General features: G+C 38.8%; 2 protein-coding genes and 1 pseudogene across 4 annotated transcripts; 2 read left to right on the top strand and 1 right to left on the bottom strand.

Annotated features, from left to right (window-relative positions):
• The first annotated feature begins 6,753 nt into the window (after positions 1–6,753).
• Positions 6,754–8,459, top strand: LOC101108564 (eukaryotic translation initiation factor 2 subunit 3-like; annotated as a pseudogene).
• A 24,862-nt stretch (positions 8,460–33,321) lies between these two features.
• SLC38A4 (solute carrier family 38 member 4) lies at positions 33,322–114,765 on the bottom strand. 3 transcript variants are annotated; one of them, XM_042246822.2, is made up of 16 exons: positions 114,657–114,765; positions 66,949–67,178; positions 61,795–61,885; positions 61,174–61,289; positions 58,253–58,326; positions 57,499–57,591; positions 50,957–51,038; positions 50,788–50,870; positions 50,638–50,696; positions 49,520–49,795; positions 49,309–49,388; positions 48,118–48,218; positions 45,837–45,961; positions 39,472–39,616; positions 38,241–38,338; positions 33,322–35,589 (listed from the first exon to the last, which is right to left on the bottom strand). In XM_042246822.2, the coding sequence occupies exons 2-16, from the start codon at positions 67,065–67,067 to the stop codon at positions 35,488–35,490; spliced, it is 1,644 nt and encodes a 547-aa protein (XP_042102756.1). In that variant the 5' UTR covers positions 67,068–67,178; positions 114,657–114,765; the 3' UTR covers positions 33,322–35,487. The 3 variants fall into 3 exon arrangements, with proteins under 3 accessions (XP_042102756.1, XP_027823223.2, XP_027823222.1); XM_027967422.3 differs by lacking the exon at positions 114,657–114,765 and adding an exon at positions 80,938–81,017; XM_027967421.3 differs by lacking the exons at positions 61,795–61,885; positions 114,657–114,765 and having other exon boundaries at positions 66,949–66,977.
• LOC106990997 (uncharacterized) lies at positions 106,709–134,677 on the top strand. The gene is made up of 6 exons (XM_060413668.1): positions 106,709–106,910; positions 110,056–110,170; positions 112,997–113,087; positions 113,250–114,974; positions 129,614–129,671; positions 131,284–134,677. Exons 1-4 carry the CDS (start codon positions 106,709–106,711, stop codon positions 114,360–114,362), a joined length of 1,521 nt encoding a protein of 506 aa, XP_060269651.1. The 3' UTR covers positions 114,363–114,974; positions 129,614–129,671; positions 131,284–134,677.
• Positions 134,678–144,179: the final 9,502 nt, after the last annotated feature.

Here is a 144,179-nt window from a genome sequence, read left to right as displayed (position 1 = left end):
GCTCCTCTTGGCTGCCGCCCCTGACCTCAGGCGTTCATTTTTAGAGAAATGCAAATCAAAACTACAATGAGATATCAACTCACACTGGTCAGAACGGCCATCATCAAAAATCTATAAGCAATAAATGCTGGAGAGGGTGTTGAGGAAAGAGGACCCTTTTGCACTATTGGTGGGAATGTAAATTGATACAGTCACTATAGAAGATAGTATGAAGATTCCTTTAAAAACTAGGACTGAAACTACCATATGATCCAGCAATCCCATTACTAGGCACATACGCTGAGGAAATAAAAACTGAAAAACACACATGTACCCCAATGTTCACTGCAGCACTATTTACAATCACTAGAAATGGAAGCAACCTAGATGTCCATTGACAGATCAATGGATAAAGAAGCTGTGGTACATATATACGATGGAATATTACTCAGCCATAAAAAGGAACACGTCTGAGTCAGTTCTAATGAGGTGAATAAACCTAGAGCCTATTATATAGAGTGAAGTAAGTCAGAAAGAGAAAGATAAATATCATACACTAACATATATATATATATGGAATCCAGAAAGATGGTACTAATGAAATTTTTTGCAGGGTAGCTAAGAGTCAGACATGACTGAGCGACTTCACTTTCACTTTTCACTTTCATGCATTGGAGAAGGAAATGGCAACCTACTCCAGTGTTCTTGCCTGGAGAATCCCAGGGATGGGTAACATGGTGGGCTGCTGTCTATGGGGTCGCACAGAGTCAGACATGACTGAAGCGACTTAGCAGTACAGCAGCAATAGAAAAAAACAGACTTATGGACACAGTGGTGGGGGTGGGTGGGGAAGGAAAGAGAGGATGAGATGTATGGAAATTGTGACATGGAAACTTATATTACTATATACAAAATAGTCAATGGGAATTTGCTGTATGACTCAGGGAACACAGTGTCTCTGTAGCAAACTGGAGGGAGATGGGAGGGAGGTTCCAGAAGGAGGGGAGATATGTATACCTATGGCTGATTCATGGATTCATGTTGATGTTTGGCAGAAACCAACAAAATTCTGTAAAGCAGTTATCTTCCAATTAAAAAAATCAATCAATAAAAATTAATCATATTATTTCAGTATAGTGGGTAATTGTTTTCCTTGGCTATGTTGTGATTTGAAATATAAACGCATGTTGTTTGGGCTTCCAAGTTTGCCATCCAGAAGCTGTCTTGTGCCAAGGGATGACTCAAGTGTCCCATTCCTTTTCTTCATTTAAATATGAGAAACTTCTCTCATAAGGTACACAGTGACATCACCTGGTCTTCATTTAGCTGAAATGCCTCACCTCTACATTAAATCCTCAACTGTTCTTTGTTTTTACACTAGCCTGTAGTCAGGAGACTAGTTCATTACGTTACTTGCTGGCAGGAATTTGTTTCACATTGTCAAATCGATCTCATTTATTAGTTAATAAAAGAGACAAATTGCATGCTATGAAAAAAATTTTAATTGAAAACAATCATTCCAAAGAAAACTTGCATGTTTCTAAGTGGCAAAATAGTTCAACTTGAGTGTAACTGAGAATAAGAGCCAAGCATTTCTGTTTGCATATTAGAACACTTGAGGTCTGGCTACGGACCTTAAATTTTATTTATTTTATTTTATATATTTTTGGCTGTGCGAGGTCTTTGAAGTTGCTTGAGGTTTTCTCTAGTTGGGTGAGCAGGGGTTACTCTCTAGTCAGTGCATGACTTCTCATTGCAGTGGCTTCTATTGCTGCATAGCACAGGCTTTAGGGCATGTCGGCTTCAGTAGGTATGGCTCCTGAGCTCTGCAGCACAGGCTCAACAGTTGTGGCCCACTGGGCTTCTTCCCAGATCAGGATTTGAACTCGTGTCTCCTGCATAGGCAGGTTGATTCTTTACCACAGAGCCACCAGGTAAACCCCGGGCTGCTGATCTAATATCAGGCAAACATGCTTCCAATGCATTAAAACTTTAATGTGGCCACTTAAAATGACTGCTTATGGCTTCTATAAAGACAAATGGAGAAGTAGGAATTAAAACTGCATGATGCTGTTTGAGGATAAAGTGGTTGTCCAGATGATAACTGATATGTTTATAGTAATTTTTAAGATCATCATCTAAAAGAAAATATAGGCAAAGAATTTGTAGGGAACACATGAAATTGAAACAGTAGATGACAGTAAAAATGCTAATATGTAAAACTCAGTTCTATTGTTCTATAATAGCCAATATCAGGAGTTTTCTGTAACCAGAAACTGGGAGAAAGCGTATGTACTGTTCAAAAACTATTTTTGACAATAAATGATTAAAAGAAAAAAGAAAGAGAACTTAAAGATCCCCATTAGTCTAAGCCCCCTAGTTGAGAAACATTATTTCATATGAAAAGAATCAAGGTTTACAAATTCTGATACTGTCTGGTGACCTGTTCATTTATCATCCAATTCCATTGTCCTTTCTTCTGTGTCCTCTGCTGTCTCGTCCCAGGGCCAAAGTGTACTTTTAACAAGGTCCTTACTATTGCTCACAGAGATTTTAGGCTTTGCAGCTACACACGCAAAGTCTACTCTAAGTGTTGAGCTAAGAAGACTCGGCTGTCCTGTAACAAGTGCTATAAAGGAATAGATACCAGCTATAGGGCAGGATCACATTAATCCACGTTGATTTCTGTTAATTATGCTAGTTGTTTACCCTGTGACCTTCTCCTCTTGGAGCTAGAGGATTGTGTGTGTGTGTGTGTGTGTGTGTGTGTGTGTGTGTGTGCGCTCAGTCGTGTCTAACTCTTTGTGACCCCATTTACTGTAGCACACCAGGCTCCTCTGTCCATGGAATTTTCCAGGCAAGAGCACTGGAGTGGGTTGCCATTTTCTCCTCCAGAGGATCTTCCCAATCCAGGGATGGGGGACGAGCATGTCTTGAGGCCCCAACGTTGGTAGGTGGATTCTGCACCACCTGGGAAGCAATAAGAGATTTTATTGTTCCCCAAATAAAAAATAGAAAAGAACCAAAGAAGTATATTAAGTCCTTGCCTTCTAAATGTTGTAAAAGCCTCAACTGAAACACTGAGCAAGTTCATCAGCCCTTTTGCTCCCTGCAAGGGGGAATCTTGGACACAGTTGGAGTAAAGTTAGAGGACAACCAGAGAGCAAGATGCTGGTGAGGTGCTCTGAACAGGTTTGCTGTGCCCTGCTTCCCTGTTTTCTGTTAGCTCCAACACTGGGGAGTGGATGGCTAATAGAATAATTTTCCCAACTGTAAGAAGCCCAGAGCAGAGGAGCCAGGGCCTCTGTTTTCTCTCCAGAACCCTGGGAAGTGCTCATTCAGCAGCAGCATCCCATGACAATCTGAGTTAGGCAACAGAGCTGTGATTGCCAAGGGGCTGGGATGTGGGGAAGGATGGATTGGGAGTTGGGGTTAACAGATGCAAACTGTTATGTAGAATAGATAAACAACAAGTTCCTACTGTATAGTGCAGGAACTGTATTCAATGTCCTGTGGTAAGATATAATGGGAAAAAATATGAAGAAGAATGTATATATGTATGTGTCTATCAGTTCAATCAGTTCAGTCACTTAGTCATGTCCAACTCTTTGTAACCCCATAGACTGCAGCACGACAGGCCTCACTGTCCATCACCAACTCCCAGAGCTTACTCAAACTCATGTCCATCGAGTTGGTGATGCCATGCAACCATCTCATCCTCTGTCATTTCCTTCTGTACCCACCTTCAATCTTTCCCAGCATCAGAGTCTTCTCCAGTAAGTCAATTCTTTGCATCAAGTGTCCAAAGTGTTAGAGCTTCAGCTTCAGCATCAGTGCTTCCAAAGAATATTTGGGACTGATTTCCTTCAGGATTAACTCATTGGATCTCCTTGCAGTCCAAGGGACTCTCAAGAGTCTTCTCCAACACCACACTTCAAAAGCATCAATTCTTCAGCGCCCAGCTTTCTTTATAGTTCAATTCTCACATACATACATGACTACTGGAAAAATCATAGCTTTGACTAGAAGGACCTTTGTTGGCAAAATAATGTCTCTTTTTAATATGCTGTCTAGGTTGGTCATAATCTTTCTTCCAAGGAGCAAGCATATTTTAACAGCGTGACTGTAGTCACCATCTGCAGTGATTTTGGAGTCCCCCAAAATAAACTCTTTCACTTTCCACTGTTTCCCCATTAATTTGTCATGAAATGATGGGACCAGATGCCATGATCTCAGTTTTCTGAATGTTGAGCTTTTAGCCAGCTTTTTTACTCTCCCCTTTCACTTTCATCAAGAGGGTTTTTAGTTCCTCCTCACTTCCTGCCATAAGGATGGTGTCATTTGCATATCTGAGGTTATTGATATTTCTCCTGGCAATCTTGATTCCAGCTTGTGATTCATCCAGCCTGGCATTTCACATTATGTACTCTGAATATCAGTTAAATAAGCAGGGTGACAATATACAGCCTTGATGTACTCCTTTCCTGATTTATAACCAGTCTGTTGTTCTATGTCCAGTTCTAACTGTTGCTTCTTGACCTGCATACAGATTTGTCAGGAGGCAGGTCAGGTGGTCTGGTATTCTTGTCTCTAGAAGAATTTTCCACAGTTTGTTGTGATCCACACAGTAAAAGGCTTTGACATAGTCAATAAACCAGAAGTAGATGTTTTTCTGGAACTCTCTTGCATTTTTGATGATTCAGTGGATGTTGGCAATTTGATCTCTGGTTCCTCTGCCTTTTATAAATCCAATTTGAACATCTGGAAGTTTACAGTTCATGTACTGTTGAAGCCGGGCTTGGATAATTTTGAGCATTACTTTCCTAGCTTGTGAGATGAGTGAAAGTGTGCAGTAATTTGAACTTTCTTTGGCATTGCCTTTCTTTGGGATTGGAATGAAAACAGACCTTTTTTAGTCCTGTGGCCACTGCTGAGTTTTCCAAAGTTGCTGGCATATTGAGTGCAGCACTTTCACAGCATCATCTTTCAGGATTCAACTGCAGTTGAAATAGCTCAACTGGAATTCCATCACCCCCACTAGCTTTGTTTGTACTGATGCTTCATAAGGCCCACTTGACTTAGCATTCCAGGATGTCAGACTCTAAAGTGAGTGATCACACCATCGTGGCTATCTGGGTCATTAAGATCTTTTTATATAGTTCTTCTGTATATTCTTGCCACCTCTTCTTAATATCTTCTGCTTCTGTTAGGTCCATACCATTTCTGTCCTTTATTGAGCCCATCTTTTCATGAAATGTTCTCTTGATATCTCTAATTTTCTTGAAGAGATCTCTAGTCTTTCCCATTCTATTGTTTTCCTCTATTTCTTTGCATTGATCACTGAGGAAGTCTTTCTTATCTCCCCTTGCTGTTCTTTGGAACTCTTCATTCAAATGGGTATATCTTTCCTTTTCTCCTTTGCCTTTTGCTTCTTTTCTTTTCTCAGCTATTTGTAAGGCCTCCTCAGACAACCATTTTGCACTTTTGCATTTTGCAGGGAGGGGGTGGGGGGGAGGGAATGGTCTTGATCAGTGCTTCCTGTACAATGTCACAAACCTCTGTCCATAGTTCTTCAGGCACTCTGTCTATCAGATCTAACCCCTTGAATCTATTTGTGTATGTGTATATAGGAGACATACAAACTGAATCACTTTGTTGCACAATAGAAACTAGCAGAGCATTGTAAACCAACTATACTTCAAGAAAATAAATTAAAAATGAATTGAGATGGCTGCATGGGGAGCAGGGCTGGAGAGTCTCTGGTAGTCACAGAAGCTTTCCCCCAACCCATTTAGCAATGAGAAGGAGTCAGAGGAAGTTGAGAGGAAAGCAGAATTTTTCCATACTCCAAGAAAAGCACAGAAACCAGCTAAATACAAACTGGTGAACCAGAAGTTGTTATATCAGTTCCAAGGGGATGTCATCAAAAGTCTCAGAGGATCTCTCTCTCATGGAGAATGTGACCTCTTAGAAGATGCTGGCATAAAGTGTTGATGCCATAACCAGGTGAGACAATGGCCATGGTAATGAATGTCAGTGTGGACAGGTGTCTAACAAGTAGATGCCTCCCCTGATGCTGTGATGGTACCTGAGCCCCAACATAGATGCCACCTCAGGAAAAGGAGGGCAGAGGACAATCCCCAGTGACTGACACTGGGATGACTTCATGTATCTAGAACTGACTAATCATATTTTTTATTATTTTTCAGCATCTAAATATGGCAGAAATTCAAAAGAATTGAATCATAAATTGAATTAATGAGTTCTCTTCTATAAAAATATTTATCAAGGAAAAATATCCAGAATGAAGGCAAAAAGGTACTATCTCTCTGGGCAAGATGGCGGGGTGAGGGGGTCAGGGGGACAAGGCTGGTATGAATTTGGGGCAGGTGCACGATAATTAATATAGGTATGGTTCATCATGTAGTTCATGAGAAATCGATGGTTGTAAAAGCTATTTCGGTAATTCACACTGTCCAGTTCAAAATGAACTGGAAAGAAATATTCCAATAAAACGTGACTATGCTGAGATTTACGAACTCGATGACCTACATTGTCCTCCACCGTATTTCCTTTGTTAGGGCTTCCCGGGTGGCACAGTGGTAAAGAATCTGGCTACCAATGCAGGAGAACAGCAGATGAGAGTTTGATCCCTGGGTTGGGAAGATTCCCTGGAGTAGGAAATGGCAATGCACTGGAGTATTCTTGCCTGGGAAATCCCATGGACAGAGGGGCCTGGTGGGCTACAGTCTATGAGGTTGCAAAGTGTCTGACATGACTGAGGATGCACACGTGCATGTTGCCTTTGTTGACTGCCCTGGAATATTACGATATTGTGATGGCTCCATGCTGAACAATGCCGCAGTAATGGATGCCGCTTCTCTGTTGATAGCTGGTAATGAGTCTTGCCTTTTCACACTGTTCATGGTCGTCTCAAAGCAGGAATACTGAAGTGGTTTGACATTCCCTTCTCCAGTGAACCACATTTTGACAGAACTCTCCACCATGACTCGTCTGTCTTGGGTGGCCCTACATGGCATGGCTGATAGTTTCATTGAGTTAGACAAGGCTCTGGTCCATGCGATCAGTTTACTCCAACACTTTGGCCACCTGATGCAAAGAATTGACTCATTGGAAGAGACCATGATGCTGGGAAAGGTTTAAGGCAGAAGAAGGTGATGACAGAGGATGAGATGGTTGGATGGCATCACCAACTCAATGGACATGAGTTTGAGCAAGCTCCAGGAGTTGGTAATGGACAGGACATGCTGCAGTCCCTGAGGTCGCAAAGAGTCAGACACAACTGAGTGACTGAACTGAACTGAATGAGTCTTGTTCTCAGCCTCAGACCTCTGAACACTTGACTGCTATGGAAATTATGAAACTGAAGCATATTTTGATTCTACAAAGTAAAATTGATTTTTTTTAAGCCAGACTAAAGAATGGTATGAACAGATCCTTGCATTTGTACAAGGTGCAATAGCATAGACAGAGCTCCTATTATTCCAATTTCTTCTCAGCTAAAATACAATATTGAAGTTGTCTGTGAATACATAGTAAGGAAATTTCCAGTGCCCCCAAGAGACTTTACTTCAGAACCCCAACTTACTATTATTAGATCCTTTGATGTCAGCAAATCTGGATGTGAAGTTGATGACCTTAAGGAGAATGTAGCTGGTGGTAGAGTTATAAAAGGAGTATTAAATGTGGGTCGGGAGATAGAAGTCAAACCCAGTGTTGTTTCCAAAGACACTGAAGGAAAATTCATGTTTTTATCACTTTTCGCAGAGCATAGTGATCCTCAGTATGCTGCTCTCGGTGTGTGCTAAGCCGCTTCAGTTGTGCCCGACTCATTGCAACCCTATGACTGTAGCCCACCAGGCTCCTCTCTCCATGGGATTTTCCAAGAAAGAATACTGGAGTGCATTGCCATGCCCTCCGCCAGGGGATCTTCTCGACCCAGGAATTGAACCCGTATCTCTTATATTTCCTGTATCCGCAGGTAGGTTCTTTACCACTAGGGCTACCTGGGAAACCCTAATATGCTGCTCTAGGAGGTCTTATTGGAGTTTGGACAAAAATTGACCCTACCTTGTGCCAGGCTGACAGAATGATGTGGCAGTTACTTGGTGTGATTGAAACTTTACCTGAGATCTTCACAGAATTGGGAATTTCCTATTTCCTATTTAGACAGCTCCGAGGTGAACACACGGAAGGAGACAAGAAAGCAGCGAAAGTGCCAAAGCTATCAAAGAATGAAGTGCTTATGGTGAACACAGGATCCCTGTCGACAGGAGGAAGAGTTAGTGCACTCAAGGCTGATTTGGGCAAAACTGTTTTAACTAATTCTGTGTGCATGGAAATAGAAGAAAAAAAAAATCACCCTTAGTCAAAGAGTTGGCATTAATTGCTTGCATTTAATTGCTTGGGGTTAAATAAGAAGAGGGGTGACAATCAAGCCGACAATAGATGATGACTGAAGAATTAAATAACAGATATGGATGAAGTCAGAATTTCTCTTAACAACCTAGGGGTATATTTTCAAAGCAATAGTAGGCAATTAACTTCACAGTTCATTACCTTAGTAGTAGCTGTAAGGTTATTCTCATTTTTGAGTGATGAAAATTTAACCTCTAGTACTGAGACAGGATCTACAATAAATGTAGAAGTTGGCATAATGTTGGATTGAGTCTACATTTTACCAGAAATTAATCATTTCTATGTCCAATTTATACAGTGACGGTCTGAAAGTAAACTGCTTGCTACAACCAGACTTTGCTGTAGCACACATTCCATAGAACCTGTTCAAAATAAAATCTTTCTTCTTAGGAAAAAAAAAAAAAGATGCTATCTGAGAAAATATCTGGGCTTCTAAATTTTGCTCACTTCAATATAAAACTATTGAATTAAGAATGGTTTCAATTTAGCATTTGCTCTGAGCTTCCTGTATACATTAGTGCCTGCAGAGAGTTTTTCTCAGGTAGATAAAGTTTACAGAACAGGATTATTTGAAAGTATTAATCATTTCAAACCTATTAACCACAAAATGCAAATCTGAGAAATATTTTGGGCATAACATTTCATAAACACCCTATTCAAAATGATAAATGTGTCAAATGATAACAAGGCATGATAACTAAAGATAATAATGCTAAGAAAGGAATTAAAGCTCATGAATAAATCAAAAATGAATAATTTTTACATGTCTTTGCAAGGAACAGATTTAATTTCAAATTTTGCTTGTGAGTAACATAAATATAGACATGAGCAAAATTGTAAATGTGGTGTTACATTTAGAGTTACATAAACTGAAACCAGCAGCCAGCTGGAAAAACAGGCACTCCCAGGACCCCAGAAGCCTCCCTGAAGTTCCCATCTACCCCTCTCAGAGTACCCATTCTCCTAGCTTCTATCACCATAGATTAGTTTTGCCTGTTCTATTCTTTTGTGTCTGTCTTCTTTTGCTTAATATTGTATTTGTGAGATTCAGCAGTGATTTTGTGTGTAGTTACATTTCGTGTATTCTTGTTGCTTTGTTCCTCTATTATATAAATATACTATGACTTTTTATCCACTCTGCTGTTGATGGATGTTGTGATGTTTTCAGCAGGGGGACTTTTATGAGGAGTGCTGTAAGTGAATATATTCTTGTGTGTCTTTGATAAATATATGTATACGTCTATACGTCTATGTTGGGTCTATTCCTATGAGTGGACTTACTGGATCATGTAGTATACATATGGGCTTCCCAGGTGGCACTGTGATAAAGAACCTGCCTGCCCATGCAGGACACCTAAGAGATGTGGGTTCAACCCCTGGATTGGAAAGATCCCCTGGAGGAGGGCATGGCAACCCACTCCAATACGCTTGCCTGGAGAATCCCATGGACAGGGGAGCCTGACAGGCTGCAGTCCATCGGGTCACACAGAGTTGGAAAGGACTGAAGCAACTTAGCATGCACGCACAGTATACATATATTCAGCTGTAGAAGATGCTGCCAAACACTTTGCAAAGCACTGGTACCTTTATGTCCAGGTGCTGCATCAATAGAGCCCCAGACGCTGAGTTTATCCTTATTAACATTTGCCTTTCTTCCTTCTCCTACTTCTTCCTGTTCTCTGTCAGAATAAGACAGTCTTCTCTGTCTTCTCCCCCTCCTTCTCCTGCTTCTATCCCCTCTTCCTTCTTTCTCTTCCTTTCCCCTTCCCCCTCTCTTCTCTTTCTCCTTCTCTTTCTCTTCTCCCTCTCCTATCACTCACCCTAGCACTCCTCCTCATCTTCTTCCTTCTTTTTTACCCTTTCTGTCTGGTGGATGTCTACTGGTAACATATCATGGATTTAATTTGCATTTCTTGGTATCTGAACTTAAGCGTGTTTCACATTTGGAGATTCCCTTTTGTGAAACACCATTTAGCAAAATTATGTTGCCTGCCTTTTTCTTATAGATATGTAGTTCTTTGTAGATTTTGGATATGAGCCCTTTGTCATATACATGTATTTCAAATATATTCTCCCACTTGAAAATTACTATTAAATATGTGATATATATTTTCATTTTAAATACTCTATAAAAAAACAAATTTTCTTTTTCAGTCCTCATCTGCTAAAAGTTTATCATGAAAGAGCATTACATTTTATTAAGTGACTTGCATCTTTCAAGTTGAACATATGCTTTTTCTCCTTTATTCTGTTAAAGTGGGTGAGATATTTATACTGATTGCATTTGAAATGGTAAACCAATTTCAAGCTCTGGAAACAAACTCAACTTGTCCTTTTCTTTACACTCCAGAATTTCATTTGCTAGTATTTTGCTTAAAGTTTTTGCATCTACTGAGAAAGACTGATCCATAATTTTCTTTTCTTTTGGTGCCTTTGCCCAGGATTAATGTCCTCATACAAGATGCCAGTAAATATTCTCTTCTTTTCTCTTCTCTGGTAAAAATTGTAGGATTAATTATTTTTGTTTCCTAAAATGTTTGGAAGAATTCATGCGTGAATCCAGCTGGATCCAGAATTCTCTTCTGGGATGTTTTTAAATTGCAGATTTAATATCTTCAATAAATATAATTTTTTTACTTTTGGTGTCATTTGGGGGAAATTGTATATTGACATAAATTATATATAATGTCTTTTTATGATTTTAATTATCAGTAATATCCATAATGTGGTCCTTTTCCATTCCTGTTATTGTAATTTGTGCTTTTTTCTCCTTTTTCTTGACCAGTCTTCTTAGGACTTTATTCTTTTCATTAGTTTTCAAAGAACCTCCTTTGGATTTATTGACTATTTCTATAGTATACCAGTTGTAGAGCATTGTTACTTTATTAATTTTTTTCTCTTTATTATATCTTTTTTCTTTTTCCTATAATTTGCTATATTTTTAACTTCTCTTTATGGATACTATTAATTTAAACCTTTTGCCTATTTGAATATGTGCATTTAACAATAAATTTCCTTACAGAGCAGTGGTAGCAGCAGCAATATCTTTACTAACCTTTAGTTTAAAATGTTTTCCAGTTTCTACTGCGATACATTCTTGATCCATATTTAATTTCTAAGCATTTGGAGATTTTTAACTTATCTTTTGTGGTTAATTTTGAGCTTAATTCCACTGTGTTATGAACATAACATATGAATCATACTTTGTATATTTTTTATATTTGAAAAGTTTTCGAGGCCTTGATGGCTCAGTTGGTAAAGAATCTACCTGCAATGAGGGAGACCTGGGTTCAACCCCTGGGTCATATATACATATATATATGTATGTACATATAAGGAAAAGTTTGTTAATCTCTGTTTGTTCAAATCTCTATGTCCTTTCTGATTTTTAATCAGTTACTTAGAGATTCCAGCTAATATTTTTTGTTATGTTTATAGATTTATCTATTTATCCTTTGATTAAAAGGAATTATTTTAAGTTTTATTTCTACCACCGCATGAACAGACTCAGAGTATCCTACTGGAGAGTGAGTATTTCGCTGTCATCCCAGTCATTCCAGCTAAGGACTGAGACATGTAAGTGAACCCAGGCATAAACAGATGATCCTGGTCCATACTAGAATGACCACCCAGTTGTTCTCAGTCTAAATTGGTAACTGCAGACTCATGAGCTAGGTAAATATTTTGTTGCTTTAAGCCACTAAGTTTTTGGTTGCTATGTTATGAAGCAATGAAAGTGAAAGCCTCTCAGTCGTGACTCTTTGTGACCCCATGGACTATACAGTCCACGGAATTCTCCAGGCCAGAATACTGGAGTGGGTAACCTTTCCCTTCTCCAGGGTATGAAACAATAGGTAAAATTAATTAGCAAAGTTTTGTAATGTAGAGGCCATGTCAGTATTTCCTTCCTGGGTTTTACTTTCTAATTGGTCTCCTGGGGCATGTTGGAATGTAGTTAAACATTTGAAAGCAATGAGAGGTAGTATAGATGGAACATGAGGAGACTTTGAGAAAGAGCTATTTCAGACAGAGCATGAGAAGATGATTGTATTGTCAAGGAATGATCAGTAGAGTTGGGGGGATTCCGAATCATCTCCTTCACCATTCCAATTTCCATGGTTCCACTCTTTCTCAGTCTATGCTCTGCTTTCACATGAAGTTGTAAGACAGTTTTCCAAACAACACAATGACACTCCACACTTGAGTTTTGGTATATTTTTCTTGAGACAAAGAAATTCTGTTATGATAATCTGAGAAACTTCCTGGTTCTCTGATCATGCCTTGATGTAAAAACTTATAACATTGAGCACTGAATTTCCTTTCTTTAAGCTTCAAATATATTAGAAGCATCCAACCCTCAGTACCTCTCTTGTATCTCCTGTGCCTTTCACACTGTGCTATGGAAGTAGCCCCTATCTGCCAAAAGTGCTAACACTTACTGCATACAGCTTTAACAATGGTTTAAGCAGCTTTTTGACTTTGCATGTTGTGAATGATAAGTATTTCATTCCTTAATGGCAGTTGGATCTTCACTACCTTCCAACCACCAAATCAGAGAACCAGTCCCTATCAATTGAGGTACCTCCAGTGAAAATTCAGTACAGTCAACTGAATCCATTCAAGCCAGTTTAAGCAGGAAGACTGTCAGTGTAGGAAATTAGATGCTTTTTAAAACTCTGAAGGCTTAGGCTGAGCTTCTAGTAATGACTCCTTAAATGGTCTTGAAGAACTGATCTCTAAGTGAGCTTCTACGTTGACTACAAGCAGGAAGCTCAGAAAAGAAAAAGCTGCCATCACAACTACTGATTCTAGAATGACTCCCACCCCTGCCCTCTTTCATGACATGGGCAGGTAAATGGATCCACTTACTCTCAGTACTCATAAAACCAGAGATGGTCTTAAAAGACCAGCATCTTCTCTATCTGACAAAGAAATACTCCCATGACACTGTTTTGCAGAACTAGCAGAGAAGAACTTTTCCCTTTCTAGATACCCTAGAATTTGAATCTTCCAAATCTCGTGCAAATATATTTGTTGGCCTAAGCTCTGTGACTAGTTGAACTCCAAGGAATCAGGGACATTCAGCCCCTATCTTCTGACTGCACAAAGTGTATCTGTAGCCCTATGGCATCAGCAACATTTGTGAGGGAACAGAGATAAGCAAGCCCATTGTAGAACCTGACACAAGGGCCAGGGATATGGATGATGCTCAATTCATGTTAACTGTTACTGTTATTGGCCTGGCATTGCTCTTCACAGGAATAAACAGACTACAGAGCAAGGAAGCCTGAAGCTTCTTCAGGACAGAGTAACAACAAACCGTCATGTTGTTTCTCTTTTTAAAAATTTTTTAATTTAATTCTTACTCTTTTATTTATTTTATTTATATTTTTTGGCTGTGCTGCATGGCTTGTGAGATTTTAGTTTCCTGACCAGGGATTGAACCCATAGCCTTTGTATTGAAAATGCAGAGTCATAACCACTGTACCCCAGGGAATTCTTTTTGTTATGAGTGTCATGCTCTGATAAAAGGCATTCCCAAAATAGTAATGCTGAAAGGGGACAGTTTCATACTGTTTCTCTCTCATCATGAACTTCCTTCATAAATTAACTTCCCTATTGAAAAAAAATTTCACTTTCTGTCTCTCCTTTCCTTGTTTTCCCATTTCTGTTTCTTGGTTTTCAGCTCTCCCTCCAACTCTTTCTTGCCCTTTTCCTCCCTCTTTCTCTCTCTTTCATGACTTAAAAATAAAGTTTTTATGTTATTAGAAACATTTTATTGTTTTTCTTCAGTAAAGCCTTTTGGATTTCACTAAAATGAATTAATATTTGTAAAGCATTTAGAATAGTTCGAGACACATAGTAAGCATTGTCTGAATGTTCACTTTTATTTATTTACTGGCTTAAAAGAAGACCTACTTCAGGCATACTCTGGGGTCCATCTTTCATTGTAAGGTTTTTTCTTTTAAATCTTCAGGATTTAAACCATTTTGGATAGGATCCTACCTTTTTACAGCTATAAATAATAACTGTAGATATAATCAAAGCCTAACATTATATTAAGGAGTATGTCAAGGCTATATATTGTCACCCTGCTTATTTAACTTCTATGCAGAGTACATCATGAGAAATGCTGGACTGGAAGAAACACAAGCTGGAATCAAGATTGCCAGGAGAAATAGCAATAACCTCAGATATGCAGATGACACCACCCTTATGGCAGAAAGTGAAGAGGAACTAAAAAGCCTCTTGATGAAAGTGAAAGAGGAGAGTGAAAAAGGTGGCTTAAAGCTCAGCATTCAGAAAACGAAGATCATGGCATCCGGTCCCATCACTTCATGGGAAGTAGATGAGGAAACAGTGGAAACAGTGTCAGACTTTATTTTTTTGGGCTCCAAAATCACTGCAGATGGTGACTGCAGCCATGAAATTAAAAGATGCTTACTCCTTGCAAGAAAAGTTATGACCAACCTAGATAGTATATTCAAAAGCAGAGACATTACTTTGCCGACTAAGGTCCGTCTAGTCAAGGCTATGGTTTTTCCAGTGGTCATGTATGGATGTGAGAGTTGGACTGTGAAGAAGGCTGAGCGCCAAAGAATTGATGCTTTTGAACTGTGGTGTTGGAGAAGACTCTTGAGAGTCCCTTGAATGCAAGGAGATCCAACCAGTCCATTCTGAAGGAGATCAGTCCTGGGATTTCTTTGGAAGGAATGATGCTAAAGCTGAAACTCCAGTACTTTGGCCACCTCATGAGAAGAGTTGACTCATTGGAAAAGACTCTGATGCTGGGAGGGATTGGGGACAGGAGGAGAAGGGGACAACAGAGGATGAGATGGCTGGATGGCATCACGGACTCTATGGAAGTGAGTCTGTGTGAACTCCAGGAGTTGGTGATGGACAGGGAGGCCTGGCATGCTGCAATTCATGGGGTCTCAAAGAGTCGGACACGACTGAGCGACTGAACTGAACTGAACTGAACATTGTATTAGTTTGTGTACAACATAATGATTAGATATATGTATGCATTACAAAATGATCACCTTAATTAATTTATCCATCACCTCACATAGTTACAATTTCTTCTCTTGTGATGAGAGCATTTAAGATTCATTCTCTTTGCAACTTCCAGATGCATAATGCAATATTTTTAACTGTAGTCACCGTGCTATACATCATATCTCCAGGACTTATCCTATAACTGGAAGTTTGTATCCTTTGACCACCTTTACTCATTTTGCCCCATCTCCCACCCACAGCATCAGCAATTGCCAGTCTCTTCTCCATATTTTTGAGTTCTTTTTCAGATCCCACATGTAAGTGACATTATACAGTATTTGTCTTTCTCTGACTAACTTATTTCATTTAGTGTAATGTCCTCAAACTCCATCTATGCCGTTGCAATTATTTTATACTAAATCTTGCTCTCAAGTGAAAAACATAAGATGGTGACTTCAGGGTTGCCAGGACAAAGTTTCTAAACCTCTAGCTAATACATTGTAGGGAGAATAAAATGATGCTGAACATTTGGTCTAATTTAATCAATTTAAACCACATTTTATGAATAAAGATAACTCAGTTGCTTTAGGTGCTCAATTTTGCATTTGTTTAACACCTTGTTTCACACTCACCTGCATGGCTGCTTAGCAAGATTGGATACTGACTTCCCAGGAAAACCCAAGATAAATTGAAAGGAAACTACATGCCTATTCATCACAGACATATTCATATATTGGACAATTTTAATAATAACCTAATGTTTTTTTTTTAAAGGACTCTGAGAACATCAAGAAAATAGAAGTACAGTGATAGTGAATAAACACTTTTGAGCCTGAGAGGATGTAGCAGAAACTGAAGGGCCCACATCCTGGGAGGCTCATATCAGGGCAAACTTTGCCTGTAAAGATGTCCTTCAGATTTGTGGGAGACAGACAGAGTGATTGTGAATGGGAAACCCTGAGTCTGGCTCACTTGAGCCCTTACAGCAATTAGCTGATTTGTTTTTCTGCATTTCAGGCACAGTTAATGTAGTTGTTGCGTGGTCTTTTCGTCTACACAATCTTTCCTTATGTTTTCCTCAGCCGTGACCCACCCAGATGGACACTGGGTGCCCAGCTTTCAGCCTCTGAGATGGCAATTTTATCTTTTAAGTCACTTCAAAGGAGCATTTTACAACCCCTGTCTCAGTTTCTTTAAGGTGGGGAAATGATCATTTTAAACAGGGTTGCAATAGACCTCATGTTTGGCACCTTCTTTGTTAGATTTAACCACTTTGGGAATAAAAAGAATGGCAGAGGAGGAGGTTCTCGACAAGAACAGTCATTAGCAGAGCCTGATTCAAGAACTAACAGATTTTGATGTCTGCAAATCACCTCTTACATGAAATTACATAAATTCGCCAGAATGTGAGTTCTTCAACAATGATGATGAAACGCCATCGATGACTTGTGGCCAAGCAAGGGTCCAGCTGTTTTATTCCACGTGACAGGGCTCTCTCCAGCATAGTCAGTGTGACTGACAGATGGCTACCGTATGATCATTAGGGATGATCATTTAGCCCATTTTCCAGGAGAATCCTGGTTTAGGCATATGGTCCCTGCATTCATCCAGTTAATAGCCCCATTCACTCTCATGTGTGTACAGATTTGGATGATAAAGTGTATGGACAACTTCTTTAAAAAACAAGCAAGTGGTCAGGAACAAGTTTCACATGGGTGGCATTATCTGCTCTTGTCCTACAGGGTTCCTGGAGTTCTGAATCAGGAACTTAATGGAGTCTTCAGTGACAGGTGTGGGGAAAGTGCTCCCCACTCACCTGTACTCTCCCTCCAGCCTTCCCTTAAAACTGTACAAGACAAGACCACTGGCATCATTTTTCTCTCTTCCCATCTCCTCACTCCTGTCCTTTATTCCCTTTCTGCTGCTATTCCTTTTCTCCTTCTCTCCCTCCCCATCCCCCTCCTCTTACCTCCCCTCCACTCCCCCTCACTGTCCTCCTTCTCTTTCTCCCTCTTTTTTTTCTTCTTCTTCTCCTCCTCCTTCTTTTTCTCCTATTGTTCCAGATTATTTTAAAATTGCATTTTCCATTTTAGGAATCTTTGCTCAGCAATTATAATACATATTACAGCTGCAATATAAGAAATTATTTGTCTTGATTACATGTTCTCCTGGTTACTTTTTCTATTTCTCCTAGTCTTGCATTTCTTGTATATCTGTCATTCTTCTTGGATTACATTTTTATTTGGGGTAATATTTTTCAGAGGGGTCTGTGGGTGGCAAAATGTCTGAATTGCTTGCGTGTTCAAAATTATCTTCTTTTGTTTTCATACTTGAATGGCAATTCAGCTGGAAAAAATTTACAAATCCTTTTCCCTCAGAATATTTTGGTTATTTCTCCATGGTTTTCTGACTTCTTCACTTGCCAACCAGAAGTCTGGTGCCAGATTCATTATAACGCCTTTGTGATACTCCTTCCCTTCTACCTTCTCTTTTTAAAAACTTCCTTCCACCTTCTCTTTTTTCTTTTTTTTTCTGAACCCCTCTCCCACCTCCCTCCCCATATCATCTCTCTGGGTCATCCCAGTGCACCAGCCCCAAACATCCTGTATCCTGTACACACCTTCTCTTTTTTAAAAGTTTGTAGAATTTTTTTTATCCTTGGAATTCATGAAAATCATTGGAATGTGTGTTTTCTTAATACTTGTGTAAAACATGCTAAGCCCTTTTGATCTGAATGTATATCTTTCTTTAGCATATGGAAATTTCTCCCACTGTTTCTTTGATTTTATTTTTCCCTCCATGCTCTCGGTTCTCTCATTTTATTGGGTAAATATCTGAATGTATATTTATCTGGATACAGCTCCAAGTTTATTAATTTCTCATAGTTTTCATTTTTATTTTTTTGAATTCTTAAAAAGAGTCCTTAGCCTAAACTCCCAGGTTGCTAAGTGTACCTGTAGTCCTCTCTGTTTCTGTATTCAGTTCTTCTATTGAGTTGTTAGCAACCAGATTTTTAACTCCCAAGAATTACCTTGTGTTTTCTTGCATTCATTTTGCTTCCCCTGATGATCTTTTTTACTTCTCCCATTTATTGCCCTTTTTTCTGTTTTCTCAAATGGTGTCTGATTCTATAGTAAGTGGGTTGATGTGATGAGTGGGCTTTTTCTGAAGTCCAGAGAGGCTTATCTTTAAGTGTGAGGCTGCATGTCCTCAGAGAAGCCAGAAATGACCTGGGACATTACACCACTTCTCCCTCTAGCCCCTTGGCTCATGCTGGGCACTTCCTACAAGTAAATCTATTGTCTAGAGAGGTATTTTTAGGACTTTAGACTGGGGTGAATGCTACAGGCAGTGATCTCAAAAGCAGATTCCCATACCCTGTTAGGTTTTGCGGACATCCAAGTCTAGTCTATCTGCTTTATACCATACAGAAATTACCTCATATTCTGGTCTGCTAACATCAGCTTTTTGGTTTACTAGTGCTTCTAAGGATTTGGTTTTTATAACTTCTATGGTATTGAGGAGAAAGCAAGTAAATAAGTTGTCCACCCATTTTTAGCTTTAAGGCACACCAATTCTCCAACTATTCTCATCCCAAAGATTTGCCCAATCTAAGCCATATGGATTGTATGGTTGATAAAGCTGAGCATAAAACACCTCTTATTATGTGCTTCTATTTACTGCTTTCTAATTATGGCTCCAATTTTGCATTTTTTTTCCCAATTTCTAACTCATTCATGTTGAAAAAAATCATACAGTATGCTTCCACTGTATTATAAAGACATTATTGCTAAGTTGAGCCAGTCACAAAAAGACAAATATTGCATGATTCCACTTATATGAGGTGTCTAAAGTAGACAAACTCAGAGAGTGGTTGCCAGGGGCTGTGAGGAGGGAGAAAAAGTTGTGCAATGGATACTGAGTTTTAATTTTGCAAGATGAAAAATTGCTAAGATGGAACATTTTACATGTTTGTTAACCACACACAAAAAAATCAGAGCTTTAAATCTCAGTTTGAGAGAAACTTTAAATGTAAATAATCCAGTAAGAAGGAAACAATTGGCTTAAATTTAACCATAGGTGTAAGAGACCAGTGTCAGGCCCTGTTCTAATAGCAGGTTTGCAGAGCAGGAAGGGCTTCCCTAGTGGCTCAGTAGTAAAGAGCCCACCTGCCAATGCAAGAGACTCAGGTTTAATCCCGGGGTCAGGAAAATGTCCTGGAGAAGGAAACGGCAACCTACTCCAGTGTTCTTGTCTGGGAAATCCTATAGATGGAGGAGTCTGGCAGGCTAGAGTCCATGGGATTGCGAAAGAGGTAGACACTACTTAGCAGCTAAAACAACAACAACAAAAGATGGCTGATAGCTTGACGCTGTGGGGCTTCTGAAGGGACAAGGTAGGCAAAATGTTTTGCCAAAGGGTTAGACAAATGCTGACTGTTACCCTGGAAAGTCAATGGTTGTGCTGATGCTGACACGTAGGGATTGAGCAATACACGTTGAGGTGATAGATGACATTTTTGCAAAATTCCTTCAAGGAGTCAAAGGATGTTTGGAAAACAAATCCTATGGAATATTGTACATCGTTCAGGAAGTTATGAGCTTCTTTTGAAGATTATGTTGTGTATATGAATGTGCTCTGAAAAGTTAAAAATATACAAGGTAAAGATTCATGGAAACAAAATCAGCAATATGAAATGGTTTTGACCTGCTTTTCCTTTTTAAGCCCCTTTCATCTAACTTGGCCTAGTCATCTAACTTGCTAAAAGCTAAATTTAAAAAGCCTCTGTGTTACAGGGCAACTCTTTGCACTGCTGTTCTAATAGCATGTTTCCAATTTCATAGCACTGACACCACACTGAGTATCAAGGGGAAGTTATGAAATATCAAAATTCCAAATGACCCAACTAATATATGAAAATTAAGGAATACTCATGCTATCTTTTGATGAAAGATCATGAAAGCAAAAACAGAACACTCAAATTTCTAAGCTGGAACCTTATTTGGAGCAGGAGAATTTTTGTTATGTGAAGTTAATGATTTTAAACACCAAGTTCAGTTCAGTTCAGTCACTCAGTCATGTCTGACTCTTTGAGACCCCATGGACTGCAGCACATGAGGCTTCACTGTCCATCACCAACTCCCGGAACCTACTCAAACTCATGTCCATTGAGTCGGTGATGCCATCCAATCATCTCACCCTCTGTCGTCCCCTTCTCTTGCCTTCAGTCTTTCCCAGCATCAGGGTCTTTTCCATTGAGTCAGTTCTTTGCATCAGGTGGCCAAAGTATTGGAGTTCCAGCTTCAGCATCAGTCCTTCCAGTGACTATTCAGGACTGATTTCCTTCAGAATGGACTGGCTGGATCTCCTTGCAGTCCAAGGGACTCTCAAGAGTCTTCTCCAGCACCAGAGTTCAAAAGCATCAATTCTTTGGTGCTCAACTTTCTTTATAGTCCAACTCTCACATTCATACATGACTATTAGAAAAACCATAACTTTGACTAGACAAACCTTGTTGCAAAGTATTGTCTCTGCTTTTGAATATGCTGTCTAGGTTGGCCATAGCTTCTCTTCCAAGGTGCAAGCATCTTTTAATTTCATAGCTGCAGTCACCATCCGTAGTGATTTTGGAGCCCCCCGAAATAAAGTCTCTCACTGTTTCCATTATTTCCCTGACTATTTACCATAAAGTGATGGGACCGAATGCCATGATCTTAGTTTTCTGAATGTTGAGTTTTAAGCCAACTTTTTCACTCTCCTCTTTCACTTTCATCAGGAGGCTCTCTTTATTTCTTCTTCACTTTTTGCCATAAGGGTGGTGTCATCTGCTTATCTGAAAGGGCAAACTAGTCCAAAAGCCACTTTTTATTTCAGGAGGGTCTTGCTTAAGTGATTTTTTTGTCCTCTTATCTTCTCATTATTATGAATATTTGCTTATAAATGTATTCTCCCAAGTAATCAATATCAAAGTATTTGCAGATTTAGCATCTAGTGAGAGCCCTCTTTCTGGTTTGAAAGTGGCTTTGCCTCTTCATGGCAGAAAGAGAGAGCACACACTTAGATCTCTTCTTCTTTGTATAAGGACACCAATCCCATCATGAGAGTCTCACCCTCAGGACTTCATCTAAACTCAATTACCTCCCAACAGTTTTACGTCCAAATAAATATCAGATTCGGAGCTAGAGCATCAATGTATGACTTTGGTAGGGGTAAAAATATTCATTCCATCACAGTGTGTGTGTGCGCGTTACTGATGAGAGAGAGCTACATGGGGCTGGGATGTGAAGAATTATATAAACCAGGAAGCTATATCCTGGTCCTCTACTTTAATGTGAGATTCTGCCCAAACTCTTGGGCAATCTGTCTTTCAGGGAGATTTTCAAAGTATGGTGGGAATTAGGCAATTTTGAGACTTTTACTTAGCAAATTTTCCTCTAAGTTTTCCTTTAGCTGAAATCTCCTTCGTAGACTCAGTGGGTCTCTGGTTCAGATCATTTGGTTTAATCAGTCCACCAGATGAAGGGCTTTGTTGCCTGGGGGGTCTTTCCCAGGATCCCCTGGCAAGGGCTGGTAGCTACCACTCAAACCCCCGAAGCCTTACTTCTCAATTTTTCTACTCTCCCATCAGCAGAGTTGGAGTTGAAAATAAAACAATATAATTTAGTTAACTCTTATTCTAAACAAGCAGTGAAAATAATTATACAAAGTTCTACTAAATAATACTTCATTTCATAACATTAATAGAAAATGATCTATGTGATAAGCATCCTTTATAAGTAAATAATTATTTGATGAAATAGTCTATCTTCTTTTCATTTTCTTGCACAGCAAGATATAGACTACTGTCATTTAAACAGCAGCTATATCCATTCAACAACCCATCCTGGCCAAGATTTGTACCTTTAGGAAAAGAGAGAGATCTAAAATGGCAACTATTTTTAATTCTCTTTAAGTTGCTGAGTTAGTATAGGCTGAAATTCTGATTATTCATCTGAGGACAGAGGTTTGGTCTGTAGACCAGGTTTAGACAATCTTTTACTCACAGAGTGAAACTTGGTGATTTTCCAAAGTTTTAAGGTAAAAAACTGGCAATAATGGAAAAAAATATGCCCATCACTTTATGGAGAGAAATCAAGTTTTCCTTTGAGATGATGGTACCAGGAACAAGATCATAGAAGAATCAGTCTCATGTAGCTTATTCACAAACAACCCTGATTAAATTCACCACAATCCTGTGCCAGGGAAGCTGAGCTATGAACAGCAAAGAATTGGGGTTCTGGCTTTCTCCCTGCACCCCCAGGGCTGGTGGAAACACTCCAGCTTAGTGACAGTTTCACTTAATGTCAAACTAAGAGTAAACATTGTTGTCTAAGAATCTTGTGTGAGCCAGGATTGAGAATTTACAAAGACCAGGAAGGCCAAGTGCAGTGTGGAGATCTTTTCACTATTACCCCTTCATTCCTGGGCCCTCAATTTCCCTTTTATAATATTTTCTTCTCATGGGTCTACTAACTAACGAGTTAGATCAAAATAAGTCTGATTTGGAAAAAATTCGTATTGCAGTGAGTTCATGTTTCATATGGTTACCTTCTGTAACCTTTCTTTGGCTGGTCTGGCCCCCTCCATCCTACCTCCAAAGCACACACACACACACACACACACACACACATCACCACCACCACCATCATAGAATTAGAGTGGTACATGCTGGCAGTAATCAGACCATTTTGTACTACCATGCATAGGAACTCTAAAAAAATAGAGCCCATGCCCTTTTTATCAAAGAATGTTAACAATGTTTTTTACAAAAGATATATTTTATTAAAGTTAAGATGTTTTAAAATTTTAAGATACAGAATTCTGGGAGGTGGATCATAGAGGATCCTGCTGTGATTTATGTCTGAGAGTGTTTTGCCTATGTTCTCCTCTAGGAGTTTTATAGTTTCTGATCTTACATTTAGATCTTTAATCCATTTTGAGTTTATTTTTGTGTGCGGTGTTAGAAAGTGATCTAGTTTCATTCTTTTACAAGTGGTTGACCAGTTTTCCCAGCACCACTTGTTAAAGAGATTGTCTTTACTCCATTGTATATTCTTGCCTCCTTTGTCAAAGATAAGGTGTCCATATGTGTGGATTTATCTCTGGGCTTTCTATTTTGTTCCATTGATCTATATGTCTGTCTTTGTGCCAGTACCATACTGTCTTGATGACTGTGGCTTTGTAGTAGAGCCTGAAGTCAGGCAAGTTGATTCCTCCAGTTCCATTCTTCTTTCTCAAGATTGCTTTGGCTATTCGAGGTTTTTGTATTTCCATACAAATCTTGAAATTATTTGTTCTAGTTCTGTGAAAATGTGGCTGGTAGCTTGATAGGGATTGCATTGAATTTGTAAATTGCTTTGGGTAGTATACTCATTTTCACTATATTGATTCTTCCAATCCATGAACATGGTATATTTCTCCATCTAAACAAATGGGATCTAATTAAAATTAAAAGCTTCTGCACAACAAAGGAAACTATAAGCAAGGTGAAAAGACAGCCTTCTGAATGGGAGAAAATAATAGCAAATGAAGCAACTGACAAACAACTAATCTCAAAAATATACAAGCAACTTATGCAGCTCAATTCCAGAAAATAGACATTTCTCCAAAGAAGACATACGGATGGCTAACAAACACATGAAAAGATGCTCAACATCACTCATTATTAGAGAAATGCAAATCAAAACCACAATGAGGTACCACTTCACACCAGTCAGAATGGCTGCGATCCAAAAATCTGCAAGCAATAAATGCTGGAGGGTGTGGAGAAAGAACCCTCCTACACTGTTGGTGGGAATGCAAACTAGTACAGCCACTATGGAGAACGGTGTGGAGATTCCTTAAAAATTGCAAATAGAACTACCTTATGACCCAGCAATCCCACTTCTGGGCATACACACCGAGAAACCAGAATTGAAGAGACACATGTACCCCAATGTTCATTGCAGCACTGTTTATAATAGCCAGGACATGGAAACAACCTAGATGTCCATCAGCAGATGAATGGATAAGAAAGCTGTGGTACATATACACAATGGAGTATTACTCAGCCGTTAAAAGAATTCATTTGAATCAGTTCTGATGAGATGGATGAAACTGGAGCTGATTATACAGAGTGAAGTAAGCCAGAAAGAAAAACACCAATACAGTATACTAACACATATATATGGAATTTAGGAAGATGGCATAACGGACTTTTGGACTCAGAGGGAGAGGAAAGGGTGGGATGATTTGGGAGAATGACATTCTAACATGTATACTATCATGTGAATTGAATCGCCAGTCTATGTCTGACGCAGGATGCAGCATGCTTGGGGCTGGTGCATGGGGATGACCAGAAAGTTGTTATGGGGAGGGAGGTGGGAGGGGGTTCATGTTTGGGAATGTAAAAGGAAATCAAAAATTTTAAGATACACCATTGTTTTATGAACCACTAGAAAAGGAAAATTTCTGTCAAACTAAAACACAATGCTTTATATATTTTCTCTTTTTGTCAGTCTTGGTAGAGGTTTATCAATTTTCAATTTGCCCAAGAATCAGCTTTTATCGATTTTCTCTGTTGTTTTCTTATTTTCTGTTCCATTGATACATACTCTTACCTCTGTTATTTTTCTTCCTTCTGATTTCTTCTGGTTTATTTTGTTCTTTTTTCTCATGTTTCTTAACTTAGGAATTTAACTTATTGACCTGAGACCATTCCTCATTTCTAATGTAAACAATTTAGTGCTGCAAAATTTTCTCTCAGAACTGCTTTAGATGCACCCCACATCTTTTGATATGTTGTTTTTAAAAATTTTAGTCAGTTCTATGTATTTAAATTTTTCTTTGATACTTTTTCTTTGATCCAAGGAGTAAATAGAAGTGTGTTGTTTAATTTCCATATCTTTCTGTTACTGACTTTTAATTGATTCCATTATGGTCAGAAAATACACTTTGCGTGACTTTAACCCTCTTAAATTTGTTGAGGCTTGTTTTATGGTCCATGGTATGGTTTACGTTGGTTAGGATTCTGTAAGTGCTTGAATAAAGTCTATGTATTCTGCTGCTGGTGATGAAGCGTTTCATATCTGCCAATCAGAACCTTTTGGTTGACTATGCTGTTCAGATCTCTATCGTTACTGACTTTCTGTCTAGTAGTTCTGTCAGTCTCTGAGAGATGAATGTGCAGATCTGCCACTGTAACTGTGGGTTCATATTTCTCCTTCAGCTCCATCAGTTTTTACTTCATGTATTTTGAGGCTCTGTGGTGTTGGAGAAGACTCTTGAGAGTCCCTTGGACTGCAAGGAGATCAAGCCAGTCAATCCTAAAGGAAATCAGCAAATGTTGATTTTTTGTTTTTGTCACATATATTCACAGCCCAGTTCTCTTATTTCCTTCTCTCTTTCTTTCTCACTCTCATCTCTTCCCCCTCCCTCCTCTCTCTTTCTTTCTTTCCCTAGTGCCTCTTTCCTTCCTTTCTTTTGTTCAGATTAGGTGAAAGTGAAATGAAAGTGAAAGTATTAGTCGCTCAGTTCTGTCTGACTGTTTGCAACCCCATGGACTGTAACCCTCCAGACTCCTCTGTCCATGGAATTCTCCAGGCAAGAATACTGGAGTGGGTAGCCATTCCTTTCTTCAGGGAATCTTCCAAACCCAGAGATTGAATGTGGGTCTCCTGCATTTGCAAGAAGATTCTTTATTGTATGAGCCACCAGGGAAGCCCTCAGATTAGGTGAATTCCATTGCTATTTGCTCAAGTTCACTGATTATATCCTTCATCATCTCCATTCTATTACTGAGAACATCAATGAAATTTTCTTTGAATTTCTGTTATTGTATTTTTCAGTTTGTAATTTGCAGTTGATTCTTTTTTGAACGTCAGTTTCTTTGTTAAGATGTTCCATTGTTTTCCTCTGGTTTCAAGAGAGTTTATAATTGACCATTGAAGCATTTTTATGACGGATGCTTTAAAATCCCTGTCAAATAGTTCCAACATCTGATTCATCTCAGTGTTAGCATCAGTTAATTATCTTTTTCAATCAACTTGTACTTTTCTTGGTTCTTGATATGACTAATGATCTTCAGTTGTGTGTCAGACATCCTATTTAAATCTTTTACTGTAGCGGGCTGTCACTCTCTTTCGATTTGACACATTGATCCTTGTCTACTTTGTGGCTGCAGTACTAGGCACAGTTTAATTTTAAGAATCTTTGTTTATTTGCTCTGCTTGATTTGTGTGATTCTGCTGGGGCTTCTACTGATTCCTGCTGTTGCTGTGGTAAGATAATAAAAGATATTTTTAATCACTGAGTGTGTGGCAATGTGTTATGGCAGGAAAAGGAATCGAATACATGGTTTGTGGAAGGCATGTGCATACATGTTTATGTGGGGAATGGGGAGGTCAATGAGATGAATCATGTTCTTGTGCATAATACTTGCTGTTCCATTCCATCTCTTTACCTGATAACTCCAATTTGTTCTTTAGGATTCAATTTATGGGGTATCTGTTGCCAGAAACCCATGACTACTCCTCTTTCCCAAGGCTGACTTGAGCACTCCCTTTGGTGGTTCCAGGGAATCCTGGGTATATACTAAAGCATTTTCCATTTTGTGTTGTAACTATCTGTGTACATGTTTACCCTCCTCTAGAGTCCTTAAAACTCCTTGAAGATGAGGACTATTCTGTATTCTTGTACCTAGTGTGGAATCTGGCATGTTCTTCACTGAGTAAATGTTTATCCAGTAAATTACTCAACCTGAGCAGCAAGGCCGAGTTCTCCTCAGAAGCGTCTGATATATCTGCTCACTTCCAGGACAAACTGCTCAAATCATTGCTGCAGTGTATGCTTTGTAACTTTCCCACTGGAGAGAGTTCTTCCAGCACTCATTTGTGACTACTGCCAAATCTTTACATTAAAGATATGATTATGTTACAAGAAAGAATCTTGACATTTCCAGTGATTACAAGCTAAATGATCTTGGGAATTACATTATACAGAAATTATTCCAACAAATATGAGGAAACTAAAGCTCAATAAAATTAAATGACTTATCCAGAACATGGATATAGGACTCAAAACTTGGTCTCCTGGCTATGCTACACTGTTTTCTTCAAGTCATCCTTTTCTCATTCCAGCCCCACCTCTGGTCAGGGTTTGTCCCATCCTTTGAGGGTCTGCTTTAGTCATTAATGACTCTTCCCTGATTATGAATTGCACTTTCATTTAATTATGCCTTTAGACTCAGCTTAAAATATACAAATGTATAGAAATAGGTAACATGGTTTAATTATTTTCCAGAATAGAATTTGGCAGAAAGCCTTTTCTATTTCTGAAAAGTTTTTTCCTAATGATAAAAGGAATATATAATCTTCATAGAAAATTTAGAAAATAAGAGAAGCATATGAAGATGAAAACTAATTGCCAATCATTTTTCTACTTTTAACATTATCAAATGTTACAAATATCTACTTTTAACATTGGGTCATTTTCATTTTTTTCTATTTCATGCTTTTATAATATATAAAATTGGGATAAGAAAGCTTTTATTCTTTTTTCTTCACTTAATATTATACCATAGTTTTTCATTTTATTAATGAAAATATTTTTTATTAAAATACTTTTGATGACTGCATCATAGTCCAGCCTATGAAGGTACTAGAATTTATTAAATTATTCCACAATTTTATACATTTGGAATATTTCAGAACTGTAAGATACTATATGTTGAAAGAGGACAGAGTATGTAATAGTCAATTCATTTTTCTGATTATTTCCTGAGAACAGAAATTAACTAATCAACAGACATGAATATTGTATATTATAGTTTCATATTGCTGTCATAGCAAACTATCACAAAGTTAGCAGCTTAAAAAGGCACTCATTTATTATCTCACAGATCTTTAGGTCACAAGTCTGGCTGGCCCAACAGAGTATTCTGCTTAGGCTCTCTAGGCTCAAATCAAGGTATTGGTGCCCTAGACTCCTACTTGGAAGCTTAGGAGAAGAATCATCTTATTGTCTTATTTAAGTTGTTGGAAGAATTCATTTCCTTCACACAGGTTTACACGTGATCTCCTCCATTTTCAACTCAACAATGGCAAGTTGAGCCCTTCTTCTGATTTAAATATTTTTTACTTTAGCTCAAGAAAGTTATCTGATTTTAAGGGCTTATGTGACTAGATTATTCAGCACAATCTTCCTATTTTAAGATCTGTACTTCAATTCTTTCTGCCAAATTCAACTTCCCGACATATTTTCGTGTGCCAGGGATTAGAGAGTGAACATCTCTGGGGAGACTACTATAAGCATTTATGAGGATCTGTATAAGCATGGCCAGAATGAGCTCCACATAAGGCTAGCAAGAGATTGATTTCTGTCACCAAAATGAGAGTGATGAACTCCTCACAGTCATTAAAACAGAACGTTATCTTTTGTTTATTTTAGTACTCTGACAAAGCAATTGTTTTAGTTATGTTTTTACTTGCCTGTAGTTGATTCATAGTGAGATCTAATTATTTGTAAATATGCGTTCACCATTCATTTCTGCATGTGATTTCACGTCTGTTGTCCATTCTTCTGTTAGATTCTTGATAGATCTGTATTATCTCTTCAAACATTGAGGATATATTGGTCTGCATTTTGTAGTAGCTATTATCTTTAGTTGTTTATTCCTTAATGGACAGAATTATATTTTCCTGCTACATAGTTATGTCTCATCATCATTGACTGCCTTTGTGCTTTTTGCCATTGTGTTTTACTTTCCAGTGTGTTTTACTTTCCCTGATGGCTCAGATGGTAAAGAATCCACCTGCAATGCAGGAGACCAGGGTTCAGTCCCTGGGTCTGAAAGATCTCCTAGAGAAGGGCATGGCTATTCACTCTATTATTCTCACCTGCCTTGCCTAAAGAATTCCAAGGACAGAGGAGCCTGGTGGGCTACAGTCCACAGTTGCGTCACGAAGAGTTGGACACAACTGACTGGCTAATACTTATGTTCATATGCAGCAATCAAACAGTTTTTCCTTAAATGTCTCCTCATCACGTTTTGGCTTTCATAATGATTTCTTTTCATTTTGGTTTTTGATGTGAAGAAAAGCTCTAAACTGATTTTACTAAACTAATAACTTGTGCAACATTTTTTATTGACAAAAGACACTCATGAGGATGCATGGTACAGAAGCAAAACTATGCAAACTGCTTCTGTAAATGAAGGAAAATACAGAGTCAAGAGAAAATGCCAGGCCTTCCAAGCTGGTAAATGAGAATCAAATAAACTAATTTCTCTTGTTTCCTCTATAAGTACCTATAGCAAAGGCTGAGGGATCTAATCAAGTTGACTATAAGTAGCTGAAAAGGATTTTGGATGTCCTGGGCCTATATAGGCAGTAATAGGTTTCCAAACTAAGATATAAAGTGACTTAGAAAAAGTTATTTTTATCAAAGATCTGTATAAAACAAAACTAGATTCAGTTCAGTTCAGTCACTCAGTCGTGTCCAACTCTTTGTGACCCCATGAATCGCAGCACGCCAGTCCTCCCTGTCCATCACCAACTCCTGGAGTTCACTAAGACTCAAGTCCATCGAGTCAGTGATACCATCCAGCCATCTCGTCCTCTGTCGTCCCCTTCTCCTCCTGCCCCAAATCCCTCCCAGCATCAGGGTCTTTTCAAATGAGTCAACTCTTCGCATGAGGTGGCCGAAGTACTGGAGTTTCAGCTTTAGCATCCGTCTTTCCAAAGAAATCCCAGGACTGATCTCCTTCAGAATGGACTGGTTGGATCTCCTTGCAGTCCAAGGGATTCTCAAGAGTCTTCTCCAACACCACAGTTCAAAAGCATCAATTTTTCGGCGCTCAGCCTTCTTCACAGTCCAACTCTCACATCGATACATGACCACAGGAAAAACCATAGCCTTGGCTAGATGGACCTTTGTTGGCAAAGTAATGTCTCTGCTTTTGAATATGCTATCTAGGTTGGTCATAACTTTCCTTCCAAGGAGTAAGTGTCTTTTAATTTCATGGCTGCAGTCACCATCTGCAGTGATTTTGGAGCCCAAAAACATAAAGTCTGACACTGTTTCCACTGTTTCCCCATCTATTTCCAATGAAGTGATGGCACCAGATGCCATGATCTTCATTTTCTGAATGTTGAGCTTTAAGCCAACTTTTTCACTCTCCTCTTTCACTTTCATCAAGAGGTTCTTTAGTTCCTCTTTACTTTCTGACATAAGGGTGGTATCATCTGCATATCTGAGGTTATTGATATTTCTCCTGGCAATCTTGATTCCAGCTTGTGCTTCTTCCAGCCCAGCATTTCTCATGATGTACTCTGCATATAAGTTAAATAAGCAGAGTGACAATATACAGCCTTGACGTACTTCTTTTCATATTTGGAACCAATCTGTTGCTCCATGTCCAGTTCTAACTGTTGCTTCCTGACCTGCATACAGATTTCTCAAGAGGCAGGTCAGGTGGTCTGGTATTCCCATCTCTTTCAGAATTTTCCACAGTTTACTGTGATCCACACAGTCAAAGGCTTTGGCATAGTTAATAAAGCAGAAATAGATGTTTTTCGGGAACTCTCTTGCTTTTTCGATGATCCAGCAGATGTTGGAAATTTGATCTCTGGTTCCTCTGCCTTTTCTAAAACCAGCTTGAACATCTGGAATTTCATGGTTCACGTATTGCTAAAGCCTGGCTTGGAGAATTTTGAGCAATACTTTACTAGTGTGTGAGATGAGTACAATTGTGTGGTAGTTTGAGCATTCTTTGGCATTGCCTTTCTTTGGGATTGGAATGAAAACTGACCTTTTCCAGTCCTGTGGCCACTGTTGAGTTTTCCAAATTTGCAGGTATATTCAGTGAGGCACCTTCACAGCATCATCTTTCAAGATTTGAAATAGCTCAACTGGGATTCCATCACCTCCACTAGCTTTGTTCATAGTGATGCTTTCTAAGGCCCACTTGACTTCACATTCCAGGATGTCTGGCTCTAGGTGAGTGAGCACACCATCGTGATTATCTGGGTTGTGAAGATCTTTTTTGTACAGTTCTTCTGTGTATTCTTGCCACCTCTTCTTAATATCTTCTGCTTCTGATAGGTCCATACCATTTCCGTCCTTTATTGAACCCAACTTTGCATGATGGCTTGGATTACTGTGATATTGAATGGTTTGCCTTAGAAACGAACAGAGATCATTCTGTCGTTTTTGAGATTGCATCCAAGTATTGCATTTCAGAATCTTTCGTTGACCATGATGGCTACTCCATTTCTTCTAAGGGATTCCTGCCCACAGTAGTAGATATAATGGTCATCTGAATTAAATTCACCCATTCCAGTCCATTTTAGTTCGCTGATTCCTAGAATGTTGACGTTCACTCTTGCCATCTCTTGTTTGACCACTTCCAATTTGTCTTGATTCATGGACCTGACATTCCAGGTTCCTATGCAATATTGCTCTTTCAGCATCAGACCTTGCTTCTATCACCAGTCACATCCACAACTGGATGTTGTTTTTGCTTTAGCTCCATCCCTTCATTCTTTCTGGAGTTATTTCTCCACTGATCTCCAGTAGCATATTGGGCACCTACTGACCTGGGGAGTTCCTCTTTCAGTATCCTATCATTTTACTTTTTCATACTATTCATGGGGTTCTCAAAGCAAGAATACTGAAGTGGTTTGCCATTCCCTTCTCCAGTGGACCACATTCTGTCAGACCTCTCCACCATGACCCACCTGTCTTGGGTGGCCCCACGCAGCATGGCTTAGTTTCATTGAGTTAGATAAGGCTGTGGTCCGTGTGATCAGATTGACTAGTTTTCTGTGATTATGGTTTCAGTGTGTTTGCCCTCTGATGCCCTCTCGCAACACCTACCGTCTTACTTGGGTTTCTCTTACCTTGGATGTGGGGAACTAGATTAGCATACATTAAATGAAGCTAGCTACAAGGCAAAATGATATAATAACAAAAAAAAGAATTCTTGTACTCTCCAAATTTGAAAATCTAAACAATTATGACAATTAATTGACCATTCCAATTAATCTCATCCTCATTAAGACAGGAATTGTAAAACACATTTAGGAAAATGTGTAAGCATGCCATAGGCTGGGAAAATACATTTGCAATCTGACAAAGGACATGTATCCAGAATATATAAAGAATTCTGACAAACACACAACAAAAAGGCAACCTAATTTTTAAAATGAGCAAGGGATTTGAACAGACACTTGACAAAAGAAAACATGCGTTATATGCATGAAGAGTTTCCCACACTAGTCATCAGGGAAATGGAAACAAAAATCACGGTGAGATAATTTTCCACACCTACTTGAAGGGCACCAAACTACAAAAGACAATGTCAACTGCTGGCGGGGATGTAAAGCAACTAGAACTTGTGTATATTCCTGGTGAAAATGAAAATGGTAGAACCACTTTGGAGAATGACTTGGAAGTTTCTTAGAAAGTTAAGCATAAGCTTAATGTATGACCTGTCAGTTCCATTTCTACCCAGTCCTCAGCACTCCCATGTTACTTTCCCTTCTCCCAAATATTTCAGATTTTTCTTTAACTATTTTCATCATTCTTCTATTCCTTCTTTTTCCATCCCAGATGAATTCTTCATTAATTCACCATTAAGAAAGTAATTTCTTCCACATTCATTCTAGGATGATACAAAACAAGCATGATTTCAAATTAGCTGTATATTTTGCCAGAATAAGATGGCAACTATTTTCTGAAAGCTATAAATATTAGTTTTATGTCAGAGTAACAATAAAAATGGAACATATACCAATATAAAAGAGACAATATTAAGATTTAAAATACATTTTCACTTATGAATAGTATTTTTCATGCCTTCAACAATAGAAAGAAAATTATATCATAGTCATTTGAAAAATTCATTTATTATATACCAATATACACTTTCTGTAATAAAAAAAAGCTTCCCAATATATTGAACCATCTTATAAATGAAATAAGAAAATAAAATTTTCATCTGTTTATAAATGGGGCTAAATTAACCAGTACAATATACCATATGTATGCCTGTCCTGCAGTCTATGTGAACTCTAATCCTGAAAATGGCCATGAGAAAAAACCGACACCTTATTATTTGGCACTGTAGTATTGCTCTTGAATATAATTTTACATGTTGATACTTTCAAGTGAGTCATTTCAAACTTAAAGCATTCAAAATATATACAGATTTTATAGCTTTTCAGTTTTTTGGATCAATTCATTGTATGTACATTTAAATACATTCAGATCAAACATTTTTAACACTCAGAAGGCACCTTTTTTCCATTTTCTATTTTGATACTCTGTTTAGATGGATTGAAAATAGAACTATATCTTCAAAATGCTATTTGGTAAATAATAGTAAGTCAGAAGTCATGATAGTTTCTAGTAATGCTCAATTTCCCTAACAAAGTGCACCATTTTACAACATTATGCCTCTAGAGAATAATACATAAAACAAATATATATTTAAGTAAGGCACATTCCAGCAAAAACTATTGAAATACGATTTAATATTATCATACTTACATAACACCTGTATTCATACTAGGCTATACTAAAATATACAACAAATGTGCTTGCTACTGATTGAGAGAAAAAAGGAGCAAACTCTAGAAATTCTAGGCAATGAGTACTAATTTTTAAATCCATTTCATGTAACTATGTTGTAAAAGTGAGCAAGAATAGTAATTTGCATCTCTTTGTAGTGTTAGCACTTTTGTTTTTATAGAGAATAGCTCAACATTGTATTGAATAGCAAATCAATGTTAGCAAACACCTATTCAAGCTAAAATGAACTAAATCCTATTTTAGACCTGCTAAATTAAAAGAACTACCTTAGTATTGATAATGCAAATAGGGAACTCATTTTCTTGTAGATGATTATGGTAATATGTAAACACTGAAGAAGAGCATTACCAAACTATTCAATGTATCACTCAGGTTTCAAATTTAAAATATGCCCAATAGACAAATACAAACATGTGGACTTTTGAGCCTAACAACTCAATTCCCTACCCCTACCCCCAATAACATAAACGTTTGACTGTGAAGAGAAAACTACACGTGTAAAAAATAAAAATCAAATGTACCATACATTAAAATTCTGATAACTACAGAATAAGATTATATACATAAACATAAAGCAATCACAGTTTCCTGCACTGAATGTTTATCAAATAAAAATGTATTAAACAATACTGGGTAGTGTAGCTCCACATGAATAGTGGTATTCTAAAAATTCTGAATGAAAATGGAAGACGAGAGGGAGGGCATTGTTCAATGACAAAAGTATGACAAGAGGACTGCGAATAACATTAATAAACAAATGCTTCCAGAACATTCAGTAGAGTGATAAGCATTGTTTTGCTGGTGCTCTATAATTTCAATAAAGCCCCTCTCTATGTTTCATAGGATGTTTTAATATTTACAGAAGAATGATTGAATGAAGAAGTCACTAATTTAATGTCACGAGTGGGATGGGCAAAATTTTCTGTTAGTGTCGAACATAAAATGCTCCAGCCTGGTGTCTGATCATTCATGTGACTTGTAGAGACAGTTCATAATATATGTCTTTTGCCTCTGTCATTAAATAGACTTGGAGTATTTGGTGCAAGATTGAGGGAAGGCATTAAGTGGTGATAGCTTTGCCATCAGGGCATTTTTGCTTGATGTTCTGAGAATACAGAAATTTGGTACTTTTGGGGGGAGAGGGAAAAGGGTATTATCTGATGATCATTACATGCAGCTACCTTTATTCTGCATACGCAGATGCAAAAATATATCATCGCACACTGCTCTAGTAAAACCTGGGTGGAAATGTGCACCACAGATTTTAAATATATAAACAGCCATTTGTGACAAAAATGATGATTTTCTCTTCTGTAGGTGCTTGGTAATATTGCTGGTAAACATCTTTGGAATCTTCCTGTTACTTCCTATGAATAACATTCCAAACAAGATAACTAAAATGTCTTTGGGAGCATAATTGGTAACCATCTCCAACAGGAAAAGATAGTATTTTTCCTTGGGTTAGTGATGCTTGGAATATGGGGGATTGTAAATCCAGTCAATTATAATGAGTGCCATGCTTCCCATCATGAAGATGATGCCAACCACGAAGAAAATAAAAGCCTGTAAGTCAGAAAGAACTTGTTAGGGAACACAGAAATTATACTTCCTTAGTACAGTTTCCTTAGTACAGTTTGCTTATATAAGTTGTTTACTTAAGACAGCCATTTGATTTGCATATTGAATTGTATTATTCTTATAGCTGCTCATGCCTAGCAGTTAATCAATTTAGAACCCTACCTTGGGAAAGAGGGTAAGAATACAATAGTAGAGAGATTTAACCCAAATGTTCAATATAGAAAAATGGTTGATTGATTTGGTACATAAAATAATGGAATATCCTGTAATCCTTACAAACCAAGTAATAGAAAAAGATTAGATGACTTACGGAGTGCTCACAATCTTTTAGGTGAATAGGGGCAGGTTATAAAAGAGTAGCATGTATGATAGGATTACATTTTTTTTGAAAACAAACAAAAACAAAGCCTAATGGCACTAGTGGTAAAGAACCCCTGCCAATGCAGGAGACATAATATGAAATGCAGGTCTGATCCCTGGGTCGAGGTGATCCCCTGGAAGAGGGCATGGCAACCCACTGCAGTGTTCTTGCCTAGAGAATCCCCAGAGGACAGAGGAGCGTGGCAGACTACAGTCTATGAGGTCACAAAGAGTCAGACATGACTGAAGAGGCCTGAGCATGCACGCATTATAATGTACATGGCATATTTCTTGAAAAAAAAAAGCCTCAAGGTATATATGTGTGTATTAATATGTAATTTCATATACATATACTAGTTTTTCCAGTAGTCATGTATGGATGTGAGAGTTGGACTATAAAGAGGGCTGAGCGTAGAAGAATTGATGCTTTTGAAACTGGTGTTGAAGAAGACTCTTGAGAGTCCCTTGGACTGCAAGGAGATCCAACCAGTCCATCCTAAAGGAAATCAGTCCTGGGTGTTCACTGGGGGGTCTGATGTTGAAGCTGAAACTCCAATACTTAAGCCACCTGATTCGAAGAGCTGACTCATTTGAAAAGACCCTGATGCTGGGAAAGGCTGAAGGTAGGAGAAGGGGACGACAGAGGATGAGATGGTTGGATGGCATCACCGACTCAATGGACATGAGTTTGGGTAGGCTCTGGGAGTTGGTGTTGGACAGGGAGGCTTGGCGTGCTGCAGCTCATGGGGTCGCAAAGAGTCGGACACGACTGAGAGACTGAACTGAACTGAACTGAACATAAACGTATATGCCTATACTTGTAATATACCTGTAATTACATAAACATTAATATTTCACAATTTTAGCACTAAAAGGGGCCTTATAGACCACCACATAGATAGACTTCCTAATTTTACATAAAAAGAAACAGCGACTGAAATCTTTTTTCACTAAGAAGGATTTGGGATATAATTCTATTCACTTTTATATCTGGTCAGACTGAAAAAGTGACTTACCAAGGTCCCAGTGCTATAAAAGTCGAAACAGAATGGACTACATAGAGTGGAAATCTGGGGGCAAGATGATGGGAGGAGCTTTTGATACCAACCTTTCCTAAAGCCCCCAAACCATCCTGAGAGGAGAACGACTCACAGGCAAAATTCAGGGTCAGTGAGTCAGAGGCACTTTTCAAGCCTTAATACAAGACTTCATTAAGCAGTCTTCAGTTCAGTTCATTCACTCAGTCGTGTCTGACTCTTTGAGACCCCATGAATCGCAGCACGCCAGGCCTCCCTGTCCATCACCAACTCCCAGAGTTCACTCAGACTTCACGCCCATCGAGTCAGTAATGCCATCCAGCCATCTCATCTTCGGTTGTCCCCTTCTCCTCCTGCCCCCAATCCCTCCCAGCATCAGAGTATTTTCCAATAAGTCAACTCTTTGCATGAGGTGGCCAAAGTACTGGAGTTTCAGCTTTAGCATCATTTCTTCCAAAGAACACCCAGGACTGATCTCCTTCAGAATGGACTGGTTGGATCTCCTTGCAGTCCAAGGGACTCCCAAGAGTCTTCTCCAACACCACAGTTCAAAAGCATCAGTTCTTCGGTGCTCAGCCTTCTTCACAGTCCAACTCTCACATCCATACATGACCACAGGAAAAACCATAGCCTTGACATTAAGCAGTCTTAGATAATATTTAATATTGAAGAACAATTATTTCTAGTATACATTTTTGTAGTACTATTGTGGGAAAGAAATATATACTCCCCAGGTTAATAGGACTATAAATTATATGGAAAGAGACTAACTGGACAGCAGATGGTTCTGTTCTTGGTCCACAGGGGACAACAAGGTACTGAGGAGGGGAAAACAAAAGCAACATTTTTTGCCTCACAAACCTAATGACTGTGACCAAAATGTTTATATTTTTTCATAACACTGCTAAGGAGCCTAATTCCTTCCTGCATGTTTTTCTGTAGATAGTGCAACAATAGCTTGGTGGTAGAAACTATTATAAATGTATGCCTGTGGGCAAACTCCACTAGCATTTGACAGGTAGGAAGGATTTAGCACAAGCTATTTAATATGTGAAGAGAAGAAATCCCAGAATCATCTCAGTGCTAAAAATCTACACCTCCTTCTTTTCCACCAGAGTTCCAGCCCTCTTTGATTTTCGGTTGTTGTGCATCGATTCAGTTTTTGGAACATGTGCATGCATTTCCTGGTTTACTCTAAGTAGTGGAAACTTACAGGGAGAAATTGTAAACCTTACTTACCCCGACCTTTTGGGGTGACCTAAGAGGTTCTTTCTTGACAAGTTTAAGATAGAAAACTGCTGGAAGGATGAAGATCAGCATAGTGGCAGAAGAAGCCCCTGAGGAGAGACATGGGACAAGTCAGTCTTACTCAACAGGCAGAGATGAAAGGGCATACACTCAAAAGAAACCAAGTCTAAAACTACCCTTAGCAAAGCACAAAAAGCACTACAAGCTCACGGTTTATTGTTCAGTCACTTAGTCATGTCCAACTCTTTGTGACTCCAGGGACTGCAGCATGCCAGGCTTCCCTGTCCTCCACTATCTCCCGGAGTTTACTCAAACTCATGTCCATTGAATTAATGATGCCATCCAACCATCTCATCCTCTGTCGCCCTCTTCTCCTGCCCTCAATCTTTCCCAACATCAGGGTCTTTTCCAATGAGTTGGCTCTTCGCATCAGATGGCCAAAGCATTAGCCCGTGGATGTTTTTTCAAAACAAAATATATTTATAAATAAAATTAAAATGCACCTAACATCATAGCTGCCTAGTAGATATACATCATACACAATAAACAACAAAAAGGCTGAGTGTTATAGATTTATAGGAAATTAGTAATATAAACACATACTAAGGAAGCTGAATTCCTCACACACCCTTCTGATCCACTTCTAACTTTTCATGTTGCTTGCACCTGTGTTTTTGTATTGTTTTATAAAATTTTATATTGTACTTAAAATGTGAGTAAACCCTCAAATCAGCAGAATGGAAAATTAAACATATTAATGGGTCACCCAGTTAATAGAAATGATATGTTTACAAAGTCAATCTCCTCTTTCTCCAAAGATATCCTTTAATGCTCAGCTGATATTTACAGACCACTTAAGTAGAATCTACCTTCTTTCCTCTTTTTTTTTCCTTGATGCAGAGTTAAGACCTCAGCCCAAACCCTGGGTTCACTCCAACATATGATTTGACTTCTGTAGGGCTAAGTTGCATTGTTTGTCAGAAAAGACAGCTAGATTAGATGACCTATAAGGTAGGTTTTAGCACCAACATTTTCTGGTCCTGTCCATCAAGTCCAGTGTCACCTGGGAGGAAGGGATAGTGACCAACTGGAGCCCAGTTGGGCTACTAGGAATTCTAGGAGCCTGAGATGGACTGAGATCCTTGACCTCCCATCACTGGTTCCCTGCTCTCCATTTAAGGACAGCTCGAATTGACTAAATAAAAGCCTTTTGGAAACTTACCTATGAATCCAAAGATGTATTTTATAGTTGGCACAAGGATGACCAAAACATTATTAAGGGCAATAATTATGGCTGCAATCAGGAAATGCCTTATCCAGCTGAATGGTCTTTTGGGAAATAACAGTGTGGTCACTGATGTGCGAATCTGCAACAGGAAAGTTCAAAGGCAAGGTCAGTGTTGTTTTTTATTGAAAGTTCAGTTGCAATGTTATGTTAGATTCAAGTACACGCAAATTGATTCAATTATACATATATATTTTACATATTTATACATGTACATGTATATTACATATATTTTTATATATATTAACATATTCAATTATACATATAATTATACATATTTATGTATGACTATATATATTCTTTCAGATTCTTTTCCATTATAGATTATTACAAGATATGGACTGCAGTTTCCTCTGATACACAGTAGGTCCTTGTTAGTTATCTATTTTATATGCAGTAGTGTATATATGTTGATCCCAAACACCTAATGTATTTCCCCTCCCACTCCCACTATCACCTTTGGGTCTCTGCTTTGTTTTCATCTACTTTTTCAAATATTCTTATCCCTCTAAAGCATTTTCTTTACCCCCAGAAAAGATCTTGATGCTGATATTTTTTCCAAAAATTTAAAAAATTGTGGTAAAGTACAGATAACGTAAAATGTATCATCTTAACCATTTAAAAGACTCTAGTTCAGTGGTATTAGGTGCATTCATATTGTTGTGTAAGTTTGATGCTGATTTTTGATGTTTGGGAGGGAATCACTTTTCCTTGGCAATCTATCTTGTGCTCACTTTGTCAGTTTTCAGAATTTTTTTCTTGAAAACAATCTCAGTCAGAAAGAGACAAAAGAACAGATAAGATATATAATTCAGAGACACAGAAAAACCCCTGTTGATTTCTAATTATGTCTCATCAGCCCAGATTAAGTATGAAGGGCAAGCACTGAATTTATTTGCATATGATTGTGAGCAGAACTTTTATCAACCTGGCATCTCTTCAATTCACACTTTATTTAACATTTTTACCACCTGGTATTTTAAGAAACATGATACTTTTTGTGTTTACTTCTTTCTCCCCCCCCACCCCCGCCACCCCATCACCTCCCCCTCTCCCAGTATAGATTATAAGTGCACAAAAGGCAGAGGAAAAGACCTAACAATCTTAACATTCCTCAGAGTTTCTATCTTAGTGTCTCACATGCAGAAGGCACCAATAAATGTTGATGAATTGAACAGAACAAATCTTTCCCCTCCCTTCAGGATTCTTCTGAGATTTCAGTCCTATTGCAGCAGCTGAAATAAGTAGGTAAAGGGTCAGGGAGGCTCCAATCGTAGCGTGAGCTCAAGTTACCCTGATGTAACTGGATGAAAAAATCCTTGTGGGTAGAGGGAGGGAGAGCCTTTTATGTTTGTACAGCTTAACAAAGTTGAAAATATTCTTATCTTTGGAATCTTTTGGAAGACACTTTTGGACTTAGTGGAATTAGTTTATTGGCTTTGCAATAAATGAGCACTTCAGTTAAGCTAGGACTTCTAATTTTTAGAAATGTGGAATTGATTTTCACTTTAAACTTTTGCTTCTGAAGTCTCTTAATAGTGCGAAGATTGGAATTCACTGAAAAGAGAGAAAAGTAAAATATATTTTGCAGCACACATACAAATAACAAAAACTCTGAGTTCAGTTGCCTCAGTGTCTAATGTAGCATTCTTTTCATGCCAGTCCACAAAAAATTAAAGCCATCTGTTTAGGTTTAAAAGGCAGTTTCATTTCCAGAATGGCAAATCTGCATAGTCTCTGCAAACAGTTTAAGAGTGAGTTTGTAATGGATTTAAAAAATTGGATGAGTGAAAATTACACAACTCTGAAAAGTAGACTGAGGAAACCAAAAGGTTTGACTTTGTTTTTCCCAATAGTTTATAATTCTACATTATGTCTGACAATTAGTGCTTATTCAATGCTGTCCAAACTTAGACGCTTAAAATAAGCTTTCTGTGGTTTTAAGGATTTATTTGTCTGAAAGTGATAAAGTTACAGCATAAACAAGTAGAATACAGGTTATTTTCAGACAGGGGGTCACATGTTTGTGCTTTTTAGTCCTTTGTTGTAATAATGCCTTTAATTGTTTAAGCTAAGTTAGCAAGCCTATATGTACTGGGTGTCTGAATGTAAATAAATACAGTTTCCTAAGATCTCATGGCTCTCAGAAACATTACAATTTGGCTTAATGATGTAAGAGTACAGAAAGTTTACAGGAATAATGGTTGAAATAAATGGTGAAATCTTGTGCTTCAGAATGAACAAGGAATAACAAAATCCTAAAAAGAACTGAAGGCGTATAGAGTTGTCCATGCATTCCTAAAATGGGAGACAGGGCAAAGAGGGAGATGGGAGATTGCTGGTGGTGGTAGGTGGTGGAAAAAATAGAATGAAACTTGCTAGTCATTCCACATTGGAGAAGGAAATGGCAACCCACTCCAGTGTTCTTGCCTGGAGAATCCCAGGGACGGGGGAGCCTGGTGGGCTGCCGTCTCTGGGGTCGCACAGTTGGACACGACTGAAGCGACTTAGCAGCAGCAGCAGCAGTCATTCCACATAAGAACACTGCCTTGCAGGGTGAGCCTGGAATCTTGAGGTCCCCAGCAGCTCTATTTACCTATGTCAGGACAGAGGTGACTCTGGCTTATTACTGACTTATCTCAGTGTCCTTTTCTCTACTGACACAAACTGATAAGAACCTGGAAATGTGGGTCGGATACTGTGGGGATGAAAGGCCCCCCGAGTGATTCCAGACAAGTTCCATGCAGCTCTAGAGAAAACATTTCCAGATTTAATGTTCCGAACAAGAGCCTATTAGGAGGTACTGTGTTTTAATATGGGGGCTCAATGGGAAAGTCATAAATGTGGCGGCCAACTGGAAAGCGGGAGACTTCGTTCTCAACTCTAAAAAAAAAAAATCCATTCTATTGCTTAGAAGTGAACCACACTTCACTTTGCAGGATTGTGTAGGACAAAGAGTGTAGGAGATACCGATGGTCACTGTGCTATTCCAGACACAGAAACATCTGCAATATTTCTATGCCTACATCCATATTCACTTCGAAACAGGAAATCTGAAGGCAATATAAGTGAAAAGAATGGTTTTACTAAAATAAAATGAAATAGAAGTAGCTAGAGGATCCGAGACATGATCTCTCTTTTTCCTTAAAGAGAAAAAGGTGCAGAGAGTAGAATTTGAGTCTCTGTGTTTTTTCTGTTTTTCATGAAAATGTGTGCCTTTTATGCATAAAGAGAAGCACAAGTTGAAAATGTCAGTTCCATAATAGACAACCCAGCCCCATATCACCTTCTCCAGCTAAGAAAGAAAAAATGTTGAGCAGCTTGTGGAAAAACTAACCTTAATTCTCTTTATTTGTTCAATAAACACTTTGTGCCTTTTCTAAGAAGGAAAATGCTATCTGGAAAAAAGAAAGATAATAAATGGAGAGATAAAAGGAAAACCCAACCACAACTGACAACAAAACCCTTGTTATCTCTTCTTGGGCTCCTAAGAAAAATGATCAACATATTTGTTGAAAAATGGAGAATACCAAAAATACCTAAAACTGATAGATTTTAATCCAGATTAAATCTAATCCATTTAAGGTTTTGCTTGCTTTATTATTTATGTGTGGGGATGCCAAAACAAAGTAAATAAACATATTGGTCAAGAGTTTCTTAATTCAAAGAAGCTCATCAGGAGAACCACACTATTTGACTCAGCATGCGTCACATGGAAAATTTTGGTTCGAAATTGGAAGAAACTAAGAAATGCAGCACAACCAATTTCTATCATTTTGGGAGAGAAGTGACTAAAATGCAGCCTGAATGAATTTGGCTGGGGCAAGGAGGCCAAACTCGCTTTTATGTCATCCATCAAAACATGGAGGCTTGGTTCAGGTAGCCAAGATCCTCACTCGAACTGTAGTTCATGGCAGATGTTGGCAAGGGAAGAGTCTATGTCTTTTTTGCTAGAAAAGGCAGTTCATACAACTTAAGAAAAGGCAAGCTTCATTTGGAGATGGTCTTCCTTAGCAAACATGGTTGAGCTCATCCTATGCCATTCACTGGACATACCCCTAACCTCTAGGGGAAAATGTGGACAATTATATAGACCATCTCAGTGTAACACTGTAAGGGTGAGGCAGATTTACAAACAAAATGTTTCATAACTGCTAATGTTGAATGAAAATACATATTGAAGGATAGCTGTTAGTTATGCTTTCTGAAATTTGATTCTAATGATCAATTTTGGTTTTAATGGATGGGAAATGCTTCCAGACCACAACGGGAGATACATCTAATGGGAAATGTGTTGCCATTCTTGATGGACAGATTTGTGCCAGCGCCTTATCTGTTATACAGGGGAAGAATTTCTATGGTCAGTCTGGATTGTTAATGTCAAAGTGAAATGATCATCACCAAATGAAAGGCTAACTTCTACTTCCCATGATTATGACTGCAGCCATCAGTGTCATCTGTGAGCCATGTATTAGCTCAACTGTTACCAGCTAGCTGGGTAACCCAACCAAGTCCATTAATCTCCTGAGACCTCGTCTTGAAAGCACCACATTTAGGTCTTATGAATAAAAAATAATGCAGAGGCATGTAACAGATTTCTTTTATAAAATGCTTTGATTCAACAATGATATGAGTGCCCACTGTGAGCCAAAATTTCATCAGGAATATCTTTACACACAAAAAGAAGGGTTCCACATATTCTTTTCTTGGCGGATGTTGTTTGCTTGAAAATTTTACCCTATGGTACAGCTTCTGTGTACAGCTGTCTTCTCCCTTATACCTACAATGGGGCTGATTTTAGGCTAAAGCTGTGTGCATGACATTTGAAATACTTTCAGATAAATGAGAGACAAGACATTATTTAAAAGTAAACTCTTAGCTGCCGTTGTAATAAAGATCTGATTTCATGCACTCATGAAGAAGGAATGTGCCAACAAATATTTCAGCGCACAAGCTGCATTTAAAGTGACCGCAGTATCATTATATGACTAGCCCTCATCTGTTTGGCCCTGTATGGAACATTCTGTACAGGACAGCGCTGACTACTGTGCTGCTAATTTTCCCCCTAAAATGAATGGTAAATTCAGTGTTTATGAAAGGAGGGAGAGTTGGCAGGAAAGTGCAGACTTGTGTTTCTCCATAGGTAGTGGTTTTAACTTGTAATTCAAGTCTCCACAACCAGCCCTGCTCTATGATCCTGCAACAACTGACCCCAGTGATAAATGCCACGAAGGGACTGTCCCAATATCAGTCCGGCAAGAGGGTATGTATCAGTCTTAGAAGCATTAAAGAGATATATGATGGATAACATAACTACTTTTTTAAAGGAAATTTGGTTGTAGTGTGTCATTTACTTAACATGAATCTCCTTCTCATTCACCTTTAAGAATCAGATTAAATAGGGTGACTTTTGAATGTTAAGGTAGCATAATAGCACTAGGAGGCAAAAAAAAAAAAAGAAATATCTACAGAACTGTGGTAAAAATGCAATATAATCTGAAAGTGAATGTGGTTTTGGCTTTCAAACTTCAAAAGTTGTATGAATTACTACTCATTTCTACTAATCTATAAGAGAGAAGCTCAAGATCTGCTTTTTTAAATTTTAGTTTAAAAATAAATTTCAATCTCAATAAAACCATAAAACAAATAAATACATAGAAATAAATTTGGTGATTTTTTTTTCCCTACATTTGAAAAGTACTTCAGTTCAGTTCAGGTCAGTCACTCATTCGTGTCTGACTCTTTGCGACCCCATGAATTGCAGCATGCCAGGCCTCCCTGTCCATCACCAACTCCCGGAGTTCACCCAAACTCACGTTCATCAAGTTGGTGATGCTATCTAGCCATCTCATCCTTTGTCGTCCCCTTCTCCTCCTGCCCCCAACCCCTCCCAGCATCAGAGTCTTTTTCAATGAGTCAAGTCTTCGCAGGAGGTGGCCAAAGTATTGGAATTTCAGCTTAGCATTTAAAAATACTTGTTCTATGGAATTCCCTGGCAGTCCAATGATTCGGTCTCTGTGCTTTCACTGCCAGGGATATGGGCTTGATTCCTGGTCGATGAACTAAAATCTACCAAGCTGGGTGGCTTGGCCAAAATATTTTTTAACTTTTAATAAGCAAATAAATAATAAAAACTAAAAACACTTGCTGTATCTACATAGCACATAGTCAGTAGGTTCAAAAGGCTATATAAAATATAATGTTCTCGGGAATTGCATTTTAATTGAATCCACATCAAGTCAGAGTGTATGTACTAATCTATATAGTCAAGCAGGATTCTTTTATCAAACCCAGGTACTTACAGGGAATAGCACTATGGGCACAGTTAGTGTTACTGCCACAAGGACAGCCAGGCGCACCATGAGGAGAGGGGTGTCAAATGTGTACACTTTGCTGTAAGCATGAAGCAATTCATCTTCAACTTCTCCTGCAAAGAGGAAGTGGAGAATGAGTCCACTGGTGTAGTCAGATTGGCACTGCTCACCTATGACAACGTTTTATAGGAAGAACACAGCATAGTAGGAAGAACCCAGATCTGAGAATCCAGACCTCTGCTTTTATCCTGTCTCACCTTATTAGTTGTGTGTGTGTGCTAAGTCACTTCAGTCGTGTCCAACTCTGTGTTCCTATGGACTGTAGCCCACCAGGCTCCTCTGTCCTTGGGATTCTCCAGGCAAGAATACTGGAGTGGGTTGTCATGCCCTTCTTCAGGGGATCTTCCCAACCCAGGGATCGAACCTGCCTCTGCTGCGTCTCCAGCACTGCAGGTGAATTCTTTACTGCTGAGCCACCTTGTGTGATCTTTGTTCAAATGAACAAAGGGTCCTGAAGCTTGTAAAGTTGAAGATTTAATATAAAATTGTTAAGGCTCTTCTCTGGGTCATTGACACTGTGATAACTCTGCTTTACAGAAGCATCACAAAACAGGACAGGCTGAGGTCCTCTGGTTGAAAGGGATGAAAGGACTAAGCTTTATCAGACTGTCACTCACATCTTGCCATCTCCTTCCACTCCCGCCTACCTAGTGAGGCCTGACGCAGCTTCTCCAAACCCAGTATGGAAACCCTAGGACAAATGATCTCTAACACTTTTTCAAGCTCAACAGTTATGACCCCATCATGACTCTGATAGACATATTCTTGGACTTTGTCAAGTTTATGTTTGTCTCACTGAGTTGAGACTCATTAGACTAAGTAACTGCAAGGAAATCAAACCAGTCAATCCTAAAGGAAATCAGTCCTGAATAGTCATTGGAAAGACTGATGCTGAAGCTGAAACTCCAATACTTTGGCCACCTGATGCAAAGAACTGACTCATCGGAAAAGACCCTGATGCTGGGAATGAATGAAGGCAGGAAGAGAAGGGGATGACAGAGGATGAGGTGGCTGGATGGCATCACCAACTCGATGGACTTGAATTTGAGCAAGCTCTGGTAGTTGGTGATAGACAGGGAAGCCTGGTGTGCTGCAGTCCATGGAGTCACAAAGAGTCGACACCACTGAGCAACTAAACTGAACTGAGACTAAGTAACAATGCAAAGATGAAGTAATGCCCTAAGATTAAGATGCTGCCCTTCTGGAAAACACAGTTCATTCAGGATTCCAGGCACACATGATAAGGAAATACTTATAGAATCAGATGCACTCTGATTTTCCCACTCCTTACCTCGAAATCAAAGGAGGATAAAAATACTATCAATGACATTGTCCTGACTTTCATTAATTTACAACCAGCAGAGTTTATGCCCAATCTAAACCAAAGCTTGGTTAAAAACCAAATATTAGTCAAAAAGAAAAAAACCCAAGTAAATGGTGCCCTCTCCAGCCTCTTCCTCCCCAACTTGTCTTACAATCAATTTAATTTACTGAGTCAGTCAGAAAAAAATACAAAACTATAGAGAGTTTTATTTTAAAAATATGTGTAAGTTGATAACATTGATTAATATTCATGTTTGATTCCCTGAGATTCATCTCTAAGGCCATGCTTCAGGGAAGAGAAGAACAATCCTGCTCCTTTTGTGTCCACAGAGGAAATATTTTCAGCATAATCTAATGTGACCAGAATCACTTTGTTTTTTGATAGTATGTCCCAGATTGAAAGGAATACTGTCATGTCCTGTTCACTTAGAAACCAGTCACTATAATAGAAAAGAATGAAATTAGCCAGAAAATTTGTCTAATGCTCCAGGCCTCCAGATCTGACTTGACTGGTAGACAAGAAGCAGGTTCTAACTCAAGGACTTTGTACTTTTTCTGCCATTTGCTTGTTAATTAGTTATTCTACCAAAAGAGCTTTATAACATATAGCTGAAATATCCTTTACCCCTTAAGAAAAGGAATTATGATTGAGAGGTGTTTTTTTTTTAAATATGAGGGAATTCACAAATTATTGTAAACTCTTAGGCAATCTAATTCAATTTTTCTTAAGTCATTTTCTTAGGTCAAATGAGGAGGCTAAAATAGCATGTTAATTGAGTATGTGCATCTATAGATCATGCTGTTTATTGAGAGTAATTAAAAGAATTATACCTGCCAAGTTAATGATCTATCCAACTAAGAGAATGACTTTGACAGAGTGACCTACCATAAAAGGTTAGATAACCAAAGAGGGCAGCAAGCAGATACATGACGAGCATCCCTGTGATGGAGACATTCGACACTGTTTGCATCTTCCTCCGGGACCGACTAAAAAAGATAAAGGACATTGAGCCTTGATTTTCTGAACTGATGAAAATACTACTTTTTTGAAATTTAAAAGCTAAGAAAATAATATATGTCTGTGTTGTTCATTATAAAACCACATTTTTAGTGCAGAAACATCACTTATTTAAATTTGCCTTCAAGAATTATGGAGGATTTGCTTCCATTTTTCTTAAATGCTACTTCTTCAGTTTTAGAAATAACTATTTTCCTAGAAAAGGATCAGCTTATTTTATGTTGATAAGTATGCTTGTCTATTGCATGTTTGAGAGTATAATTGACACAAGGGTCAAACTGGTTTCTAATGCAGAAAACCTTCATACTTCACAGTGAGATAGATTTAAGGGCAAGAATCCACAAGAATCAACAAAATACTCCTTCTAGGAGTCCAGACTACCTGAAAGCTTGATATTTTTACCTGGACAGCTTCTGGAAACCATTCTGGAGGCACCTGGCTGCTTAAACCATCATCAGGCCTCTGGGGTAATTGCTATCACTTCTCTTTCAGCTAAGATCAAGCGTAGATGAACTGCTACAGAGGACTTTCCAAGTAAATCAAATGGAAGTGATCTAAAAGTTTTTCAAGAAGTATATCTGAATATATGGGGCAAGTTATTGTTGTTTAGTGAGTACTGAGTATTGAAGTCTGGGTAAAGAAGATGAGAATTATTATATGACACCCTCCCCTCACGGTAAAAGAAGCAGCTGCTTAGCCAGGCCACCCTAACCATAATTTTTGGTCTGCACGGGTGTGGGTCATTTCCAGCTCGGGTGACATCTTCTTCCCACCAATTTCAAATTCAAATTCCACATGCCTGCCAAAATCCTTGCAGACATGGGCTCCTCCTCCCCCTGGACCCCTCACCTGGATCATTAGGATGAAGGAGTAGGAGAAAAGAAAACAGTGAAGGGGCTGATTCATACCTTTGTGGTTAAAGCACGTTACTGATGAGTGGTTACAGCATAAAATTTCTGTAAAGACAAAGCTCTAAACTATGCTTCTGTATAAAGCACCTTTCAACATATGAGCACATTTTCAAAGCAAGTTTAAATGTTAAAATGATGGCTGCCTTACTCTTTAAGTTCACTGTAGATAGGAAGGACCTCAGGGTGGCATACAAAAGCAAATGCTAGGATGGGAATTGCATAGGCCGTCTGAAAAACAAAGATAACACCTCATATTTAGCATTCCAACACAGAGGGCTACCTCAGGCCATCTCAGCTTCTGAAATAAAAACTCAGAGACTCCATTGCTAGACCCTTAGAGGCCTCTGGCTCTCACATACCCTGGAGTTGAAGACAAAGTATTTGGGCTGACACTTGTCATCACTGTGTGCTTCAAACTCCACTCCACTGCCATGAAGAGAGCCCTTGGCCTGGCTCTCATCGAGTCCTGCAGCATTCTGGTGGGTGTAATCCATCATGAAGTTCACACCACTACCCTCAGAGTTGTTGAGTAACATCACCACATGCGCTGGAACTGTATTGTTGAATGTCAGATTCCCAACACTGTGATCCAGAATAGGCAGAGGACAGGGTATTTGGAATTTCTTGTAAATCACCTAGACCAGATCATTAACAACAACAACAAAGAGTTAGCCCTTTGAGGAAAACAATGAAACAAAAATCCATGTGGTTGGTTTATGGGGTAGATATGAGGGAACTCTGCTGAAGATTCCTCTTAGACTAATGGATGATGGAGACTCCCTGTAGCCTCTGTTCAAAGGAAGGAGTCGGAGCTATGGTTGGCAACAAGACAGTATTTTGTGTGAATCTATCCTAAGCTTCATGCATACTCTTCCATGAGAAAGATGATCATTTTCTTGCTGCATTTCATCTCTTTCATTTCTTCGAACTAATGAAAATAGTCATCAGAAAGTCTTCCTTCCTCCTTTGCCTCTTGGGAGAAATGCTACATAAATGTTGGCATTCATGATATTAGCTGAAATTCCTCCTTTTAGAGGAGAATGGGATAGGGTGGGAAAGGATTTCTTTCTTTAATTCCCCTGTGGTCACCTTCTATTCATGGGTAGAATGAGTAAGAGAAAATGGCTGATTCTAGAGTCTATTCATTTATTTTCTGGGTCTCTTCACTTCTTCTTCCTCCACCTTTTTAAACACTGAGTTATTGTCACATTCCTGCCGAAGTGTTCCTTTTGTCCAACTATAACATCTAGTTTGCCTAGAACATACTATTAGCAATGGTATTGACATTCTAACTCAACTATATTTAAACTCATGACTATTCTTCTCTCATTCCAAATGAGAATACAAGAAACTTGCTTGTGATGCAAGAACTATTTCATGCTAATGATGTGCTTGAACAAAAATTAGGACACCATTTCAGGCGCTGAAAGCATCACGTGCCTACCAAGTTACAAGGATCATGTCAAAAATCACTTACCACACTGACAAAAAACACCATGCAAGTAAGAGAAAATCCGCTGGTATAACCAAGGTAACCTAGGAGTTAGGAAAGAAGGTGAATATGGCATCTACAATCAGCTTACCTCTTAGAATATGAAATGAAAATCAAAATGGAAAATGACTTTACCTAAATTTTTAAGAAGAGAAAGTGGAAGAATTATTCCAACAGACACAAATATGATGAGGTAGTTGCCGTTGAGATACCATTCTCTAGAAAAGAAAGACCAGAATATTAGGATCAGAAAAGACCAAGCAGGATGAGTCTATTGATGTTACAGAGAAAACAGAAGACATACCCAGTATTTTCTTCAAGTCCCATGAATGCTCTGATTACTTCAGGTAGTTCATATTTAATGATAAAGAGGTAGCTTGACATGGCTAAAAGGAAAACGTGACAGCTTAGTAGTGTTCATGGCACCAACGTCACAGGCAAGTTGTGAGAAGTCCAGGCATTGGGGAAATCCCAGCTTCTCAGTAATTCCCAGACTGAAAGAGAAGCCACCCACTGTGTATTCTGTATGCCTTCCAAGCTCTTCTTATAAATGGATATTGGGCCCTTTGGCTCTTCCCGATGGACGTTTGCCGACAGTGTCGATGCTGATGCTGTGTTAAATCCAGCTCAGATTTTCAGTGAGGCTGCAGTTTTGAAGCTTTCCTGCTAGTAGTCATCATGGCCTTACATATGTGCCTGTTTGTATCCAAAACTCAGGCAGAGGTTTGACAACCAAAGGTGTCAACCACAAGAGGGGGGGGGGGGCGGGGTGGAATTGCAAGGTGGAATTGGGTAGAGTACGTGTCAGTGTGCCCTTAGTAGGTGGACACCAGTTTAGTCCTTTGTGATCTCCAAGAGGGGCACACAATCTCAGACTGCTGATTCCCCACATTGGAGTCATACTAGATTGATAAAGAAGAAAAGTACAAGGGAGGATAGCTTCTCTAACCTTGATCAATGAAGTGTTTTTCTGTATCCTTTGTCCAAACAAGAAATCATAACAAAGTGGCAAAATGTCTTGAGCATCTCTGTAAGTGATGCACGTGTGATCTTGTACTCTTCTCAAAATTTGACCTATAAAAACGTGCAAACCCTCTCTCTGGAAAAACATTTATATAGACATGCACAATAAGATACAATTTGGGGGATTTATGCAACATCCCTTTCCAAAGTCCATCCACTCAGTGAAGAATAATACTAATTTGTTATTTCACACATGGTCAAAAGGCTCAACTGAAAATAACACTGACAAGTTTCACATTGCAAGGTTTAAGTGTGTGCTACATCCTTCTAGTGAATTTTTGCTAACACACATTTCAAGCAGCGATCCAAGTTGCAAATTGAACTATTAACAGTTTAAAATATTTCCTTAACCTCAAATAAAAGCAATAATAGTGATACAGTTCCCCATATGGTTTAGCTTTGCACGTGGCCAGCTGAAAAGCCATGTGAAAGAGGAAGATGCATTTTATTGTCTTCATTCCACAGCTGAGGATATAATGATTATGAGAGCTTAAATGACATGTCCAGTATCACACAGCTTGAAAAATGACAGACCACATCCAAAATATAAGCTCCCTAATTTCAGGCCAGTGTTTCTTCTCTATTGTGAAATGAAATGATTTTTACACTATCTGATGTGTCTTCTGTAAACATGACTTGGTTAATCTTTACAAAGACCTTGGCTAAAGCTAAATCTTACAGAAGGTAAATAGAGGAGATATTTCTGATTAACTAGTTCAGTGAGGTACCATCAATTTTAGAGCTGTTAATTGCTGACTTTCAGTGATGTCACCACTGTTAATGTGTTTGGTCTTCAAAAATTCAGAATGATCCAGACCTGTCTGGATAATGTCAACATTATTCTCCTAATGTTGAAACACCCATGGTCAGTGTTAATTTTTCAGGGGATTGAGAGAATTAAACATTCTAAACGTGGAATTGCTAAATACAGAAATACAAATGATTTCTTTTAGGCCACAATAACCATTAATCACATAGGGTAACCAAAGAGAGATTTTCAGGAATGCTGTATGAAATTTCATCTTACTCCTTTAAAGCCATATTGTGTGTGTGTGTGGTGGGGCTTGATTGAGAGACCATGCCATAGTTTATTGCATTGTTTAGAAGCATAATAGTAGCTATACTTGGAACAACAGACAATGCTGTTGCCACTCAGCCTATTGGGATCAGGGCTAAGTATGTGTATGTCCAGTTAGTTCTATGGGCCAAATAAGTATATTAGATTACCCGCAAAGGACTCCTATGACATCCTTAAATTTAAATCTCCTACTGTGAAATGCTTGATATTTAAATTGGACCTGTTCAGTAGCTAAGCCATGCCCAACTTTTGTGACCCAGTGGACTGCAGCACCCCAAGCTTCCCTGTCCTTCACTATCTACCGGAGTTTGCTCATACTCATGTCCATTGAGTCAGTGATGCCATCCAATCATCTCATCCTCGTTGCCCCCTTCTTCTCCTGCCCTCAATCTTTCCCAGCATCAGGATGTTTACCAATGAGTCACACCAGGTGGCCAAAGTATTGGAGCTTCAGCTTTAGCATCAGTCCTTCCAATGAATATTGATTTCCTTTAGAATTGATTGATTAAATCTCAATAAGGCTGAAAATTTGAACCAAATGTAAAGCAATTTATTTGGTGGAGGCTGGGGGACTTATATGCTTGGGGCTCAATGCCAGTAAAAAGAATGAAACAATTACTGCCAAATTCTACCTGGGATTGTACTCATACTATATAAAAATATGACAGACATAAATACAAATCATTATGATACGACTGGCTTTTATTTATCTTCTTACTAACTATCCATTAGTAGGAGCAGTTATAGTTAGATAAAAGTTTTTAAAGACATAGCTGCATTTTAGAAATCCTAGATAATTCCAGTGATTTTATTAATCAGAAAGAATGGCCTCCTTGCAAGGTCTCTATACAAGTTCATCTATAGCAGCATTGTTTGCAACAGTAAAAAACTGGAAACATTCCAAAACTGTTCATGAAGTGATTCAGTAAATCAATTACTGTGCATTTGTACAATGGAAAATTCAAAAACCATTATAAAGAGTAACATCAAAAACATTCAAGACATATTATTAAATAAAAAGCAAGCTGTAAATCAGTGTTATAAGATGACCTTATTTTAACAATAACACTATATTTGTTAAATTTGACAGAGAGGAAAACCTGAAGTGGTTTTTTTCTAAGGATGATTTACACAAACATTTCTTTGTATATTCATGTAACGTTTCAGTTTTTCACAATTAGCATGTATTTGTCTTATAATTATAAAAATCCCATTTAAGAACAACCAGAAAACTGGCAAGGAATTATGCACTGAACCTGTATTATTATGACCTTGTGAGAATGAACTACTACTCTCATTTACATCGATGGAAAAAATGGACGCAGATTTGTAAAGTGACTTTCCCAAGGTCATCGATAGTGACAGAAACAAACTCAAATTCAGGTGCGTCAGGATCCAAAAGTCTATTCTCTACTCAAAGATTTAAAAACCTCTTGAGATTGTTAGATAGCATCATCGACTCAATGGACATGAGTTTTAGCAAACTCTGGGAGATAATGAAGGACAGGAAGGCCTGGCATGCTGCAGTCTATGGGATCAAAAAGAGTTGGACACAACTGAGTGATTGAACAGCAACAACATACCAGTTCTATACAAACAAGGTTAGAGGAGCCCAGAGGTGCTAGTACCTAATAGCTTAGAGAATGATGGATCATGGGAACAATCAAACAGTGAGAACCAGAGAATGCATGTGTGGTAAGGCTGGAGGATGGAAAAGTAGGGGAGCTGAATGTAGTTAGTTATGACACAGAACACATAAGGAACAGATGATAGATGGGTAGGGAGAGAGAGAGACAGATCGGTAGGGGGTTTTTCAGGAAAGGTAGGCAAAGGAAAGATGGTTAAGACCTTTATATGTCAGAATAAAGAGTTTAAATTTTATCTTGAAAATAATGAGGGCATGCTGAAGAATTTTATGCATGTGAGAAGCCGGGGTAGATCTGGATTTGAGAAAGTTAATTTGGAGGATGAATTACAAATGGAAGAGGGGAAGCTCAAGACAGAAAGATCAGTTAGATGGCTACTGCAACAATCTGAAGTGTGGTGGTAAGACTAGAAGGAGAAAGATTCAAAAGATAAACAAGGGAAAGAATGGTTCAGTTCAGTTCAGTACAGTTCAGTCGCTCAGTTGTATCCGACTTTTTGTGACCCCATGGAGAGCAGCACGCCAAGCTTCTCTGTCTAACACCAACTCCCAGAGCTTACTCAAACTCATGTCCATCGAGTCAGTGATGCCATCCAACCATCTCATCCTCTGTTATCCCCTTCTCCTCCTGCCTTCAATCTTTTCCAACATAACGGTCTTTTCTAATGAGTCAGCTCTTCGTATCAGGTGGCCAAAGTATTGGAGTTTCAGCTTTAGCATCAGTCCTTCCAATGAATATTCAGGACTGATTTCCTTTAGGACTGACTGGTTTGATCCCCTGGCAGTACAAGGGATTCTCAAGAGTCTTCTCCAACACCACACTTCAAAAGCATCAGTTCTTCAGGGCTCAGATTTCTTTATAGTCCAACACTCACATCCATACATAACTACTGAAAAAAACATAGCTTTGACTAGACAGACCTTTGTTGGCAAAGTAATGTCTCTGCTTTTTAATAAGCTGTCTAGGTTGGTCATGACTTGCCTTCCAAGGAGTAACTGTCTTTTAATTTCATGGCTGCAGTCACCATCTGCAGTGATTTTGGAGCCCCCCAAAAAGTCCCACACTGTTTCCATTGTTTTCTCATCTATTTGCCATGAAGTGATGGGACCGGATGCCATGATCTTAGTTTTCTGAATGTTGAATTTTAAGCCAACTTTTTCACTTTCCTCTTTCACTTTCATCAAGAGGCTCTTTAGTTCTTCGCTTTCTGCCATAAGGGTGGTGTCATCTGGATATCTGAGGTTATTGATATTCCCCCTGGCAATCTTGATTCCAGCTTGTGCTTCATCCAGCCCAGCATTTCACATGATGTGCTCTGCATATAAGTTAAATAAGCAGGGTGACAATATACAGCCTTGATGTACTCCTTTCTTGATTTGGAATCAGTCTGTTGTTCCAGGTCCAGTTCTAAATGTTGCTTCTTGACCTGTGTACAGATTTCTCAGGAGGCAGGTCATGTGGTCTAGTATTCCCATCTCTTTCAGAATTTTCCACAGTTTGTTGTGATCCACACAGTTAAAGACTTTGGCATAGTCAATAAAGCAGAAGTAGATATTTCTCTGGAACTCTCTTGCTTTTTCAATGAGCCAATGGATGTTGGCAATTTGATCTCTGGTTCCTCTGCCTTTTCTAAGTCCAATTTGTGCATCTGGAAGTTCATGATTCACATACTTTTGAAGCCTGGCTTGGAGAATTTTGAGCATTACTTTGCTAGCATGTGAGATGAGTGCAGTTGTGTGGTAGTTTGAGCATTCTTTGGCATTGCCTTTCTTTGGGATTGGAATGAAAACTGACCTTCTCCAGTCTTGTGGCCACTGCTGAGTTTTCCAAATTTGCTGGCATACTGAATGCAGCACTTTCTCATCATCTTCTTTTAGGATTTGAAATAGCTCCACTGGAATTCCATTACCTCCACTAACTTTGTTTGCTTGGCTCTAGGTGAATGATCATACCATTGTGATTATCTGGGTCATGAAGATCTTTTTTGTACAGTTCTTCTGTGTATTCTTGCCACCTCTTCTTAACATCTTCTGCTTCTGTTAGGTCCATACCATTTATGACCTTTATTGTGCCCATCTTTGCATGAAATGTTCCCTTGATATCTCTAATTTTCTTGAAGAGAACTTTAGTCTTTCCCATTTTATTGTTTTCCTCTATTTCTTTGTATTGATTACTGAGGAAGCCTTTCTTATCTCCCTGCGCTATTCTTTGGAACTCTGCATTCAAATGGGTATATTTTTCCTTTTCTCCTTTGCCTTTCCTTTCTCTTCTTTTCTTAAGAGCTGGTATTTCATTGAATGGTCAGGGTTGGGGAGAGAGGGAAATGTTCAGGCTGATCCCCAGATTTCTGGCTTAAGAAACTGGATGCTGCTGGTATTGTTTGTTCACTAAGATGAAAGAACAGAAGGATGGAATAACCAGTTTGGGGACTGGGTAGGAGGTGGGAAAGTAAGTGCCACTATGTGATGATATAGTCTGGATCATGCAAGAGGACTTAGCCACAGGACATCAGAAACATGGATTAAAATGTCTTTAGAAGGTCAAAGACATGAGAGGACCAGTGAAGTTGGTGGGCAAGTATAACCTGGAACATGATTAAAAATATATGCTTCTAAGCTCTCTCTGGAAACGATCATTCAGTAGGAATTATAAGAATCTGTTTTACAATGCTTTCGATGCCTCACCAGATTTTTACCTTAGCACAGCTTCTATGAACACTACCCAGTGGGCTGACTGCACAAGATGTGTCTCAATGACCCCCAAATTTACCACATGCCTCAGATACTGAATTTTTCCTTTTGTGAAATATGCTCAATCATATAAATTTATATATATTTAAAATAAAGAAAAATTTTATTCTTTATATTTGTTATAGAATTTATTTCATAGGGTTTATATAGTATTTCACTTCAATATAGATATCGCTGTTTTGGGTTACAGAGAGATAGCAAATCTGTTTAGAAAACTTTACTTATTAAATTTAAAAATGATAAAGCAGGTATTTCTATTTAAATTCTTGTTCATTGCCATTAAAATTTCTTATTTCTTGAACCTCCTTTAGAAAGTTTAAATGGTTTGTTGAAAGCTAGAACCTCTTACCTCCAATGTTCTGCATTGTAATGGAAATGAAAGCTCCGATTTTCCCAGGCCATCCAAATGCCTTTTCACCTAGTTTTTCATAAATTAAAGACCCTATAATCGGAAATGAAAAGAACCTTGTTAAGACACTGCTTTAGTGATGAAGATATTTCTATAATATAATTCTGCACTGGAGCCTCAAACATGCAAATAAACAGCATATAGAAATCACAGATCTCAGGTTCAGTCCCTGGGTTAGGAAGATCCCTGGAGAAGGAAACAGTAAACTGCTCCAGTATTTTTGCCTGGAAAATTCCATGGACAGAGAAGCCTAGGGAGCTATAGTTCATGGGGTCACAAAGAGTCAGACATGACTGAGCGCGAGCCCCTAAATGACCTAAGTGACCACCTATAGAAATCATAAAGCCCAAATACGCAATCTCAAAAGCCATTACAAAATATGGTGAATGTTCTCCAAACAAGGAGTGATGGCTTCATTCATCTTGGCCCCATGCAGCAAGTCAGAACTGTGATTTCCATCATCCACCAAAAGTCTTTTTCTCAATTTGGCTTGAACCTGAGCAGGCTGACTTTCACTTTGACTTGACTTTTCACTTGCCTAGATAACTAAAAGCATGGAGAGGCCATGTGATTGGGATTAGAAGAAAATTAAATGTAAAATTGACTAACACCATCTTATAGGTGTGGAGCTAGAGACTGAAATGCCTTTAACCAGAATCAAAATGGCATGTCTGGTGTCTAAGGTGTAGCATACCTCCTTCTTTGGCAGTCTTTAATAAAAGATGAACTGAATAAAGAGAGAGGACTGCCACGGCAAGCAGCATGATTCTGTGAAGGGAATAGAAAGGAGACAATAAGACTTCTGTAAAAAATGAGACATAATAATATATGATGTTACAATACGTTATTACACTGGTCTTTCCAATCATTAACTTTCCAAGAGTATGTGGATTTGGGGAAGCTGAAATATTCTTTTTCAGAATGTCACAAATACTCTTTAATGCTTCAGAACTGGATTGGCTTTATTTTATGGGCCAAAACGTACTACTGGAAGTCCCTAACACACCTTTTTTAGTGTGTTACTACTACCAGTCGTAGAATTTAGTTTAAACTTTAGATGCTAAAGGTACAGCAAAATTAGCAAATACTATATCTACTTACTCAGTATAAGGGGCATATGCATATGTATATCATATTTGCATGATATTCTCATGAATATTTATAATTGAAGGGCTATTCAATGACCTGACTAAACATCCATCTAAAATCTAGAAACAGAGACGCCAGAGCAAACTCTGAGTTCCATTACTACTGTCTGCGTATTATACGAGAGTGATCAGAGGTGTGAACCAGAAGTCTGGCAAACGCCGGTATAATAGAAGAAACAGAAAAAGGTAAGTCTAGGCTGCAGGGAAACCTTTGTTGTACTCAGAAAAGAATCGTTTCTGGTTCAGGGCCCTCCACATGTCCACAGGCATATATGGTTTCTTTATGTATTCAGTGATCAGTGCTTTCCAAAAATAAGAACTGAACAGCAGAAAGAGAGTGTAGATAGAAGCAAGTATATAATAAATTAAGGAATAATAGTCATCTTTACTGGAAACTGAAAAAAAAAATCTTATTCTTTGTCTGTTTCCTATGATGAGAGCACGCTAAACATTCTCCCCACAACTGATCTAATTCTTTGGTAATTCCTGGGGAAGTTAAGTTTGCAAACATAGATTTAGACAATGAGGTACAAATGTCCTAACAATTCTAGCTCTATTGTGCTCTTATTTATCACAAAATATGTTCACCAGAACTGTCTAATCCATGTCTTATTCATATGTTGTTCCATACAGCTTATGAATTGAGCTGTTTTTAAGAATTATGCAATTCAGATTATATAATTTTATTCCCTGGAAAAATAATGATAATACTCTATATTCTAAACATATACTTGCTTTGGCAGAAAATGCTAAAAGTAAACACCAGTGAAATCCTGTGTCACTTGTTGGGAATTAAGGGAGATTGCTGAATCCATTTTGGGCTACTTGGATACACAAAACACATCTCATGATCTCTAATGATTTAATTGCTTTGGCCAAATTAATCTGTTAAATGTTTACAGGCCTAAAATGAGGCTTTCAGTTTTAAAAGTGGAATATTCTCCTCTCATGAAGATGATCTGTGGCTCTAGAATTGGAGAAAGTATCTCTTACTTCTATTCATCAGTGATCTATGAAAATTTCCTTAATAATTTTAATGGTATGTGTAATTAGTACAGAGAAGGCAGTCTGTTTGTTTAAAAGACAGAGTATATTACAAAAGTATACAGCTACATATATGACTAAACCTCTAGCCATTAAGAATCTGAGAATTTTTTTAAACTACTTTATTTCAAACATGGCTTAGAAAGGTAAAGTTGACATAAAAACCCATTCAGCTAAAAACTATAATCTAACAGTTCAATCAAAGCACTGACACAATATCAGTATTTATAGTCCAGCCTGATCCTTAGCCCTCAAATAGCTATGTGGTTACCTAATCATATGTGATGTTTGGAACATAAATAGCATATATTTATAATATAAATGTTACATTCTTAGACAGTTATTTAAGACTCCAACATTGCACTAGGGATTGTGATCTACATTCATACTGATGCCTGACTAACTTTATTGTTGTGAAGTATTTCACTGCTGCCAACTGTGTCTTTGGAAATATCAGGCTGCACGTAATGCACAAATGTCTGTGGCTGTCTGTCACAAAGCAGTCTCCACCCTCCAGGTCGGCTCTGTGATGCTGCTGCCACCAGGCAGCATTTGACCAAGTTAGGATAAAGCGTATTGGTTTAGGAAGAAACTTTGGCCACTCTGCAAAAGTTCCCCAAGCCAGGCATTGTTACTAGGTCTTGGGGATACAGACATGAGGTGAAAAAAACAGGACTGAGCCATCTCCAAAGGCTTAATTAACACTTTGGAGATGATAGTCTAGCCAGGGAGAGAGCCATCAAACAAAGGAATCAGACAACTGCCCTAAAATACTAACACTGTGGAAGGCATAACTGAGGTGTGGCTGAGCTGAGTTATGGGGAGTTAACTAGATGTGGAGGAAAGGGAAGAAGGTTCCAAGATCATGTGCAAAGGCCCTGTGGTAAGAGGGAATGGCACCTTCAAGGGATGGGGAGCAGACACTGTGCCCATTGTATCTGGCATATAGAGCAACAGATGATGGGACTTGAGATGGGCTCGAGGCACACAGGACCCTGCAGGTCCGGTTTGGGAAGGGATGTTTTTCCTGAGTGTGATAAAGTCAGATTTGCTACTGGAAAAGATCTTTTAAACTATTAAACACCAAATTACTTTACGATCAATAACTTTGGACTGATAGGGCTGTTCTAGCACTTTGGGGGAAGGGGGCTCAAACATATAAACTTTCTGCCATTTGAATAGAGATGGCTGGTTGAACAAGTACGAAGATTAGACTGCTCTGATTATTTCTCATTGCTGTTTTGTTTCAAAAAGAGAGAGAATATGCTAATACTTTCTCAGATGATTCTTATTCACAAAGATCAAATTTTGTTAATTGAAAGAGCACAAGGTATGCACAGGCTTTAAACTGAGTAATCATTTTTTCACCTCATGTCTGTATCCCCAAGACCTAGTAATCAAATAGATACGTCCAGGCACTTACATGAAAAGTATGATCCCTGTGTTGGCCATGGCATAGGACAGGCCCAGGATTCCACTGCCCATGATGGCATTACTCAGGTTGAATGAAGACATTCCAAAGGAGGTGGTCCCAGGATGCTTGAAGAAAACGGGATGCATGATAAGCAAACACCTACCAAAGGATGAACCTTTTTTGGATTATTCTTATCCTATATCATCTTTTTTGGAAGAGACTACCACCAAAAATTGAAGATTAAAGTAAAATCACAGCAAAGAAAACCATGACTCAACTTCAGTAAAAGCATGTAATTCTCAGTGGAATGTGGTACTTGATTTCAGCAGAGGTCTCAGGAAAAATAAAAAGTGCAGGTTGAGTAATAGAAAGAAGGGAAAGCATGTACGACTGCAGATCACATTTGAGTTAGAATGATTTCTCCAAAAAACAAATAAATTTCATAAATGATTTATGCAGCCATATGGCGAACAGGAAAAACAAGCCCTTATTCCAGTAAGGGCCTGAATAAACAGAGAATGTGCTGATCAAAGCTTGGAAAATTTCAGTCACATTGCTTTCCTGCAGAGACCCAGGTAGATCAGACATCCTCAAGTCCTGTTTACTGCCGGAAAGCAGAGAATCACTTACATGTTCATCGTCATAATCTGCCAACTTCTTTTTCCCCAAAAATCCATTTGTCAGGAATTTCTGACTTTCAGCATCTTCATTAGTAAACTGACTGAACATACACACAAAGGAAAAGAAGACAGTAAAACCAGCTAGTAAATGCTCTGATTTATGTTTACGTATCAGGTGATCTAAGCACTGAAGCAGGGGAGGAAAAACAAGACACTTAAAGCTTTTATCTTCCTCTTCTCCTCTTCATACTAGTGTTCCTTCCAGACAAAAGGACTGAGCCCTATTTATGAGTATACTTTGGGTGGGAGGGAGGGAGAAAGGTCTGAAGGAAGAAAATATTTTTTGGTTGAAATCTTTTTAAAGCCACATTTTTTCTCCCACATTGACTATGCAAAAAATAGAATAATTAGAGCTAATTTTTGCCATTTCAAGCTCTCCCAAAGAAAGGGAACAGAGCAGTGACTGCGTTTTCTCAACTGTCCATACACCATGACCACAGGATCTTATTAATTCAAAAAGTATTTATTAAGTGATTTGGTACTGTGATCTCATCTCTCTTGGTGCTCAAATGTCCTCATAAGGGAAACTTCCATGTCTGATATGAAGCAACTATGGCTCAGAAGAGTAAGACAACATGTCCAGCCCCACCAGACCCCAAGCCTAGGGTCTCCTACAGCTCCATGCAACCCTAGACAGAGCCCTTAGCTGGCATTTTCCTCTTTTTTGATTCCACATTTAATATGCATATCTCTTGCTGAAAAGGAGTTCAATGGTAGCTCTGTGCTATGTTTAGTTGTGTGCAAGAATGTGTATTTTAATTACTCTGAAAGTGTACTTGGTTGTGTTTGACAATTAATGAATGAAACTAAGAAGACCTTTTAAAGAAACCCAATGAGTCAGCAGAAGAGTTGAGAGGGCTGTAAGATGCAGGATTAAAGAGCAGGACTTTGAGACATCACTATCCACACAGATCAGGGCTTCCCTGGCGGCTCCGTCAGTAAAGAATCTGCCTGCAATGCAGGAGGTGTGGGTTCAACTCCTGGGTCGGAAAGATCCCCTGGAAAAGGGCATGGCAACGTCACTATTCTTGTCGGGAGAATCCCAAGGACTGAGGAGACTGGCGGGCTATAGTCCATAGGGCCGCAAAGAGTCAGACACGACTGAAGAGACCAAGCAGCACAAATCCACTAAGCACTGGGGTAGTGGTCTACTTGGTGCAGGCTGGAAGCTGCACATCCCATGGCAGCACTGGTTGGCAGCTGAAGCTGTATGCCGGAGATATGAAGGAGGTGAGGATATGAAGATTTGAGGATACGAAGCTAGTACCAGTCACGTTTCTGAACATTTGACTAATGAGTTCAGCTGCCACCACTGCATTTTGAAACTGGAAAATGTCACATAGGCCTTCGATGATAGGAAATGCTCAAATATGCATGCTTTTTTAAAAGTGCTTCATTATTAGATAAGTTGCAACTTTAAGGCATTTCTTGCATGAGAGAGTAAGATAAAATAATTGGAGTTTTTTTAAAGTAACCCTTAGAAATAAAAAAGGTAAAATAATTATTATAGATCTGTGCAAATTATCTCTTAGAAGTTAAGCCTGAAAATATCTTATGAGAAAGAGGGACAAAGAGGCTACTTTTTGAGAACAGAGAACAATATAAAGTGCAGATAGAACTAGACAGATCACGAAGACAAAATCACAAAGTTTCATGCACTTTTCTAAAACCCGGGAAGTGGCTTTTCTTGAAACACGTGGTGTACAAGTTAGGAATATTTCCTGTCATTTTTCTCCTATCTCTTGAAGGAAGAATAATGCCCTCAGAGGCTGTTTTCCTCCATCTCAGTACTCCTTCCTCCCTTTTGTGCTTTATTTTAATAGTCTGTAGTTAATATACTTGCTATGTGGAGACTGGTACATAATGTTCATAGTTGAAAACAGAAAAGATAAGATGAAACAGAGCCCCAAATGGGCCTAATGATAATAAAAATAAAGGTGTCATCTAGATTTAAACTCTGGAATATACAACATTTTCTTTTTAACCTTAATCAATAAGCTAGAATCCTTTAGCCCATGAGTAATTTTAAAGTTTTAAATGTAAAAGTAAATAGACTTTCTCTTTTGAGGCATTTGCATGTTCTTATTTTGGCATGAGATGAATTGTAGTCATAAAACATGTCAAGATTGTATAAAATATATGAGAAATGTCCCCAGCATCTTCAGTGATTTAATATCAAGCCTAGCATATATTGAAAACATAAGTATAATGATTCCAAATAAATGCATTATGTTGAATTTCCCCAAAATTTATATTTAAGAGATCAAACCAAATATAAACAAACCCATCTTTTAAAAACGATCATAAAATTGCAAAATAATGACCCACTAGAGTCAGGACTTACAAGCTAAGTCCTTGTAAGTGTTCCAGAACACACTGCCTGAAGCTGACAAAAGCATTCTTGCTCTTTTCATGCCGGCTTTCAGAGGACCAAATCTAATGATTCTGTAGGACTCTTCTTAGGACCCTGTCCCCTTCAGCTCTGCCACTTCCACAGAGCTCATATCTGTATGCACCTTTCTCAGAAACAAAAGAGCCCTTGGATTTGATCAATTTCCTGAGTAATGAAGTGGAGTGGAAAAAAACAAGAGTTGACTGAGTATCATCTATCTCAAAGGCACTCATTTAATCCTCAGCAAAGTAGGTGTTGGTTTGCCATTTTGCATTTTCCACTGAAGCTCAAAGAAGATAAATATCTTCTCCAAAGTCAGATGACTCCTCTGCTGATTCCAAAGCCCTGGTTCTACCATGTTGTGCCTCCTCAAGAGTAAGTCAGAAAGAGAAAGACAAATATTGTACATGAACATACATATATATGGAATCTGGGCTTCCCATGTGGTACTAGTGGTAAAGAACCCGCCTCCCAATGCAGGAGACACAGGAGACCTGGGTTTGATCTCTGGGTCAAGAGGATCCTCTGGAGGAGGGCACAGCAACCCACTCCAGTATTCCTGCCTGGAGAATCCCACGAACAGAGGAGCCTGGTGGGTTATAGTCCATAGGGTCACAAAGAGGCAGACACGACTGAAGTGACTTAGTGTGCACACACATATGGAATTTAGAAAGATAATACTGATGAGCCTACTTGTTAGACAGCAAAGGAGACACGGACATAAAGAGCAGAGTTTTGGACACAGTGCGGGAAGGAGAGTGTGAGATGAATGGAGAGAGTATCACTGAAACCTATATGTTACCATATATAAAATAGATGGCCAGTGGGGATTTGCTGTGTGACACAGGGAACCCAAGCGGGTGTTCTGCGACAACCCAAAGGGATGGGACGGGGAGGGAGGTGGGAAGAGTTTCAAGAGGGAGGGGACATATGTATACCCAGGGCTGATTCATATTGATGTATGGCAGAAACAACCATGATATTGTAAAATACCCTCTAATTAAAAGTTTCAAAATATATTACGCTGAAAAAAAAAAAAAAAAAGAGTCACCCAACCCACGAAGAGTCATGTTGACATCTCCATGGCCTCTCTTATCCAACAACACTAATGTTTACTGGGCTGGCTTCCTGGAGGAAGAAGAGTACTTCCTCCTGACACCCTTCCTGGGTGTTGTGAATGCAATAAGATGTCCTGATTTGAGGATAATATTCTCTACTCCAGACCTAGATTAAATAAAAAATTCACTTCTGAATATCTTAAATCATGAATAATTTGTGTTATATAGTATTTTGTAAGAAGTTACTAAACTTATCAAGTAACAGTTGTGCAGCTGCTCTGTTCCAGGCAGTGCCATTAACCTGGTGTAGTGGCATCACAAACATCTGGGTAGGGAGAAGGTGCACAAAGTAGGTGATCACTTCTAACTGGGGGATGGCTTCATAGGAGACCTGATATTGAGCTGAGTCTTGAAGAGAGAGTGCAGCCAGTAGAGAAAAAGGGGGAAGGTGAGTGGGTAATACTTAAATCAGGGCATTCCAGGCAGACAGAGCAGAGTGAATGCAGGAACACGAGTTTTGAGTGGCTCAACAAGGCTAGAAAACAGCACATAAACAGGGCAACGGATGAAGAGGAGAGCTAGGTGAGGGCTGGATCCTGAAAGGCTTCATATGCCAAGCAATGTGTAGTATAATCTTTCTCTCATAGCTACTGAGGAAGCACTCAAAGGGTTTACCTTAGGATAGGACATGAGTCAATTTGAAATTGTAAAAGATTACTTTTGCAAGCAATATGGAGGGCTAGTTGGGAGTGAGTAAATAGTAAGATGGGGACTAATCACGGCTGTTCTAGTGGATGAGTGACAGATGATGAGGGACAAAAGCAAGATGGCAATAGAATGGATATAGACAAGTGGGTGGATTTGAAACATTAATGAGGTAGAAGCAACTGGATATAGTTAAACATTGTACATGCAGTTCGGCAGAAGGGATGAGTCAAAGTTGATACCAAAGGCCCTTTGATTGAGTTGCTGAATGATGCTGATGGCTTTCACCAAGATGAAATTGCTAGAAGAAGGGAAAATTTTGAAGAGGATGACAAGAGTTTATTAGACATCACAAGTGTAACTTAATCAAGGAGGCAATTCAGACACATGAGTCATCCAGTAGAGATGTATAGTAAACAGTTGGATATGATGATCTGAAATTCAGTTGAGAAGTTTAACAGGCTGAAATATGGCATATGTTCAGTGGGTGAAGCCATGACGGTTGTGAATAAACTTGCTCAAAGGACATTTTTAGCCAGAGAAGAATCTCAGCAGAACTCTGGAGATGTAGAAACACTTAACAGAGCAGTCAGAAAAGGAACCTGAGAGAATAACCCAAAAGGTAAGAGAAGTGGTATGTTAATTATAATTTAAATTATTATATATTATTAATAGGAACAAGAACACTGTAACTGAAATTTTAAAGTAATCATACAAAGGACCACACTTGATCTTAGCCAAAAGGCCGAGAAGCAATTATACAAAGGACTGACATACAATAATGATATAACAATGTGTATTTCAGGATCAGAGAGTTGATGTGTTAACATCAACATCATTGTTATCTCTCAAATAGGTAATAAATTCAGTTCTCCCCAACAAAAGTTTTGTTTTCCATGTCCATAAGCCTCTCGTTTTTCCACGGAGCCCCATCATTTTAACCCCATACCTGCTCATTGCTGCCTTTTCTAAATTCCCCATCCCAGTGTAGCTGTCTTGAATACTCTCGCCACTGATGCTCTCATCATCAGGCTCGATGTTGACATTGCTCAGTTCCATGGGGTCCATTTGAGCTGTCAGCGCTTTCTTGTCCACACACAAGCTCCTTCAGTGTAAACAAGATACTGTACCTTCAGCTTGAGGCTCTTCTACTTGGTGTTATGTTTAGAACACTCTGTTCTGCAAACAGAACACAAGATAAGTCATTATAAATTTCTTTAAATTAGATAAATAAATCCAAACCACCTACTTGTGTATGTTCTCTGTAAAAACATGAAGAGTAAATAAATTCCTGAAAAATTCACAAAGTATGTCTCCAAAGTTTCCATTACCCAATACCAAAAAAAAAGAGAAAGAAAGAAAATGAAAGAGAAAAAGGAAAATTCTTAATAAATTGCCAAATTAGCTGGTATTTATAGAATGTTTTTTCAATGGCAGGGGCTTTAATAGTCACTGTAGGAAGGAAAAAACAAATCTTAAGACATGGTAGCAGTCTTCAAGAAACTTTAGGTATTTGTTAGCAAATTGTATTACTTAAATGGGTGACAATGGTAAACTGTTGATAAAGAAAGATCTGCCAAGGTAGAATCTGACAGTGTCTGCACCAACAGTAACACAGAAAATGACTGTGTTAATTTTGCTTTAATCTGTTAATCGGGCATGAAAGAATTAACACCATCAAAATACTTAATAACATGCAACACAAGGTAGCGTCAGGCTCAGGAAGCCACTTTTCAGGCACTTGGATCATGAAACCAAAGTTAAGAGCAGTAACAAAAGTAAGCACAAGTTTATTTTTGAATCAGCCTCAGTCACCATCTATGCAAAGTTGAAATGCATTTTAACAAGAAAGCGATCGAGCTTTTAGACTTTGCTCTGCCTTTAATTCACTGGATCTCAGCACATTTAACTTTTTTTAACCTCGTTTTCCTCAATTAAGTGAAAAGGGGTAGACTACTACTGTGCAAAAAAAATTGCTATGAATCCATTAATGCTGATATTCTGAAATTTTTACCATCAGTTTCATTCAGTTCTTATTGAATCAATATATTGGGAAAAATACTATCACTCTTGGAAGGTTTGGTTCTGAAACATACACTACCATTTCATAAGGAAATTCTGAGCAGAAAAACTAACATAAAAATTGCTCCAGTACGCATGGAATCCATAAATTCCCTGGCAAATAAGAACGACTCCATAAATCCAGTGCTGCAGCAGCCCATCTATGGAGGACAACCCTTGATTAAGATGATTTCAAAAGTTGCAAATCACGTATGGAAACTGAAACTCACTAGGAGAGTCAGTAGGCACAAGAAGTAATAATTCACACCTGAGTGACTACAAACTGCAAAGTAATTGAAAACGGACTTTATGATGAAAGAAAACATAAAATGGACTATAACATTCATATAATAAAAAGTAATGAAAGATTTGAAATAAGAAATAACATCGACAGATTATGAACACAATAGAAGATCAGACTGGTTCGAGAAAAAGACAAAAGAATTCTAAAAACAAAATATATAATCATATTTTAAAAAACTCAGCTGGAGGGAGAGTAATGAAACTGGAAGACAGATTGGTGGAAATCACTCAAATTATATCACAAAGAAAGAAAGAAAAATATGAAGTTAAGAGACATGTGGAAGAAAACCAGAAGTAAAAAGTTAAACATGTCTGAATAGTTATTCTAATATGAAAGAATTGTGAGGTGAGAGACGAAAAGGACAAAGAATTGTTGAGAACTAAAGAAAGAGAGTAGTTCTCAGGATTCAAAAAAACCACACAGTACTTCCAGCAGGAGGAAGAAAAATGAATATTTTCATTAATAAAAAGTAGTGTAAGTATATAACATCAAAGATAAAGAGAGAAATCTTTGAAGCACCAGAGAGAAGCATACAATTAACAGAAAAAGTAGAAACTTGTATTAACTGAGTACAAACTTGTCTCAACATCCCACAGTATCATGCAGTATCAGTTTCACTTCCCAATAGCAATCACTAATGAGTTACTGTTTTTACTTCTTCATTTAAAGTAAGTCATTCTAAATTTAAACTATTCACTAAAACCTCTCTGACTTGGTTTATCAACTCTCAACTGACACTTAGGAAATACAAGGAAATTAACATACTTCTTTCTATAGTCCTAATTGCTTCCTCCACACTCCTAATCGTTTCAGCTCATGAAATACTTCTACAATGTTAAGATTCATGATAATGTCATCTATTCTGTAAAACAAATCTCTCATAATTTACCTAAAAAATCAGCATTTACAACATTGCCGTGCTATAATTTACAACATTCAGTTCAGTTCAGTTCAGTTCAGTTGCTCAGTCATGTCCGACTCTTTGCGACCCCGTGAATCACAGCACGCCAGGCCTCCCTGTCCATCACCAACTCCCGGAGTTCACTCAGACTCACGTCCATCGAGTCGGTAATACCATCCAGTCATCTCATCCTCTGTCACCCCCTTCTCCTCCTGCCCCAAATCCCTCCCAGCATCAGAGTCTTTTCCAATGAGTCAACTCTTCGCATGAGGTGGCCAAAGTACTGGAGTTTCAGTTTTAGCATCATTCCTTCCAAAGAAATCCCAGGGCTGATCTCCTTTAGAATGGACTGGTTGGATCTCCTTGCAGTCCAAGGGACTCCCAAGAGTCTTCTCCAACACCACAGTTCAGAAGCATCAATTCTTCGGCGCTCAGCCTTCTTCACAGTCCAACTCTCACATCCATACATGACCACTGGAAAAACCATAGCCTTGACTAGATGGACCTTTGTTGGCAACACTCAACAGTGGCCACAGGACTGGAAAAGGTCAGTTTTCATTCCAATCCCAAAGAAAGGCAATGCCAAAGAATTTACAACATTACAATTGTGTAAATAGTATGCCCAAAGAACCAAGTGGCATATTTGACTACATAATAAAGGCAATATAATCTTATACTACTAAAACTTTCGCTTCCCAGGTGGCGCTAGTGGTGAAGAACCTGCCTGCCAGTGCAGGGGACATAAGAGACTTAGGTTCAATCCCTGGATTGGGAAGATCCCCTGGAGAAGAGTGTGGCAACCCACTCTAGTATTCTTACCTGGAGAATCCCATGGACAGAGGAGCCTGGTGGCCTACAATCCATGGGGTCACAAAGAGTCAGACATGACTAAAACGACTTAGCAGGCATGCACTAGAATTTTGGAAGCAAATTATCCACACTCTTTTACTTTCTGAAGGGCTTTCTCCTCCCTCTTCTGGGTCTTATTCAGCTGCCCATGTTTCTTGAATGCCAAGCTATCTCCTTTCTTCAGTTCATTTTGCATTGTGCTAAAATACTCCCTTGAGTAACTTTTTCGTACAATAAGTCCAGAAATAGAATTCCTGAGTTGTTTCATGTTGGAAAATGTCTTTACTTTATTCTCAAACTTTTTTGATTGTTTGAATTCTAGATTCAAAATCATTTTCCTTTACAAGGTTGAAAACCTTTGTCTCTTGACTTTCAGCTTCCTCTGACAAATCAGATTTTCATCTCTTTGTTTTATTTTTTTTTCTTCTGAAAGGTTTTAGAATTTTCTTCTTTAACAAAATCTGAAATTTCTCCAGGATGTAACTAGATATGAGTAGTTTTAAAAATTCATCTTAATCCACACATGGAGAGCCCATTCATTTAAGAGACTTGTATCTTTCTTCTGATAAAAATGTTCTACCATTTTAAAATGTTTCCCTTCCTTTGAAACTTGTATTAGTCATGTACTGGCCCCCTTTATCTCTATTGCCAAGATTTTCTCTTTATTTTTTTATTTTTTTTTTTTAGGTCAGAATTCTTTCTTTTATTTTTTTTATTTTTATTTTTTCAATTTTTAAGTTACTTTTTATTTTGTTAAAATCTCACATGTTCAACATGATTCCCCATGCACCAGCCCCAAGCATCAGACATAGACTGGCGATTCAATTCACATGATAGTATACATGTTAGAATGGCATTCTCCCAAATCATCCCACCCTCTCCTCTCCCTCTGAGTCCAAAAAGTCTTGCATACAGGGTCGTCATTACCATCTTCCTAAATTCCATATATGTGTTAGTATACTGTATTGGTGTTTTTCTTTCAGCTTACTTACTCTGTATAATCGGCTCAGTTTCATCCATCTCATCAGAACTGATTCAAATGAATTCTTTTAACGGCTGAGTAATACTCCATTGTGTATATGTACCACAGCTTTCTTATCCATTCATCTGCTGATGGACACCTAGGTTGTTTCCATGTCCTGGCTATTATAAACAGTGCTGCGATGAACATTGGGGTACATGTGTCTCTTTCAATTCTGGTTTCTCGGTGTGTATGCCCAGAAGTGGGATTGCTGGGTCATAAGGTAGTTCTATTTGCAATTTTTTAAGGAATGTCCACACTGTTCTCCATAGTGGCTGTACTAGTTTGCATTCCCACCAACAGTGTAGGAGGGTTCCTTTTCTCCACACCCTCTCCAGCATTTATTGCTTGCAGATTTTTGGATCGCAGCCATTCTGACTGGTGTGAAGTGGTACCTCATTGTGGTTTTGATTTGCATTTCTCTAATAATGAGTGATGTTGAGCATCTTTTCATGTGTTTTGTTAGCCAATGTCTTCTTTGGAGGCTGAGTTGAGCTAGTTGCCAGTTGCCAACATTCAGAAATTGATTACAGAAGCTAGAACTATCCTAAAAACCCTACTATCACAATCACACTAATAGATGGAGATACCATGATGGATCGGAAGAATCAATATAGTGAAAATGAGTATACTACCCAAAGCAATTTACAAATTCAATGCAATCCCTATGGAACTAGAACAATTTTATGTTGGAAAGTCACAAAGCAATCAAGACAGTATGGTACTGGCACAAAGACAGACATATAGATCAATGGAACAAAATAGAAAGCCCAGAGATGGGGACAAAAGGTGGAATATTGGATCATACAATGGGGATCTAAAATGAGAGTCCTGAGTCCCTTTCAGACTCATCCTTATTTCCTGAATGCATCTCATTTTGTTACTCAATGTTCAAAGACAGTTCCTCAATTTCCAGAATAACAGATTTGATTTTCAGCTGTATAACACTGTGATATAATACATATACATTTGGTCTTCATTCCCATATCTGGCAGAACGCTCCAAATGCAATTACATTACTAATATATGGGTTTTGTATCCAGCTCCTGAAATAGTTCTGGAATGATAAAGATGTTTTTGTTGTTATTGCTGTTGTTGTTATTCATAGCAAGATCCTTTTAACCACACTTGAGTTTATGATAATGAAGTGGCTTTTGTAAAGCCCTTGGGATGGAGGCTGGTTGCTAGGGGAACCAACCAATTGATTACAGAGCTAGAACTTCCAACCCTACTTCCAATCAACTGAGAGAGGAGAGAGGGTGTGGGCTAGGTCAATCACATATGGCCAATTATTTAGTCATGTCTAGATATTAAACACCCTAACTGAAGGGGTTTGAAGAGCTTCTGGAGTGGTTATCATACAGAGGTGCTGGGAGGTGGTCCACAAAGAGAGGGCATGAGAGTCCTGAGTCCCTTTCCTCATCCTTTGTCCTGTGCATCTCTGCCATCTGGCAGTCCCTGAATTATATCCTTTTATAATAAACCAGTCATCTAGTAAGCAAACTGTCTTCCTGAGTTCTGTGAGTGATTCTAGAACACGATTAAATCTGACTTATAGCTGACTGGTCAGAAGTACAGGAGGTCTGAACTTGCCCTTGCATCTGAAGCGGAGGCAGTCTGTGGAACACAGCCCATAATATGTGGGATCTGATGCTAACTCCAGGAAACAGAGCCAGAATTGACTACATTGTAGGACTCCCTGCTGGTGTGGGAGAATTGGCTGCTTTGGGAAAAACTCACACTTTTGGTACCAGAAGCAAGTACTGGGGGTAGAGTAGAAAACCATTGTTTACTTTTAAGCTGTACCCATTTTCTTTTTCAACCTGCCAGCTAATTATTTTTCACAATCATGTTTTTAATTTCTGATCATTTGTTTATTCTCTTCTTTTTTCATACCATCTCTTTTGTTCATTTTACAGATGCAGTATTTACACAAATCTTTCTAAGGCTATTGATTTCAAGTTTCCAAAAGCTCTTGTTGTTCCCTAAATTGTGTATTTTTTCCTGGAGTTGTTCTATTTGTTCATCTTGGCTCTTCTCTTCCATTTGCCTGGCTTTCCTGAAATTCTTAATGATCCTAGGTTATCGGTTCATATTTATGAATGAAGAGTATGTTGGTTAACTTAGAAAGCTAGTACTTGGGGTTTCTCTGAAATCTTACAGGCTCATTCCACTGAGAGATTGCTCCCTTGTAGGTCCTCTGTAAGAATCTGCCTGCAAATGCAGGAGTTGCAGGTTTGATGTCTGGGTGGAGAAGATCCCCTGGAGAAAGGAATGCCTGGGAAATCTCATGGACAGAGGAGCCTGGCAGGCTGCAGTCCACAGGGTTGCAAGAGTTGGACACAACTTAGTGACTAAACAGCAAACAACAGGTCTGGGGTAAGTGGCATCTATGCAGTCAGTCTGTCTGCAGAGCAACTGCAGGACTCCACGCCCAGACATAGCTGGCACTGTAGACAAGGCTCCTCAGGGAGTAAAATGCAATGATGTATTTTCCTCTTGGTGGAGCTTCCATTTTTGCTTGTTATCTCTCTTTGCCTGCTGTGGGGGTCTTAATATCTATTATAGAGTCCATTCTTAGGTTCTCTTTACAGACTAGATTGCAGCCTTATTTTTTTTACCAAAAAAGGCAGCCCAAACAGATGAAGAGTCCAAACCAAAGTTCCTTGGTGAACATGTGGTCATTGGTTGCTCATGAATCATGGCTCCTCTTTGTGTATATTGACTTAACTTGGAACTCCTACTAGACTGCCTCTGGAAAAAGCCCAATTACCTGGTTTACCCTGGTTCCTTTTCTCTTTCACAGGTTTTCCACCCCTATCTGCTTCCTGGCTTGTAGGAATTCTTAAAACTTCCATTTGTTGCTGATCAGTACAGTTCAGTCATGTCCGATTCTTTGCAACCCCATGGACTGCATCACGTCAGGCCTCCCTGTCCATCACCAACTCCAGGGGCTTGCTCAAACTCATGTCCATCGAGTTGGTGATGCCATCTAACCATCTCATCCTCTGTCATTCCCTTCTCCTTCTGCCTTCAATCTTTCTCAGCACTAGGGTCTTTTCAAATGAGTCAGTTCTTTGCATCAGGTGGCCAAAGTGTTGGAGTTTCAGTTTCAGCATCAGTCCTTCCAATGAATATTCAGGACTGATTTCCTTTAGGATTAACTGGCTTGATCTCCTTGCAGTCCAAGGGACTCTCAAGAGTCTTCTCCAACACCACAGTTCAAAAACATCAATTCTTCGGCACTCAGCTTTCTTTATAGTCCAACTCTCACATCCATACATGACTACTGGAAAAACCATAGCTTTGACTAGACAAACCTTTGTCAGCAAAGTAAATGTCTCTGCTTTTTAATATGCTGTCTAGGTTGGTCAATAGATTTTCTTCCAAGGAACAAACTTCTTTTAATTTCATGGCTGTAGTCACCATCTGCAGTGATTTTGGAGCCCCTCCCCCCCAAATTAAGTCTCTCACTGTTTCCGTTAATTCCCCATCTACTTGCCATTATGTGTTGGGACCGGATGCAATGATCTTAGTTTTTTAAATGCTGAGTTTTATTATTTTACAGATCTCTTGTGATTTTGTTCCTTTAAGAAGGATCATTTCATTTGAAGTTTCTTTGCTTGAATTCCTCAAGGATAGGTCCTAAACTCCCCTTGTTCCAATCTACTCAAGGCTTCATAAACCATGGACTCTCTAAGTCACAGTTCTGGCCCAGGGCTTCATTCTGACCTCCAGTTACGTGTGTCCAGTGATGTATATACATTTGTTTATCTCAAAGGCAGTTCAAATTCATTGTGCCTAAAATCTAACTTGTGACAGTTCCTCCTTCTTCCAATATTTCCAATCCAAAGAATTTTGTCACCATTTATCCAGATCTTCACATCAGAAATATCAGTCTTCTAATTTCTTATCCTTAACATTTATTCCTTTCTAAAGTCTAGTTGATTTTGCAACAATTAAAGTATTTCTTAAATTAGCCCACTTCCTTCTATTGCTTCCACCATCGGCTTTGTCCAAAATTTTACATTGTCAATTGCAACAATCATAATTGATACCTTCATCCTTTCTTGCCTACCCTCCCCCTCCTCATTCACTTTCTACAAACAGGCATATTGATCTTTTAAAAACAAAACTTAGATCATGTCACTTATTTGCATAAAATCCTCTATTGTCTCCCCTTTACTCTTAGGATAAAATATAAAATTCTCCACATGCCCACAAGTTCCACATGGTCCCTCTACCCCTAATTTCACTCCTTCCACACTCTTCCCACCTCACTGTTCTAGGTATTCTGGCCTCCTTTCAGTTTCTGGGTCCCCCTGAGTTCTCTACCACCTCAGGCCATTTGTCTGATAAGACAGATTGCGTGAAGAATGGCCCCTAATCCTAATTTTGGTCCTGCTCAAAGGGCATCTTCTCACCTAACTTGGAACACAGTTTCACAGCTCATATCTTTAGCTCTGAAGATTCTATTATGATCTATTTTAAGGGAACAACAGCTAAAAGCACAATTTTAAATGAATTAGGACATTACGAGAAACTAGATACACTGAGTCATTTGCCTGATGCACAAAGTAGGCCCTTTGAAGCATTTAGACTACAGCATAATTGCTAAACCTTAACACATGATTAATCAACATGAAAGTGTATAAAGATGGTATTTATTTATTTAGTCAACAAATACTGAGAATGAACTATAAGCCGGAAACTATGAAAGATAAAGCACGAATAAGACAGAATCCCTATACCTGATGAATTTTGTTTAGTAGAGAAACCAGATTTTTGAACAAGCTCTTATATTATAATCTTTACTTTTTTCGCTGAATAAATACTTATTAAACTAATCAATGAATCACTCCCTGGGGAGACTAGAAAAGAACAATGCTATGATTGAAAAATATAGTAACATAATATGTGTGTGTGCTCAGTTGCTCAGTCATGTCTGACTCTTCACGACCTCATGGACTGCAGCCCGGCAGGCTCCTCTGTCCATGGGAAACTTCAGGCAAGAATATTGGAGTGAGTTGCTATTCCCTTCTTCCAGGGGATCTTCCTGACCCAGGGATCAAACCTGGGTCTCCTGCATTGCAGGCAGCTTCCTTACTGTCTAAACCACCAGGGGAGCCCTTTTCATAACATAACATATAATATATTAGTTTTCATAGCCATAGATTCTTCTGCTGCTCCCTATTTCAGTACATGGCACTTCATAAGAAGTGCTCACAGTGAAACAGAGCAGGACCCGATAGTTCTCGCCCTCCTCCCCTTGTCCTCTGCCTGCCGTCTGCCTGTGGAAAACTTTAGTTAAAGAATAAGTTTAATCAGAGAAGTGAGAAATGCAGAAACAAAGGAAAACAGTCAAAGGAGACCAAATAATAATAATAATGTAGTCATTAAGCATAGTCAAGGACCTTCAGTTCTTTCTCAAGGGCTATAGATAATATTCTGAGCCATATCTTGCGAGCTGTCTTGCTGCTGCTGCTGCTGCTAAGTTGCTTCAGTCGTGTCTGACTCTGTGCAACCCCACAGATGGCCGCCCACCAGGCTCCACCGTCCCTGGGATTCTACAGGAAACAACACTGGAGTGGGCTGCCATTTCCTTCTCCAATGCGTGAAAGTGAAAAGTGAAAGTGCGCTCAGTAAGTATCCGACTCGTTGTGACCCCATGGACTGCAGCCTACCAGGCTCCTCCGTCCATGGGATTTTCCAGGCAAGAGAGCTGTCTTACAGATACTCAAACATCAGGTGGAAGAATTAACTAAATGATGACTAGACTGTACCCAAGACATGAGCTGCTGCAATTCTGAGAACAGGCCACAAAGAAATGGGAACAAATGGACCCTGGAACTGAAGATTAACTGTACCTAAAACAACCAAGATGAGACTGACTAGACCACCAAGGATCAATCTGAAGATGACTGTCAGAGCTGACTGTGCTGTTCTTACGCATAGCTCCCTCTCTCTGTCTATAAAAGCTCTAATCCCCTGCTCTTCAGGGATGGTGGGGGCAGGGGCAGGGAGTTGGCCTTTGGACAGATGTCTGCCCTCCCCCACCCCATCCCAGTTGCCAGCATCTGAAATAAAGCAAACTTTCCTTTCCATCAACCTGCCTATTCATTGGCTTTTGGGGGTCAAGCAGCCGGAGGCCATACACCTTTCAGTAACAATAGGAGGAATCTGGCTGAACTTCCCAGGTGGTCCAGTGGCTAAGACTCTGTGCTCCCAATGCAGGGGGGCCTGGGTTCAATCCCTGGTCAGAGAACTGAATCCCACATGCTGCAATCCTGTGTGTCGCAACTAAGACCCAGTGCAACCAAATAAATAAAATAAATATTAAAAGAAAAAGAGGAATTTGGTTATCATTATAGATACTTCCCCCTCTCTATACTGCGCCCCCTCTCCCATGTTCAATCTATCACCATATCAATCTTTCTTGCAACATTTATTTAAAATTAATTTATTTTTCTCTCCATGCCCATTATGTTAATCCAAATGACTACATGTTGAAGGACCCAAAATTATTTTTCTCATTACCTTTCAGAATAAAGTCACATTTCCTAACATGCTATAAGGCTCTATATAGTTTAACCCAGACAGAGCTCTTGAGTCCTGCATTGAATCACATGCCCCTTTACTCACTAGATTCACTGGACTTCTTTCATTTCTTCATTGCCACCTCGAGACCTTTTTAACCTGCTGTTCCCTCTGCCTGGAATTCCCTTCCCCACATTCTTAACAAAGTGTCTCCCACAGTTAACTAAAAGAACCTGAAAATCTTTAAATGCCACATGTCTAAATTAGATTCCCCCATGGAACATGGCCTCCTCTTCCTTACAAACTCATCCACTTTGAACTTACATTTTGAGTTGTGTGACTATTTGATAAATATTAATAACTGTCTCCTCTGCTAGGCAAAAACAATTTCATGAAGGCGGGACAAGGCCAGGTTTGTAGACTACACACATTTTCCATTATCTAGCACAGTGCCTGGCGACACGTTTTCGAAGACCAAGGCGATTTTATATGACCTCCTCTATAAATGCAAGTACAACTCTTATTATAGCTTTATAGGTTAACATTTCAAAGTGAAATAGAAATGTTCCCTTCTGGTTCCCAAGAAGAAGAGCAGCTTTGCTATACAAAGAATGTTCAAAATTCTTCAAAAGAAAAACCAGATTTGGTTTGACAGAACTTTCTATAGTCTAGCCTGTCTCGCTAATGAAGTTAGGTTTCTCTGCAATAGAGATTTTGCCGAAACAGACTGGATATTTGAGTCCGGTGATATTCTGCATTGCCATTTTATTTTATTCATTCATGAAGGTGCAAAATCAAACTTTGAAACAAAAGTATTTGGAACACTATCACCATTTAGAAGTCTTTGTTTCATCATACTTATCTGAATGTCCTAAATAGCTGATTCCTTACATTCAATTTTTAGTTATTAAACATTATAGATAACATTCCTTTGTAGTGTTATTTATAAACATTTATTTTACCTGATAAATGAAAGCACAAAAGGAGCTAAATTTCCCACCATTGCTATTTGTTTTTCATGCCAGTCCAGTTCTGATGAATCTACTCTGAAGTCTGGGTTCAGGTAGCAGATTTTACCCTTCGGTTGGGTGAGCAGGAAGTTGCTGATCCTACAGCAACTCACTCCAGTATTCTTGCCTGGGAAATCCCGTCGACAGAGGAGCCTGGCAGGTTTCAGTTCATGGGGTCACAAGAGTTGGACCCGACTTAGCGACTAAACCACCACCAACCACAACTTCTAAAAGCCAAATTATCTTGCATCCAAGGAGCTGATTTAAATCCACATCCAAAATATATCTTGGATAAATGAATATAGATTTAACAATGAAATGAATCTAATATTACCTTTATGTAAAATTATCTTAAACAATTTCCCCAACAATGTCATTCTAATCACATTTGAAACTCAGATGACTCATTAGTCTCTGGCATGATTTCTCACAGAAATCAGCTTTCATAAAAGCATTCACTGTCAGTCTGAAGGACATCTTACAAAAGAAACTGCCAATAATAGCAAAACTGTATTCACTTGACTTGGGCTTCACTGGTGGCTCAGATGGTAAAGAATCTCCCTGCAAGGCAGGAGACCAGGTTTGATCCCTGGGTCAGGAAGATCCTCTGGAGAAGATAATGGCTATCCAACCCAATATGCTTGCTTGGAGAATGCCATGGACAGAGGAGCCTGCTGGGCTATAGTCACTGGCGTCTCAGAGTCAGACATGACTGAGTGACTAAGCATGTACACATTCACTTGACAACTTCGTATTGCTGGTACTAATATTTTAGCCTTTTCATTCCCTTCCTCTACTTAGACATAGCTTAGAAATAATATCAAGGGAGAACTGGAAAGTTAAAAGAATTTACCGTATGTTGAGGTCTTGTCCCTTTGGTAAGAATATTACATGCTTGTTAATATAAGAATTAAAGCAGCCTTTGATGAGGTATAAAGGACTATTCATAAAATCCATATACATTATTTCACTTATAAAATTTCTAGGTCTGCTCTTAGAAAAAGACATAGATTCTCTAGTCATCTTAATGTTAAGAAATACCTTAAATTCCTGCATAAATTTTAGTTCCTATTTTTCCAAACAGTAGTTTGTTTCCAGAAGTGTACCTCAATATGTAGCATATTTAATATTACACAGTGAACTTATGCTATCCATGTTAATGCATAATATTTAATAATCTGTCATAAATTATGGCTATATTAAGTTCTGAATGTCTATATTCTATATAATACATACTGGACTACCTGCGGAGGTACTTTTTTCCTTCTGAAATAAACTACTTAACTTTTAAAAAAATAACTCATTTATTAAAAATATTAGCTTCAATAACCCCTAAAGCACACTGTATAACATAGTTTAAGAAAAGTCAAGAGTTGAGCTCTCAAAACTAAATGTTACTTAAATGTTACTGATATAATTCTTAGAAGTAGAAAGACTTTCCAGAAAATCCCAAAACACTATCTAAATATAAATCTGAAAAAATGGCAGATGTTGTCTTGTAAAACAAATGGCTATCTTTTCTAGGAAACATACCTAAGTTTTTTTTAGTTTGTCAAGAATAAAACTTAGTCAGTGAATTGTGCATGAATATGATGTATATCATCATTTAAAATATTTTTTCACGGAGTTATAAAACAGTTTCGTTATCACCTAGACATTTAATTAAAATAATCACCATATGCTCTATAAGGAGCTCAAAATACATTGAGAATTCTCCTGCTGTCTGGTAAATACATTTGAGGAGTACAGATCTAATTTTTAGATATCTGATTCCAGCCTTTCTATATCTAAAGCTTTGCTTATATTCTACTGATCTGTCAGTTTCTCCCAGTAAATTTGCTGTAAAAATACTCCTTCACTAAAACGGTTACATAAAAACATAAGCTAAGACACAAATTTTTTTTTTCTTTTGAAAACGACGCCACCCAAACACTTAGCCTTTCACATCTGCTGTAGTGGTATGATGCTCCTTCTTTGAGTAAACTAAGTTCTGGTGGGTGTTTTCATCTTTAAAATAAAGAAAATCTTTAATAACACTAAGAGTGTACATCTCAAATGGTATACTTTTTCCTAAGACAAACTGTGTCAACTCTTCATTCCAGAGTCTCCTCCCAGGATCTGGGTAAATAATTTCAATATTTGACATTATATTGAATAGATTTTTTATAAGAAAAGTAACAAATAATCAATACCATAAAAATAAGAAATGAAGCATTATTTCAACATCGTAAGTTTTCATGTAAAATCAACTTTACCTTAATTATTTATCCACTCCTGTGCAATCTTTCCAGAATTGTGTGGCATAGCAGACCCCTGTTGCAGAGTTGACTTATGTGAAATTTTGGGGACCTAGACAATGATTTAAAGACCAGTGGGAGTGAGCTAGACAAGCCAATCACCACCAACCCCTCACCCCAACACCTCCCTCTGTCCAACTTGCGTCACTCTTAAAAAAATAGAGAAGCTAATTCAGTTTACTGTTGTACACTCGGATTGAACACCAGTTACACCAATTTCTGTTTGCTTTAAGAATTTTGGCTTTTATACAACAAAGTAGTCACTTACTGAAAGCTTTACCTTGACCGGTATCTTTCTGTATCAAGATTCTACAGCTTGGTTGACTGATAAATCTGAAATGTTAATTTTTCTAGAGATTTATGAACTGAAGTCAAATTAAAGTAATACCATAATAATGGAATCAGACTACTTAATGAATTATTACAATCAGAAAGTGTAGAAAGTATTAAATAGCAGAAGAGTTATTTTCTTTGGAACCGTCAATTTTATCCAGAGGAAATGTTATATTAGAATAACAGACACTCACAACAGCACCAAGTTACAGAAGGTGACGTGAGGCTAGAAAACATAAGCCCTTTCAGATTCTGCTACCATCCAAAGGTAGTGTGCTGAGTAAGTAAAACATTATTTGGAGTTTTTAGAGAATTTCTAAACAGACATTTTCTCCCTTTCAAAAAAATCTACTTGATTTTCCATATATCATAAGAAGAGTTAAAATGTGTTGGCAAATAATTCATTCTGTTATGAAAATGTATAAAGCAGACAACATTCTGAAAGTTAAGTGAGAAAATAGATTAAAAAATCAGTCCGGAATTAAGAGTTCTTTGCCTTTTTAATATTTATAACATCGATGAGCTCTCCAGTAGCCAATCAAAAGAAATGCTAGATGCTAGATTGCAACAGTTGTGTCAATTTCCTATTTCTGGAAAAAAAAAAAAAAAACAACCAACTAAACATTGTTCTTTGAGAAAATCTTATGTTGATGCAAGAAATTAAACATTAAGCAAAGTGTCCAATGATCCATTTCTCTTTTCCTTTGCAAATAGGCTCATTTGGTCTATTAACTTTAACATGGTATGTTTACTTTCATTTGTCTTTTAGTTCTGCTTCTTTATTTTTCAGTTACCTTGTAACTTTATCCATGATCGGATGAAAATTATTATGGTCTAGGGGAAAAATAATAACAAATACACTAATTTGTTGTCAACTGAAGCTCCAATACTTTGGCCACCTGATGCAAAGAGCTGACTCATCGGGAAAGACCCTGAGATTGGGAAAGATATAAGGCGGAAGGAGAAGGGGACAACAGAGGACGAGATGGTTGGATGACATCACCTACTCAATGGACACGAGTTTGAGCAAACTCCGGGAGACGGTGAAGGATGTGGAAGCCTGATGAGCTACAGTCCATGGGGTTGCAAAGAGTCGGACATGACTGAGCAACTGACCAACAACAACACTAATTTAAATTTCAGATAAATTTAAAGAATATTTCTTTTCAAGTTATTTCCATCATTTAACTATTATCTTTCCAACTTCAGATTTTCTTCTGTTTGCAAAGTTATCAGATGAGTATAAAATTAAGAAAGCAAAAACCTGAGCTAATTGTTAGAAAATGAAATATTTGTGTTCTAGCAAAATTTCATGTAATAGTACAATTTCATTTCACAGTATTTCTTCATGCAAAATAGGGTGGAGATAAATGAATAAATACCTACAGTTTTACCTCTCAAATTTTAAGTCTTGGCATCCATATAATCCTTATGTTCTTCAAGCTCACTAAGTAATTATAGCAAATTAGCATGCTGGATTAAAATGAAAAGTACACATAAGAGACTTCTATGAAGAGTTTTATATTTTTTTAGGACCTACTCTAATTGCAAAATTCTTATCAGAAAACTTTCCTGACATTGACTCAATGGAAAAAATATACATAGATTAAAAACTAACTTGACAAAAGTTGGCTAAATTAAAATGACTTAGGAACTTTTTTATTGTGCAATTATTTTCTCCCTAGATATCTGACATGTTTGGACATGCAAAGATTAGTGAAGAAATGTATGGTTTGGTCTTGACAAAACTCATAGTAACTTTCTTTTTACAAGGAAAATACAGACTTAAGCATTATAGTTTTATGTTCTGAATATTTCTTAAATCATATCATAATGTAATTTCATATACATTTGACAGTAGGTCTATACTCTTTTGATTTTTAAAACATGAAAATGCCACATAATCTGATAGGATCTAATTTGGTACAAGCATCAGTGTACAAAGAGGTAATGAACCAGAATATGTACAAACTTTTACAAAATGAATAAAATGAAAAATATGTGGATAGTAAATAACGAAGCAAGTCTAAACAATGAAATGACAGACACTATAATCCTTTTGGTAAGGAATTCACAGAAGTGCCACCAAGAACAGAGGTGGTTGGGGTGGAAAGTTGGTGAGACTTGGTTGAAGTGGGAAGTTGGTTTGCAAGGTATAATATATGTCCACTTAAAGAGATACCCAGCTTTCAGATTACAATATGATTAATATTAGCAGAATTATATCATATACTCCCAGACTCTACAAGATGAAAAGTCCGCAGGGGCTAAGATCATCCAAGATGACTTGAGGGAACCTACTAATCTTGAAGAGGGCCTTAAAGTCTGGGTGAGATTCCAATGGGTAGAGATGAAAGGGAGAGGCATTTTGGATGCAAAATGTAGAAATGCTAGAAGCATATTCTGGCAACAGTGAAAACTAGTCTGGGTGCAGCAGAGACTTTTCAGAGAAAAACACATTGGAATGGAATACTTTAGGCTATAAAAGGCATTAAATCTAGAGAACTCAGATTTCTGTGATCAAGATCTCTTGAAAGCTTCTGAAGAAAATCATAGAATCAGCAGGGAAGGATACAGGTGGGATGATAGGGTAGACATGGAGAAGAGTTCAAGAAGGACCCTGAAGAGGCTGACTGATGGCTTGGCTTTGGTGATATTTACCTGTCTGAGAATAATGACGGAAGAGAAGGCAAATGAAAAGGATTTGAAGTGGGGTCAATGGTAGTTTGACTCTTTCTTGTATTACTGTTTCTATTTATTACTTTCACTAGCTCACAACCGGAGAAGGTAATGGCACCCCACTCCAGTACTCTTGCCTGGAAAATCCCATGGATGGAGGAGCCTGGTAGGCTGCGGTCCATGGGGTCATTAAGAGTCCAATACGACTGAGCGACTTCCCTTTCACTTTTCACTTGCATGCATTGGAGAAGGAAATGGCAACCCACTCCAGTGTTCTTGCCTGGAGAATCCCAGGGATGGGGGAGCCTGGTGGGCTGCCGTCCATTGGGTCGCACAGAGTCGGACACGACTGAAGCGACTTAGCAGCAGCAGCAGCAGCTCACAATGCATGGTGTGAATTTTATGTGATACTTCTATCAGAAATAAGAAACATGTAATGAAACCTTTATATTTCTTTACATAGAGAAAGAAAATATATAGTGGTAACTCATCTACTTCAGCACCCCATCAATCTATGGTTCTTATTTTCAAACAGTACAGAGAAGATCCTAGAATGTATATCCCAATACGTTATCTAGTAAAAGTACAAACTTTCTGACTCAAACTGATTCAGATCTTACCCATCATGAAATTAGATTTTTTTTCCTTGCCTGTATTTAAAAGCACTACTCATCTTGTTTCAAATTTCTACCTTCATCAACATCTTTGAAGGAAAAGATCCAGCTGGATAAAGTTAAAAATTGGTCAACAATATATATATATACATCCTTTAGCCAGACTATCATGGCATTTTGCAATGACATAGGGAAGATAACATCTTGTTCTCATGATTATACCCAAATTTCTAATTTTAGTCATGGGACAAAATAATACTTGGAAATACAATGTGGTTATAGCCAAATTGGAAGAATATGGGTAGAAACAGTAATGACTAAGAAACAAAATCACCTAATTTTTAATAATTTTGTATTGCCTTTGTATCTGTATTCAAGTGCTTTTCTTTGCTCCTACTTTAATTTCCCTTTAGGTCACCTACCTTTTTCCTCACTTCTGTTTCTTTTTAACTCTTCTGTGCTACATGGTCTTTTTCTAATCTATTTTTAATTGGAAGATAATTGCTTTACAGTGTTGTGTTCGTTTCTATCTTGCGACAATGTGAATCAGCCATAAGCATGCATATATCCCTCCCTCTTAAACCTCCCTTCCACCCCCTCTATCCCACACCTCTAGGTTGTTACAGAGCACAGGGTTGAGCAAGTTCCCACCAACTATTATTTACTCCTTGGAAGAAAAGTTATGACCAACCTAGATAGCATATTCAAAAGAAGAGACATTACTTTGCCGACTAAGGTCCATCTAGTCCAGGCTGTGGTTTTTCCTGTGGTCATGTATGGATGTGAGAGTTGGACTGTGAAGAAGGCTGAGCACCGAAGAATTGATGCTTTTGAACTGTGGTGTTGGAGAAGACTCTTGAGAATCCCTTGGACTGCAAGGAGATCCAACCAGTCCATTCTGAAGGAGATCAGCCCTGGGATTTCTTTGGAAGGAATGATGCTAAAGCTGAAACTCCAGTACTTTGGCCACCTCATGTGAAGAGTTGACTCATTGGAAAAGACTCTGATGCTGGGAGGGATTGGAGGCAGGAGGAGAAGGGGGCGACAGAGGGTGAGATGGCTGGATGGCATCACTGACTCAATGGACGTGAGTCTTGAGTGAACTCTGGGAGTTGGTGATGGACAGGGAGGCCTGGTGTGCTGTGATTCATGGGGTCACAAAGAGTCAGACATGACTGAGCGACTGAACTGAACTGAATATATGTTTCAAAGTTATGCTCTCAATTGCTATACTGTCTTTACTAGGCCTTATTCTTCAGTAAGTTATCTTTTACAATTTCTAGGTTTTAGATTTGTGAATCCAAAATTGAATACAGTTGATCAGTTGCCAAGATTATAGATCTGTCCTTATCCTACAATATTAGTGCTTCCAAATACAGACAATATGTGAATTAATCCAATTGTTTTTTTATAGTATTGTAGGTAATCATCTACAATGACCAAGCCATTCCTAGAAATGGAAGACACTATCATAACTGCAATTAGAAACAAGACTTTGATTACTTCTTTTTAACTTAGGATTTATTCTCTGGCTTTTGGGTTTCTAGCTTCCAGGGACAAAGAGCATTTGTGATCTTTACTGATGTCATTCTTTGGCCTTCCAAATTCTTCATCTTATCTGTCTTAGTATGAATACATTTTTTAAAAAAGAAGAAAAACCATATAGAAATGTTGCAGAATTCTTCCTAAATCATTCAAATCACAGAGTTCGTGTTATCCTGGAGGTGATCTGAGCATGTAGGTCCTTTGATTCATCTGTAGAGAGAGGGAAGCATAGATGTGCTATAGGTCTCTCTCTTCAGAGTTATGAAATTATTAATCTCAACTTACAGAAGAAAATAAGGACTACTAGAAGAAAAAATGTAAATATGACCCTCAAAAACCACATACCAAATTAACTGTAAACATAGAAATACAAATGAATAATTTTCTAATTCCTCTTCGGCAGAGGATTGAAAAATACTTTTTAAATTTTTTAAAAATCCAAAAGCAGATTTCTGAACATTTTTCAATGTTCCTATTTCACAAAATAACACCTCAACACACATATAATACAAGTGACTTTATGAAGAGCTTTATTTGATGATACCTTCTAAAAGTCTAACTTTGGGACCCTCTCAAATATGAGTTCTCAAAAGGCTGCCCAGCCTGGCCCCAAGGAGAGGCTCTGCTTTTCTGTTCAGAAAAAATAAAAAATAAAAAATTCCCTGACCAAGAGAAGGGCAATAACCCACATGTGCTGAGGAAATTGCTTGATGGATGGCATCCCCCTGTCTTGAATCCAGCCTAAACCACCTTTACAGTTATACAATGGAGCATTCTGGAAATGTTTGAATAGTCACCATGTTGCAAAATTAGCAAACAAGGTTGGGGCAGGTTGACAAATTTACTGACTTGGCCACAGACCTAAATAGAAAATTCCTTTAGCCTCAGCTGATTAAGAAAAAAAAAAAAAAAGACTAGTTAGAAGACAGCTCATTTTGTTCATGTTTTGTTTTCTGCGTTTTGCCTTTGAAGCAACTAAGATCCTTCTGGTCCAATTCATTTCTCGACCCACATTGAAACGATGCAAAGAAAAGGGTATCTCAAGTTCATTCTAGGCTTCTGCCTGAGCGGCTACACCAAGGTGAAGAAAGATAACAAGATCTGTGGGGCTTGTGGATAATTATAACTTAAATAATGTACTGAAATTCTAAATGTTAATTGTTGTTGTTTAGTTACAAAGTTGTAAACATGAACTGCAGCATGCCAGGTTTTCATGTCCATCACCATTTTTTCCTAGAGTTTGTCCAAGTTCATGTCCATTGAGTCAGTGATGCCATCCAACCATCTCATCCTCTGTTGCCCCCTTCTCCTCTTGCCCTCAATCTTTCCTTGCATCAGGGTCTTTTCCAATGAGTTGGCTCTTCACATCAGGTGGCCAAAGTATTGGAGCTTCAGCTTCAGCTTCAGCACCAGTCCTTCCTTGCTTTATATGATTCCTATCATGTAAAATACCTGCTTGAGAAAACCGCACTACTAGGAGATAATGATTAAATTATAACAGCACTTCCTAAATAAATCACCTTGATAATTAATGTTTTTCACATAGAATACAGTATTAACATTGTGCTAAGTTGAGTTGACTGCCTTTCTAACAAATAGCAATTAATGTTTTTAAAACTACATACTATTCGGGCGCAGCACATTAATTTTCATTGCTCTCTCCCTTCCCTTTCCTGTCAAAGCAAATTCCCTTCCAAAACAATTTCTGTACATTTGGATTTTGTAATTTCATCAGTGATTGGACTTTGTAATCCTGGCGTCATCTTGCCTGGATTGGACAACCAACAGTTTCTTAAGCTGGGACCCAATAGGCTGCCAGGCTAGACTGGGAGGAGATAGACAGCAAAGGAGACCAAAAAAAAATCACCCAGCAGATTTTTAAAGGGAAGGGGCTCTCCAAAAAGGGGATGACACAAATCCATCCTGTAAGAGAATCACCATCCCTAATAACAAAAGATACGCTCAAGCTGGCCTCTCCAGAACTTTGAAAGCAGGCAAGCAAGTCTACCCTGAGGTGTTCTTCAAAGGAATTTGAGCTGAGTGAGACTTATACTAGTGATGTTGACATTTCTTAATGGACTTTTCTGGGAATGCAGATGATTTCCTGAGTCAGATCTCAGTAAGCGAGGGGGCAGCTCTGTCTCTCTGCTGAGCTGTAAGCAACCCCCAAGGCCAGGTCATGGTGAGGTCAGAGCTCTTCACAGCATGTTGACAGATGTACTGTCCTCTGCTACACGGGTTAGCAGGAGCCAGCATGGCAAGATTCACTGAACTACTTGTACTTTATGGGTTTTATGAGTTAGGAATTATACTTTCTGGAGGGCTGGTTAACACCAGACTTTCTTTAAATATAGGAAAGCTAATTCAGAAAAAGTAAATGTCTTGACCTCATTCAGCAGGACAGCAGTTGAGAGGGACATTTGGGCAGATGGTATACTTAGGAGATATGGGGATAAATTCAAGTATGTCTAGACAGCCAAGTTAGATTAGTCATAAATTATTTCTTTTGTTTGTTTACCTTAACAGGTTTCTTTACCTATGAACAGGCTATGCCTAGGTATTGCATAAATGTTGAATGAGTGAGTCTTTATCAAAGGTGCTGTCTCAATGTGTACATCCAAAACAATTCTTTAGAACTTATTTAAGGGGTGCAACAAGAAACATTATAATTATTCTAATTGAGCATCATGCCACATGTTAAAATGGAGTAGTTCCATCTTGTGCTCAAAGACAGTTGTGAGATGTTACAGTGAATGTCCATACTACATGCAAGGAGCCATTAGTCCTTTTATAGAGAGCTGGATTCCTGGAATATTAAGCAGTAATCACCAATCATGTGTTCAAAGAATACTCAAATAATAATAAGGGCATGAGGAAATTATAATTATAATAAATTTTGAAAAGCAAGATGCAAAATCTAATAATAATATGTTCCCAGTGTTGCACATATCATAATATAAAGAGTGTTTATTTCCAGATTGTCAAAATGTCGATAATCTTTCTTTTCTCATCTATATTTTCCCATAAACTAAAGAGTATGGATTACTTTTACTATGAGAAAAACAATAAATACTATTAAAATACTAGGTTTTGTAAAAATTGTTAATCAATCCCAGACATTAGCCACAAACTAAATCTCTATTTTTAGTGAGGATATTTTGGATGCTTGACCAGAAAAAATCAACTCTCTTAAAAAAAAGAAAAAAAAAACACTTCAGTTCTGAATGGTCATTTGAGTTATTTAAGGTATAGATAATTTTATCCATGTCCAGTTTATTCTGGAGGGATGGATTGTTTTTCTTCCCAATCAGCAAGAGGTACTGTAATAACTCTCAAAGTATTATTGAGAAAAATAGAGATATTTAAATATATTTGGAGTCTCAATGTTTTCTCATTGAGAACTGACTGATAGTCAGTTTCTGTTACAGCCCAGTAAGCAGTCTTCTTCATTTATTCATTCAATAAGTATTATTGAACACCTATGTGCCAGGCTTTAAGGTAGGGGCTAAGGCAAGATAGACAAAAATAGAAGACCCAGTCTCTGTTCTCAAGAAGCCCTGGTCTCTCCAGGGAATCTGCTATGTAGGTCAGGGCTGGCTAGGATCAATGGCGTGGGGAGCAGACTGCAGGTAGAGAGGCAGCACAAGAAAAAGCAAGAAGGCAAGAAGCAGCTCCCCGCTGTCTGGTGTTCCTGGAATGTTAAAAAAAACTTGACTGGCAAAGTCACTGGTGGGATCACAGGGGTTTAGGGCTCCTTGTTTTTTCTCTATTCTGTTCAGTTCAGATGAGTTCATTTAAAAAGACTGGCCCAGCAATGCCACATAGAGCTCACAATTTCAGATATGTGAAGAAAATGTGCTTTGTCAGGAATGGTGATAGTTTAAGGCTACTGCAAACAGTAATAACCAACAGGGTTCAGTTCAGTTGCTCAGTCATGTCCAACTCTTTGCGACCCCATGAATCGCAGCACACCAGGCCTTCCTGTCCATCACCAACTCCCAGAGTTCACTCAGACTCACGTCCATTGAGTCAGTGATGCCATCCAGCCCTCTCATCCTCGGTCGTCCCCTTTTCCTCCTGGCCCCAATCCCTCCCAGGATCAAAGTCTTTTCCAGTGAGTCAACTCTTTGCATGAGGTGGCCAAAGTACTGGAGTTTCAGCTTTAGCATCATTCCTTCCAAAGAAATCCCAGGGTTGATCTCCTTTAGAATGGACTGGTTGGATCTCCTTGCAGTCCAAGGGACTCTCAAGAGTCTTCTCCAACACCACAGTTCAGAAGCATCAATTCTTCGGCATTCAGCCTTCTTCACAGTCCAACTCTCACATCCATACATGACTACTGGAAAAACCATAGACTTAACTAGACGGACCTTAGTCGGCAAAGTAATGTCTCTGCTTTTGAATATGCTATTTAGGTTGGTCATAACTTTTCTTCCAAGGAGTAAGCGTCTTTTAATTTTATGGCTGCAGTCACCATCTACAGTGATTTGGGAGCCCCAAAATAAAGTCTGACACTGTTTCCACTGTTTCTCCATCTATTTCCCATGGAGTGGTGGCACCAGATGCCATGATCTTCGTTTTCTGAATGGTGGGCTTAAGCCAGCTTTTTCACTCTCCTCTTTTACTTTTATCAAGAGGCTTTTTAGTTCCTCTTCACTTTCTGCCAGAAGGGTGGTGTCATCTGCATATCTGAGGTTTTTGATATTTCTCCTGGCAATCTTGATTCCAGCTTGTGCTTCTTCCAGTCCAGCGTTTCTCATGATGTACTCCGCATATAAGTTAAATAAGTAGGGTGACAATATACAACCTTGATGTACTCCTTTTCCTATTTGGAACCAGTCTGTTGGTCCATGTCCAGTTCTAACTGTTGCTTCCTGGCCTGCATACAGATTTCTCAGGAGGCAGGTTAGGTGGTCTGGTGTTCCCATCTCTTTCAGAATTTCCCACAGTTTATTGTGATCCACACAGTCAAAGGCTTTCCTGCACTGTGTTTAGGTGAGCTGGGGTCACTGCTTTGTGTTTGCACCATCAGGGTTCTTGTATTATAATTTTCCTAAGAACAGAAAAATTCATGTTCATGAGGTATTTTGCTTAAAATGATGTAAATATATGATTTGTTGTTGAGTCACCAAGTTGTATCCGACTCTTCACAACCCCATGGACTGTAGCATGCCAGGCTTCTCTGTCCCTCACCATCTCCTGGAGTTTGTCCAAGTTCATGTCCACTGAATCAGTGATGCTATCCAACCATCTCATCCTCTGTTATCCCCTTCTCCTCCTGCCTTCAATCTTTCCCAGCTTCAGGGTCTTTTCAAATGAGTCATTTCTTCTCATCAGGTGGCCAAATAACTGGAGATTCTGCTTCAGCATCAGTCCTTCCAATGAATATTCAGGGTTGATTTCCTGTAAGATTGACTGGTTTGACTTCCTTGCAGTTCAAGAGACTCTCAAGGATCTTCTCCAACACCACAGTACAAAAGCATCAATTCTTCAGTGCTCTGCCTTCTTTATGGCCCACCTCTCCCATAACTATCGTAATTATAAGACTTATAGGAATTGAATTTTTAACTATAGAAATCTTGACCCTTTCTTTAGTTATTCCTAGATATTTGAAGATTATATTTTAAGTTGTGTCTAAGGTTCAACCTATTTAAACTTCTCTCTTTTTTCCTTTTTCAAAGTTTTTATTAATTTAATTGCAAAAAATGTATGTCAGTCATGGTAAAGATGGTATATTTTCTAAAGCTATCAAAACAGAGAGAATTTTGTATCAAAGATGGCTAGAAAGTAGACATAAACTTTTTAATATGGAGAAAATTACAGCAAATTGTATTGGTCAAAAAGAATTCCTACCATCTTTTAAATATTAAAACAGCAGGAAAGTATTATTAATGTGTTTTTGTACTGTCCTGGTAAACTTTCCTTAATTATTTTAAAAATGCAACTAAGTGAGGATTGATAACCAAGTAAATTATATATGAGTAATATACTTAGTAATATTAATGTCCTAACTTTCAAGTGTCTACAGTCTCTAATTCTATTTTTATATTATCTAGTATAGTGTAATAAATAAAAATTGGAAGACTGATACTTGCTTTTTAATGATGGGTGATCTGATTTTTACATGCACATAAGACAATCATGGTAAGGCAAATAATTTTGCTTGTGTCCTTTTTTCAATTTTAAAAGACTGATGACATTTCCTTTGAAACTTATGACTTTTAACAGCTTTCTCAGAGGAAGCCTCAGAGGAGTTCACATTTTCTGTCTTGAAACTGTCTCTGTTCATCCCTTCTAATCTTTGACACCTAAAGAATTTGAATGGCTAAACAAGGTCTCTCTCTTTTGTTAGCTAACACTTTCCATTGCACTTGATTCTAAAGATCTGGGGTCCAGGTCTAAGTCCATCATTTACTAGCTGTGGAACTATCAGCTCAGTAAACTCTGTGGGCCTTCGTTTTCTCATTTACAAAGAGTATATAATTCCTGAGGTGACAACAAGACCACCGGAAGAAGTAAATGAAATTCACCCATTCATCTATTGAGGATCTACTGGGCGATGGAAAAACACTTATAAACATGACTATAGTTCATACTGGCAAAACAGTTATTTTTTTCTTCCCATAGAGTCCCTTTTGCCACCGTTTGAACCACAAAACTTAGAAATGTAAATAGATGGCAACTATACTTATATAACTGTCAAAGAAATAGCAAAGTGGTTTTCCACTAGAGACTCTTTGGACGTGAAGTTCTGATCGTTGACATAAACTTCCTATCCTAAATGTTTAGATTTAAATAACTCATCAAAATTTTAGCAGGCTAAAAGGTGAATAACAGAATGAATTGTCTTTAATCTTTTTTTTTTTCCTTTCCTTTTCCTGTTTTCTATCAGTCAATTAGCAATCACTCAATTAGGGTGTAAACACTGAACACCTCCTATAACCGGGCCCATAAGTGTTTCCCTGTCTTTAGTCTCTCCTTCTACTTCTAAACATCTGGCTGTTTTTTCTGACAAACCCAAGCCACAAAAATGACTGTAGAGCTTTACAGTTGGGTTGAGATATACAAGAGTTCTGTGGCTATCTATATATATCTTTTAAATTGTTTATCTATATATATCTTTTAAATTATATATTCTACATTATATATATGAAAGATCTGTATCTACGTTTACATTTATATCTATTAGGATTCACAGTGCATTTTTCCCCTTTTTAAACAAACTTAGCTTTTGTCCTTTGGTTCATATGCTAGGGCACTATAAGTGCATTGTTGTTTTCTCACTGTAATTCCCAATTCTTCTACCAAACATGGAGTTGCCCTATGAAATGGAGAGCACACTGACTCTGGAGTCCAAATTCAAGGATTCAGATCTAAAACCCTATCCTGCTGCCTACTAGTTGAAGGACTTTACAAAGCAGAGTTAATCCCTCCGTCGCTGTGCTGTCTCTGCTTTCTAAAAGCGTTGCTACCATGCCAACATGCTCTCTTAGTATATTTGTCTACAGTAGCTTCTAGACTTTGAAGTCCTTAGGAGCAGACCCTGCGTCTCATTTAGTGTAGTTGAATCTAGTACAGGTTCTGGACTTTGACTGCCTAAACTTAAATCTGCCTCTTGTCACTTTATGATCGCCTGACTTTGGGCGAGTTGCTTTTTTATCTCCATGTCTCAGTTTCCTCTTTTGTAAAAAGGAGATAATAATGCCTCCCTCCCCCTGCTGTTGTGGAGATTAACTAAGTCCCTATTTGTAGAACATTTAGAAGGGTTTCTGACACATAATAAATATTATGTATTTGTTATATGTGTATGCTTAAGGAATTGTCTCTAACTTCGAAAGCTAATGTGGTACTTATTTTCTTTGTTGAAAAGTAGATAAATGAATTTAGATATTCTAGAACTCAGTCTTTAAAATTGTGCCTAATAAGAACCATTATGACTGTGAGGATGAAAAGAGATAATGGATATTTAAGCATTATAGAGATAAAAAGTATTTTTGTGGCTGTTTGATTATAAGGGCAATGTGACATTAGCAAAATCACTCGTAGAATTAAATTGGTTTCAACACCTTTTGGTTTGGAAGTGTATTGTCACTGTTCATTAGAGTATTATTTCATCTGTTAAACTATTGATTAGCGCTGTTGAAAAGCTAGGAAACGGCAGGTTTTGACCCTGACCCGTGGAATCTCAGAAAGCAACCTCATAATAAGATACCGTTTGCAATACATGTTTTTGTTTAACATTAACCAACCTGTGAAGCTGAACAGTACACGGTACATATTTACCTCTGAATGTGTCCTCAAGACACAGTGTTTAAACATGCAAATGTGCTGGTAGATCTAGGGAGATTTGATTTGGCTTGCTGTGGATTTTTTTTTTTTTTTTTTGCTATAAGATTGACAAAACACGAAGACCCCAAAATGTACCAAGACACATGTTTCAGATGCCACAATAAATGATTGACCTTTTGCTTACACTATGGGATTTGAGATTGCTGGCCTTCTTGTACTAATTCTCAAATTGTCCACCCACATAGGTTTGTCTAATCAGAACCAGTTGATTCAAAGGTAAGACCTTTTTAATCATTATGAATCAGTGTCTGGATAAGCCGGCAACATGAATGGATGCCTGGCTCTCTTTGAGGCAGCTTCTTGATCAAAGAAGGACCCCACAACTTCCATTTCCTTATCTCTTAAATGCAGGGAAGTCTTATAAGCATGCACATATGCTACTTCTCACTAATTTCCACTTAACTTGTATAAGACTGCTTAGAATTTGAGTTGAAGTTTAAATGGCTAGCACGTCAAATTTTTTATTTTTTATTACCTCCAGGTCAATTTATTCTCAGAAATTTAGAGATAAGGAAACATATATGCAGGTGTTTTCAAACAGAAAGCTTTATAGAAACAAAAAACAACATTAAAAATCTTGAGTATTCTTATCAAACATTCTTATGCTTTTTGGTATTTTTTCCTAGGTGGTACCTGTAGAAATGGGAATAAACACAATGCTGGTAAAAGTTGGTGTTATCCATTGAAGGGTTAATAGGGTAGCAGAGATGTGCCTGCAAACAGGTCTCTCTGCTCAGGCTTAGCGTCCTTGCATACGAAGCGTTCTGCCAGTCTGGACACAGCCTTGAGTTTAATGGTCCCTTGCAAACAAGGGAGCATTCCCTTCTTGAGATAAGAAGGAGATGAGGGCTTTGTGCAGACTCTGCAATAGACAGAGATTTCACTCCCCTTTGCTATATGATAATATGTATGCACCTGCACTGTACTGAAAAGGCTTATTCTTACAGTCTGGAATTCTGCCTAAGGAGGGCTTTATAATAATAAACGGCAATTAGTTTGCCCAGTTCTTGTCCCTCTGGCCAGAGTGTATGTCTCTTGTGTGTATCTTGTATGTTTTGTATGTTCTGTGTCATTTCACTTGTAGTAACCAACATCCTCCTGATATTTTACTTTCTTTCCATCTTTTCTTCTTTCAAACAGTTGATCTTCCAGTTGCTGACATAATGAACTGTTCTCACATGAGTGTACTCGTACTGACATCAAGCCCTGTCTTTCTCCTAAACAGAATAATGTTGAAGTATATTTATTATATCAATAATGTCTCAAGAGTTAATACTTATCTAGACTACTAAGACTCATGGTCTCAACAATGCTGTTTAATTTTCAGAAGATAAATTTAGTTTTTTTTTTTTCAATCTGCCCATTTGGTGGTGGGATAACAATAAGTAGTCTGTTGTATGGCTCATTGTCCAATGTGTCACCATGTAGACTGGTTTTCCTGTGGCAATTGTTAAGTAAACAAGATTTTTATCACTCCCATGCCCAATTATGAAAAGCATCAACAGGAGCAAGAACTACAATATGAAACAGGAAACAAGAACTACAATATGAAACAGGAAAAAATGAGACTGCAGTGAGTTGTTGAAAATATCCCCCAAAGACTTTTCTCAGTGTTTTTGGTCATGTTTTTGTCATAGGAAATACAGCTTACATATTTCTTTTATATCTGGTATAGATAGCATTTACCGCACTAATACTAGGATTTAGAAGTATGAGGCAAAGAGATGAAACACATGTTTAGATGTCATCTCACTTCAGCTAGAATGAAAAATGTGAGACTCTATTTTTTTTCCTAGGATTTTAGCAAATAAAAGTGTTCAGTTTCCATATGCATTGTCACCAAGTTTAGACCTACCCATGAGGAATGTCTAGGCGTATATACAAGTCATTTTCAAAGTGTAGAAACAGGTGCGGTCATATGGCCTCCTGAGTTTCCACCACAAATGCTTAAGAAACTATTTTCTTTCAAAGCAGATTTGGTGGCGGTGTGGGGGGGTGAAATAACTTTTCAGAGATTCTATTTATAAAAAGTTAAAAAGCACCGATCTCGATCTCTATGTATAGCTCTATGGATCAAATGGAAATGGTCTTTGTTTTGTATCTTGAATAGACTGGTAAATTAAGATATTTTATTTTCTATTATATTGCTTTTTCCTTCTTTTTTGTTCTTATTTTTGCATGGAACACAGTAACTTTGGGTGTTCATCTGAAGGACTGATGTTGAAGCTGAAACTCCAATACTTTGGTCACCTGATGCGAAGAGCTGACTCATTTGAAAAAACCCTGATGCTGGGAAAGATTGAGGGCAGGAGGAGAAGGGGACCACAGAGGATGAGATGGTTGGATGGCGTCACCAACTTGATGGACATGGGTTTGGGTGGACTCTGGGGGTTGGTGATGGACAGGGAGGCCTGGTGTGCTGTGGTTCATGTGGTTCGCAAAGAGTCGGACACAACTGAGCAACTGAACTGAACTGAACACAGTAACTTATTAAAGAAGGCATATGCATTTGTTATTTACTTTTCCACAAGTGGGATCATTCATGTACAGAATTTAGAACAGAGCCTAGGATGTAGCAATATAGATACAGATATGTACTGTGCTGTGCTAAGTCACTTCAGTCGTGTTGACTTTTTGTGACCCTATGGACCATAGACTGCCAGGCTCCTCTGCCCAATGGATTTTCCAGGCAAGAATATTGGAGTGGGTTGCCACGCCCTCCTCCAGGGGATCTCCTCCAAGAGATTGAACCCTCAGCCTCTTATATGTCCTGCATTTGGAGGCAGATTCTTTGCCACTAGTGCCACCTGTATAGAAGTAAACAAATATTAGTTGTTGCTGTTGGTTGTATATTTTTAAGTACATGAACCATATGAAGTAGCCTAGGAATTTAATGTTTTTATGAGAACCCTCTTAAACAGTAGATTATTTTTGACTCAGAAGTGCGATTATCATGTACTAAGTAAAGTTGCTCAGTCGTGTCCGACTCTTTGCGACCCCACAGACTGTAGCCCACCAGGCTCCTCCATAAACATTTCATTCTGTATTCTTGGCTGAAAACCAGGTGGCAAATTTAATTCCTCAGCCTACTAGCAAACATTCCAGGAATAGCCTCCAAACTTTTGTTATTTGCAATATTCACAGATTCCCCAGGAGAAATAACTTCCTTTCGTGGGCTTCTTTAACAGAATAGCATTGAAACATGTATATTACCATATGTGAAACAGATCACCAGTCCAGGTTCGACGCATGAGACAGGGCACTCAGGGCCGGTGCACTGGGATGACTCTGAGGGATGGGATGGGGACGGAGGTGGGAGGGGGGTTCAGGATGGGGAACGCATGTACACCCATGGCTGATTCATGTCAATATATGGCAAAAACCACCACAATATTGTAAAGTAATTAGCCTCAAATTAAATTAATTAATTAAAAATAACAGTCAGCCTTTTAAGCATTAGCATTCATTGCCTTGTGTTAACTTGCCTTGGAGTTAACATTTCAAACATAGGAAAACCTGAAAACATATATATTCATAACAGAAATACTGACATGCTCTCGATGCTTCCAGCTACCTCTGCCTGCTGTGATGTCTGTTTACTCTGGTCTGGTATTTATTAAAATATACAAATTTGCCATAGCAACCATTGCAACACAAAGCCTATATGTGTTTCTAAGATAAGCAGAACCTTTTTTTTTTCTTAAAGAAACATACAAAAATATGCTAGTTGTCCAAGTACAGATTAGATATCCTGCAAAATGGAAATGTGTGTAGAAATAACATTTTTATATGGAACCTTAAGAATATTTTTAAATACTTAGACTATTTCTAAGTACCTATTATTGCTACCACTATTATTTTTTTTTAAAGAAATCTGAAAGTTGTGGTGTATTTGGATATATAACAGTGAATCTGGCAAAGGAGACGGACACAGCAGTGTAAGAATTTGAGTTAATGGTCATCATTTTACAAAAAATACATGATTTGTAAATATAATGCCTTATTTTTATTTTCCATGACATTTGACATTTTGTTTTCAAGTTTATTTGTTAAAAGTGAACATTGTAGAACCTGAAAAAACCCACTCTATATCTTTTTAAAGAAAAAGTAAAAAACATTCCTTCTCTTTTTATGCTGAAAAAGTGATTTGTGCTTTATTGTCAGGTGAGCAGGTGACTGGGTCTTTCTTTGGCCTCAATATTTGGTATATTTGTTGGCTTAAATCCCATGAAATTTGAAGCCCAACACATTTGACTATTTCCATGTTTTCCCTATTCAAAAGTGGGTTGCCTCCATCTATTTTTCTCACTTAATTTTGGTAGAGAAAAAAGGAATTTAAAAATGTATTTACATAGGTTATTGAATCATTTTTCTAATTTTTTAATAAAACAATAAATCTAGAAACCGAGGACATATACCTATATTAGTTTTATTGAAATAATTACAAAGAGACACAAGTTAGCTTTTTTATTTCAATTCTGATCAAAATTCTTAAAAATTAAGTAGGTAGAAAGCAATAGCTCAGAGGGATTGAGGAAGCTGGTTATAGAATAACCTCTCACCAGCTGAGAGCATTAAACTTCTGAAAAGTCCATGAGAGGAGAATTCCAGGTTGCATAATTCAATATCTTAAGGGAAGATATGTTTTACAGGATTAGGGCCAAGCCTGAGTGAATCCACAAAATACTTTTATACTCATATAAGTAAAAATATCACCAATGATATTATTACATATTTTAAATTGATGATGATAAATACAGTTAAATTCCAACTTCTCACCTTTTGCCCATGAAAATGTCCCTAGAATTGTAAATTTTGCTGTTGCATAGCAGATTATAACAAAAAGTTAAATTTACCCTGGTGGCTCAGTAGTAAAGAATCTGTCTGCCAGTGCAGGAGATGCAGGTTTGATCCCTGGGTCTGGAAAATCCCCTGGAGTAGGAAATGGCAATCACTACAGTTTTCTTGCCTGAGAAATCCAATGGACTGAGGAGCCTAGAGGGTTATAGCCCATGGGGTCAAAAAGAGTCAGACATGACTTAGCGACTAAACAACAAAATTACTTAATGAGATAATGGAAACTTACTATGAATAGAAGCTAAATGTCCTTTGAAAAGTATTTTCTAGTATATATGGCTAATGTAAGCATAAGGTGTTAATTCTCTTACCTTTTCAACAAATAGAACAAAGGGAACTCAAACTAAAGTTAAACGTTGATAGGATTTGGGAAAGTTTTGCTTTTGACCTTCACCTTGGAAAATAAAACCTGAATTCTCATCTGGCATAATAGCAGAGAAAGCTTGTAAGTATGACTGTCATAATCCATCTGAGCATCTTCTCTTAAGGGATAATCAAAGGGTTTGGGTCATTCCTCTTCAGGGAGTCTTTTGTCAACTATTGGTGGACTATAGGAGCATGTTGATGGGTTCTGCCACGCTAGAGTGTTAAAGAAAGCAGCTTAGTCAAATCGCAAAACCAATGAATCACCTCTGCACGAGTCACATTTTCAATCGCTCCAACCCCATTTCTCCATTTTATTTAAATATTATTTAATATTGATTTTTTCACTTGAAAACTAACTTGTTTTTAGACAAACCAAAGTGCATTGTTCCTTAGACATGATGTTTTTAAATTGAAGGATAACTGCTTTACAATGCTGTGCTGTTTCCTTCTGTGTGACAATGTGAATCAGTCATAAGTATATTTATGTGAATCAGCCATAAGTATATTTATATATCCCCCCTTTTGAACCTATACCCCCGTCCCACCCCTGTAGGTCTAGACGATTTTTTAAGTGTCCTTGGCAATAAAGTTTACCAAAATAGAATGTTTCATTACATAACTTAGCTTATATACTGTATTTCATTTTTATTTCTTATTTGGGAATATTTCAAAGTTATACAAATGTTGGTGAAAAAATATGCAGAAACCTTATATATGCACTATCAGCTTCAACAATTATCAGCCATGGTTAATCTCATTACGTGTAAACAACCACTCCATTATTTTAAGGCAAATCCCAAATATGTTAACTTCCAAGTAAATATATCTTTGTATATCAGTAATAGAAAAGTACGCTTCTAAAAATGTAGCCACATAGCAGAGCTTTTAAAATCAAAACAACCCCTACTATTTACTGGTGATGTCTTGCAATCTTAGAGAAAGTTGAGTAAGCACCTGGGTTCATAGATCAATACACATTTTGAAACCATACTGAAAGGGCACTCCAGGTTGGCCAGATTCTATCTGGAAGAAATGTTCAGTAAATTACAGATACTGTGGAGAAGGATATTTGTGCAAAACTACACAAAATGTCGGAGAAGGCGATGGCACCCCACTCCAGTACTCTTGCCTGGAAAATCCCATGGACGGAGGAGCCTGGAAGGCAGCAATCCGTGGGGTCGCTGAGGGTCGGACACAAGTGAGTGACTTCACTTTCACTTTTCATTTTCATGCATTGGAGAAGGAAATGGCAACCCACTCCAGTGTTCTTGCCTGTAGTATCCCAGGGACGGGGGAGCCTGGTGGGCTGCCATCTATGGGGTCACACAGAGTCGGACACGACTGAAGTGACTTAGCAGCAGCAGCAGCACAAAATGTAGGCAGCAGGACAGGACCCTCAAGGAAACAGGCAAAGAAATGACAACAAAGTACAATTTTTCTTTAAAACAGAAGCAATTTATAAGAGTTAGATTGAAGAAGGCAGAAGATTAGAGTTTTAGGGTGATATTTTTAAGGTTGTATAAATTAACAAAATTCAGAATATTGAAAATTCTATCAGATATATGATTGGGGTTTATCATCAAATAAATTATATGAGGTTAAAAAAACAGAGAGAGATAAAGTGTGGTTGAACCTCTGGGTTAAAACAGACTTAGGAGAAATATCAACCAATGAGTGTGTTCACCTGTTTCATTCTGATTCAAACACGGTAAGGGTAAAACAAAAAAAGAGAATCAGGTATTTGAACACTGCCTGAATATTTGATAATATTAAGGAAACATTGGCTTACTTAAGGTGTGATGACATTTTATTTTTAAAGACTTCTTATCTTTTTGAGATACATCCTGAATCATGTATGAACCAAATGGTATGATGACTGGGATCTGCTTAGAAATAATCTGATAATGATTATGGTAGGGGTAGCAGGGAGGAAAGGCTTGGGTACAGGTGAAATGCAACAGACAAGTATTAACAATTGTTGAAGTTAGATGAAGACAGAGTTACAAAATATCATTCTTTCCTTTGAAAAATGTTAGAGATTTCCATATTAAACATGGTTAAGTTTCCTAGTTCAGAACTACTACATGTATTTTCCTTGACATTTCTCCCAGAAGTTTAAAAGCAGAAAGCAGACACTATAAAGTTCTTCAACCAACCAGAAATTTCTATTAACTGGCACCTTTGAATTTGGCCATTACAGATGAAGTTCATGATGGTGAGCCCAGGGCATTCTGAAACATTGAAAGATTAAATTGCATTTGATAAGACTGTGATTTTAAAATGAATCTTGCTATGTTCTAATTCTTTGAAAATCAGCAATCCATAGCAGGTACAATTTCCCCTTAATAAGAACACTGTATTCCTCAGTAATTTAACAGAGCTTTTCCACATCCTTAGTTAAACAAAGGAGACTTTTGAGCAAATGTTCTTCCTCTGTGACTGTGAAATTTGTACAGATCCATGTGCATATGTGCACTTCACCTAATATTGAGAACTCCTTTAGAAGAGGTTGTTATTCTGAAACAACTCTAGAGTTGTTCCAATAGAGTTCCAACCACTCAATAAAAGAGTAATTATTTAAGGTGTGGCCCCAAATAGGAAAAAGTCAGAATTTGTATGGGACCCTTTATTCCAGACTCAGTATATTTTGCTATTTATTTAAAGTATGGCTGTTCTGTCTGTAATTGAATGCTATGGTCTAAACACAGCCTTTTTAGGTCTGTAATTCAAAACACAAAAGGAGTTTGTTTAGACATAAGTGTAACCAGAAAAAGAGCTAACAGTTATGCCCTTGATTTGATTGAAGCCATGCTTCAGTAAAATATCAACCAATTTGTAGGGAATCATTAGAACTCTAATAATTTGGTATTATGTAGCTCGAACAACCAGTTAATTCATGGAAATTTTCACTTGTCTGAGGCTACAGGTTGTGTTTGTGAATAGCTTCAAGGATAGATAATTCATCATGAGACTATTTTAATTACTCTTTGTAGCTAATATCTAGGATTTATTCCCTTCTTTATAAAAATTCATCCATCACTTGATTATCTCTTACCACAACTAAAATCTGTGCCAAGCCACACATATTTCCATAGATTTAAGGAGGGAAGAATCATTCTGTTTCCATTTGTTTGTATCCAGTCTCAGTGGGTGGGCAGCTGGAGACTCTCTCTTCTTTGCTGACTCTGTTCCTCCTTGTGATATCAATTAAGGTTGAAAGATTCAGAGAAGTCTAAACAATCAAGTTTTCTTCATTCTCCACTCACATCATTATCACCTGTTAATTTTGTAAAGTCTGAAATCTCTTTTATTTAAGTTCTCACTAGTAATAAACATATTCATGACAGCCCAATATTATGCCAGGCACTTGTATCAAGTCAGTAATACCCTAACCTTTGCTCTTGTTCAGTCGTTAAGTCATGCCCGACTCTTTGTGACCCTGTGGATTGCACCACGCCAGGCTTCCCTGTCCTTCACTCTCTCCTGGAGTTTGCTCCCATTTATGGTCACTGAGTTGATGATGCCATATTATCTCCCCATTTTTCAAGTGGGGCAACTGATGATCAAAAAGATGGAGTAGCTTATCCAAAGACCAAAGCTGGTGAAGGACTGGCTGAGCAGGACACGCATACCCCCACGTCTGACTGCAGAATCCAGTTCAGTGTCCATGGAGTACCTACTCCATGTTGGACACTATAGGGTCCCCGTCACCAAGTAATGGAACTAAACTGGAGGGCTCAGCAAGAGAGTTGGGGCAAATAGAGCAGGTGACATAGAGGAAAAATGGTGTGGCTTCCGAGGTGAGGGGGGTTCCAGGCAGGAGTAATGGTTTCAGAAGTTTGGGCCCAGAAATACCAAAACGACTACAGTCTATTTTATCTCAAATGGAATGTTCGTGCAGAGTTCGAACATGTTCGTGTTCGTGTTCTGTCTGAGGTTGACCTTGACCACCAGTTAAGGAGTTTGAACATTCTGTAATTCTGTTATAAAAAATAATGTAAAGCATAGGATTTTGTTTCATTTTTCAAAGTGTGGATACTGCTATAGTGTTACAACATTGTTTGAAAGTAACTGTACAGCTAGTACTTGATTTCTATGTACATTAATATAACACATGCAGTATTTATATTTTATTTTTCTTTCAGAAAAGCTCTACTTCTTTTCTTTAAAGAACAAAAATTCAAAAACAAAAAACCTCCCCATCACCCCTTAAAAAAAATCACTACAGTGCTGGGAATCACAGTTTACATATGTGCTTATATTTTTGTGCCTGCTCTACCAATGACTGTCATCATTAGTCATATAAGTAAACAGCATTAATATAAGAAAGGTAAACTAAATTCAGTGGGCCTTTTGTTCAGTCTTCCCATTGACAGCCAAGTGTTGGCTCCTTCAAGATTACAGGGTTGAGTTAACTGCCCTACCACATACTGTGTGACCATGTGGTCCAAACACAGGAGACGTGACCCAGAAGAACAGCCTGTAAATCAATATGGGATATGTACCATTTATACAAAATAAAATAAATCATAAAGACAGTACAAACAATTACATTTCATTTTTAAAGATTTGAAAAAGCAGATTTGCCTATGAAAGAAGTTATAAGTGATTTTAGCTATGACATTCCTGGTCCTTTCTATGTTTTAGGCTTTGGAACCAGCATCCTATATCTACCTTCCATCCTCAAGCAGAGGATGTGGGATAAGAAATATTTTTCTGGTAACGTAAAGCATAAAAATGGAGATTTAGTGGACAATGCCTTCAGTTAAACTTGGTTCTAGTCAGGGTTCCTGACTGATAGTATTATTTTGTGAATTGTTCTGACTCAGAAAGCCCAAAATGTGAAATTCTAAAAATTTACTTAAAGGAGTATACACTTTCAGATAGTAGTGGATATTTCATTCTTTCCTCTGCTTGGAGGCATGATAGTATTGGGGTGGGAAGTTGCCTAATTAGGTGTTGACTGATTGGGGGGCCAAGCTTACCTCTTCCAGTCCTACAGAAGTGATGCGCTCCTTTAGTCATTACAGCCACCAGCGTCCAGGTTTGTGGGCATTCAGGTGAGAGGTAACATCCTCTCTTAACACTTAAGTGACCTCTAGGGGATGTTGGCCGGTGGGATGAAAAGCCAGAGTAAGGTAACACTGACTGACTCTGGACCCTTGATAGTTGCCCTGGGGCCAAAGATGCTATTTTGACTCTCAGTGACCCTGTCAAACTAAAGTGCCATTTGCTGGCATTTCCAGTCATGTGTCTGTCCCTGAGTTATCAGCTATGTGACTGAGCATAAACTGGCAGGGGATTTCCTACTACAGAGGCTTTGTTTTTGTTAGTTTCAAGAAATTGGAGTTATCTAAACTAAACGCAAAATCACAGAATAGATTATTAAATGGGTGTGGAAATTTTGACAGATTCTAGATTTTATAACTTATTGTCTGAAGACATACTTTCTCTGCCCTATTCCTTTTCTCCTTTCCATCCTTCCAATGACCTCCATCTTAAATGGAGATGTAGTTCATACACCTTTTTGCCCTACCATACAAATGTCATTTTTAAGAGAAAAACATTCAGATTTTACCTTCACAGTTCATGTCACCAAGTTCCTTCAGCACCTCTTTAATCCAACTAAAGTTCTAAATAAGTATATCAAGTGAGAGGAAAAAATATAAAAACATACCAGTAAATACAGTCAAACAACTGGAATACTACTTGCCAATAGAAAGGCCCCAACTATGACTACGACAACCCATTTCCCAGGTGGCGCTAGTGGTAAAGAACACACCAGCCAATGCAGGATACAAAAGAGATGCAATTTTGATCTCTGGGTCAGGAAGATCCCCTGAAGGAGGATATGGCAGCCCACTCCAGTATTCTTGCCTGGAGAATCCCATGGACAGAGGAGGCTGTTGGGATATGGTCCATAGGGCTGCAAAGTGTTGGATACAACTGAAGTGACTTAGCACACATACATGCATGGATACAACAACTTGAATGACTCTCAAGAGCATTATACCAAGTTAAAAAAAATTGATCCCACAAAAGATTCCATATAGTATGATTTCATTTATGTAACATCCTCAAAATGATAACAAATAAATAAATAAAGAGATGGGAAATAGCTGTTTGCCAAGGGTAGAGAGAAACAGGAGGGTATGACTACAAAGGTTCTTCATCTCTGTAGCATGGAAGCTCTGTCTCTTGGTTGTGATGGTGGTTGCACAAATCTGTGCATGTGATAGAATGACACAGAAACTATATACACATATTGCACCAATGTCACTTTCCTGGCCTTGATATTGTAAAAACATTATGTCCCAGGTAACCACTGCAGGAAACTAGCTTTGAAAGTTACATGGAATCTCTGTGTTACCTTTGCAACTTCCTATGAAACTATAATTGTTTTAAAATATAAACTTATACAAATCAACCAACAGTGTGGACTCCTCTGCACGGCAAGTATAAATACAGCATAGCTAACGATGCCAAAAAAGTATCAGATCTGTTTTAAAGGTGTGCTGTCACCAAAGAGCTGCTTCAAAGGCAAGAAGGAGTGAAACCGTGCTGAACTGTGTTCTCGGGGGCTGTCACAGCATCCTCCATTTCTGCAGAGCTGTGAACCATCTGACTGTTTTCCAGGGATGCACAAAGTAGGGTGGAAGCACAAACCCCTTTAGTTGGATCCCATCAACAATCAATGTCAGTTTGGTCATTTAGTCTATAAGAACATTCTGCATCCAGGTACCATATTCTTCTGTCCCCTTTGGAAAAATTCCAGAAAATAAGACCATAGCACGTAGCCCCATGTAGCATGCAGGAAACATTTCTTCAGACAGAAAGGATCACAGTAGCCTCTCTCTTTAAAGAATGCCTCTCTATCCCCACCTTTTTCAGTTCTTTGCTATGTCTCCCTCCAAGATTGCCTGACTCATTAGCCTGATCTTTCTAGTGAAGTTGTATTCATGGCAAAGCAGGCAAAACTGTGAGCGATGTGGCAACCCAGGCGGGGGTCTCCTGTGGTCCTCCCTGTGCACAGCGACCCAGCTCATGCTCCCCATGAGCCTGCGGGACCTGAGCGTTACCCGGGAACCGCCAGTTGCTCCTGGAGACACTTCTGGGCGGCCCTCACCAAGTACCAACACTGCGAATACAACAGCAGCCTGATCAGCTGTCGGCCAAAGTTGCCTCCTGGTGAGTTACGTCTTTTTTTCTTTTTCTCATTTAACATTTTTATAGTACTGTGAGTGTCCCCAGTGTTATAAAATTATGCCAAAACAAAGAATAAAGTCCTTGTCCTGAGGAGTATGCGGTGTAAAAGGCGCGAATGAAGCGAGGAAAAAAAACAGCACAAACACACAGAGTGGGGAGGAAATGTAAGGTAGAATCAATGAAACTTTCAACGGACCGAGAATGGAAAGGCTACGGGCAGGGCTCCAACTCCTCCCCATAAAACAGAATTATAACAGCAGTAGCAACAGTAACATTTGGGGGTGTTTATTGTTATTAATATGTATCATGCAGTATCATTGAATTAATTCTGTAATGCAGGTACTTTTATTATACCTACCTGGAAATAAAGGGTTTAACTGTTAACAAAGTGCCAAATATGCTTCTGAATAAATTAACTCATTTAATTCTCATAAAATCCTTCTGAAATAGGAACTGTTTCACTCACTTTACAGATGAAGAGAATGAAGCAGTCAAGTTAAGTGACTTGCTCAATGTGGCTCAGGTAGAAAGTGAGCGAGCCAGAATTTGAACCTGAGAAGTCAGAAGGTTGGAGCCAAGATCCAAATCCAGGAAGCCCAACTCTGTGATGGCTCCAGGATTCATATCCACAGGCCCTGACTCTCAAACCTGTGTGTTTCATTATGTGCAATGAAGCACAATGAAAAAATAATTTAATTTAAAAATATTTATATTGACTGTTCACAATGCAGATTTATTTTGTAAAGGCCTTTAATATTGCGATGAAAAAGCGTTTATTTGAAGAATAAATATTGTTTTTTTTAAAGAAGGGAACATGTTTTCCTCCTTCCTTCCTTCCTTCCTTCATTCAATAAACATGCATGAGTGTCTGTTTACACCAGACACTATGTGAGGTACCATGGTGACAGCAGTGCCCAAACGAGACAAAAATGACAGAAAACAAGGGAACCGGACATGATGTTCATTTTAATGATGAATACACACTAGACTTATCAGGAGCGCTAGGGACAAATAGCTAACAGGGAATAAAGGAACATTTCAGTCTTATGATACAGCTGCTGCTGCTCAGTCGCTTCAGTCATGTCCGACTCTGTGCGACCCCATAGAAGGCAGCCCAGCAGGCTCCACCATCCCTGGGATTCTCCAGGCAAGAACACTGGAGTGGGTTGCCATTTCCTTCTCCAACACATGAAAGTGAAAAGTGAAAGTGAAGTTGCTCAGTCATGTCTGACTCTTAGTGACCCCATGAACTGCAGCCCACCAGCCTCCTCCATCCATGGGATTTTCCAGGCAAGAGTACTGGAGTGGGTCGCCAGTGCCATACAGGGAACGACATTATTCTGGGCTGGACTGTCCCACATGAGTATTATTTAGCCCTCTTTTCATTTCCTCCCTTCTGTTTTCTTCATTGTAGTTACAGCACTTGGAGGAGAACATGTTATCAAATAACACTTAGTATAGACGTTTGTTAACACTTCAAACAGTGCTTTGGGTGACGGCAGGAGTAACGTTAATGATAAGAGCTATCACATATTAAACACTTCTTATGTATTAGGCATTAGTCTAAGAATTTTACATGTTAACTCATTTAATAGATCATGAGCTCGATTCTATTATGATCCAAACTTTATAGACAAAGAGATTGAAACTCAGAAAGATTAAGAAACTTACCCAAGGAGATCTAATGCTAAAATGTGGAGGTTTTAATCTGTTAATGGAAATTAGGTTTGGGATTGCTTATAGGTTTCAGTCACTCTTTGAATTCCCTTCCTCATGACAGTGTAAGTGAGTGTTTTACAAGTCTGGAAATGGTGAAGTGGCATGCAGACCTCTGAACCTGCAATGAAAAACTAGTATAAAAGATCCCTAAAGAAAAAAGAGATGATGAGAGTTGAGTTTTCAAAGTCTACTATCAAAAGCTAGAATTTTACTCAGCTTAAACATCTATTTTGGAGATAGGAGAGTGAAATGTATTCCTGTCTTCTCATTTCATTTTTTTAAAATAAATTTTTATTTTCTGATTCTTCTTTAGCATGATAAAATGCAATAATCAACAAAAACTAAAATAAGAAGAGAAACCCACAGCCCTCCGAGCTACTTTTTAAGAAAAGCATAATAAAGCATTAGCTTGGAAGTCTTTTTCATGATTATGTAGATTGTCCCTATAGTTTAATAAAACATCCGAGAACAAGAAAAATAATTTGGTTTTCCCATACAGAGGACAACAAAGTCTGGTCTTCTTATCTGAACTTAGGTTTTAAAACACTAACATTATAAAGAGTTATAGTCCTCTATTATAGGGCCATAATAAAATGATAAAATAATAAAATGTATCACTAATTCTTATTATAGTCGGTCATTTTGTTCCCTGTTAGCACATTTCACTTCTGACATTCAAGAGAGAGGCTGAGCTATGGGACATTTGCAGAGAAATCATGCGAGGACCCAGACCATATACTCCCCCACCCTCCACCTCCCCACACATCCCCACCCCCACCCTCACCTCCTCCCAGCAATCTCCACTGAACTCTTAAATTCCTGAGTGGTCTCTAACTTCTTTCTCTGCTTAGGCCAGTGTTTCTGTTGAGAATCCTCCCCTACTTCCTTCACTTCCTTGTCTGGCTGACTTTTATTTCTGCTTCAAAACCCAGCTGAGGTATCATTTGGTCTAGAAATGTTCTCTGACCCCTTTCCTAAGCCAAGTTTGGTGGCAGAGTGCTCAAATCTGATTTTTTTTCCCTGGCCCTTCACATGCTGTTAACACAACTGTTTGCTTATTTATTCTTTCCTTCACTAGACTCATCCTTTTACTCCACAAACATTTCTTGAGCACCTAGTATTTGCCTGGGACTCTGGTAGGTGTTAGGGAGACAAGGAGAAAAGAAACTCCCTAATACACTCCCTGGGGGATAATGATATTCAGTGATTGTTTGCAGAATGAATGAATGAAATTAGGTCATTACAAACAGTGGAAAGAAGATCAGAAGATTAGCAGGCACATGAAAGTGATTTGTTTTTTCCATTCTCCCATTTCTCACAGCCCACTCTGTTGTATAACACCTCTCTAAGCCTCTTGATTTCAGTTTTTGCTCTCCTCGTAGTCTTCATCTTATTGCTGTCTTTATAGGAAGCAGGAACTTTGGCATAGGAGGGACCACAGTTCTGATGCCAGCCCTGTCGCTTACTATCTCTGTGATCCCTGGCTCTTTGCTTAATTTCTCTGAGCTGGAATCTCCTCCTCTGTAAGATGGAAATTACAAATACCTATACAGTGGAGTACTGTGTGAATATTAAATGTGATTCACACATAAAAAGGGCTTGACTCTTAGTCTGACTTTGAAGAGTCTTCCTTTCCTTTTTTTTGGCTCTCCCCTTCTTCTATCCCTCATCTTCCTACAAGACATCATCAGGGTAGTAGTAGTATGCGAGATGGTTTCATGTGATACATGGAATTTTCTAGAATATTAATATTACTTATATATATTATACATTTTTAGAATAGTAATATTACTTATACATATTAAAATATATGATCATTAAACTTCATTCAACTTTTGTTTTCTATAGAAATTATTGCTTAGATTTGCAAAAAATAAAAAATAAAACAGAGATTTGTTTTTTAAAAACAGGAAAAGAATCTGAAAAAGAATGGATAGACATATACTCCAAAATAAAATAAAAATTAAACTTAAAAATGAGAAGAAAAAAAATAAAACCAAAAAAATAGTTAGAAAAAATATTGTCAGTACAAAGGATGGCGGGCGGGGGGCCGGGGGGATATGCCTAAAAACCACTGCAGAAATTAACAAAAATGATAATATAAAAGAAGAAAAACCTTTAGCTCAGAAGTTCACAAGCTGCTATATTTATTATGCTTGTCCTGAGAGCTTGATAAACTGAGAAGCCTCTTAAAAATGAAAGAGGAGAGTGAAAATGTTGGCTTAAAATTCAACATTCAAAAAACTAAGATCAAGGCATCCAGTCCCATCACTTCATGACAAATAGATGGGAGAATAATGGAAACAGTGACTCTGTTTTCTTGGGCTCCAAAATCACTGCAGATGGTGACTACAGCCATGCTTTTAAAAGATGCTTTCTCCTTGGAAGAAAAGTTATGACCAACCTAGACAACATATTAAAAAGGAGAGACATTACTTTGCCAGCAAAGGTCCATCTAGTCAAAGCTACAGTTTTTCCAGTAGTCATGTATGGATGTGAGAGCTGGACTATAAAGAAAACTGAGCACTGAAGAATTGATGCTTTTGAACTGTGGTGTTGGAGAAGACTCTTGAGAGTTCCTTGGACTGCAAGAGGTCCAACCAGTCCATCCTAAGGGAAATCAGTCCTGAATATTCGTTGGAAGGACTGATGCTGAAGGTGAAACTCCAATACTTTGGCTACCTGATGTGAAGAACTGACTCATTGGAAAAGAGCCTGATGCTGGGAAAGACTGAAGGCAGGAGGAGAAGGGGACAATAGAGGATGAGATGGTTGGATGGCATCACTGGCACAATGGACATAAGTTTGAGCTAGCTAGTTGGTGATCGACAGGGAGGCTTGGCATGCTGCAGTCCATGGAATCGCAAAGAGTCAGACATGAATGAGCAACTGAACTGAACTGAACTGAACCATAGTTATGCATTTCTCAAATGCCACTTGTAAAAAAAATCCAGTCCTGGGTCTGACAAAGATTAATTCTTAAGCTTCATGGTCATGCTTTTGGCTTTCTTAGGATAGAATTAGTCTCTAATAGACTAAGAAGTCAGTCTTGGGTCTCCAGAACCTGTCTAGTTCTGAGTATGATTAAATGTAAAGTGAAAGAAGATCGTTCTGTACACTTAAGAATAATTAATGCCCAAACAGAACTTCCAAAAATGTTCTATATCTCCCACACTGTGTATCTCCATTTCTTGATCTATAATATAGCTGCTAAGTCACTTCACTCGTGTCCAACTCTTTGCGACCCCATAGACGGCAGCCCACCAGGCTCCCCGTCCCTGGGATTCTCCAGGCAAGAATACTGGAGTGGGTTGCCATTTCCTTCTCCAACGCATGAAAATGAAAAATGAATGTGAAGTCGCTCAGTTGTGCCCAACTCTTAGCGACCCCATGGACTGCAGCCTTCCAGGCTCCTCTGTCCATGGGATTTTCCAGGCAAGAGTACTGGAGCGGGGTGCCATTGCCTTCTCTGATAATATAGCTAGAATAATATAGTCTAGCTCAATAGGCTAGGGTCAAATGAGGGTCAAATGTTAAAAGAAGCACTTAGAAACATATAGGGAATATAATAATTGATATGTATGCGTGAGCCATTATTATGATGAATCTAAAAGAAACTAGCCTCTTTGGGGCACCTAGCACTCCATCCTCTGGCAGAAGAGCTGACATCCTATGCCCACAGACTGGAAAGTTATTTATCCCTTTACCCAAGTCTTCCTGTTTTTTGAGGTTTTGTGATAAAATCAGCCCATTAGAAGCTTTCTGTCTCTGAACACATATTTGTTGTTGTTTAGTCGCTAAGTCATGTCTCTTTGCCACCCCAGGGTATTCTGTAACTTGGGGAGATCAGATACTCTCTTCAGTGTCTAGATCAGATACTCTCTTCAGTGTCTCTGTGCTGATAATCTTCTACCTAAAAATCTACAGATTTTTCTGTAGATTCATTTGTTAGAATTTGAGACTATATCGCATGTGCACATACACACACACAAACGTTTCTTGTGTTCCATATGAGAGAGTCCACCAATCTCACCCACTCCTCAGAGACTTATTTGCAGTATGGGGACCAAAAAAAAAAAAAAACCCCACAGGCGAATTTACACCTCCTCCCAGCAAAAGTTAAGGTCAATGAAAAGTTTTAACCAAAGCTGAAACAAACCCAGGCCTTGGAAATTGTGATCTGGGTGTAGGATCTTCTCTTTACAGCATAAGACAGTTTAGTCATAATGATGTCATAATGATTATGTCTGCACTGCCTAGGGAGCGAATAAAGATGAATATAGGAAATCAGGAATTTGGGAAACAGACCATTCATGGTGAAAGGCTGGCCACTCCCTCCTTTCCTTAAGGGTGCCAAAGTGCACCACTACCCAACCAATAACAAAGAAAGCAGGTCCAGCAGGCTTGGGGGATGGGGCACCTGACCAGGAGGCGGTGGAGGTAAGTGCAAGACCAGGTCTTCTTACAGCTCCAGCGCAGAGGTTACCCTTCGCTTCTCCTCTCTTCTCAGGGTCTAAGATCCCTCTGAGACAGGTAGAAATACACCTTTTGCACTAAGAGATACACATCAACAGCCAACCTGGCGTCCTCCGGTGAAATCAGGCCCGGGTATTTAAAGGCTCTGCGGAGGACGGCAGGTGGGGATTTCTGGATCATCCCTGGTTTAGTTTACCCAGTTTCTCTAACCAAGTTGGCAACCTGGTGCCCACTTCTGGGTTGATTCCGGTGCACGTGGAAGGGACACTCGCAACCCTTCCCTACTGGATCACTAAGGGGAAGCTAGGGAATGCGCGGTTTCTCCACTTCCAGCCAGCGCTCTCTAGGGCGCACGCCCCTGTGCGAAGAGCCCCTCCCTGCACCTCGCGCGGCTCTGGAGCTGGTCCCCGCGCTCACCCTTCTCCTCCCCGGACTCCGAGGTGCAACCAGCGTCCCCGCTCCCGTTTCCATCCTCTCTTCCTTCCATTCTTTCTCTCCGTTTTCTCCATTTTCCTTCCTACTCCTACCCCTCTCAGGGTCTGGACCCTTGTCGCTCTCTCCTTCTCCCCTCCTCTTTGGACCTCAACCCTCTTCCCCGACGGCCCCTCTCCGTTTCCTTGGTTCCACTTGTCTTTTCTGCTCGCTTTTCTACGCCGCTCTTTCCCTGTTTTCTGTGCGCCCCAGGCTTCTCAGTCCGACGGCAAGGAACGCGCTCACCGCCCGCAGCCACGGTCCCCAAATCCAGCGCTGATCTCGCCTTCTTCCTCCCCTAAAGGAGCCTCCCCGGAGTTTCCTGGGTCAAGCCCGAGCTCCCGACCCAGGGAACCGCGCTGGCCTCCCGGGGGGCCCAGCTGTCAGGGAAGATGGGTCTATTTTAGGTCCTGCATCCAGTGTCCCCACCCCGAGGACGCGGGCACTGGTCCCGCGACTCGGGTAACACCTCTCCAGCACGATCCTGAGCTAAGGTGGACCCAGTTCCTCCAGAGGGTCTCGGATCCCCTGGCCAGGCAGGCGGCGGCGCCACGGCTGTGGATGGCGGTCTCAAAACCAGCATCTCGAAATTCGAGCACCCAGGGAACCCGGGCTCGCGGGCGGGGCGTTCCAGCGCAAGCCACCCACTGCCCGCCCCCCAGGAATAGGCCGCCTTGGCACAGTCACTTCTCCTGGCATAGAGACTCACAGGAGCTTTCCCAGCCTGTGCCCTTTACCTCGGTTTGCCCTGGTTTACTTAATTCCTAGTCAGTCCGGTCATTAGCCTGCAGTAACCTACACGCAGTGGGATCCTTTGGAAAACGATAAGGATTTAGGACCATCAACAAGACACGAGGAGCCACAGCGTCTAACCTAAGCCCCAGAAGGTTGAGAGACCACGCTGCAGACGTGTGCGTGTCCCCATGCGCACTCGAGCGCGCGCGCGCGCGCACACACACACACACACACACACACACACACATATCCCAGTTGGGATCCAGCCACAGGTTTGCACACTGACAAGTCTTTAAGTCAACGGAAAATATAAACAGCTTCACTCACCCGCCTTTTTCTTCCCTCTCCCGATTGGGATCCAGGGGAAAAGGGTGGATTGAGAGACCCTTCTTTCTTTTCTTTTCGCCTTTCTAAAGAGTGGAAATTTCCATCATGTGATAGGGGGCAGCATCCCCAGTGTCGCGTTTCCTGTGGACCCTCCCTTCCAGCCCCAGCCGCCAATCGTCAGGCGGCAACCTGAGATGTCAAGAAAGCATCCTCCCAGGTGGGGCTGAGCCGTCCAGCTGTCCCCCAAGAGTGAAGCCTGGGACCTGCCAGCCCCTGCTCCAGCTTTCCTGGACCCACGACAGCAGAGGATATCGTGGTGTGAGTTGAGCTTTTCTGTGGGTTTTTTTTTTAAACGATTAAGTTCCTTCATTAGTCAAGGTTGCATTTATTGGATCTGTCCTATATGTGGAAATACATGTCCATGCTCATTTTGAAGTCTGTAAAAGAGTTTTTCTTTCAGTCAGTGGCCCTAAACTTCCTGTAGGTTTGATGATGTCAAACCTGAATCTGACATAAAGGAAAAAAAAATTGAGGAAGGGTTGTAAATGAAAAACCTTTCATTCACAGTAAAAATCACTTAATGCAAAAGCAGTGTAGAAGATAGTTTGCCAGTCCTCAACCATGGCTAGGGGTCTTTTGCGGTCATTTCCCACCCATTCCAGGATTCCACTGTAAGCATAATCCTCAGCATATATGAAGAAGGAATTGGGATTTAATAAATAGCACTACAGTTTCAGTTCTGCTTGTTAAAGGCACCACTTACCATTTTAAGGAAAGCTGTTTACATTGAAACTTTTCTGAGGTTAACCAAAATTCCTGTTTCCAAAAAAGCCTATGCAAGTAACAAATATGTTCACAACCTCCTGTTTATTTAATGCTCATTTGTCACTCTTTAAGGGAGAAAGTGTTCTCCTATAGAGATCTGAGCCCCACAGTTTAACAAACTTATCAGGCAACACAAATTACTTTCTAAATTCTCGCATACCCAATTTAACTTTATTCAGAATGGCAAGGTTCACTGTTCAGACTGTGAATATCTAGAACTCTCTTATTTTACAGTTCCCATTAACTAACGCATTAGCAGCATCTCAGCAATTTAAAAAAAAAAGGATAACAACAAAACAAATCCATCTAGACAATGCAAATATATAATAATCAGGAGGATTAAAAACTCTCCATTAACACACATACACACACATAAGTTCAGTTCAGTTCATTTCATTTCAGTCGCTCAGTTGTATCCGACTCTGCGACCCCATGAATCGCAGCACGCCAGGCCTCCCTGTCCATCACCAACTCCCAGAGTTCACTCAGACTCACGGCCATTGAGTCCATGATACCATCCAGCCATCTCATCCTCTGTCATCCCCTTCTCCTCCTGCCCCCAATCCCTCCCAGCATCAAAGTCTTTTCCAATGACTCAACTCTTCGCATGAGGTGGCCAAAGTACTGCAGTTTCAGCTTTAGCATCATTCCTTCCAAAGAACACCCAGGACTGATCTCCTTTAGAATGGACTGGTTGGATCTCCTTGCAAGAGAAGACTCTCAAGAGTCTTCTCCAACACCACAGTTCAAAAGCATCAATTCTTCGGCACTCAGCTTTCTTCATAGTCCAACTCTCACATCCGTACATGACTACTGGAAAACTCATAAATTTGACTAGATGGACCTTCATTGGCAAAGTAATGTCTCTGCTTTTGAATATGCTATTTAGGTTGGTCATAACTTTCCTTCTAAGGAGTAAACATCTTTTAATTTCATGGCTGCAGTCACCATCCACAGTGATTTTGGAGCCCCCCAAAATTAAGTCTGACACAGTTTCTACTGTTTCCCCATCTATTTGCCATGAAGTGATGGGACCAGATGCCATGATCTTCGTTTTCTGAATGTTGAGCTTTAAGCCAACTTTTTAACTCTCCTCTTTCACTTTCATTAAGAGGCTTTTTAGTTCCTCTTCACTTTCTGCCATAAGGGTGGTATCATCTGCATATCTGAAGTTATTGATATTTCTCCTGGCAATCTTGATTCCAGCTTGTGCTTCTTCCATCCCAGTGTTTCTCACGATGTACTCTGCATATAAGTTAAGCTGTGAAAAGAAGGGAAGCTAAAAGCAAATGAGAAAAGGAAAGATATAAGCGTCTGAATGCAGAGCTCCAAAGAATAGCAAGAAGAGATAAGAAAGCCTTCCTCAGCAATCAGTGCAAAAATATAGAGGAAAGCAACAGAATGGGAAAGACTAGAGATCTCTTCAAGAAAATTAGAGATACCAAGGGAACATTTCATGCAAAGATGGGCTTGGTAAAGGACAGAGATGGTATGGTCGTAAGATATTAAGAAGAGGTGGCAAGAATACACAGAAGAACTGTACAAAAAAGATCTTCATGACCAGACCAAGAAATTAGAATTCATCAGAATAGTTTTGATGTCTCTTTAAATTTGTTGAAACTAGATTATCTTCACATTATTACACTTTTCCATTGATTCTTGTTTAATAAATATAAGCATCCTTTATAAAAGTACTAAATTGTCAAAATTGGTAAAATTGGAAGAGGATTAATGAGAGATCATAATAGATACATATCTCTCTCTACCTAAATTAGTAAAAGCAAAATCCAAGGTTCCGAAACAAAAAGCCCTTTCAGAGAAAATACAAATAAAGATGGGATCAATGCAGTCCTAAGACTGATACTAGTTCACTATGCAGCTGCTCAACTTTTTAATGAATTACTTATTTAGTCAGTTCTTGGTGTCCATACCTTAGGTAGTACAGAAAAATAGTGGTTCTTTGCCTAATTTTCTAGAGAACTATAGGTTGTTCATTTACATATGTGCTACTTACTTTAATCATACATGTATTGAAATAAAATGAATTGCATTGTCTATAAAGCCACAAAGTGATGAGCAAAATTCAAATTTGTCATCTTTTGTAGCTATTTTACATTCTTAGAGATTTAGAAGAGCTCTGAGCAATGTCTAGGTGGTATGAGACAACTGGCATGCCATTGTCTTTCCATGATATAATCAAACTCTTGAGCCTTTGATGACTATGCTGAATCTACTTAACAATCCTCAAGGGCTTGTTTTAAACCAGCCTTCGAAAGAGAAGGGAATGGCAATCCCTGGAGAAGGGAATGGCAATCCACTCCAGTATTCTTGCCTGGAGAATCCCATGGACAGAGGAGCCTGGTGGGTTACAGTCCATGGGATCACAAAGAGTTGGACTTGACTAAGCGACTAACACTACTACTACTACTTGTGAGGTTGGTGTTTTTATCTTTACTTTTCAGATGAGAAAACAGAGTGAATGAGTTAAGGGACTTTCCAGAGGCAGAATCAGAGTAAGGATTCAGCTATATATGATTCCAAAGGTCTCCGCCTTCTGTCCCATCATTAGACTTGTCCTAATTTGGGCTCCAGAAGCACATCATAATACATGAGTATAGGCATCACTAGACTTCAAGCTCCTGAGCAACCATTCTCTATTTATTCTCATCAGTGTTTCTGACATTTGCTGTAGGGTAGCTCTGTACTTATTTATTGGATGAGTGGATGAACAAATGAAGAACATCCCTACAATTTGTATACTGTCACACACTATTTGTGCCTGAGTTATTTGTTAAATAAAGTGATCTGTGATTTATCCCTAGTGATATTTTGCATCTTCTCTCAATTTTTTCTCTGTAGTTAAGAAAAACCATAATTAGGTGCTCAGTTAGAATTTTGGTGCCCAGAGAGACAATTGCTGATTCAGTATGCCAGGCTACCAGTTACTCTGACATGCTTGTGTAACTGGTGTTTGAACAGAGACTGACATTGATTTGTTATTGCCAGGTAACACAATAGCATGGCAGCTTTCAGAAAATACTGAATTACTCTCGAAGCAAATTTTCCCCTTTGCAACATTCCTCTGAGAGCTAGAAACATAGTCATGTCAAACTTAACTTTCTATTTCCTTTATTTGGAAAAATAAAATGAAAGAACTTATCACTAATCCCCCAAAACTAGAGATGTTTAATGAGAATGACCACATTTAAAATAAGTATTAATATATACATGTATGTTTTGTGAATGAATAAGATGTAGAACATGTAAAGTTAAACACTTGGTTTCTGATTTCTAGAACCAGAATCTTTCCTGGATTTGAATTCCAACGTTGATATTTACTAGCTGGTAATTAGTTATTAGTTACATAATAATTAGGTAAATTATTAACTTCTCTATGCCCCAGTTTCCTCATCTGTAATTTGGGACTTCCCAGGTGGTGCTAAAGAACCACCTACAAATGGGAAAGAACCCACCTACCAATGCAGGAGACTTTAGAGACTCAGGTTCAATCCTTGGGTTGGGACGATCCCCTGGAGGATGGCATGGTAACCCACTCCAGTATTCTTGCCTGAGAAACCCCATGGACAGAGGAGCCTGGAGGGCTACAGTCCATAGCATCACAAAGAGTTGGACACAACTGAAATGACTGAGCATGTATTTTTACCTATTCTAGAGTTATTTCAAAAAATCAAGTAAATCTCGTAAGGCACTTAAATCATCCTTTTTTCACATGGAAAATACTGATTATAGTTGTAGCATCTGTTACTGAAAATTTCTTGTAATTACCCTAAAACTTCATTCTATTCTCCTGGGCCTGTTTCTTCCTTCTTAGTACAAGAGAGTAGACTATTTAATCCTTGCATCCTGTGTGATCTTAACATTCTACAATTGCACAACTTATAGGTATTTACTTCTTTTATTCCCTTGTTACCACAATAAAACCCTAGTTCCCTAAAATTTGCCTTCTGAAGTAATGGAGAACAGGAAACTATCATTAACCTATTATTTAAATTTCTTAAGCTTGAAACATAAAGCAATACAAAATTTGCAGTTTAATTTTGAAATCATGAAAGCATTTAACTTCTAGTCTTCAAATATAAGAGATAGATGTTGTGAAAGAGGTCAAAATTGTATGCTTACTTTTCCATGGCCCTGTTCCAATTCTGCAGTAGGTTTCATTCTTTCTCATTGTGTGATAAATTGTTTACATGGTTCCTCTTGAGACTGTAAGTTCTGTAGATGTGATATCAAAACATGTTTGCTGAATAAATAAATAAGTGAGTCAATCAATTGATGCTTCTCTGTTTTACAAAAAGTTGAAAAGCTAAGTGATAATTTTCTTCAAGATAAGGATGGAATTTAATCAAACAAAAACATTTTAAATTCAAATACCACTATGAAGACACTTTTGGAACTCACTGATTTAAAATTATAATCTGGCTTTGTGTGTTGTGCTTAGTCACTCAGTCATGGCTGACTCTTTGCAACCCCATGGACTTCAGCCTACCAGGCTCCTCCACTTATAGGTATTCTCCAGGCAAGAATACTGGAGTGGATTGCCACACCTTCCTCCAGGGGATCTTACCAACCCAGGGATCAAACCCAGGTCTCCCACATTGCAGACAGATTCTTTACTGTCTGAGCCACCAGGGAAGCCCTGGAGGAGGGCATGGCAACCCACTCCAATATTCTTGTCTGGAGGATCCCCATGTATGCAGGAGCCTTACAGTCCATGGGGTCGCAAAGAGTCAGACGTGACAGAGTGACTAAGCACAAAGCCAGGTTATAATTTTATTTTATTTTTTTTTTACATAATATCCCCTTTTTTATTTTTTTAACTTCATATATGATATTATACATGGTTCAATGCCATTCTCCTAAATCATCCCACCCTCTCCCTCTCCCACAGAGTCCAAAAGACTGTTCTATACATCTGTGTCTCTTTTGTTGTCTCGCATACAGGGTCATCATTGCCATCTTTCTAAATTCCATATATATGTGTTAGTATACTGTATTGGTGTTTTTCTTTCTGGCTTACTTCACTCTGTATAATCAGCTCCAGGTTCATCCACCTCATTAGAACTGATTCAAATGTATTCTTTTTAATGGCTGAGTAATACTCCATTGTGTGTATGTACCACAGCTTTCTTATCCATTCCTCTGCTGATGGACATCTAGGTTGCTTCCATGTCCTGGCTATTATAAACAGTGCTGTGATGAACATTGGGGTACACGTGCCTCTTTCAGTTTTGGATTCCTCAGGGTATATGCCCAGCAGTGGGATTGCTGGGTCGTATGGCAGTTCTATTTCCAGTTTTTAAAGGAATCTCCACACTGTTCTCCATAGTGGCTGTACTAGTTTGCATTCCCACCAACAGTGTAAGACGGTTCCCTCTTTTCCACACCTTCTCCAGCATTTATTGCTTGTAGACTTTTGGATAGCTGCCATTCTGACTGGCGTGAAATGGTACCTCATTGTGGTTTTTATTTGCATTTCTCTGATAATGAGTGATGTTGAGCATCTTTTCATGTGTTTGTTAGCCATCTGTATGTCTTCTTTGGAGAAATGTCTGTTTAGTTCTTTAGCCCATTTTTTGATTGGGTCATATATTTTTCTGGAATTAAGCTGCAGGAGTTGCTTGTATATTTTTGAGATTAGTTCTTCAGTTGCTTCATTTGCTATTATTTTCTCCCATTCTGAAGGCTGTCTTTTCACCTTGCTTAGAGTTTCCTATGTTGTGCAAAAGCTTTTAAGTTTAATTAGGTCCCATTTGTTTATTTTTGCTTTTATTTCCAATATTCTGGGAGGTGGGTCATAGAGGATCCTGCTATGATTTATGTTGGAGAGTGTTTTGCCTATGTTCTCCTCTAGGAGTTTTATAGTTTCTGGTCTTACATTTAGATCTTTAATCCATTTTGAGTTTATTTTTGTGTAAGGTGTTAGAAAGTGTTCTAGTTTCATTCTTTTACAAGTGGTTGACCAGTTTTCCCAGCACCACTTGTTAAAGAGATTGTCTTTTCTCCATTGTATATTCTTTCCTCCTTTGTCAAAGATAGGGTATCCATAGGTGTGTGGATTTATCTCTGGGCTTTCTATTTTGTTCCACTGATCTATATTTCTGTCTTTGTGCCAGTACCATACTGTCTTGATGACTGTGGCTTTGTAGTAGAGCCTGAAGTCAGGCAGGTTGATTCCTCCAGTTCCATTCTTCTTTCTCAAGATTGCTTTGGCTGTTTGAGGTTTTTTATATTTCCATACAAATTGTGAAATTTGGTAGCTTGATAAGGATTGCATTGAATCTATAGATTGCTTGGGTAGTATACTCATTTTCACTATATTGATTCTTCTGATCCATGAACATGGTATATTTCTCCATCTATTAGTGTCCTCTTTGATTTCTTTCATCAGTGTTTTATAGTTTTCTATATATATGTCTTTTGTTTCTTTAGGTAGATATATTCCTATGTATTTTATTCTTTTTGTTGCAATGGTGAATGGAATTGTTTCCTTAATTTCTCTATTTTCTCATTATTAGTGTATAGGAATGCAAGGGATTTCTGTGTGTTGATTTAATATCCTGCAACTTTACTAAATTCATTGATTAGCTCTAGTAATTTTCTGGTGGAGTCTTAAGGGTTTTCTATGTAGAGGATCATGTCATCTGCAAACAGTGAGAGTTTTACTTCTTCTTTTCCAATTTGGATTCCTTTTATTTCTTTTTCTGCTCTGATTGCTGTGGGAAAAACTTCCAAAACTATGTTGAATAGTAGTGGTGAGAGTGGGCACCCTTCTCTTGTTCCTGACTTTAGGGGAAATGCTTTCAGTTTTTCACCATTGAGGAGAATGTTTGCTGTGGGTTTGTCATATATAGCTTTTATTATGTTGAGGTATGTTCCTTCTATGCCTGCTTTCTGGAGAGTTTTTATTATAAATGGATGTTGAATTTTGTCAAAGGCTTTCTCTGCATCTATTGAAATAATCATACGGCTTTTATTTTTCAGTTTGTTAATGTGGTGAATTACATTGATTGATTTCCAGATATTGAAGAATCCTTGCATCCCTGGGATAAAGCCCACTTGGTCATGGTGTATTATCTTTTTAATGTGTTGTTGGATTCTGATTGCTAGAATTTTGTTAAGTATTTTTGCATCTATGTTCATCAGTGATATTGGCTTGTAGTTTCCTTTTTTTGTGGCATCTTTGTCAGGTTTCGGTTTTAGGGTGATGGTGGCCTCATAGAATTGGAAGTTTACTTCCTCATAGTTTGGAAGTTTACCTTCCTCTGCAATTTTCTGGAAGAGTTTGAGTAGGATAGGTGTTAGCTCTTCTCTAAATTTTTGGTAGAATTCAGCTGTGAAGCCATCTGGACCTGGGCTTTTGTTTGCTGGGATATTTCTGATTACAGTTTCAATATCCATGCTTTGGATGGGTCTGTTAAGATTTTCTATTTCTTCCTGGTTCAGTTTTGGAAAGTTGTAGTTTTCTAAGAATTTGTCCAATTCCTTCCAAGTTGTCCGTTTTAGTTGCATATAATTGCTAATAGTAGTCTCTTATGATCCTTTGTATTTCTGTGTTGTCTGTTGTGATCTCTCTATTTTCATTTCTAATTTTATTGATTTGATTTTTCTCCCTTTGTTTCTTGATGAGTCTGGCTAATGGTTTGTCAATTTTATGTATCCTCTCAAAGAATCAGATTTCGGCTTTGTTGATTTTTGCTATGGCCTCTTTTGTTTCTTTTGCATTTATTTCTGCCCTAATTTTTTTTAACTTTATTTTACTTTGCAATACTGTATTGATTTTGCCATACATTGACATGAATCCACCATGGGTGTACATGAGTTCCCAAACATGAACCCCCCTCCCACCTCCCACCCCATATCATCTCTCTGGATCATCCCCGTGCACCAGCCCCAAGCATCCTGTATCCTGCATCGAACATAGACTGGCGACTTTTTTCTTACATGATAGTATACATGTTTCAATGCCGCTCTCCCAAATCATCCCACCCTCTCCCTCTCCCTCAGAGTCCGAAAGTCCGCTCTACACATCTGTGTCTTTTTTCCTGTCTTGCATACAGGGTCGTCATTACCATCTTTCTAAATTCCATATATATGTGTTAGTATACTGTACTGGTGTTTTTCTTTCTGGCTTACTTCACTCTGTATAATCAGCTCCAGGTTCATCCACCTCATTAGAACTGATTCAAATGTATTCTTTTTGATGGCTGAGTAATACTCCATTGTGTGTATGTACCACAGCTTTCTTATCCATTCCTCTGCTGATGGACATCTAGGTTGCTTCCATGTCCTGGCTATTATAAACAGTGCTGTGATGAACATTGGGGTACACGTGTCTCTTTCAGTTCTGGTTTCCTCGGTGTGTATGCCCAGCAGTGGGATTGCTGGGTCATAAGGCAGTTCTATTTGCAATTTTTTAAGAAATCTCCACACTGTTCTCCATAGTGGCTGTACTAGTTTGCATTCCCACCAACAGTGTAAGAGGGTTCCCTTTTCTCCACACCCTCTCCAGCATTTATTGCTTGCAGACTTTTGGATCGCAGCCATTCTGACTGGTGTGAAGTGGTACCTCAGATTTCTTTCCTTCTACTAACCCTGGGGTTCTTCATTTCTTCCTTTTCTAGTTGCTTTAGGTGTAGAGTTAGGTTATTTATTGACTTTTTTCTTGTTTCTTGAGGTATGCCTGTATTGCTCTGAACTTTCCCCTTAGCACTGATTTTACAGTGTCCCACAGGTTTTGGGTTGTTGTGTTTTCATTTTCATTCCTTTCTATGCATATTTTGATTTCTCTTTTGATTTATTCTGTGATTTGTTGATTATTCAGCAGCATGTTTTTCAGCATCCATATGTTGGAATTTTTAATAGTTTTTCTCCTGTAATTGAGATCTAATCTTACTGCATTGTGGTCAGAAAAGATGCTTGGAATGATTTCAATTTTTTTGAATTTCCCAAGGGTAGATTTATGGCCCAGGATGTGATCTGTCCTGGAGAAGGTTCTGTGTGCACTTGAGAAAAAGGTGAAATTCATTGTTTTGGGGTGAAATGTCCTATAGATATCAATTAGGTCTAACTGGTCTAGTGTATCATTTAAAGTGTGTGTTTCCTTGTTAATTTTCTGTTTAGTGGATCTATCCATAGGTGTGAGTGGGGTATTAAAGTCTCCCACTATTATTGTGTTATTGTTAATTTCCCCTTTCATACTTGTTAGCATTTGTCTTACATATTGCAGTGTTCCTATGTTGGGTTCATATATAACTGTTATATCTTCTTCTTGAATTGATCCTTTGATCATTATGTAGTGTCCTTCTTTGTCTCTTTTCACAGCCTTTGTTTTAAAGTCTATTTTATCTGATATGAGTATTGCTGCACCTACTTTCTTTTGGTCTCTATTTGCATAGAATATCTTTTTCCAGCCCTTCACTTTCAGTCTGTATGTGTCCCTTGTTTTGAGGTGGGTCTATTGTAGACAACATATATAGGGGTCTTGTTTTTGTATCCATTCAGCCAGTCTTTGTCTTTTGGTTGGGGTATTCAATCCATTTACATTTAAGGTATTTATTGATAAGTATGATCCCATTGCCATTTACTTTATTGTTTTGAGTTCGAGTTTATACACCCTTTCTGTGTTTCCTGTCTAGAGAAGATTCTTTAGCATTTGTTGGAGAGCTGGTTTGGCGGTGCTGAATTCTCTCAGCTTTTGCTTGTCTGTAAAGCTTTTGATTTCCCCTTCATATTTGAATGAGATCCTTGCTGGGTACAGTAATCTGGGCTGTAGGTTATTTTCTTTCATCACTTTAAGTATGTCTTGCCATTCCCTCCTGGCCTGAAGAGTTTCTGTTGAAAGATCAGCTGATACCCTTATGGGAATCCCCTTGTGTGTCATTTGTTGTTTTTCCCTTGCTGCTTTTAATATTTATTCTTTGTGTTTAACCTTTGTTAATTTGATTAATATGTGTCTTGGGGTGTTTCACCTTGGGTTTATCCTGTTTGGGACTCTCTGGGTTTCTTGGACTTGGGTGATTATTTCCTTCCCCATTTTAGGGAAGTTTTCAACTATTATCTCCTCAAGTATTTTCTCATGGTCTTTCTTTTTGTCTTCTTCTTCTTCTGGGACTCCTATGATTCGAATGTTGGGTGTTTAACATTGTCCCAGAGGTCTCTGAGATTGTCCTCTTTCTCTTAATTCATTTTTCTTTTTTCCTCTCTGATTCATTTATTTCTACCATTCTTCTACTTCGCTAATCCTATCTCCTGCCTCTATTATTCTACTATTTGTTGCCTCCAGAGTGTTTTTTATCTCATTTATTGCATTGTTCATTATATATTGACTCTTTTTTATTTCTTGTAGGTCCTTCTTAAACCTTTCTTGCATCTTCTCAATCCTTGTTTCCAAGCGATTTATCTGTGATTCCATTTTGATTTTAAGACTTTGAATCATTTTCACTATCATTATTCGGAATTCTTTATCAGGTAGATTCCCTATCTCTTCCTCTTTTGTTTGGTTTGGTGGGCATTTATCCTGTTACTTTACCTGCTGTGTATTCCTCTATCTCTTCATGACTCATTTCCTCAGGTAAGTCTGTTTATATTGCTGTGTTTGGGGTGGCCTTTCTGTATTCTGGCAGTTTGTGGCGTTCTCTTTATTGTGGAGTTTCCTCTTTGTGGGTGGGGTTGTACAGGTGGCTTGTCAATGTTTCCTGGCTAGAGAAGCTTGTGTCAGTGTTCTGGTGGGTGGATCTGGGTTTCTTCTCTCTGGAGTGCAATGAAGTGTACAGTAATGAGTTATGAGATAACAGTGGGTCTGGAGTAACTTTGAGTAGCCTGTATATTGAGGCTCAGGGCTGTGTTCCTGTGTTGCTGGAGAACTTACATGGTATGTCTTGCTCTGGCACTTGTTGGCCCTTGGGTGGTGCTTGGTTTCAGTGTAAGTATGGAGGCATTTGATGAGTTCCTGTCGATTAATGTTCCCTGGAGTCAGGAGTTCTCTGGTGTTCTCAGGATTTGGACTTAAGCCTCTTACTTCTGGTTTTCAGTCTTATTTTCACAGTAGTCTCAAGACTTCTCCATCTATACAGCACCGTTGATAAAACATCTCCTTTCAAAGACAATGGGCTGCTTTTCTTGGTGCCTGATGTCCTCTGCCAGCATTCAGAAGTTGTTTTGTGGAATTTACTCAGCGTTTAAATGTTCTTTTGATGAATTTGTTGGGTAGAAAGTGGTCTCCCCTTCCTATTCCTCTGCCATCTTAGGACCACCTCCAGGTAATAATTTTAAACCAGTGAGTTCCAAAAGTGTCTTCATAGTGGTATTTGAATTTGAAATGTTTTTGTTTGATTAAATTCCATCCTTATTTGAAGAAAATTATCATTTAGCTTTTCAACTTTTTGTAAAACAGAGAAGCATCAATTGATTGATTCATTTATTAATTTTTTCATCAAATGGCTTTACTGGGGGTCTTATTTTACTCCAGCCTGGATGAAGATTCTTCCTAACCTGTGTGGGACATTGGAAGAACTGAGTCTTCTTGGGATTTTCTGTGCCACTCCATATAGCTGTCGCTGACCAAGGGGGATTCCTCCTTCTATGTCACATAGGGGTTCAGTGCTTTTCCAGATCCTTCTCTGATGAGGCTATCAACAAAGCAGAATATCCAGACCCTTCTCTTTCATGTCATCCTGCTTGGATAGCCTTCAATAGCTCACAAGTGCAGGACTTTGTAAATATGATAAGTTCTGAGGAGTGAAGCGCATCTCTGAAGGGTATCCCAAGGTGGATGATTCAGGGTTGAAATTATGACTAATTTGACTGCACAAAGGAAGGCTCTGACATGAAGCCTCATGTATGTTGTTTTCACTTGAGACATCTCTTTTCTCTGAACTTTGCCTGCCCACAGGTAGTCCTCTGTTTAAAGCTCATGACCCCATGTCCTTCCTCAGAAAATCCAGTCCTGTCTTCATTTGCTCATCCTCTGATTTAAAAAACATTTACTGGGTATTTCCTAAGTTCTAGCTATGAGTGACAAAATGGTGAGTCAAAACAGACACAATCTTTGTTCTCGTGGAGTTTATAATTTGGTAGGAGAAAGCATTTTAATCAAAGTGTTAAGTGTCAGTCACTCAGTTGTGACAACTCTTTGGGACCTCATGGACTGTAGCCCTCCAGGCCCCTCTGTCCATGGAATTCTCCAGGCCAAGAATACTGGAGTGAGTAGCCATTCCCTTCTCCAGGGGGTCTTCCCAACCCCAGGATTCAACCCTGGTCTCCTGCATTGCAGATTCTTTACCATCTGAGCCACCAGGGAAGCCCGAGAGCGAGTCAAAGCAGACACAATCTTTGTTCTCGTGGGGTTTGTGATCTGGTAGGATAAAACAAAATGTGACACTAATACACATAAAATGACAAAGACTGCAGTGAAAGATGGATGCACTGACCATAGGGACAGACTTACCTGAGGAAATGAGTCATGAAGATAAAAGTGAACAACTTTAATGTATTCCCATGCATATAGGAAGCCCGTGCCTATGGGGGAGGCAAGGCAGCCTGGTTCTCCTGAGATCGTGGGACGTGTGGATCCACCTCAGGTAGAGGGATCACCTTCGGTACCAAGAGGGATACATTCCCCTTCTCAGTTTTCTTTACTCATTCTCTCCGGAGGTGGACAAACTCCTGTCCCCACAATGGGATAAATGCAAGAACCTGATTCTAGTTCTGTCTCTCTATCAGTGAGAGCTGTGGGCTGGCTGGTTTGTGTTCCTAGATCCTCTGCAAATCCACACATTTCACAGACACATGATTTACTCATCTAGAGACAACCGGAGTTACTCCTCTTTTTGTCTGATCCTTTAGTAACCCAATAGCTCAGGTGGTAAAGAATCCACCTGCAATGCAGGAGACCCCAGTTCTATTTCTGGGTGGGGAAGATCTGCTGGAAGAAGGGATAGGCTACCCACTCCAGTCTTCTTGGGCTTCCCTGTGGCTCAGCTGGTAAAGAACCCATCTGCAATGTGGAAGACCTGGGTCCGATCCCTGGATTGAGAAGATACCCTGGAGAAGGGAGAGGCTACCCACTCCAGTATTCTGGCCTAGAGAATTCCAGGGACTGTATTGTCCATGGGGTTGCAAAGAGTTAGACATGACTGAGCGACTTTCATACATATTCATACTTAGGAATCTGAGAGAATCCTATCCTACCCCTAACAAAATGCTTTCAGCTCTTTTTATGTTCTTCCTTAAGCCAAGCACATCACACTAAACATCATGATACACTAGTTATCAGTTATCCCTTTGCTTTCTGGAAGCAATGATCCAGCTTGTTGGGATATTTTTGATAAGAGACCCTCTGTTGATGCTCTAGACAGGAGAGGATGGAATCTGTTAGTTTAATCTGCCATAGAGAGTTCAAGGTAAAAAAAAAGGGTTCTGGCTTTTATAATAAAGCCAGACTGTAAACTGGTGAGAGCATCTGAGTGGGATAGTAATGAATGAGCCTCAAACTCAGGAACACTGAACACCATTGTTTTGAGGAAGGTCTGGTGCATGAAACAGAGTTTCCTTTAAAACTTAAAAAAAAAAAGAAAAAAAGAAAAGTCCATTTAAAACTGAGATTTACAGTCAGTGCATAAATTTTCTTAAATCTATGTTGACACATTGCAGCATGTAGTATGCTAGGAAAGACCTGTTGCAATATTTAATGTGTAAAGGACAAAGTCACACCTCAAGCCCAGCTTCTGGGCTCTTTGTTTTTTAACAAAACCCATTTTTATGTTAGCAGTTCCACTTATAACTTACAAGGAAAATGCCTCCAGATAAACTTGGCCATCCTTGTTCAAAGGTGTGAGCTAGTACACAAAAGTGTCAAGGTGATCATGACAGTTGGTTTCCAAATGTAAATTTCAAGTATCCTCATCAAATTGAGTCTTCTGTTCATGAACCTAGTATTTTCTTACCTTTGCTCTTGCTTCAAAATCATCTCACCACACAGGGTCCCCACGCTTTAGGCTGGCCTTAGCCAGAGGAGTAAATGCGATGGAATGTGACTGACATACTCTTTTACCTTCCCCTTTGAGTATCCTCTGGTCCCTGCCTGAACATGTCCTATTTTCTATCTTTTGCAGGACAAGAAAGAGCCTTCTGCCCATTTAGGAAGGCAAACTCCCTACTTTGCTCCCTGAGGTAATGTCCTAATCTCTGGATACCCCATAAAAATGTAATGCTCTTTCTCTCATTTTATTCAGAAGCTTGTACTTCTTTAGGGCAAGCAGACATTTAAGCATCCAATACACCAAAATCCTCAGAATCACCCACTCTGTGAACAGGCCTTGAAAAGAACTGCTTGATGACAGCCTAAGAGATGTCCTAATATGGGGGAGGTATCACCTATTTGGGTTTCCCCAGTGGCTCAGTGGTAAAGAATCTGCCTGCAATGCAGGAGACACAGGAGACACGGGTTTGATCCCTGGGTTGAGAAGATCCCCTGGAGGAGGGCATGGCGACCATCTAGTATTCTTGCCTGGAGAATCCCGTGGATAGAGAAGCCTGACAGGTTACAGTCCATAGCGTCAGAAAGAGTCGGAGACAGCTGTAACTGAATACACACCCACATCACCCATTTAGGACTGACCTCAGCACAAAAGTTGACAGCGTGACATACATCTAATGCATCTTCAGCTTTCTCTTGCCCCATAGGATGTGTTGCGGGGGGAGTCCCCACACCCTCACATTCTTATCCTTCTCCATGTCAAAATCTGCTCAGTTGACAGACATAAGTTGTCAACTTCTATGCTGAGGTCAGTCCTAAATAGATGATGTGCATATGTGTTCAGTTACAGCTGTGTCTGACTCTTTGTGACCCTATTACTGTAGCTTGCCAGGCTTCTCTGTCCATGAGATTCTCCAGGCAAGAATACTGGAGTGGGCGGCCATGCCCTCCTCCAGGTGATCTTCTCAACCCAGGGACTGAACCCGTGTCTCCTGTGTCTGCTGCATTGCAGGCAGATTCTTTACCACTGAGCCACTGGGGAAACCCAAATAAGTGATACTTCCCCCATATTAGGACCTCTTAAGCTGTCATCATCGGCATTAAGGTGTGAGGATTTGAGGTCTTATCTTCTGTCTATTTAGCAATGTTTATTCACATGCTGGATAATGTCTAAGATGCAGATACTAGTTAGATATTCGCTGTTCTTAAGAAGCCTTCCCAGGTGGTGCTAGTGGTAAGGAACACGCCTGCCAATGCAGAAGACGCAAGAGAGGCAGGTTCTATCGCTGGATTGAAAAGATCCCCTGGAGGAGGGCATGACAATCCACTCTAGTATTCTTGCCTGGAGAATCCCATGGACAGAGGAGCCTGGCGGGCTTTGGTCCATAGGGTTGCAAAGAGTTGGACACAACTGAAGTCACCTAGCCCACCTACCCTGTTCTTAAGAATTAGCAGTCTAAGGGAGAGGGGTGCACAGGTAAAAATAATTATTCTACGGTAATTTTGGGGGTGGCTGGAGGACAGTGTTAGAAGAACATGTGAAGGAATGTGAAACTAAGCAAGCTCAAGGTTCCAGCTGGGTCATGGTTGGAAAACATCCCGATACCCTCACCCAAAGCAATGTGATAGTGCTTAATGTTAATTATTCCTATTCTCCAACACTTAAAGAGACCCTCTTTCCTTGGAATGTTTGCTACTGATAGAATAACCAAACAACCTTTAAGCCAAAGGAATGAATCTCTAAGTGTGGAATTTCGGGAACCGAAAGAAATGTGCTATATCCTTGTTGTTTCTAACTGCTGACAGGTCCACACACAGATTTGTACCAGATCTGTCTGAAGCATGAGGTATATGGAAACTCCCAAACTCCATTCTGAAGAAGTTGATTTGGTAACATCAATTTGTGTCCCTTGAATCTACCTTTTAATGATATACCTTGGATCATCCTAATGTGTGGCCAGGTTTGAAAACTACAATGCTATCTCTTGAAAACTTGAAATTATACTGGGTCAGATCTTGTCTTTTTGTAAGGTTAACTCCCACCCTTCCCCAGGGTCCTAACTTGATGTCAGAGAATAACTTAGGTCGCAAACAGATTGGAGTCTTACTATTTCAGTGTCCATATCTGTTATATGGATCATACTGGCTTTGGAAATCCAGGTCCATAAACTTTACCTGGATGGGGCTCATTTTCCTGGGCCTGGAACCAGATGAAAGTTTTGTGTGATGCAGGATCCCTCAATAGCCACCTGAATGGGAATTCCCCAGAATACTTGTGAAAAATTCCCTCATTCCACCCCCCGCATGCTGAACCGGCATCTCTAGAATGTGAGGAAAACCATATTTTTAACGCATTCCTCAAGTGGTTCTCACTCCCACCAAGACAGAGACTATCTAGACAAGATGCACCCACTGATGAGACAAATTTGAGGATGTGCTGGGAGGGTGGTAGGTCCAGCAGTCTAAATACAGTACTTACAGGGTCTGGTGACAACTCACCATATTATCTCTGCTGCAGCTTCTTCCATGGAGAAGTGAGAGGGCCAGGCAAGTGGAGATGCTGAGCAGGTAATTCTAGAGGGTGGGACAGGGAGGGTGGAGAGAAGCCTTGAGTTAGGAAATTAAAGAAGCAGATCATGAGCAGAAGGACCTTGGTTATAACACTGAGAACTGGGGGCTGGTGGCACTTGAATTTGCATATGAATTTGCTCAGTAAGAATGACTAATCTCTGCTCTATAGAGCATCAGCTGTGAGAATTCACTTCCAAGACAGCTCGTTCACATGGCTCACAAGTTGGTGATGACTGTCATCTAGTTTCAACTGGAGCTATGATCTGAGAGCTTCAGTTATTCTCCACGTGGGCCTTGCACATGGAACTGCTTGAGTGCTCTCATTGCCATGGTGACTGATTTCCAAGCGTGAATATTCCAAAGTGTGGAAACTGGAAATGCTCTCTGCTCAAGTCAGGGCCTAGAAAAGGGAATGTAGCACCTCTACCATATACCATTCGTCAAGCAGTCATAGAACCTGACCTCATCCTCATCCTCTCAATGAAAAAATGTTAAAACTTTGAGACCTTGTTTAATCTATCACAATGAGAATGGATTGAGTCAAAACAATTAAGAAATATGATCAATTACAATATTGTGTTAATTTCAGATCTACAGCATAGTGATTTAGTTTTCTGCAGATTATATTTCATTAAAGGTTAGTATAAGATATTGGGTGTAATTCCCTGGGATATTTCAGTAAACCCTGTTGCTTATCTATTTCATATATAGTAGTTTGTGTCTGTTACTCTCATACTGCAAATTTACCGCTCCCCCAATCTCTCTTCTGTTGGTAATCGTAAGTTTGTGTTCTAAATCTGTGAGTCTGTTTTGTATATAGATTCTTTGGTATTATTTTTCCGATTCCACTTGTAAATGGCATTATACAGTATTTGTCTCTCATTTCACTAAGCATAATAGTACCTAAGCACATCCACATTACTGCAAATGACAGTATTTCATTCTTTATTTTATGGCTGATATTCCACTGTATGTATATACTACATCTTTATTTATTCATCTGTTGATAGGCACTCAGCTTTCATGTCTTGGATACTGTAAATAGTGTTGCTATGAACACTGGGTGCATGTATCTTCCACACATTAGTGTTTTTGTTTTTTCTAGATATATACCTAGGAATGGAGTTGCTGAATCATACGGTAGTACTATTTTCAGTTTTAAAGGAACTTCTATACTGTTTTCCATAGTGACTGAACCAGTTTACATTCCCACCAACAGTGTAAAGGGTTCCCTTTCCTCCATATTCTCTCTAACATTTTTGATGATAGCCATTCTGACAGGTGTGAGGTGATATCTCTTTGTTCTTTTGATTTACGTTTCCCTAATAATTAGTTATGAACATCTTTTCATGTGCCTGTTATCCATCTGCATGTCTTCTCTGGAAAAATATCTATTCAAGTCTTCTACTCATTTTTGTTTGTTTGTTTGTTTATATTGAGTTGTATGAACTGTTTGTATCTTTTGGAAATTTAACCCCTTGTCAGTTGCATCGTTTGCAGATAGTTTCCCCATTCTGCAGGTTGTCTTTTCATTTTGTCATTTTGCTGATGGTTTCTTTTGCTATGCAAAAGGTTTTAAGTTTAATTAGATATCATTTGTTTATTTTTGGTTTTACTTCTTTTGCCTTGGGAGACCGACTGACCTAAGAAAAAATTGCTATCATTCATGTCAAAGAATGTTTCAACACAACATTATAGGTCAACTATCAACATTCAGAAAACGAAGATCATGGCATCTGGTCCCATCACTTCATGGGAAATAGATGGGGAAACAGTGTCAGACTTTATTTTGGGGGGCTCCAGAATCACTGCAGATGGTGACGGCAGCCATGAAATTAAAAGACGCTTACTCCTTGGAAGAAAAGTTATGACCAACCTAGATAGCATATTCAAAAGCAGAGACATTACTTTGCTGACTAAGGTCCATCTAGTCAAGGCTATGGTTTTTCCTGTGGTCATGTATGGATGTGAGAGTTGGACTGTGAAGAAGGCTGAGCGCTGAAGAATTGATGCGTTTGAACTGTGGTATTGGAGAAGACTCTTGAGAATCCCTTGGATTGCAAGGAGATCCAACCAGTCCGTTCTGAAGGAGATCAACCCTGGGATTTCTTTGGAAGGAATGATGCTGAAGCTGAAACTCCAGTACTCTGGCCACCTCATGCGAAGAGTTGACTCATTGGAAAAGACTCTGATGCTGGGAGGGATTGGGGGCAAGAGGAGAAGGGGACGACTGAGAATGAGATGGCTGGATGGCATCACAGACTCAATGGAGGTGAGTCTGAGTGAACTCCGGGAGATGGTGATGGACAGGGAGGCCTGGCGTGCTGTGATTCATGGGGTGGCAAAGAGTCGGACACGACTGAGTGACTGAACTGAACTGAACTGATATATGAATTAAAATTTATAAAAGAATGTTTCACCTACATTCTCTTCTAAGAGTTTTATGGTGTTGTGTCTTCATTTAGCTCTTTAAACCATCTTGAGTTTATTTTTGTATAGGTGTGAGGAAATGTTCTAACTTCATTCTTTTACATGTTAACTGTCCAGTTTTCCTAACACCCTTTGTAGAAGAGATGGCCTTTGTCTCAGTTGTATATTCTTGACTCCCTTGGTAAAGATTAAGTGACCATAGGTGTGTGGGTCAGTTTATTTCTGGGCTCTTTATTCTCTGCCATTGATCTATGTGTCTGTTTTTATGTCAATCACACACTGAAAGAAACAACAATTTAAAGTCTCTGGAAAATGTCCCAAAAAGCATATAGCAAGTGAAGAAAATTTTACTTATTCAAGAAAATCTACTAAATCTCAGTAAGAAGAGCAAGAACTTGTGGCTCTTGTACCATGATCCTCTCTCTCACTCCCCAACTCAGTGTAATGGGCGCTCCACATTGGGGGATGTGCCTAAGAAATTGGAGCTTTCCTCAGATCTCAGTGAAGTGATACAATTTCTCACTGGTAGAGCAGAATGCCAGCATTTCTCACCACTCCTGCTTGCAGAGTCTAAATTCCTGGTGAGCACAATCAAGAGATGAGGGGTTCCTTCCTTCATCTAGCCTGCATTTCTGACAGAGAGTTACACCAAGAATACTGGGAATTGATTATACCAGCTCACTCAGAGAGCAGACGTTCCACACCAACAGAGGCAAGCTGACACCAGAGGTTATCACCTTCACCCAGAACTTGGCTTATAAAGGAGGGGTGACAATCAGAGGGGAGTAGAGAGCTATCCCCATCTGCAGCTCCTGAGCAGGGGCTCAGAGGTTTTGCCTAGAGAGAGAGGCAGTCAGTAAGAGTAGCTCAAAGCTCTTCCTAGAGGAACTGATTTTATTTGAAACAGATTTTGGGGAAGTTTAAGCTCAAGCACTCTTAAAAAATAATGGTGGTTTTGGTGGAAAGCAATTAAGTGGAGGATAATAGCTTTATGAACGTAACAAGTTAAATTGTAGGCCAGTCTGTTTACTGAGAGAACCAGGGAAAGAAAAGCTGAGATCTCTTTAGAGTCAAGAAAAACCTCAAAGACTGGCTTCAAAGACTACTCTTGCAAAGGAACCTGAATTTAACTAGATCATACTGTGGGACAATGGATGCCCTAGGGGATCATCAACACAACAGAGTGACTGTCCAATGACTAGTGAAGCCTAACATCTGGATGTGATACCAGCAGAGGCACACAACTTAACAGTGGAATCAGGGAAAGTCAGTCAAAGAGAACTCTGTTAAAAGTACTATGCTGCTACTGCTGCTGAGCCGCTTCAGTCGTGTCCGACTCTGTGCGACCCCATAGATGGCAGCCCACCAGGCTTCCCCGTCCCTGGGATTGTCCAGGCAAGAACACTGGAGTGGGTGGCCATTTCCTTCTCCAATGCATGAAAGTACTATGCTCCCAGGGTAAATGTATACTTACCCAAGATTGCATCCTTTGAGGAATAACATCAGAGACTACATTTATGGGAAATAGATTTCATTTAAAATATTTCAGTGAGGTCACTAAACAAATGAAAATGCAAACAATAAGGAAAATAAACTCTAGGGAAAAGGGGAGAACAGTATCCAAAATTACTACAAATTTCACCTAAAGTGTCCAGTTTTTAACACAAAAAAATATGAGACATAAAACATGAAGGAAAGTATGACCCGTACACAGGAAAAGAAAGCAGACAACAGAAGTTACCTGTGACTGGGTCTAGTTATTGGATTTAACTAAGACTCTACTGCAGCTATTATAAATGTATTCAAAAAATAAAGAAAATTATGTTTAAAGAAAAAAGTATGATGACTATGTCTCATAGAGAATATTAATAAATTGATATAAATTATCCAAAAGAACAAAATGGAAACTTTGGCAACAAAAGGTGAAGGAATTGAAATGAAGAATGTGATACACAGGCTCATCAGTTTATTTCCATTGGCAGAAGAAATCAGAGAACTTGAAGATAGATCAATAAAGATTATGAAATATCAAGAACAGAGAGAAAAAAAAGAATAAAGAAAATAAACAGAGCTGCAGAGAAACGTGGGATCCTGCTAAAGTGCACCAACATATATATAGCGGAAGAACCAGAGGGAGAGGAGAGAGAGAAAAAAGCAGAAAAAAGAAAAAGCTTAAAGCAATAATGGCTGAACATTTACCAGTTTGATTTTTTAAAAAGAAAGAAAATCCATTAACACATTAAGAGGCTCAACAAACTCCTAGGAAGATAAACACCAAGAGATCCACACTTAGACATATCATAGTAAAATTCCTGAAAGCCAAGGACACTGAGAAACTTTTAAAAGATCAAGAAAAAAGCTATTAATTATATATGAGAAAATTGTAAGATTAACAGCCAGCTTCATTGTTCAGGAAAGTTGGAGCCCAGAAGGTAGTGGGATAACATAGTCAAAGTCCTCAAAGAATAAATATGCTAAATAAGAATTTTATATTCAGCAAAACCATTTTCCAAAACTTTAGGTGAAATAAAGACTTTTCAAGAGAAATAAATACTTTTCCATTTTGGGAAACAGTCCAGCAATTCCTAAAAAAGCTAAACAAAGTATTACCATATGACCTAGTGATTCCACTCCTGCAAAAACATGCATCCACCTAAAACTTTTACACTGAAGTTCACAGTATCATTATTCATAATAGTGCAAAAGTGGAAACAACCCAAATGTTCATCAATTGTTACATGAATAAATAAAATGTGGTCTGTCCATACAATGGAATATTATTTGTTAAGAAAGAAACTATTGATATATACTACAACATGATGCACATTGAAAACATTATGTCAAATAAAAGAAGTTAGCCAAAAAATAAATAAGAAGAAGCTAATCACACAGCCTGGGTGGGAGGGGAGTTTGGGGGAGAATGGATACATGTATGTGTATGGTTGAGTCCCTTCCCTGTTTGCCTGAAACTATCACAACATAGTTAATTGGCTATACCCCAACACAAAATAAAAAGTTATTAAAAAAAGAAGTTTGCCATAAAAAACACATATACTATATGACTCTATTTATATGAAATGTTCAAAACAGACAAATGTGTGGAGAGAAAATAGATCGGTCGTTTCCCAGGTCTATGTGGGGATGGGTGCTTAGGTGTGAGGGGAAATAATGAGTGACTGTTTTTGAGTATGGAATTTCTTTTGGGATGTGATGAAAGTGTTCTCAATTTGATTGAACACAAATAAAAACCACAATGAGATATCATCTCACAACTGTTAATATAGCCATTACCAAAAAGAAAAAAGACAACAAATCTTGGCATGGATTTGGACAAAATGGGAAATGTGCACCATCAGTGAGATTGTAAACTGGTACAGATACCAGTATAGATACTGGTATAGAAAACAGTGTTTAGGACACTCAAAAATTTAAAGATAGAACTAACATATAATTCAGCAATTCTATTTCTAGGAATGTATTCAAAATAAACAAAACTAAATCAAAAAGAATATATGTCCCCTATGTTTTAGTTCAGTTCAGTTCAGTTCAGTCACTCACTCGTGTCCAACTCTTTTTGACCCCATGGACTGCAACATGCCAGGCTTCTCTGTCCATCATCAACTCCCAGAGCTTACTCAAACTCATATCCATCGAGTCAGTGATGCCATCCATCCATCTCATCCTCTGTCGTCCCCTTCTCCTTCTGCCTTCAATCTTTCCCAGCATCAGGATCTTTTCCAATGAGTCAGTTCTTTGCATCAGGTGGCCAAAGTATTGGAGTTTGTTTCAGCATCAGTTCTTCCAATGAATATTCAGGACCGATTTCCTTTAGGATTGACTGGTTTGATCTCCTTGCCCTAAGTTTATAGCAGCATTATTTACAGCAGTCAGATACGGAAACATATTGTGTCCATTAGTGGCTGAATGGATAAAGAAGTTGTGAGGTGTATGTGGGATATAGCCTGCCAGGTTCCTCTGTCTGTGGAATTCTCTAGGCAAGAATACTGGAGCAGGTTGCCATTTCCTTCTCCGGGGGATCTTCCCAACCCAGAAACTGAACGTGGGTCTGCTGCACTGCAGGCAGATTCTTTACCAACTGAGTGAAGAAAGCTGAGCACCGAAGAATTGATGCTTTTGAACTGTGGTGTTGGAGAAGACTCTTGAGAGTCCCTTGGACTGCAGGGAGATCCAACCAGTCCATTCTTTTTTTTTTTTTTTAATAAATTTATTTATTTTAATTGGAGGCTAATTACTTTACAGTATTGTACTGGTTTTGCCATACATCAACATGCTTTAGCATCAGTCCTTCCAATGAACACCCAGGACTGATCTCCTTTAGGATGGACTGGTTGGATCTCCTTGCAGTCCAAGGGACTCTCAAGAGTCTTCTCCAACACCACAGTTCAAAAGCATCAATTCTTTGGCTCTCAGTTTTCTTTATAGTCCAACTCTCACATCCATACATGACCACTGGAAAAATCATAGCCTTGACTAGACAAGCCTCTGTCGACAAAGTAATGTCTCTGCTTTTGAATATGCTGTCTAGGTCGGTCGTAACTTTCCCTCCAGGTACTAAGCATCTTTTAATTTCATGACTGCAATCACCATCTGCAGTGATTTTGGAGCACAAAAAAATAAAGTCAGCCAGTTTCTGCTGTTTCTCCATCTATTTGCTGTGAAGTGATGGGACCAGATGCCATGATCTTCGTTTTCTGAATGTTGAGCTTTAAGCCAACTTTTTCACTCTCCTCTTTCACTTTCATCAAGAGGCTCTTTAGTTCTTCTTCGCGTTCTGCCATAAGGATGGTGGCATCTGCATATCTTAGGTTATTGATATTTCTCCCTGCAATCTTGATTCCAGCTTGTGCTTCATCCAGCCCAGCATTTCTCATGATATACTCTGAATATAAGTTAAATAAGCAGGGTGACAGTATACAGCCTTGATGGACTCCAATTCAATGGATAGCAATGACTGCATGTAATAGATTATATATATAATATAATATATAGGAAAGTTATTTTAGTTAGAATAAAAGTTAAGAGAGTAAATCCTGAGTTCTCATTATAAGCAAAATTTTTCTATCTTCTCTTTTTATTATATTTGTATGAGATAACTGTTGTTAGCTGAATTTATTATAGTAATCATTTCACAATATATGTAAATCAAACCATGCTGTATGCCTTACACAGTGAAGAACATCAGCTATTTCTTAATAAATAGTTGAGAAAAAATTAATTGTCATCATTGTTGCATAATTGTGTGAATATACTAAAAAAACCATTTAATTGTAAACTTTTGATCATATAAATTTCAGATGTATAGCATTATAGTTCAATATCTGTATGCACTACAGAGTGTTTACCACTACAAGTCTACTTACTGTCCGTCACCATATACTTGACATCTTTCAGAAAGTTTGTCTACCCCACAACCCCCTTCCCCTCTGGTAACCAGTAATCTGTTATGAATTTCTTCTGTTTGTTTATTGTTTGGGGGGTTTTGTTATTGTTTGTTGTTTTTTAGATTCCACGTGTGCGTGAAATCATATGGTATTTGTCCTTTTGTGTCTCATTTGTTTCACTTAGCATAATACCCTTAAGGTCCATCCATCTGTGGGAGGATTCCATTCTTTTCAGTTCAGTTCAGTTCAGTCACTCAGTCGTGTCCGACTCTTTGAGACCCCATGAATCCCAGCACGCCAGGCCTCCCTGTCCATCACCAACTCCTGGAGTTCACTCAGACTCATGTCCATCGAGTTGGTGATGCCATCCAACCATCTCATCCTCTGTGGTCCCCTTCTCCTCCTGCCCCCAATCCCTCCCAGCATCAGAGCCTTTTCCAATGAGTCAACTCTTCACATGAGCTGGCCAAAGTACTGGAGTTTCAGCTTCAGCATCATTCCTTCCAAAGAAACCCAGGGTTGATCTCCTTCAGAATGGACTGGTTGGATCTCCTTGCAGTCCCAGGGACTCTCAAGAGTCTTCTCCAACACCACAGTTCAAAAGTATCAATTTTTCGGCACTCAGCCTTCTTCACAGTCCAACTCTCACATCCATACATGACTACTGGAAAAACCATAGCCTTGACTAGATGGACTTTAGTTGGCAAAGTAATGTCTCTACTTTTGAATATGCTATCTAGGTTGGTCATAACTTTTCTTCCATTCTTTTATTGATAAGTAATAGTTCATTGTGTGTATACCACGTCTTCATCCATCCATGAACACTTAGGTTGTTTCTATAGCTTGGTTATTGTAAATAATACTACAGTGAACATGAGTGCATGTATCTTTTCAAATTAGTGTTTTCATGTTCTTCAGATACATAATAAGAAGTGAAACAGCTGGGTCAGACAGTAGTTCTAGTCTTAACTTTTTGAAGAATCTTTATACTGTTTTCCATAGTGGTTGCACCAATTTCCATTCCCACCAACAGCGTACAAATCTTTCCCCATTTTCTTCAGCACTTGGTGTTTCTTGTCTTTTTGATAACAGCCATTCTTCCAGGTATGAGATGATATCTCTTTGCAGTTTTGATTTGCATTTCCATAATAATTAGCGGTGAACATCTTTTCCTGTGTCTGTTGGCCATGCATATGTCTTCTTTGGAAAAGTGTCTATTCAGGTCTTCTGCCCACTTTTAAATCAACTTGTTCATCTTTTATTGTTGAGTTATGAGTTCTTTATATATTTTGGATATTAAGCCCTTATGGAATATATGATATGCAAATATCTTCTCCCAATCAATAGGTTGCCTTTTCAGTTTGATGATAGTTTCCTTTTCTATTCAGAAGTTTTATAGTTTGATGTAGCCCCATTTGTTTATTTTTGCTTTTGTTTCTCTTATTTTTGGAAGTAGAACCATGAAAACATCACTAAGACTAATGTCCATGAGGTAATGGCCTATTTTCTTCTAGGAATTTTATGGTTTCAAGTCTTAACATTCACATCTTTAATCCATTTTGAATTAATTTTTGTGAAAATTGATTTTTTGCAAGATAATGGCCTTGTTTCATTCTTTTGCATATGACTGTCCAGTTTCCCCAACCTATTTCATTGAAAAGACTGTCCATTTCTCACTGTATGTTCTCTCCTCATTTGGCATAGAATATGGGGTCCATTAACCTATGTGCTTATTTTTGTGCCACTACAATACTGTTTGATTACTATAGCTTTGTACATAGTGTGAAATCATGGAGTATGATACCACAGCTTTGTTCTCTTTTCTCAAGATTGTTTCAGCAGATCAATTGCTGAGCCATATATTCCTTAGTATCAGTTCAGTTCGGTCGCTCAGTCGTGTCCAACTCTTTGAGACCCCATGAATCGCAGCACACCAGGCCTCCCTGTCCATCATCACCATCTCCCGGAGTTCACTCAGACTCACGTCCATCGAGTCCGTGATGCCATCCAGCCATCTCACCCTCTGTCGTCCCCTTCTCCTCCTGCCCTCAATCCCTCCCAGCATCAGAGACTTTTCCAATGAGTCAACTCTTCTCATGAGGTGGCCAAAGTACTGGAGTTTCAGCTTCAGCATCATTCCTTCCAAAGAAATCCCAGGGTTGATCTCCTTCAGAATGGACTGGTTGGATCTCCAAGGGACTCTCAAGAGTCTTCTCCCACACCACAGTTCAAAAGCATCAATTCTTCGCCACTCAGCCTTCTTCACAGTCCAACTCTCACATCCATACATGACCACTGGAAAAACCATAGCCTTAACTAGATGAACCTTAGTTGGCAAAGTAATGTCTCTGCTTTTTAATATACTATCTAGGTTGGTCATAACTTTTCTTCCAAGAAATATGAGTCTTTTAATTTCATGGCTGCAATCACCATCTGCAGTGATTTTGGAGCCCCCCCAAAATAAAGTCTGACACTGTTTCCACTGTTTCCCCATCTATTTCCCATGAAGTGATGGGACCGGATGCCATGATCTTCATTTTCTGAATGCTGAGCTTTAAGCCAACTTTTCGCTCTCCTCTTTCACTTTTATCAAGAGGCTTTTTAGCTCCTCTTCACTTTCTGCCATAATGGTAATTTTTTAGAGAAAGCACCTTTATAAAATCATCCCTTACCCTCTCTTTGAAGGGGTGTTGGTGGTTGCAGTAATTAGTGGTACTGAGGAGGGAGTAAGTTGAATTATTCCATACTTCATTATTCTGTTATACTACCAAAGCCACTTCTGATTAGAGACCACTTGTGGATCACTACTCTTCTTTCAGACATACTTTGTTTCCAAATTTTAAATAATATCCCTGCTTATATAGTCTCACAAGAGTAGTATCCATTCATTAAGCCAGGCTAATGAATTTTATGTGCAGCCAAAGCAAATAATGTTGGCCAATTTCTTATTTCCCATTATCCAGAAATATAAACAGAGGCAAGATCTTATTTGTTATGGTTTCTATCATGTTGGAAATTCCTACAAAAATATCACCAAAATCTTTCACGGTATATCTTATTCAGTTAAGTTCAGTCACTCAGTCATGTCTGACTCTGCGACCCCATGGACTGCAGCATTCCAGGCTTCCCTATCCACCTATTCACCAACTCCCGGAGCTTGCTCAAACTCATATCCATCGAGTCAGTGATGCCATCCAACCATCTCATCCTCTGTCATCCCCTTCTTCTCCTGCCTTCAATCTTTCCCAGCATCAGAGTCTTTTCCAATAAGTCAGTTCTTCACATCAGGTGGCCAGCGTATTGAAGTTTCAGCTTCAGCATCAGTCCTTCCAATGAATATTTGGGACTGATTTCCTTTAGGATTGACTGGTTTGATCTCCTTGCAGTCCAATCTTATTAGTTTGAGACTAAAATCTTTCCATCTGAGGCTAAGAAATTCCTTGACAATATCTACCATCCTTTATTTTTTCCCTTAACTGCTTCTGTTGTTTGATTTTTGGCCTGAGTTTTATTGTCTTAGGCTTTATTTCCTGGAATTTATTGTTGTTACTTTTTGTTATTTTATTATTAAATATTCCACTTGTTCAAAAAGTACAGAGACACATAACAAATACCATGTATATACCTTTAGACTTAGACAAATGCCAATATCTTACATGATTTGAAATTTTTTTAATAAGTAAAAATTACAGATTTATTTGGGGCCACAGAGGTGCAAGGTGTTTTCCAAATTCTTATCAATACTAATATTTTAAAATGTATTTAAGAGAAATTTATTTTAAGACGTTCATACATTTCTTCAGAAAATGTTTTTCTTTTAAATGACTGGGAATTGAGTTCCTTACATGAAAGTTTTGTGTGTGGTTCAATCCTAGGCCTCTTTTCTCCTCACTCTATACTTCTTCCCTACTTGGTCTCATTCATGCCCATGGCTTGATAATTACTCCTCTGATGTCTCCTAAGTTTATATCTTGAGCATAGGTGTCTCCTTTGAGTCCCAGATCTGTACATTCAGCAGCAGTCTTAGTGTGCCACAAACTCTCCAATCTTCACATAACCCACCAAACCCATGATTTCTTCCAAATATGGACTTCTGCCTTTCTCTGTCTCAGCAAATGCCACCATCATTCATGCAACTGGGCATCTCAGATGCCTAAAACCTAACCTTGACACATTTTCCACTTCTTACTTACTCTGTCAGCAAGTCCTACCAATTCTACCTCTTCAAATATGTATCAAATTAACTATTTATTTCTTCCTTCATGACCACAACACTAGTCCATAGCCATCATCTCATAC

This window comes from Ovis aries, chromosome 3 (assembly GCF_016772045.2).
Source record: "Ovis aries strain OAR_USU_Benz2616 breed Rambouillet chromosome 3, ARS-UI_Ramb_v3.0, whole genome shotgun sequence".
In the NCBI taxonomy this organism is placed as follows: Eukaryota; Metazoa; Chordata; class Mammalia; order Artiodactyla; family Bovidae; genus Ovis; species Ovis aries.
The sequence above is the reverse complement of the archived record's forward strand: the minus strand, read 5'-3'. Positions and strand labels throughout refer to the sequence as shown.

Coding starts and splice junctions, on each gene's coding strand:
- SLC38A4 (XM_042246822.2), bottom strand. CDS start 67,067: ATGGACCCCATGGAACTGAGCAATGTCAACATCGAGCCTGATGATGAG. Junction 61,886..66,948: donor GAAAAGGCAGCAATGAGCAG/GTATGGGGTTAA, acceptor GTGTATGTTCAG/TCAGTTTACTAATGAAGATG. Junction 49,796..50,637: donor TGGTGTTTTTTGTCAGTGTG/GTAAGTGATTTT, acceptor GATCTGGTCTAG/GTGATTTACAAGAAATTCCA.
- LOC106990997 (XM_060413668.1), top strand. CDS start 106,709: ATGTGGCAACCCAGGCGGGGGTCTCCTGTGGTCCTCCCTGTGCACAGC. Junction 110,171..112,996: donor GAGCTGGAATCTCCTCCTCT/GTAAGATGGAAA, acceptor CCTTTCCTTAAG/GGTGCCAAAGTGCACCACTA. Junction 113,088..113,249: donor CTGACCAGGAGGCGGTGGAG/GTAAGTGCAAGA, acceptor CGGTGAAATCAG/GCCCGGGTATTTAAAGGCTC.